The sequence below is a fragment of the Mytilus edulis genome, chromosome 2, assembly GCF_963676685.1.
Source record: "Mytilus edulis chromosome 2, xbMytEdul2.2, whole genome shotgun sequence".
Taxonomy (NCBI): domain Eukaryota; kingdom Metazoa; phylum Mollusca; class Bivalvia; order Mytilida; family Mytilidae; genus Mytilus; species Mytilus edulis.
The window spans coordinates 79,206,651-79,313,281 of record NC_092345.1 but is presented as its reverse complement, the minus strand read 5'-3'; the positions used below and the strand labels follow the sequence as shown (position 1 = coordinate 79,313,281).

At 31.5% G+C, this 106,631-nt stretch overlaps 4 protein-coding genes and 1 pseudogene across 7 annotated transcripts; 2 read left to right on the top strand and 3 right to left on the bottom strand.

Moving 5' to 3' along the window:
- Positions 1–17,224: 17,224 nt before the first annotated feature.
- LOC139513064 (argininosuccinate synthase-like) lies at positions 17,225–87,444 on the top strand. Of its 4 annotated transcripts, none has more exons than XM_071301179.1 (15): positions 17,225–17,244; positions 25,861–25,981; positions 26,350–26,418; positions 28,953–29,077; positions 29,380–29,500; positions 30,171–30,245; positions 31,112–31,182; positions 31,795–31,916; positions 33,089–33,173; positions 34,291–34,355; positions 34,790–34,863; positions 35,553–35,610; positions 36,128–36,284; positions 36,794–36,859; positions 37,822–38,020. In XM_071301179.1, the coding sequence occupies exons 2-15, from the start codon at positions 25,874–25,876 to the stop codon at positions 37,862–37,864; spliced, it is 1,239 nt and encodes a 412-aa protein (XP_071157280.1). In that variant the 5' UTR covers positions 17,225–17,244; positions 25,861–25,873; the 3' UTR covers positions 37,865–38,020. The 4 variants fall into 4 exon arrangements, with proteins under 4 accessions (XP_071157280.1, XP_071157282.1, XP_071157281.1 ...); XM_071301181.1 differs by lacking the exon at positions 17,225–17,244 and adding an exon at positions 20,502–20,632 and having other exon boundaries at positions 26,350–26,417; positions 28,951–29,077; XM_071301180.1 differs by lacking the exons at positions 17,225–17,244; positions 35,553–35,610; positions 36,128–36,284; positions 36,794–36,859; positions 37,822–38,020 and adding exons at positions 20,639–20,804; positions 62,707–62,764; positions 85,885–86,041; positions 86,548–86,613; positions 87,298–87,444.
- LOC139513059 (nose resistant to fluoxetine protein 6-like) lies at positions 39,065–58,709 on the bottom strand. Its single transcript, XM_071301172.1, has 15 exons — positions 58,279–58,709; positions 57,120–57,307; positions 56,430–56,505; positions 55,572–55,665; positions 55,089–55,273; positions 54,146–54,313; positions 52,472–52,568; positions 51,578–51,670; positions 46,407–46,575; positions 44,511–44,590; positions 43,184–43,291; positions 42,237–42,360; positions 40,620–40,806; positions 40,112–40,254; positions 39,065–39,470 (listed from the first exon to the last, which is right to left on the bottom strand). Exons 1-15 carry the CDS (start codon positions 58,670–58,672, stop codon positions 39,342–39,344), a joined length of 2,235 nt encoding a protein of 744 aa, XP_071157273.1. The 5' UTR covers positions 58,673–58,709; the 3' UTR covers positions 39,065–39,341.
- On the top strand, positions 62,892–64,817 carry LOC139510380 (argininosuccinate synthase-like). Its single transcript, XM_071296962.1, has 4 exons — positions 62,892–62,939; positions 63,246–63,436; positions 63,942–64,007; positions 64,699–64,817. Exons 1-4 carry the CDS (start codon positions 62,892–62,894, stop codon positions 64,739–64,741), a joined length of 348 nt encoding a protein of 115 aa, XP_071153063.1. The 3' UTR covers positions 64,742–64,817.
- Positions 65,601–81,770, bottom strand: LOC139513061 (nose resistant to fluoxetine protein 6-like; annotated as a pseudogene).
- An 887-nt stretch (positions 87,445–88,331) lies between the features above and the next one.
- On the bottom strand, positions 88,332–105,845 carry LOC139513060 (nose resistant to fluoxetine protein 6-like). The gene is made up of 15 exons (XM_071301173.1): positions 105,363–105,845; positions 104,152–104,339; positions 103,434–103,509; positions 102,569–102,662; positions 102,098–102,282; positions 100,343–100,510; positions 98,080–98,176; positions 97,399–97,491; positions 96,614–96,782; positions 94,774–94,853; positions 92,677–92,784; positions 91,784–91,907; positions 89,996–90,182; positions 89,481–89,623; positions 88,332–89,027 (listed from the first exon to the last, which is right to left on the bottom strand). Exons 1-15 carry the CDS (start codon positions 105,754–105,756, stop codon positions 88,899–88,901), a joined length of 2,235 nt encoding a protein of 744 aa, XP_071157274.1. The 5' UTR covers positions 105,757–105,845; the 3' UTR covers positions 88,332–88,898.
- Positions 105,846–106,631: the final 786 nt, after the last annotated feature.

Here is a 106,631-nt window from a genome sequence, read left to right as displayed (position 1 = left end):
TACTGGACTGATGGTACAAACATAGGTTGTAAGTTTCTGGGCTGATTGAACAAATAACAGTTGTAGGTTTCTGGGTTGGTGGTACAAACAATGGTTGTAGGTTTCTGGGTTGATGGTACAAATAATGGTTGCAGCTTTCTGGACTGATTGTCCTAAACAATGGTTGTAGGTTTCTGGGTTGATGATACAAATAAGGGTTGCTAAACAGATTTCTGGACTGATTGAACAAACAATGGTTGTAGGTTTCTAGGTTGATTGTACAAATAATGATTGTAGGTTTCTGGGTCGTTGATACCAATAAAAGTTGTTAAACAGATTTCAGAGCTGATGGTACAAACAATGGTTGCAGGTTTCTAAGTTGATTGTACTATAAATACTAGTTGTAGGTGTCTATGTTGATGGTACAAATAATGGTTGTAGATATCTGGGTTGATTGTATAAATAATGATTGTAGGTTTCTGGGTTGATGGTACAAATAATGGTTGTAGGTTTCTGGGTTGATTGTACAAATAATGATTGTAGGTTTCTAGGTTGATGGTACAAATAATTGGTTATAGGTTTCTGGGCTGATTGTACAAACAATAGTTGTAGGTTTCTATGTTGATGGTACAAATAATGGTTGTAGATTTCTGGGTTGATTGTACAAATAATGATTGTAGGTTTCTGGGTTGATGGTACAAATAATGGTTGTAGGTTTCTGGGTTGATTGTACAAATAATGATTATAGGTTTCTAGGTTGATTGTACAAATAATGGTTGTAGGTTTCTGGGTTGATGATACCAATAAAAGTTGCTAAAAAGATTTCAGAGCTGATGGTACAAACAATGGTTCTAGGTTTCTGGGTTGATGGTACAAATACTAGTTGTAGGTTTCTATGTTGATGGTACAAATAATGGGTGTAGGTTTCTGGGTTGATTGTACAAACAATGGTTGTAGGTTTCTGGGTGATGGTACAAATAATGGTTGTAAATTTCTATGTTGATGATACAAATAAGGGTTGTAGGTTTCTGGGTTGATTGTACAGATAATGATTGTAGGTTTCTGGGTTGATGGACAAATAATCGTCGTAGGTTTCTGGGTTGATGATACAAATAAGGGTTGCTAAACAGATTTCAGAGCTGATGGTACAAACAATGGTTGTAGGTTTCTGGGTTGATGGTACAAATAATGGTTGTAGGTTTCGGTTTTGATGGTACAAACAATGGTTGTAGGTTTCTGTTTTGATTGTACAAACAAAGATTGCTAAACGGGTTTCAGGGCTTATGATACAAAAAAACTCATCATAGAAACCAGGAGTGAATTTTGTGTTTACGCCAGACGCGCGTTTCGTCTACAAAGGATTGTTATATTGTTATAAAACATAATTATTACAGGTATTCCGAAAACAGAATGTTAAAACTTTCAAAATCTAAACATGTACAAAATCACGATGATTTATTTGAAATATTTTGTATGTCTTAATTGCACAATTTTTACAACACCCTCGAGGTAAAATCACGAGAAATGAAGATTTTCATATTAAATTGTAATGTAGTCTTCCTACTGTTAGTAAATAACAGAGAAAAAAACAGCTTTTTTTGCCTTACTTTTAAAAATCCATATGTAGGTACAACGTCAAATGTATATACACATGTTTTGCTACCAAACCTGTTGACCCCGAGTCATTCTGGTGAAGGACAGTCTAGCTGACGTTTGTTTTTAAATGTTTATCATGTTATAAACATACAAAGGATTTGCAGTATATTCATGCCTGAGATTGATTAGGCATTGGAAAAATTATTGCTCATATGCAATTTTTCTTCTTAAAAAGTACATACAGACTGGTTTGACTTAATCACGGTGCAATTTGTTCACGACAAACAGCAATAAAGTAACAACTGATAACTCTGTTTGAGTGAGATATTTACATTCGCATTATATTTCGATGGCTTCTGTTTGTGACTTTTAAACAGTTCTGTCAAATAATTTCAAATTTTTTTAAAAGTGCTAAAATCACCATAATCATATCACAGATATACTTTAACGGGCACTCTAGTCAGACATAGGTGATCGATTATGATTGCAGCGGTGACAACTATAATTGAATATCAAGCCTGGTCTCTTAAAGATAGCTCTCTCATTGGCTTTCATATCACATCTTATTTTTAAAAAGCTAGTCGACAATTTCAGTAATTTGTACTATCAAACATTGGAACCAAATAATGTGGGTTCTCATTAAACCCAGCAACAATCTACGCAATAATCGCATAGGGATTTTCAAATTATCCAGGATTTACAATTATGGAGTTATCTAAACTGGTATCACTCATAATCTAGACTTTCTGTAAGTTTTTGAAGAAATAAAACGAAAGATCCTTGAAAATCTGTAAGGCTCTTTTCATAATAACTTATGATAGCATTTCAACCAAATGTTCAATGTTCTTTCATATCGTTACGAGCTTTAATGGCTTAATGTGTCACTATGTAGCATAATTGCTGGAAACGTTAAGAATAACTAACATATGTATACAAAAAAACATAAAACCACAAAAATACTGAACTCCGAGGAAAATTCAAAAAGGAAAGACCCTTATCAAATGGCATAATCAAAAGCTCAAACACATCCAACAAATGAATATTAACTGCCACATTCCTGACTTGATACAGCCAATTGTCTATGTAGAAAATGGTGGCTTAATCCTGTTTCTATAGCTAAACCTCTCACTTGTATTACAGTCGCACCAAATTCCATCATATTGACAACGATGTGTGAACAAAACCTATACCTCACATGAGGGAGCCCAGAAGTTATACAGGAATATATTACACGAGAAAACACTCGTAACCTGATGCCAGATATCAGTACAAACTACAGCTATATATTTAGAAATAACGTGTTAGTAGTTTTCAAAACTTATGATAAGGTTGGAAAACCACAATAAAAAACAAACATACAACGGAAATAAATAAAAACAGCCGTCCAAAGAACGTGACTAATCAAAGACATTAACTATAGTTTCAAAATTTCCTCTTATTTTTTAGTAATGTACTATTTTCGTCGGTATTAGTTTTGTCATCGCTCGCAGGGTGACATTGATATGCCAATACCATTACGGGATGGTTTATGATCATACAGCTGTTACATATGGTATATGTTTTCTAAGGGTGTTGTTTCTAATTGGATGTAGTTACAAAGAAGGGCCTGTCGTTTATAAGGTATTAGTTTTTTTTATAAAAACTGTCATTGCTTTTTCACAATAAATAAAAAAAAGAAATGGGTGTTTGAAATTGATTGCAGATTTTTTAAGAAAATAATTAAAAATTTTAAACAGATAGGTTTTCTTGTGTATTTGCACGTATATTACATCAAACAGTTTACCATACATACATTGTAATACAGTTGTGTGCTCGAGATATATATTTTTTAATCAAACGGTACAAAGTTCCATGAGGTCGACCATCAATTTCAATTCAAGAGTTTGAAACAACAACAATAATTAAGATAATAACAGTGAATTATATGATAAAGATTGTCACTTTTAAAAATACCAATGATAGACTACAATGAAATAGGTTTTTCAATAAAACTTACCGTTTTATTTGTATTTGAATTAGACAATTTAGCTAAATACTTGACTAGAATATAGTTCATAAAGCAACCAGTTTAACAATGAAAGACAATCTCGGCCACCATTCACCAATCGGATAAAATGGTATTTTTCATAAAACATTAAATATAATAGCAGGATAAGATTATGCGTCTTTGAATGCATACACATTCTTACAAATAAGCAATATACGAATATGCAATTACTTTGCCATGCACCATGTGCGTCAGGACATTAATTAATAATCGAAGATAATTAATTTTAATCTCAGATGTACTTAGTTTTGTAAATTGGTATTGCTCTCAAGGAAACAATGAAAATATATAAATCAGAAATTTAGTTTTATTTAAGTATGATCTTACTACCCTTCCGGGGCGGGGTTCCATTGCTCATTCTTTAGTTTTTTGTGTTATTTGTCTGATAAGGTTTCAAAGTTATTTCTCTCTTATTTTTTAATCACTTAACTCGAGGGACAGGCCAATACTTATGTTCCTCCTTTGAATATAACTATTGATTTTGACAATCAACGTACATTCTACCATACTGCCATTCCCTTTGAACTTTAACGAGAAAAGTAGAGTCATTCATTAATGAAGTTTTAACTATATCGATTATATTTTTTTTACGTCAAATAAAGAATAGATGATATGTCTCTCTGACCGCAATACGATTAATGTCTATGAACCAATCATGCTTTAAAGTTCCTCAAGGAAGCATACATTATCATCGTCAATAAATCTTATCAAGTAAAATTGAGAATGAAATTGGGGAATGTGTCAAAGAGACAACAATTTTAACGTATGTGTTTGAACAATTCAAAAGTGGCTTCGGTGTCGTGATTAAACGCCGTCATGGTGTACTCAATTGTTCGTACACATGCACTTGATAATAATATATATGATTTAGATACCATATGCTTTCTTGAGGATCTCAAAGTCATGTTTAGTTTATAAAGTTTTAAATGCTCATTGAAAAATACGAAATTACAAGGCTTTGTGTACAAATAAAATAATTCTTATATTCATATTTGCCTTAGATATAAACAATGAATAGCATTTTAATATTAGTCAAATGAAATGGTCATAAACACAATTGATGATGGATGATTGCTGTATACAAATTTCACTGAAAAGGAAAATTTAAACATATGAAAATGATGATATTGTTTGTATTGAATTTCTATGACAATTGAATGCCTCAATTCGGCTTTCCTCCGGTATCCAGCCAAACAGTACAACGCTCTAAAAAAGAAGAATCAGAAGGTGACCTTTTAACTTGCATACAGTCCAAAAGAAGATAACCCTTGAAGGAATGGCGTTAATTACAACAGAGGCTGGAACAGGTGTTTGAACAGGATAATCGCCTATTGCTATAATACATGCATTATCCGCTAGACTCCGTCAAACATAAAACAAAAGGGAATAGGACAATATCGGTAAAGTTCAATTGCAAAGTTTAACGCCTTACCTAATGTCATAAAATATCAGAGCGTGCAGAAACAGATGAGACACAGAAGCATGATCATATCAGTCATTCAGTATGTAATGGGACGTAAATTAAAATGGTTACCGTAAACCATTGTGTAATGTTGATTCCTAGTCGATCTTCTTCATTACACTGATGAAGGATTTATTTTTTGCTTTAGAAGTTCACACTTGTAAATACATTAAAACTTAATTAAGCACGGGGTAACGTATGATGCATTAATACATTAAAATCGTCATATAATGGGACAGATATAGGTTAACGTCGAAAAAAAATGGAAAATGGAAAACTGAAAATTTTAAATTAAAAAAACACGGTCTAAATATAAACAGACATTACATAAGTATTCTTAATGCAAAGCTTCCTTTGATATATGAGATTCGTTCAATCTCTGAAATCATGTTACACAGGGACAAGACATGATCAATAAATCTTGACTTTATTCTTAAAGAAATTGGAAAGTTGGGGTTCACAATACAGTATCGATTGAAATAGCGAATATATTTTGAGACATCAATCCATCTTTAATCCAATAAGTTTGTGCATTTTATAGATTTATGGTTTAGTATAATATTTTACAGTTGTAGTGATGTAGTGATTCATATATTATTATGTCAATACTATTGTAGTACTACAATATTTTAGAAAATTTAAAGAAAAGTTTGAGAGATATAGATGTATAGTGTGTGTATAAAACATTCGAACTTTCATATTGTAAAAGTATATCATATAGAGTAAATTAATGAATTTGTTAGCGTTTTAATAAAGTTAGCTCTCATGTGAGTTTGCAAAGGAAATGAAAACAGAAATGAGTTAAACTGTAGACGATACTAGAAATTGTGATCATCAGAGTGACATGAGTTAGCACAATAAGGGGGGAAATAATTAGATATTTCTAGCTAAAGAACATTGTTTATATTCCAGTAGTAACTATGAGCTCATGGTCTAGAGTTTTGTGACGTATCCAGTTAAAATCAAATTTTAACAGGGCGGGAACTCTACCTTATATGGATATGCATAAATTAGCATACTTATGTCCTCGCACATGTAATTGTGATCCAATTTATTTTTACCTTGCTTTTTGACCAATCCAATAAATGAGTAACAATGTATGATGGACTACTACATGTTTACAATCAACTGAAAACACGTGTTATTTACTGAAATACAACACAATGTTTCATGCATTGCGGAATTCACAATTTTGCTTAGTTTTTCACTTTTTGTACACACATTTATAGTAATCAAAAGTATTCTTTCCATGCTCCGATTAACGAAGAGTAGTTTCTATGCAGAGAAACGAGTGTTTAAATTAGCCGATATATAGCCATTAATATGATTGATGATGACATGGAGATTTTAGGTATTCGTGCACAAGACTGCAACGAAACAACAGTGAAGAACACAATTACCAATAAGACAAACTAACTAGTGAAAGGCTAGCCGTTGATAACAGTCGGTGTTAATATTCACGAGGGCAGAAACTGTTGTATAGATATTTAAAAAAAAAATAAGGGATCCTTGAATTTTGTGTTCGTAAAAAAGGGGAAGACTTGGAGTGTGTCAAATATATGTTGGGGTCACTAAAATTTCACGGTTGTTCATTGTTAAAGGCATCACGGTTGCCTATCTTTACTTAATAGATATAGGAAGATGTGGTGTGAGTGCCAATGAGACAACTCTCCATACAAATAACAATTTAAAAAGTAAACCATTATAGGTTAAAGTACGGCCTTCAACACGGAGCCTTAGCTCACACCGAACAACAAGCTATAAAGGGCCCCAAAATTACTAGTGTAAAACCATTCAAACGGGAAAACCAACGGTCTAATCTATATAAACAAAACGAGAAACGAGAAACACGTATATATTACATAAACAAACGACAACTACTGTACATCAGATTCCTGACTTAGGACAGGTGCAAACATTTGCAGCGGGATTAAACGTTTTAATGGATCCAAACCTTCTCCCTTTTTCTGAAACAATAGCATAACATCACAACAAAGAAAAACATACGATAAAATATCAATTGGCAGACTTAACTCAATCAAAAAACGTATGATTAAACAATGAACGAATAAATTTGATCTGCGATATCTGAATACAAATGCACAGTTAATTAAATATTAGAGACAAACATTCATGACCAAAAAGCTAACAAACAAATTCAAAAACAGGACATGACTGAGAAATATTTAACCAATCAATGTTCACTTTAGAAAAAAAACCGGTTTTTTTATAATCTTGAAGTTTATACAAATGTTGTAAGAATAAGTGAAGATATTACAAATAATCAAAGCTGGTGTACAGACAAGATCCGTATAAATAAAAAATGACAAAAAAGCATTATAAACAGTATCAACAGGTCGAATTAACAAGAAAATACGATTTGAGAGTACTCGCAGTTACTGACAGCTAGTTAAAAGCCAAAACCAATTAATAATAAAAAATCATGCATCAGAGACTAAAATCGACTAAAACACATCACAGGGATTTAGTATTTTAACGTCATTAATAGTCAAAGAAGACATGACTTGTGCAATGCCAAAAATAAATGTATCGACAGGTAGTAGTATAGTGAAGAGCGACTTCTATAGAAATAAAAGTTAACGTGTCTGTGTCTCTATACATCTCGCCTCAAAAGATAATGAAATTTAGTTATGTTTTAATTTGCTAGTGACAATATCAATATTAAATCCACTTTGTTTGAGCTTAAGTGGATAGTTGTCCACTGGCAAGCATACCACATCTCCTTATTTTTGTATAATTACATTAGATGTATGTTTCATTATAATATTTTATTCTGATTGGCTAACTGCACATCACGTGTTATTCCGTAAGCAGTTGCATTGCTCAATACAACTTTTCACTCATGATAACACGTGCTCCAACAATAAAGTGCACAGGTGAATTATATAATAAAATATATAAAATTCGTGTTTTCATGATCATAGCTAAAAAATGTAATTATAAGTATTGAATGCTTCTTTTTGTAACTTTATAGGGTTGTAAAACCGTTGACCGTGCGTTCATTTGTAGAATGAAGCGCTTCCGCGCTTCATACAAAATGTACTTCGGTCAACGCTTTTACACCCCAATAAATTTACAAAAAGAAGCATTCAATTCTTAAATACCAACATCTTTCAGAAAGATCGGGTTTCCGTTATGAGATAATTCCTGTAGAATACTAAATAATATTTTCATATTTAGAATTTGACAGGAACATCCACCAAGCCTATATCATCAATCATATTTCATCTAAACTGCAAAAGACATTTTTTTACTATTATCTGAAAATGTTAACAAAATCTATAAGTATTGATTTTTGACATATTTCAGTATTTTTATACCCCACTTACGATAGGAGAGGGGCATTATGTTTTCTCTGTGCGTCCGTTCGTCCGTGCGTCCGTTCGTCTGTGCGTCCGTTCGTCTGTGCGTTTGTTCGTCCCGCTTAAGGTTATTGTTTTTGGACAAGGTAGTTTTGGATGAAGTTGAAGTCCAATCAACTTGAAACTTAGTACACATGTTTCCTATGATATGATCGTTCTAATTCTAATGCCAAATTAAAGTATTGACCCCAATTTCACGGTCCACTGAACAAAGAAAAAGATAGTGCGAAGCTCAGGTTAAAGTTTTGGTTAAAGTTTTTGGTCAAGGTAGTTTTTGGTGAAGTTGAAGTCCAATCAACTTGAAACTTAGTACACATGTTCCCCATGTTTGCATGGTGACATGGGATGCCATGTAATATCAAACAGTGGACTAGTGTTTTTAGAAACTGGACACGTTTTAATAAAATGAATGATGATAGAGTAAATAAAAAAGTGTATATATGGGGTGACACATGTAAAAAAGTAAAAAAATAGTTTAAAGAACTTGATATGGAATATTTGTGCAATGGTGCTATTTTGAACTAGGATTTAATTAAGAATATTGAAAATGTATGCTTTGAAAAATTTAAGGAAGAATGGTATGACAAGATTATGTCAGATGATAAAAATAAATTACGTACATATAGGATGTTCAAAAATGTATATGGCGTAGAAAATTATTTAATTTTTAATATACCAGGTAGATACAGGAGTGCTTTAGCAAAATTTAGATGTGGTGTCATCAGAATTGAAACTGATCGTTACGAAAATATTGATATTGAAAATATATTATGTTTTAACTGTACTGATGACGTTGACGATGAAAAACATGTTTTGTTAAACTGTCCTGTTTATTCAGATATTCGTAATGTTATTTTTAACCATGCTAGTATTGTTGATGAGTAATTTTTCCATATGTCTGATGATGAAAAATTTATATTTCTTTTTACAAATGAAAATATAGTATTTTATACTGCCAAAATCTGCTATGAAATTTTAATAAAGCGAAAATGTATTTTATATTCATGATAGTTATTATAATTTAAGAAAAATTGCTTTATAGTCTCTCATAACTTTTTATAGAGTGGCTCTTGTTTTTAACTTCTTAAAAAGTTTTATATTTTATATGTAACAAGTGGTGAGACTTTAATAAAGTATTTGTCTTGTCTTGTCTATGATCTTTCTAATTTTTATGTCAAATTAAAGTATTGACCCCAATTTCACGGTCCACTGACTATGTAAAATGATAGTGCGAGTGGGGCATCCGTGTACTATGGACACATTCTTGGTTTTTTTTCTATTTCAAACTTTTTCCCTTGTTTTGAAGGTAATATAGCAATCAGCTGTAATTTCATATTGTTTTAGTCTTATTAAAGTTCCTTTTAATCCTTTTTGATGGAGATATTATTTATTTTTCAAGTGAGATTTTTTTACGGATTCGGACATTTGCCAACCTAAAACACAGACGCGAACTTTGTCATGTTTTGCGAAAGTTGCAGCGTTGGATCTAACCTATGATTGCTTACTTTATTATATTGTGTCTTAGATGGAAAGATATAGCATTTGGCACTCATATCTCATCATTTTGTTTCTATATACAAAGGACGTTTTAGAAAAAACATAGTGGGCAATATGGAGCCCTCTATGATCCAGAGGATTTATATGATTGAAAATATTGCACATACCAACAGGCGGACTTCATCGATGGGCAAAATTATACAAAATTAGTTGCGCTATTTATCGTCCCCGCTTTCATAAGATTTTTTTCAGCATACTGAATATCATGATGTCCTTCCTTTATGTTGAAGTCCTTATAAAAAGATTACACATCCAGTTCAGGGAGTAGTGTTTCTGTGCCAGCTTTTCGTGTTTTTTGCAGTAGAAATGTTTTTGAAATGTCAATATACAGGTTTAAAAGAGCTCAACAAATTTTCATCCTGGACAGTGGTCACTTCTTATGAAATTTTATTGTTTCGCGCCATGAAATTAATGTACAGGTACAATGCATAACAATAGAAAAAAACCTGTTCAACTACTTTTACAAGGCGAAAAAGAAAGTCGAATCGTGAATCCAGTAAACAATATTTTTTAATCTGAGCATGCAAATTGAAGATTATGTTATATATTTTACATTAAACATATTCGCAGAACAAAAACATGTATGATAAGAGTTCCATACACTTTGTTAGTCGACAGTTTTCCCACTAATTCCACGTGTTTTCAGGTGGTAGTATACTCGTAGTAGCCCACAATGCATTGTAGTTCATTGAGTCGATTGCTCAGTTTTCCAATGCCATATTGGCCTTGTGTTTTGGAAATTTCTATGCAAATATATTCTGACGTCAGAAAATCTAGTGTTCTCCACCTGTTTAATTATGTAAAATAATTATGTTTTCACCGACTTTATTTTTACTGTATACATCATTCAAAGAGGTGTTTTATATATAAAGAAAAATACCACAATAAGGTCGAAATAGGCGTAGAACATCGATGTTTGAAGTTTATCATTACCAACTGGGTAACAGATTGGTTAATATACCAAAAACACGAAGTCAGTGAACCTTATATTGTTTAACATCAATCAAAGAGAATTATGTATCAATAACAATATATCAGTGAGTTTTAAGAAAAATCTATGGATTCGTAATTTGTGATAAAAATTAGGATGATTTTAAGACAAATACAAGAACGTTTATCGACCATTTCATGTGCTTTTCGTTCATCTATCTTTAAACAAATCATTCAGTAACACTTCAGAAAATTAAAGAGCGAAATACATTATTTTGTTAGTTCATTTTATTGATACTGTAAAATATAAGCTGCAAGTCAAAATATGAAAATATAAAACTAACGAATAAGCGCAGCATACAAGTTGTTATACAACAATAATATAAAAATAAGAAAATGTGGTATGCTTCCCATTGAGACTTTGAATGATTTATGTAAAAAAAAATATTTATGCCAAAATTTATCAATGTTTTTGCCGTTACAAAGTTGACATAGAATAAAATTACGGAGTAATTTGTACTCACCAAAACTAATCTATAATGAAATTAATCAATGATGTCATCCTGTAACTTTAAGCACGTCATCAGAGGTTGAAGAGTAAGTAGAAAGCACTTCCTTAGTTACAAGGGATATAATCAGTTGTTTATTGGCAACATTATTTCATTTGTGTTATGTAGTTGACATTTTTTTAAGTACGAAATGAAAAGTAAAAAAAAAATGCTAATACAATCTAATAATTCCCTGTATTTGTGTATACATACCTGCAGTGATACCTATATATTTATAATAACAAAAGAAAAATAATAATTTCCGCTGGGTATTAAAACCAGCATTTAAAAAAGACCAGTTTTTCAATTTCGTACAAGCAATTTTGGGGTTTTTGGACCCTTTGAAACCCACTGGAAGCAATTTCTGTAGCTAAATGTCATATTGAATTTGCTGGAACTTGTTACACACACCAAAAACTAAATTGTGTATCTAAAAATTGGATAAAAATATTTACACTTTTTTAGAAATATTGATTGTACAAGAAAATCCACATTTTTTGAAAAAGGCCCGGATATGCACATACAGAACGTGGCGCGGTTAAACAAGTTTGCCGGCGCCAAAACCCTTCCCTAACCTGGAACATAGTCTAATCGTACAAAATAAGAACATACTATAAAAGTCAGTTGTAAAGGGCGTTAAAAAGTTAGCTTGTACAATAAAAACAAAGCAGGAAAACATATAATAACAACACAGACTGGACGTGACAGGGTATTTAGACATCGCAACCACAATTAAAAAGGCATTAAGTACAGACCCGAGAGTGCTTGCTGTTACTGACAGCTAGTTTAAAGCAAAAAACAAAAAAATAATAAAACCATGATATCTATCTAAAATTAAATTAGCAATCAGTACACATCCAACTTCAATTGATTTAGTGTAAAGTGTCATTTACATTTGGAGAAAAACATGACCTTGTGCAATGCCAATTTGGCAATGTACAGGTATTGACAGATTGTAGAACCGTGAGTGTGCATTTATATATGTATATAACAATAATATTTTGATTTGTTTTTCAAGACACTAGTAAACACGTTTATAGTCAATTCAACTGTAGAGTTGGACAATGCAGTAAACATTGAATTCAGATTGATACAACTTTTATTTTTTGAACCATGTTTGAAGCTTTCTATCTTTTGTTCAGAAATAAGGAGATGACTTTTGTGATATGAACGCCAATTGGACAATCATCCATTAGTATGGATTAACGGAGAACTATTCAAAAAAAGAAAATTAACGCCCTGATTTTTGTTTAAAATTATGAACAGAACACAAATATGATATACCTCAACAAACGACAGCCACTGAATTACAGAGTCGGTTTCATAAAAAAAACTTTCGACTAATAGTGATCTGAAATCATGAACAATTTAGTATACTTACGACCGATCTTAGTCCTGAAGTTTATGAGCAAGTTAAAATAGATATAAGAAGATGTGGTATGAGTGCCAATGAGTCAATCTTCCATTCAAATAACAACTTATAAAAGTAAGACCATATAACAATTAACAAAAAAATCATGTATCTAAGACGCAGTTACTTTACACCGTGCAAAGTCGTACAGAAAAAGATCACCATCGTTTACAAGCAAATTTACATGACATGTAATTCCTTTAAGCATATTATAAATTTATTGATTCATGAATTAATAAATTATGAACTAATTAATAAATCAATCATATTCATGTAACATGACATTATAATTTCAGTTGTATGTATTTAGTACTTGTACATTTGTTCGACAGTAAAATTTAACAAGGAAAAACCAAACTGACCTTACATGAGGTAATTAATAAAAATATAATCGATTTGTCAGAATGATAATAAACACTGTGGCTTGATGATTTCACAAATTACACGTAGGACCTAACGAGGTTTACGAATATTAAACGTTGTGCAACTCATTTTCAAAAATATGATGATTACTGCATGAAAAATATAATTCTCATGAAAATAATTTTGTTTCAATGCATGCAATATATTGTAAGGCCTGATAAGACCACTCTAAAACCTTTCCCCAAATATTCATGCAATAGTTACATCTGGTGGTAAAATATTGTTAGTTTTTAAATAGTTTGCCAAAAAAGAAAAGAAAAATGAGACATTAAGGAATTTACTCCTTACAGTCATTAAGGTTTTTTATATGAATAAACGGTTGAGTGAAGAACATACGTCCCAAACATCGTCTTATAACGGTTGGATCTGGGACGTTGTGCAAGGGGCACTGACATACCGTTTCAAACCCTTTTCCAGATTCCTCTTCATTATAATTAAGTTATATTTATTCATTTTATTCATTTACAAGATGTAGACGCTTTTCTTAAGTTTTGTATAATGTTATTGAGAAATGGGGTTGAAAAATTGACATGAAGTTAAAGTAAAAAAATAATAATATCCATACTTTGAGTGAATATTATTTAATTTCCTTTCTGTAATTTTAAGAGCTAAATAGTTTATTAGCAGACGAAGTAAACATAATTATGACGTCTGTTATTCTTTAATTGTCCCTTTTGTCATACAGATCTTTAAGTTTTTATACAGCCTTGGATGGACAGTTGTCTCATTAGCACTTACCAGATCTTCCTATTTATATTGGCTATAAATGTTTGGTTTAGACAAATAAGTTCTGATGGAGGTAAAATCAGTAAAGATTTAATATAACATCAAGTTTATAAATGTAGTGTTTACGTTTATTCACAAAAATCAAGGATGTGTTTCTTGCACTAAATCCTTGCAGAAAAGAGTATAGTACTATGTTCTTTATTCATTTAGAAAAAAATATAATTATAATCAGGTTATGCAAAAAGAAAAGTAACAAAAATACCCAAATCTGCTGAATACTCTAAACGAAAAGTGCCAAAGCAAATGGCAAAATCAAAAGCTCAAAGTATTCAAACGAATGGATAACAACTGTCATATTCCTAATTTGGTACATGTTTATTCTTATGTAGAAAATGGTACATTAAACCTGGTTTTATAGCTAGCTAAATCTCTAACTAGCATGACAGTCGCATACAATTCCATTATATTGACAAGTGGACGATGTAAATTATTATAAGTTGTAATTGTCTTTGATTTGATTACAGCTGATCTGAACTTGGTGACGGTATATATATTAAGAGTATGATCAATTATAAATAGTGAATACATGACATGGGTATGGGAAGAAAGATAACACGATAAAGTCTTATTCATATTTATGTAAAAAAGTAAGAACTATGAGTATTCATTGATTTCGTTTCAATATGAAAACTGAGTTAGATTTGAATGGAAGGGGCAATAACAAAACTCTAAAATAGTGCAAAAATATCCAGCTTTCAAAGTCAGTCTGTTCAAAATGATTCATGTAGTATAAACAAAAATACTGCATGATATTTAAATCTTAAACAAAATTGAGCCAAAACAAATTTTGAAACATAGAAGTAGAGACGTTTCCTAATACAGTCATTTGATTGTTTAAATGATATGTTGTTAGTTGAGTAAATTAAAAAAAAAAAAGTATGTTTACCTGGAAGATTTCGAGAAAATTGAGATTAAAAAGTGACAATATGTTATTTTTAAGGAAAAATCAAAAGAATCGTAATCGGATATTTGATGATTTTTAAGAAAAATATATGAACGTTTTCGACGATTTTATGTGCTTAAAATACAATTGTTTATCTATTTTTAAAGAATTCATTTAGTAATACTTTAAAAAAAAATTAAAGAGATGAATGCATTATATTTTTATTCCTGAGATGACAAATTTACAATGATTCAAAACGGAAAACTAACAATCTGATTTATTTACAAAACAATTAAAGAAAAACAGTTATGATATACAGCAACAAACGACATCTACTGAATTACAGATTCATAACTTGTGATATGCACATATAGAATGGGGTGGGGGCAAACATGATTACCGGCACCAAACCCTCTCCATTACCTAGGACAGTGTTATATTAGCCTTTTTAATCAGAAGTAAATGTTCACCAACCATTTTCCTTCAAATCATTGTTTGATGAGTATGTTGGTCACGGAGACCAAGTGTTTGGTTTGGGTTTAATTAAACATAGAATTAATATGCCGTATTTTATCATTGAATACTTCTTGTACTTTATTTTCTAAGATGAAATCAATAGTATTTCCGACCACAAAAATCAATATTGGCCTCTTAACTTACTTTTTGGTGCTGTTAAATTTTAAATATATATAAAGGGATGTTGTTTGAGTATCAATGAGGTAACTGTCCATCCAAGTCACAATTTGTGAAAAAAGTAAACCATTATGGGTCAAAGTACACCAATAACACGGAGTCTTGGCTTACACCGAACAGCAAGCTATAAAGGACCCCAAAATGACTAGTGTAAAACATTCAAACAGGAAAACTAGCTGTCCAATCTATATAAAAATCGAGAAACAAAAAACATTCATGAACCACATCAACAAACGACAACCACTATACAACAGGTTCCTTTATAATTAGGAAAGGTGCAAACAAATCAGCAGTTTTAACCATGCACAAACTTTCACCCTTATCAGAAATAGTGAAACAAAATTGTATAAAAAATATTGAATTAAAACTGATTAAAATCTAATATGTCGAAACATAATAAAAAGCTTTTATTTCAGTAAATTATAACTATTTTAAGTGTTATTGTTTTACACATATGCACACTCACTGTACTACATTCTGTCGATACCTGTATTGTTGCAATGCACAAGGTCATGTTATTCTATGTCTATCCATGACATACATGTATTTACACTTAATTTGTTGAATTATAAATGTGAACTGATTGCTATTTTGGTCTTAAAACATTTTTTTGGTTATAGTTGTTATTGATTTGTACCGGCTGTCAGTAACTGCGAGTACTCTCAGATCAGTATTTTGACTTTTGTTTTGTTTTGAGTGATGTATGAATACCTTGTCACGTCTCGTCTGTTTGATGTTTCATGTATCAGTAATGATGACGGCCGACAAATGAACTAACGAAGATGTCGATTTAATTTCTGAGAAAAAAAAAGAATACGTGTCCAGTGAATATTTGACATATATTTGATATAAATCTTAACGAACATGTGCACTAAATTTCAGGTTAAAGACACCCCAACTTCATGTGTAAACTTCCTTAACTCAAAACTTTAAACCGTCCTCGAACATAAGCATGATAAGCTGATACGTGATAGACGAATGCCAAATACCTTTCCACTTACTATTGTAGACGGGCTTCTAAAGTAAACGAACTTGTCAGTATAATGGTTTTAAATGACAAAATCGTAGAAACAAATGCAAAAAATCTGCCTTCGAAGTAAATCGATTTTGAATGAACACGCTACCCAGCTGTTTGACAGGTCAGTATTCAGAACGTTCAGATAAGATGTAGTATAAGTAAACAAGAAAATACGTTTCAATTCCAGTAAGGTAGCATTGAATACAAATATATTAACTAACTTGAGAGTTTGACATTTTTTTTACTATTGATATTAACAAATTTGAGAGCTTGATATGTTTCTCGTATAGTTTATTTAGCATCATTATCTAACATTGAATAAAACAGAAGGGCAGAGGAACGGAGATAGCGTTATTACTTCTCTTTTTATTACCGTGAATGGTGAGAGTTTCAATAAACCCACGATGATTTGTCTTAATTTGAAGTTGTAAATCACTTATTCTTGGTCGATAATCTGTCGACTTGTTTAATAACATTCTTTCTCCTATTTCAATTTCAACAAACGGGATTGATTTTCTAACACGTAACGTAAGTTCACAGAGATTTAACCATTGAACTCAAATATGATCATTTGTTCAGCAATTTTTATTGTCATAAATTTTCTTTTGGATTTCATTTGAATCTGTTGCTAACATTCTAGTTGCTGTTTAGCAAGGTCTTTGTCGTGACCTTAGTTGCTTGAATGTAGTCCTTCCATCGAGAGACAAAGCATGTACAATCTTCACTGGAACCAGGAAATGAAACAGTTGGACGTTTTACTGTTCTGTTCTGGACGGAAATAATGGGACCAGCGTCTGTCTCGAATGATATGTTGCGTGAGTTGTAAGTAGTACTGCAACCACAGCAGGGTCGTCATCATCTGTGCAGTACTGGGCACATCACTGCAGGCGTGTTGTAACGTCAAGTTAATAGTTCTCATTAGTGTTGATACGTCTCCATCATAACATCATTTAAAAAATAAAAATCACAAAAATACTGAACTTCGAGGAAAATTCAAAACGGAATGTCCCTAATCAAATGGCAAAATCAAAAGATGAAACACATCAAAGGAATAGACAACAAATGTCATATTCCTGATTTTGTACAGGCATTTTCAAATGTAGAAAATGGTGGATTGAACCTGGTTTTATAGCGCTAAAACCTTTCACTTTTATGACAGTCTGATCAAATTCCGTTTTTTTTACAATGATGCGTGAACAAAACAGACATAATAGGTAAAATTGTCAAACTATGGTTATAGCAGTCGTCACTATGTTATAATCTCATTAGACAAACAAGCATATTATAACATTTTAAATGGACGTCAAAAATAAATGAGATCTGAAACACTAAAATAGTTAATTAATAACAAGCATAATATAGACATTCCTGTACACATGAACACGAGTTTCTTGTGATTATTATATGTTAAATATGTAATTATTGAATCAATCGTACATATATATTAAATAATAAGTCGTCTATGCATTTTTAAAAATTCTTACAAAGCCATAATGTAAAATTGACAAACAATATTCCGTATGGGGATTGTTGATCGAAAACTTTTGCTGATGATTAACTCTTGTGTTTTGGTGTCGAATTTGACCTTAACTTTATATTTTCATTGTGTTTTCATTCGTAGGTGATATAGCAATGTTCATGTGTTTCTCTATTATATTTTTTCCATGCGTTCTAATTTGTAGATGATAGTGCAATGGTCAATTTATGTTATCTTTATATGTTCCATATGTTTTAATTCATAGGTGATAGAGCAATGTTCATTTTTTTTCCATATGTTCCTATTTGTAAGTGATAAAGCAGTGTTCTTTTATTTCTTTTTATAATTTTCATTTGTTAATTTATAGTTGTTAAATGATTTGGATTGGCATTTTTTTCTTTCCGAACTGATTGATATTATTTTCCCCCATGTTTTCTTACTTTATTTTTTTTACGGTGTCTACCCTTCGAAATTGCGTAGTTTGATTGTCGAATTCTTCGAGAGGTATGGATACGGTCATTGTACACGGGAAACTGACGGCGAAATAGAGTGCGGGAAAATACAAATATGACAGCAGTATATTCTATAGAGGATTTTGATTTTATCGCCTTAGTATTTCGAAACAATGCAGAGTGCATCGGGGAAAGGGTATACCTAGTTCTATATATATTTACAAATTAAGAAAAATAATTATTTATGAACTAGAAACATTTTCAAATGTTGACACACTTTCGATGAGTATTCATTTTAGGTTTCTATTTTGCAACTCTTTCTTCCTTTCTTTCGTTTTCATATTTCTAATTAAACATATTTACTTTTATGCAATGTTACATTTCTTTACACGGGTGCAGGACATTTCAACAAACAAATTTGATTTACAAGGGGACATTTAAGCTCAGATAAATTAGCCCTGTTTAGTGTTAGAATAATCCGTTCACCTGTATTTTCTATAGCCCTTTTTAGTCGAACCTGGATGGTTGAATAATACTTATGCTGGCTTAATGTTTAAGGGCATACGATACAGTTTTGATCCCGTATTTATATTTTGATTAAAATTCCATATAGACTATTTTTTATCTGATTAATTCAAATATGTAATAAAAAATATACCTTCATGTGCTACTTTTTGAGTAAAATGAGGTCGAAGTTTTGTATATTTGCTCAAAATTCGGGTTTGTGGCCGTATTTTCCCTTTCGAAAGAAAGACATAACTTTTTTGTTTTAAAAGATAATCACAAATTGTTTTTTGTTAAATTATATGCAATTTCTGTATTTTATAAGTATCATAAAAACTTATGCATTTTTTATTCAGAAATAACTCATATTTATCAAAATTTTATGTTCAGGAATGTGGAAAAAAACAAATTTTTGCTCTATTTTTATTTAAATTAAAAAAAAAAAAAATGTATGCATTTACAGTTTGGTTAATCATGGAAATAACGTTATGAACGTTTTTCTGGATAGTTTTATCAAATTGAAAACAATATTTATCGAGCACTTCTATACAGATCTTTATGGCATTTGTATTTAATATTATCCTACCTCCTATACATTCCTAGGAATATGTTTGGTTAAAAGAAACCGCGTGGAGACCGTGTATATTCCATATTAAGTTAGTAGGCGGGATTTATTTCAATACACGATTGTGGTGTTACGTTCCTTTATTAAAAACAACACGGTATAGAGGGAAAATCTTTAAGGTTTGAACAGACGAAGAAACTGATGATTAACAATTGGAATAAATTCATAAAAACACACTTAGAGCTCACAAGTTGTTATTGAAGACTTGATCACTTTGAATGGCCACTAGACTAAATACCTCATGTTAAGATAGTCGGTAAGATAAATGTGTTGCATAGTTTGCTAGAAGTGACCTAATACGACATATATGGGATTTATTGACCCAATATATATCGTATTAGGTCACTAGCACACTATGTAACTTTTATTCTGATGCCATAGCTGCTTTGAAGTAGTAAACAACAACAAACAAACGATGGAAATAATGCTTTTCTTTTCAAATGATCTGATCCTTTATAAACATACACTAACAATACATCATTTGATAAAATAAGGAAGTATAAAATCGGCCTCACATAAGACAGATTTAAAGAGAAATCTTTCAAAATATTGATTTGAAGGCAATTTGCCTTGTAATATGTTCGATTCAAATTCAAGTACAATAAGACGTAATTTGTGAAAGGAATTTTCACTGGCCTTTCTTTGTAGCTCTTTACGTCCTTCCATCCGAACCTCAATCAAATATCACATTTCGATTTTCGAACTTATTTCCTCAATAATTGAATCTTGCATTTATATTTGTCAGCAGAGAAATTGTATTTAAAATATTTTTTACCACAAATAGACATAGAAATGTCATGATTGACAGAAATAATTATCACTAGTAGTCCATTACTAGGATCGCTGATACTTATACATGTAAGTCGATGTGACAGGTGGTAGCTAACTATTTTATTACATGTGTGCAAATAACGAAGAATTGGATTTTAATGTAAATATAAGCAGTACGTTTTACTGTTTCGTCTGGGTCATTGATTAGTCCGACAAATTCACATCCTGCATTGATATCTAGTGATTAACTTCATATAAGGTAGGTCGTTGAATTTGTTATCGTATTCTTTTTCTAGACTAAGTCTTATGTATATGATCATGATGGTTAAACTTTAGCCATTGTGTATACTAGTAAGTTGTATTTTTACGTTTGGTTTCCAGATTTGTTTGCATGGGTTGCGTTCGAACGTGTCTTATTAGTATGTCAGCTTCGATCGAAAAAAAGTTCTGAATTTTCCTATTATAACCGTTGTCACACTCTCCAACTCTCAGGATTAATACATTTACAAATGTAATGCAGACTCACGTTAAACTGAACATAGCGCATAACATAATTGATGTGATACTCATTCAAGGACATTTTTAGCATTACAAACCTTACAAATATAAAATCCGTCTGTCCCGCTTCAGATTAAAATTTTTGGTCAAGAAAGTTTTTGATGAAGTTTAAGTCTAATCAACTTGAAACTTAGTATACATGTTCCCTATGATATGATCTTTCTAATTTTATTGCCAAAACTGAAATTATGTGATAATTCTTAACTGGTAACTAGGTAACCTTGTATTGTAAGTAGAAATTATAACATCCTGTAGTTGAATGTTAATATAGTTTGTAAAAAAAACCACAGGCACACACATGCATGTATTTCCACTCCCATTTCTTCATATCTTTCCTTTCTAACCGGATTTGTTTGTATGTCTCTTAAACTACTAGTGGTTGATTTGAATTATGTAATAAAGAATTTAAATATTTGCTAGCTACGAAATTCTATTGATTCATATCGTATCTTAAGAGACGAAGTTCTAATTAACTCATGTCTTGTCCTTTTGTGGTATTTTGGAAATAAAAATTTAATCAAAAAAGAGAAGAAGTTATTTTAGCTTTGACAATCAAGTTATGCATTAGAAGATTTAAAAATTATAGTATGGTACATGCACAGGGTTTACAGCAAAGACGGTTATAAAATCAGTATATTTTAAAGGGTAGAAATAAGGCCTCTCAGATGAGTGATACCTCTTTCATGAAATAAACACAAATGATAATTATCAAGAACTAATAATGATTTAGAAAAGGTTTCCTAAATTTCTATTGGAGATAGATCATTAATATGATTATATTTGAAATCTGTAATTTTCCTTTATTCTGAAATTTATGATTCACTTATAATTACTTATAGCTTTAGTTCAAATCATGCCATATATTTAAGCATAGAATTACTTTTAAAACGATAAGTTTGATAAGTAAAAAAACAAACCAAAAAACTAAACACAAACACGATAATTATAATGTTTCCTCTGCTTAATGTTGTATAAGCTACATTATAATTTAATGAACAGTGTGGGTATAGAATTTTGCAATATCTTATTATAATTGTATAGGGAGATATATCATATCACAAGGTTTTATTTGTTTGTTTGTTTGTTAGTGTTTAGTTTTTTTAGTTATTTTTGCTTTATTTTATGCTCTGTGTTGAAGGCTTCACTATGACTTTGAGATGAAGAACAGCAATAAAAGCACTGTTCTTTTGCTTTGTGGTTTTTTTCTGTACATCACCGTGGGTTTTCCCGTTTAAATAGTTTTACACTAGTCCTTGTTGGGGCTCTTTATAGCCTGATGTTCGGTGTGATCCAAGGCTCCGTGTGGAAGATTGTACTTTGACATTAAATGGTTTACTTTTACCAATTTTATCTTTGATGGAGAGTTCAAGTGTCTCATTGGCACTTATACCACATCTTCTTATATCTATGTACTAATTTTGTGTCCTGGATGAATATGTTATGAAAGGATTTAGGACGTTTTTAGAAATTGAAATAAAATAGAGCTTATTAAAACAAAAATTATATATTTCTAATTTATTAAGTCAGTTAAAAGTAAAAGATCAATATAAATGTCAAATAATGACATAAGAAAATATAACAAGAAGAAAATACAAAGAAAAGAGTTCATAATTCATAAGAGAAACATACATTATGTAAGATGCAAGATAAGCAAAAATAGTACTAGTCAAGAACCTCATTAGTTATTTGGCACGCGTTTAGAAGGTTATTAGATCGTCGGACAAAGATGTATGTCGAATTGATATTACATCCAAGGTTATAACCATATTCTCAGAATCATGAATATTCAGTAAAACATTAAAGACACACGAGAATGTTCTTGATAACCAATCAAAAAACTGAGATACAAAGATTGACCTATACAAGATACTTATTAAAATTTACAAATCTTTAATTACCTTTTATTTTTAAGATCAGAAATTGAAATTCTTCCAAAAATATTATTCTATTTAATTTTAGAAATAATAATCCTAACGCTTTTCAAAAACAAATAAATACATTTTGCATATTATGAAGCGATAAATGTTTTGGCAACAAATTCCATCGTTTGCAAAAGAAGCCCAATCTTGTCTGGGGAACAAGAATGTCGGGTAATGAATAGTGACTATAAAAGCAAATATAAGTCTACTGCCCGTACATTACAATCCTTGTTCCTACCAGCAAATTGAGTTGTCTTATTTATTTCATTAAAAAGGGTAAGAAGGCGCGAGTCCCACCCTCGCTGCCAAGCCAGTCCACCACAACGACATGTAGTCCCCAGATGTCCAGACATCATTCTACCTACAAGAACCGTAGGAGAACTGAGCAAACGAGAGGAGGCAAAACAACACCATGTCTTTCAATTTAGAAACCACCGAAGACAACCATAATACCAATATTTAACAAGATATCTCCATGTTCAGTATCCACCAACAAAAACATCATAAAACCTCCGTCACAACAAATACCACATTATTACATATCGGTTTTCTATAAAATATGTTTTATAATAGACACATTTTCTAAAGTGTTTTAATGTTTATAGTACAGAATGGCTCTCTTTTTTATATCTATATTTGACTTATAATAATGTTAATTACTAATACATGTAGTTTATTTTATATATTATTGAAAGATAAGACTTATAAAATAAAATAAAATATTGAATTGAATTCCATTTCTATCAAAGTGGGCACATGACACTTTAAGACTCACTCACATGTCGAATTTACCCTACATACCTCTGTTATAAATACAATCAATTTAAAGCACAATTTAATGTAAACTAATTTTTAAAAATTGTCAATGCCAATTTAAGTTGAATCGTTTATTAACACACAAAGCTTTATCTTTATTGATCAAACAAGAAGAAAATTAATGTACTTCAAACTAATAGAATTTGTATGACTTGTTATGCAATAAGGTGATATCCAATCCATTCTTGTTTTGGGTAAAACCAAATGATTTTTTTCTTAATTTGTTAAAATAAGTCTTCAGAGACAGGTTTGAATTAACAAACTTTGCAAAGTTATTTAGCAGGTGATATCCGTCCATCAGATTTGTGCTGAGCTTTGATTTTGTGTTCTCAAATAGATCATGTAAACCATCTCGGATCTGCTGTTGTTTGTCTGTTCGTCCTTTTATTTTGACCTTGGTGTTGTCCGTTTTCAAAATAGTGTTCATCCCTTTTTTATTTTTATTTATTTAAATAACTGCACAATGCCATGTTTTCCCCTGACTGTTTATAACATCTTTACAATTGGATTTTGGATGTGTACTGATTGCTAATTTAGTCTTAAATGCATGTTATTTTACAACTTGTTAGTGGCTTTGAACTAGCTGTCAGTACCTGCGAGTAAAGATGTTTACTTAGTGTCTTTTAGTCGCTGGGGTGTACTAGTACCCGGAAACGTCCACTCTGTGATTTTTGTATTCTATGTGTATCAATTTGACGAATTAAACCCTTTCAAATGATTTTTACCCAGGTTATATATAAGGGGAGGATTGGGATCCCGCTAACATGTTTAATCCCGACACATTCTGTATGAATGTTGCTGTCCCAAGTCAGAAACCTGTAAATACAAACTGTAATTTTGGGGCTTTTTATAGTATGTGCCTTGTACGTTGTTGAAGGCCGTATGGTGACCTAAAGTTGTTAATTTCTATGTCATTGGCCTCTTGTGAAGAGTTGTCTCAATCACACCACATCTTTTTAATATCAAATAAATTTCTTGCATTAAAACATATACGACGAATGGTCGATAAGTCCTATTGAGTCTCTTGTGGTATTTATATTGTGTCGAAGACTTCCTGACCCTACAATGTAAACAGTCAACGAAACAAACACGTTACCTATCAAAACAACTTGAGTGCATAGCTTAAACTGTGCACCAAAAGTAAATATACAGATTGACAAGTATGACCTTGTACGAACATCATTGAAACATCATAGGGTTCCTCTATAGGGTAAATTGATGAGAAACGATATTTCTCACACAAATTCCTCAGTCTCGGTTGGTCATAATCCAGTTTTTATTCAGATAGATCTTCATGCATATATCATCCAGACACCATTCACTAGTTGTATGATTTATCTGGCCAAGTGATCTTTACAAGCATGTGCTGTCTTTTGTCCTTGTTTACGATTTTATTTAAAGCCATAAAATTTATTCGTTTAAAAGAGTAGTTAGTGTCGTAAAACGAGTCTAACAGTAACAGCTAACAACTTGACTGCACCCAATAAACAATAAACCAGTTTCTGATTGTGTCCGCGTGCTCAGTCTTTAGTTTTCTGTTTTATTTTTTGAGTACTGTTCTTTGCCTTTTCAATATTTTGTTTTCTGTCATGTCATTGTTATTTTGTTTTAGACAAATGAGTTTAGAAATCACTTTAATATCTCTCGCTTTTCTTTTTCATTCTGAAGTAAAATAAAATATATTTTCAATGTATTAAAACTGAAAGAAAGCATCGTGGCTTCTTGAGGCGTTAGTACGATTAAAATTTATTTTTAATTATTTAAATGCATATACAGTTAATATGCCATGCTAATAGCACTATTACCACTTACGAATTCGAGATAGCATATTTGCTAACGGTCTCAGATAAGATGTAGCGTTGTTTAACCTCGGTTTACGGAGTCAATTCTAAATAAACCAATTGACAGTTTCGATCTTGCAAAAAAAGAAAACAATACTCTGTTCGGTATTTGTTATGCTCTGCAATGACATTCTTCTTCTTTTGAAATAAAGAAATAAAAAAGTGTAATTCTTTATTTTAGGCAAACCAATAGAATGACAAGTGAAAGCAAGCGAGTTATTTTGGCCTACAGTGGAGGATTGGATACTTCTTGTATACTAGTTTGGCTCATTGAAGAAGGTTATGACGTTATCGCGTTCTGTGTAAGTGGTGCACTTCTATACTTTTCTTTCGACTTTCACTTTTTTAATTATATGCCGATTTTGAAATTTCTTTTCGTTTTTGGTTGAAAATGTCGACATTCTTTCCAAATAAGATCTGGTATCAAATCCATTTAAGTTTAAGCTTTATGGACTTTACTGTCATTTTTTTGTTTTGAAATAAGTTTCAAGTTATGATAGCTTTTATATTTTTTAATCTAAGACACTTTTCCCCCCAAAGTGTTGGCAATAACAGATTTTGTGCATCACAGATAAATTGCATGAAAATAAGCGGATAGAAAAATGTTAATGTAGCATCGTTAGTTGTTTTTAAATTCGTGCTAATTGAACAATTTACTGGTTTTCCTTAGGCAGATGTTGGACAGGAAGAAGACTTTGAAGCAGCAAAGGAAAAGGCAAAAAAACTTGGAGCAAAAAAGGTATTTCTATTTTATTCATTTAAAAGAGTATATTAAGGATACACAAGTAAAAGGCTTAATTTTGATCAAATGTTTGAATACGAATAGTAAAGGTATAGAATACGCGTTCATGAGACAAGAAAAGCTAGAACAATATCAATTTATGAAAGGAAAAATTATTTTAGTGTTGTTCTTCATTTCAATGGTTGTTGGGTGTATTATATAATGAACCATCATGAGGTCATAAGATAAATACAGTTCTTTAATTTGTCTGGAACTTATTCATGATTTATTTTCTGATTGATGATTTTTAAAAGGTATCTACGGTGGCAGAATGCGGCCATGAAAGAAAAAAAAATATGTTGTTCCCTCAAGATACTATGTCGTTCCCTCAAGATGCTATGTCGTTCCCACAAGATGGTTATCTCTTTCCATCAAGATAATATGTCGTTCCCACAAGATAGTTATCTCGTTCCCTCATGATGCTATGTCGTTCCCTCAAGATACTATGTCGCTCCCTCAAGATACTATGTTTTCCCCTCAAGATGATATGTCGTTCCCTCAAGATGCATATGTTGTTCCCTAAGATAGTTATCTCGTTCCCTCAACATAGCAATAAAATTATATTATTATGAGGGAACAACATAGTATATTGAGGGAACGACAGAGCATCTTGAGGGAACAACATAACATCTTGAGGGAACGACATAGTATCTTGAGGGAACGAGATAACTATCTTGAGGGAACGACATAGTATCTTGAGGGAACGAGATAACTATCTTGAGGGAACGACATAGTATCTTGAGGGAACGAGATAACTATCGTGAGGGAACGACATAGCATCTTGAGGGAACGACATAGTATCTTGAGGGAACAACATATTTTTTTTTTCTTTCATGGCCGCATTCTGCCACCGTACCTTAGGTATATATATAATGATTGTCATACATAATTTTTAATTTAATGCAAAGTTAATGAAATCTTATCAATAAATAAAAGTAAATTAGTGTTTGAACTGGACAGTGGTCAAAACCAATTAAAGGAGGAATTGAGGTCAATCCATGCCTTTATTTCAATTAAAAATAAATAACATTCAATCGACATATTATCTATAAAAACTTTTCAATAAAATAAGTGACAAAAGTAAAGATAATATAAAGATAGTATACTTATATCCTAGTTTAGTTATAAAATAAATAAACAAATAATGAGCAAAATTAAATTTGAATTTCCTTATGTATTTGCTTTTTTAAAATATTACTGTTTGAACCGGATTTTTAAAATATTCTCTCAGTCATTTAATTTGTACAAGATAAGTGGTTAATTCGACAATATCATGCTTTCATAGCTATTCTGTCTACGTTTTAACATAAAGTCACTCAGTCCATGTCAAAAATATACCTACTGAACCTATAATTGCAAATATGAGTGCACTATAGTACTCGGAAGTTTGATATTACAAAACAGGTACATGTACATAACTTCTTATCTTAGAAACAGGTACAAATTACCTGTTTATTCAAATTTCAGCTGTTTTTCAATTTAAACTTTTAACAAGGATTCTACGGTGGTGCCAGTTATTAAGCTTTGAAGTCATCAGATACCGAAGTCCAATATTGTTCTTATCTACAAAGTGCCAGCTATACATTTGAACTAGTTTTTTTTAAATAGTTTACGACTTTCTTCTATGTTTTTTTTTACGGGATCCGAGCTGTTATACATTTGTTTGATGTGTTTGTCATTTGCTTAGTGACTTTCCGTTTAGAACTTTCCTCTGAGTTCGGAGTTTGGAACTTTTTTCTATACCTTAATGATAAAGTTGTTATTTTGAAGATAAAGTTGTTCATTGTTATCAACGTCCACCAACAATAATTATGAACTAGCACGTTGGCTTTTTCTTTGAATTATTTCACGTTTGTCATGCCTAGGCTAACTACTTACGGTATGGGTTTTGCTTATCGTTGATGGGCTAACAATGAAGTATTTTAAAAGTTGTTTTACATCATCGTCCCTTGGTGAATAGATAACCCCATGCCAATAATGCTACACCTCCTTATATTTTTTTATATTCTACAAACAATCAGATGTTACTGCTTAAAATGGAGCTAATATAACCTTGAAACTATACAAGCTTACCAACAGTAAAGAACGAAAAATATCCACTTTTGTCATTAATTTTCACTTTGGATCCATCATGATATAACCGAGGAAATTGGCTATTGATAACGTTTAATTCACTTAGATTTAATTTTTCAAATGTATCATTTTTTCATGGTGTACATGTCAAAAGTAATAAGAAGATGTGCTATGAGTGCAAATGAGACAACTCTCCATATCAGCCAAGTCATAATTTGTAAAAGAAAAACCATTATAGGTCAAAAGTACGGTCTTCAACACGGAGCATTTGCTCACACCGAACTGTAAGCTATAAAGGGTTCCAAAAATGACTAGTGTACAACCATTTTATCGGGAAAACCAACCGTATAACCAATATAAAAAACCGAAAAACGAGAAACCCTTATGAACCACGTTTTAATATGTCTTTCTTTTCGTAGATGATAGTTGCTGATGTCAGCAGAGAATTCGTAACAGATTTTATATGGCCTGGTATTCAAGGCAACGTAACTTATGAAGATCGATATCTCCTTGGTACCGCTTTAGCTAGACCATGTATTGCCAAGTAAGTATACTTTCTATTAGTTGTTCTATATCATTAAAACGTTCTGATTTTTTCTTAGTCAATGGATTTGCAACAGAAAAAAAATAATGTTTATCAAACTTTGACAAGCACGAAAAAACGTTTGAAAATTGAAAATATCATACTATTGATAATATTAAAAGGTATAAAAAATAAATAAACTCAGTGACGCTAATTAAACATTTGTTCATTTGCTCTTGAAATCAAATTCAAATTCAATTTTATGTAGTATATTGTACAAACGAAATCATGGTATTTCCACTTTCATATTTTTACCATGACAGAGCAATGATTAAGGTAGCAAATGAAGAAGGAGCTCAATACATTTCCCATGGTGCAACTGGAAAAGGAAATGATCAAATACGATTTGAATTAGCAGCTTATGCATTACACCCTTCCATAAAGGTAAAAAAGCAAATTAGTTCAACTTATTATGTTGGTTTCTTACTGATAATTAATATGTTCTTGTTAAATATCCTCAGACCGTGAAATAAATGTCAACCAAAATGCCAACAGTACATTACAAGTTTATTTCATAAGAGTCTGTACTTTTGATTGACTAAATGCAATCACGAGGTATTCTATATCAAATTGCATTTCTTAATAAAACTCAACATTCATTACAGCACGTGTTTCCCGTGACGACATCACTACAACGCGTAGAAAACAAAAGAACATTTTAATATAATTTGTGCTTCGGTCAACGCTTCTACACACCAATAAAGTTACAAAAAGAAGTATCAATTCTTAAATAACATGTACAGCTTATATCCTTTCAATCCTATAGAACAAACATTTGCTTGATGATTCAATTCAGATAATCTAAATCTAAAAAAAGAAGACATACATGTTAACGTGAAATGCGTATTCATTTTGTAGTTGGACGTAAGGAATCAATAAAAAAAGCATGTGGTTCAGCTTTATATTTACTGAAATAACATTTATTACATTACATATAAAGAATGATTATGTATTATTTATTATTGTAACTGAAAGTAGATTTTCTTTATTCAATTTTAGATTATTTTTCGTAGTAGTATGCAGGAGTTTTTATAAGATCTATATTTAATTTTAGGTAATTTCACCATGGAGAATGCCAGAGTTTTTCAATAGATTCAAAGGACGAAAAGACTTATTTGAATATGCAAAAGTAAGTTGTTATCATCCTGAGAGATGGTATCTGCTATTATTATGAAAATTTAGTGAACTGTTTTATATTTGTTTCTATTTAGATATTTGTGTACGTCTTAAGAGTCAAAGCTGTGCAAGTATAATAGATGGTAACACAAAAAGATGTTTGTTGGAACCATCTTTGGTATTTTGTGAGTAGTTTCACTGTAAACCATTTAACTCCTCTTTTTTAGCACAAGAATACTGTGAAAACACAAATAGATGTTTGTTAATTGAAACAGTCTTTGGTATTGTGTGAGTCGTTTCGGCTGTTGTCTGCTATATATGGTCGGGTTGTTGTCTCTTTGACACATTCCCCATTTCCATTCTCAATTTTATGTTTCACTGTAAAAAAAAATCCGTTTTGATTATATTTCATTTCAATTTTTAAACATTTCTTCCATCTTGTTTAATTATTAAAATTTTGGGGGTCTTTCCCTTAAACAACTTTTTGGAATAATCAATACTATACTTTGTATTATTTGTGAGCTCCACTCGCAGTACCTGTACTTGCTAATTTTTGTTTGAGTCTACAGCTTCGGAAGTCTAGCTGCAAAGTAGTCTAAACATTATCTAAAAATCCAAACCATTTTACTTTGAGGACATCTGAAAGAATTTGGCTTGAAACGAATGATATCACCATGCTTTCATATTTTTTAATCGCTATTTGAAATATTCATGAACAATTTCATTGACCAATTGTGTTAAATTTGTGCACAAAAGAAAAGGTAGACAGAAGATCAGTTATATGACTGAAGGATTAAATTCATTTTGAAATATTACTGTATTATTATTGATTGAAAAAAAGGTATTATCAATGCTTTTTAACTTGTTTTTTCCTTACAGCTTCACAATATTTCACTCCCAGTAAACCCTAAAGCACCATGGAGTATGGATGCAAACCTTATGCATATAAGGTAATTAGTAGAATCACAATAATGCAACTATGTTGAATTTATATCGACAGCCGGTAATATAATGCGAAATTCAAAACAACAGATATTGTGCAGATAGCAAACGTTTTATGGTAAATTTTAAAAAGTGAAACATACTGGTTTAACTGTTCAATTCGTTTTTTCGGACTCCCGAATCAAAAACGTATGACAGCAACGATGTTTTTTATAAATGCAATATACGCTAAAACAAAAGGAGCCTTTTAATAAGAACTAAGAGATTTCAAAAGTTTATGACATATTACTTATTTAAGGCATTTGTTTTAGAATTGTTATTTATTTTATACAAATATTCCTCTTCATAAAGCCTTATGTAAATAGTTATCAAAGGTACCAGGATTATAATTTAGTACGCCAGACGCGCGTTTCGTCTACATATGTCAACCAGTTTGAAAAAAATATTGTAACTTAGAGATTTTCTAAAACAAAGGTACAGTTCATTTATGTTGATCACTCACGTCTGCTTGAAATTATTGAAACGATAAAAAAAAAACGCATTTATTGTTCTATGATATAAAATAGATAATTTATCAAGCTGCTTATGATGCTTACTGGCATCTTTTGTTATGATTACAGCTATGAGTCTGGCGTTTTAGAAAACCCAAATACAGAAGCTCCAAAAGATATGTACCAAATGACAACAGACCCTGAAAAATCTCCAGATGAAGCCGATGTATTAAGCATTGGTTTTGAAAATGGTAAATTCCATCTTATCTTATTTATAAAAAAAAACACAATTTATTTATACATAGTCGATGGTTAGTGGAAATATATCGAAAAGAACAGCAGACAACACAATGAACCCAAGAAAAAATCAGAAGATACACCTGGAACTAGACAATCAATTGTATCATAAAAACAAAAGATTGGGAAACATGAGCGTGTACAATACATGACTGAATTCAAAAGTTCTTCGAGTATGAGCAGTTCCGGCTCAACTGGTGGCTTTTCACAAGTACAATTTTGGAAATAACGCTTAATCCATGCAAAGGCGTCAACGATATAATAAAGAATGAAATTGTGTCTGTTTGTGATATATGTTTTTAAACGGTCTTACATATAATAGATGCATCATCATAGATAACTTGTACTTTCCTATTTCTAGGTATTAAGCTTACTTAATAGCTGAACCTGTACTATAATGTGCATTGTCATTTATATCTTTCTTTTCTGAAACATGATTTTATTACTGCAACTTATTGGGATGTATTACACTAAAATATAATACGTTATTGATGCTGAAAATAGTTCCATTTATTCAGAGTGTTAGGCTATACTATAAATAATTGCTTACGTTAATCACAATTCTAGTCTGATAATCACTGTTTCACAGCTTACTGACAGACAGTTGATATCAGTTTGATGTTCATTTTTCACGGATATTATCTTGATTAGTTTTTTCCCTACAATATTCGTGGTTTTGCCTTTATATAATTTGAACATGTGATTACTTTTATGAAACATTTTTTAACAAAATAAGAAATATAAAGTCTATTTAATGGTATTCGAGGACGAAATATTTGAAAATTCAAAACCTTAAACAGACGTTGAAAGAGCTGATAAAAACAATAGGGACATAATGTATAGCCAAATCTTGACAAGGATTCAGAGCTTTGCATTAGCGAGATATATTTCTTAACTTTAAATGATTTAATTTTTTTATTTAACAGCCAGCTTTAATCTAGTAGTATCAATAGGCTTTAACTGCAACTTCCATATTCGATTCCAAACTGGAAATCTGCAGAAGACCATACAATTCTAAAAGACAATACTAATTACAGAATCTATACATCAATGACATAATTAAAGCTCTATCATGTTTTTAGATTATGTGCAGTTCTTTTTTATAATATTTGTTTTATGCCTAAAGGAGTACCAGTAAAAGTAACCAATCAGAAGACAAAGGAATCCATGACTGATCCTTTAGAACTTTTCATTTATCTTAACAAAATAGGGTAAGATATAATGGGTTGAAACAAACTGAAACATCCTGTATAGTAGAATTATATGACTGGTAACATGCACATTCGTTTCGTAAAATGCTATTTACAGATACAAATACTGACTAAACAAGTAAATTTGTAGGGTGTAAATGCTTAAGCCTTTTTTTTTGGCGTTTTACCTATAATGTCTGTTTGTTTTTCTCACACATTGTTTGCATAAGGAAATGCCTTTACCAAGTCAAGAATATGACAGTTGTTTTCCATTCGTTTGAACAATTTGAGCTTTTGATTTTGCCATTTGAAAAAGGAATTATCGATTTGAATTTTCTTTTGAGTTCGGCATTGTTATTATTTTACATTTTATGACTTTTAAGTTCCACCTGGAACACGGTATCCCCCTAAAATGGAAACTTTCTAACTTGTGATAATTTGGATTTTTTATGTGCTCTCATAAATGATTTTTGGCAACATCTAATTATTGCTTTATTTGAATTATTTCTCTCAGAGACAAAAAAAAAAAGCATTAAAGGACAAATATTTTCTTTTCATTATTTACTTTATAAATAAAATCAAAATTCCATTAGATAGAAACTTGCTTGTTCAGCTGATGATTACGTAAGGGCAAACTAAAAAGACTTTCTACTTATTTATGGAGACAATGGGATACATATTGGGCTCATTGATGTTTAAATCTTTGACGACTTTTGTTCAAACTTTTTAATATAGTCAGTATGCATAATCTGAGTATATGAGTTTCCAAAATAAATAAATGTTAGATCTCGCGTTTTAAAATTGAAAATTTAACCGTCTCGAGTGGTTACGTATCGTATCACACTTAATGCTGTGGTATAATCTACATATACAGGTCATATATAGAACAAACACATTCCCAGTGGTCATCTATAATTGGCTTTGAAATGATAATATGCGAAACAATTAATTCAGATAATGAACAAAATATTAAACGAAAGACAATATGATACACAATTACACATCATCAAATGACTACCGAATTACATACATTTGGCTTCAAAAATGCACAAATAGAATTTTGAAGGGTCAAACATGTTGATTACCGCCACCACTCTTTTTACCCTGTGACATGGTGTAACATTGTTTTTCATTGTAGAGGTAAACATGGAGTAGGTAGAATCGATATTGTCGAAAACAGGTTTATTGGAATGAAATCAAGAGGTAATTTCTTTATTTATTTAAACTTGTCTCAAATGACATAATTTACTAAATCTTGATATAAACCACATGTGATATATTTTCATTTTGTTGCAAGATGTAGCTATCAGGAAAGGAGGAGCGAAAGATACCCGAGGGACATTCATACTACTATGTCGAAGACAAATTGTCAATGCAATAACTAAAAAAAGAAAGACCAATAGATAAAAAAAAATTGTACAAAAAACAAAACATAGAAGACTGAGCAACACCACCACCACCAAAAATGAGGGTGATGTCAGATGCTTCGGAAGGGTAAGCAGATCCTGTTGTGCCACCCGCCGTGTTGGTCATTGTATTACAAAACCGGTAACAAGTTTATTTCGGTAGATCACATTCGTTATTATATTGTTTGCATTCCTCGGTTTTCCCCCTAAAACTTAACATTTCTGTTTCAGGCGTTTATGAAACTCCAGGCGGTACAATACTTCTAGTAGCACACACGGATATAGAAGTTTTTACAATGGACAGGGTATATTATTTTAACTTATTTAAATGATTATAAACATCAATTTTAGAATATGGGACACATTTTGAGTGAGCTACATGTCTGTTAACCTTGATTTACCATTTAACATACTATGTTGAATGACAGACACAGTTTCCATGATGTGCAGTGTGATTTTCCTAATAAGTTAAATTGTATTGATGAGATATTGTAAAAATAATTTACTGGACAAAACATCATATTCACAGATTCTGTACAACTTAAAAATATAAACAAAATATACAGCCAATAGCTAGCAAATGAGATCAAGACTGGCTCTTTGAGCTTAGTTTATCCCGTTACAACGAGTGTTCAAACCATTTGTATGGTTCTCAATCCTAGACAACGTAATACAAACGGCAAATATTATGTGCAAACAAATACATTACTTACAAGAACGTAACACAGCAACACTATATTAAGTTAATGAATGCATTCAATAAACTATATCGATTTAATTAATCGGATGACCACAATATAAAACTGTGTTATTTGTTTCAGTTTTTCGATATATAGTTTTAATAGTCAAATAAATATTGAAAAAGTCAGCATACTTTACAAAATTTCTATGTTTAATTTCTTTGAATGAAATGCACAAAACAATGAATATAGCCTAACATATTCCTAAAGACAGTCCGTTGTCTTCATTGTTTACTGTTTCAATATTTGTCTAGGAAGTAAGGAGAATAAAAAGAGACCTTGATATCAAGTTTGCTGATCAAGTATACAGAGGTAAGGTATTAAATTCTTTTAATGATATTATTTCACCTATTTCCCGTCTTTTGGCCTTCATTCTGGCAAGTGTAGATGTTCAATTGACGTTTTCTACAGATTTTAGCTATCCTTTTTATTACTGTAACATATGGGCTTCAAAATTATTGTGATTATGTATCCTCAACCTGTGGTTTTCGTCAGATGTTGATTCTTTAATAAAAATATCCCCAATATCTTCAGTCACTATTATCGACTGCTGTTTTTCTTATTCTATAAAAATCCTTTTACGCTCTATACTTTTTGCGCTTTTCCCCATGCTAAATTTGTTATGAATTATTCGTTTCACAGATGATATTGGATATGTTCCTTATGTCGTAATAACAATTCCGTTCCCTCTTCACAAATTTTATATACTGGATGTGTACTCAAAGAGGAGCGAAAGGTACCCGAGGGACAATCAAACTCATAGATCGAAAATAAACTGACGACACCATTATGTAGCATTTGTGTATATTTTTTCAAATTGTAATTTTAGGATTTTGGTTCAGTCCTGAATGTGAGTTTACACGTACGTGCATACAGAAGAGCCAGGACGGTGTAACAGGTTCTGTTAATCTAAAAATCTACAAAGGTTGTGTCTACGTTCTTGGTAGAACGTCACCAACATCTCTCTACAATGAGGAATTAGTTAGGTAGGTCAAAAACCAGTAAACACTTTCTTTTTATAAATCATTTGATAAATATTTGTCACTTATGTAATTTGATAGCTCCAATAAAGAGTGCAAAATAATAAATAATTTTACAGGGACAAGGTTCGGAAAGGAAAATAATGTATCTGACCAGAACATATTGTAGACATGATGCAAAATATAATCAGACATAATAAGATTGAAAACGACGGAAATAACATGAACTACAAACGGAGTGAAATCATGTGCATGACCAGGGTTTGCATTTCCCGACATGCATTTCCAAAGCTTATTTGCACTCGAGACAACACAAACGAACAATTAAACATAGCTCTTGTAAACGAAATTAGATACCTGAATATAAGTTCACCTCTGCATATATATATAACTGAAATCATTTCTTCGAAAGGTAAATACACCGATTTGTGGAATAAATATGTCTTACTAGGGTAAAATATGATGGATTTATCATACTCGTGATGACAGTTAAAAAGCTGTGTTCTTCTTTGTAGTATGGATGTTCAAGGTGATTATGAACCAACAGATGCAACCGGTTTTATCAAGATAAATGCTTTACGGTAAAATAAAATAACACATTTAGTATACGTATAAAAAGAGCAACATATTGTTTGTTTTTATTTAAGTACTAGGAACAAAAAGACGTTTTATTGCGCCCAAAAATTGAAATAAATATAAACAAAGGTAACAATCGTCTAAGGTATTGAACCGCTCCTATAAGGATTCATTACTTTCTATATGTAACATTTAAAAAAAAAGGCATTCATTGCAATTTTGTCATTAGTTTGATTAAAGTCAGTCATTCCTTGTCAAAAAAAACCCATAGCATGGTGTTTTTTTAAGAATATCAACATACTTTAATTGCATATAAGAGTGCATCGGTTCCTGGAAGTACAAAACAAGGTTTATCTTACCTGATAAAAAGGCGGCAAATTATGCCCTTTTACTACATATAACTTTTTTATTATAGAAAATGAAACTTTCAACAATAATTCCAGGTCTTTAAGCTTTCAAATCATACCAAAAATTACTTAAATATTTGACATATTTTTTAAATTGATAGCTTTTTTTACATTTAAAATCTCGTTTGGTCGTAGAATATAAATTCCCCAAAAATTAAGACAATAACAAAATTAAGATAAAATGTTTCTGCTGACACAAAACAAGATATTTCTTTTAGTGTGACCTACAGAATTAGACTATTTACCGGATTTGTAATCACATCAGCAACACGACGGGTGCCACATGTGGAGCAGGATCTGCTTACCCTTCCGGAGCACCTGAGATCACCCCTAGTTTTTGGTGGGGTTCGTGTTGTTTATTCTTTAGTTTTCTATGTTGTGTCATGTGTACTATTGTTTTTCTGTTTGTCCTTTTCATTTTTAGCCATGGCGTTGTCAGTTTGTTTTAGATTTATGAGTTTGACTGTCCCTTTGGTATCTTTCGTCCCTCTTTTACATTATACAATAAAGACACTAATAACATGGATAAATGAATGACTTTTTCTTTTTCATATTTTCAGACTTCGAGAATTCCAGCGACTTAGAAGTTTGTCCAACAAATAAGCAGCATATATTATTCCTTGATGTGTGTTTTTAAATGACATAATTCTTATTCTTAGTTTCAATACCCTCAAACCAAGATAAACTTGTAGTTTCGTTATGTGTTTTATATTTGCTTATCATAGTTATTAAAATTTGGAATAAAATTATATTCGTATACCAATTGTATTGTGTTTCAAAGGTATCTTTGTAGATTTATTACACTTGTGTCAATAATATTTGCATGGAACATCTACTATAGATGCGAATCCAAAATCTTATCCATCAGCTAAAGGACTTACAATTTTCCTATTCGTTTTTCTACTTAGACGAAAATTAACACTTTGTCTATATTCTGAATCGACTAGAACGGTTCTATTTTCAGGTTCAGAGAGTGTTCTTATTTATGTTATTTAAAACTGTTCTACAGTAGAACACTTATTGACAGATGTACACTAGAAATTCTACACATGTGTGAACTAGAACACATTTGTACAGCTGAGTTCTAGCTCTAGGAAAAAGTAGTTTGTCGATGTTTAAACCTCATAGATCAAGGGAAAAAATCATTGACAAGATCACATACAATATCTTGGGGAATTGGGTGAACTCCAAAGCAGCGCCAAATGCGTAGACAAGACGTAACAATCGGAAATGAGATGGAATCGGTAAAATAAGAAGATTTTCTAACAGTTATATCCATTGTTTCATCCGAACTACACTTCCCTAGAACAGATCCTGTTGTAGAATTTCTTTCACTAATGTAAAGAAATTATGTCACTTCAAATTATATACTTGTTAATATGTTCTTACCAAGAGCTAAGAAGTTTGGTTTAGTCAGATATTTCGGAGGAAATTTTGAATTGTACTCTCTCATGTTTGCAACACTGTTATTCATTTATATATGCAAGCCCAAACTACGCTTAGTCGATTTTGTGATTTTAAATTTCATTCAAATAATCATTATCTGATGTATACGTTTAATCTGAATGAATAAAGATAACAAGTGAATGATAAACTTAAAGTGTCAAATAAGCCATCGCTTATCTTTATCTTAAAGATAAATGATTAAGCAACTAGTTCCATTTTTGAAATTGCTCTTTTTCTCTTGCATTCTAAACCATTGATCGAAATGTGCTCTGATACTTTTATACAAATGAGAAAATGAATGGATACAAATTATGAAAAGGTACACCATTTGTTGCGATTTTTATATAATACTATCACTAGAGAAATGGACACCTGTTTAATGTAAATGACGGTCAGAGTCTTCTATTAACAGAATTACGCCTGATAATGCGAAAGTACATTATGATTTTTTTCTGTATAAACTGGATGCAACGTTCTCGGGTAGATTTGAGGCTTTTTAATCCGAAAATACTTTATCACTGTTTTTAATAGGAGAAAATGAAAAATCTATTGCACTTTTTTATAGAACAAATTGTTAGCAAAATTTATGATATTCACATTTGATATTATCATTTGTACAGTCCATAATCAACGTTTATTTCTTCGTTTTTTCTTGTCGCTTGAAAATCACCTTTTCAAGTCCCATCATCGGCGCCTCAAACGCCATTGAAGTTATAAAAGCTGCTGCATATGACAAGGCAAGATGTCCTAAAAATTCATAGATCTACAAGTAAAAATTTCATAATTAATTTATTTAGAATTTATTTTTTATTTGATAAATACACAATGTATCTTAAGTATGATTTAAAATATCCCATGTTTACTCAAGTATTCATCTTATTTATCGTGTTTTGGGCCTATTTGAATTACACGAGTAATTTGTGAGCATTAGTCTTACAATCTTAAATGTAACACAGTTGTTTAAAAAGAGATGAACATTTTTTTTACTGTAATGGTTGGGACAAGTGTGGGTCCACATATGTTTGGTATAAGCACAATAAGTCACAATCAACACTCCTATAAATTATAAAAGTGGGGGATGTTAATGTTTCAAAAGTAAGACAATTTAAGATTTACTCTCCAGTCTGGTTGGAATCTGTTTATTTTACAAAATGGTTTTGTTTATTTCCTTGCGCTTTAAGTCAAAATATCAAACCATTCATCTTGATCAGCGTTCTTTGTGTAACAATATCTAGCCTATCTTTATGATCATATTTATTGAGTTTTGCACAACTTGTTTTCGGGTGTTTCTAAAATAATCGCCTTTAGGATTGTATGATAGAAACTAAAAAGTGAACAAAAAATATATAAATGTAATGTTGATGAAAAAGGAAAGATGCAAGTAACAGTGTTTTCACCACTTACAATTTCTGTATCAGTAAAATGAATCAGCCTTCGTCTTGTCAATAGGTAGTAATAGATAATAGGAGGATGAACAAGGTATGCACAATATGTAAGTCTGCTAAGTGGAATAAAGCCTTTCCAGGATAATACTGTATTCACATAACCTGTAAAAGGGAAAAGTTTAATTGAGTTATATCATCTAACATACATCAAACCTACTACATGTGAAAACACACATGTGATGTATTTCGTTTAAATTTATTAAACTATATTTGAAAGAGAAAATCTAGTTGAAAGGACACACGGATGTAGATGTTGTTCCAATACGCCAATATAAAAAGTAACTAGCAGCCATTAACATTCACGAAAATGTCATAAAGCATGTTTAAATAAACTTTTATAACAGGTAGATCCCACTGTGGGGAGAATCTTTTAAAATTATAATAACAATTAACAAATCTAACAAAGCTTATAAATTTGATACATTCAAACTAGAAATAATCAAAATAGAAGTCGTTTAACTTGTTACCTCCATATCCATGAGCACATGCAAATATCACCCAGGAGACTGCCGCGCCCCAGACTGTTCTGTGCACCGTAATGTAGAATGACGACACTTCCTGTGACGGACGATTACCGTTAACGTCATCATATATACCGTATAAAACTGCACATGCTAATACAGCGGCAACTAACCAACCAAATAAATTAACAAACTGAAAAAGAGATACACGTCAAAAAATTTTGAAAATATTATTCAAATATTGATATAAAAATGTTTCTTGTACGGAATGATAATTGAACTTTCGAAAGTGAATAGAAAAACAAAGAGCTTCTAAAATGTGTTAGAGTAAGACAAACTTGTCTTCTCAGTGTTTCTTTTTTGTTAAAAGTATACATACATATATAACATATGAAAATATGGAGCCTTTATTAACAGTTTAGATATACGTTATGATAAAAGGGCAAGGAGATGAAAGAAAAGGAGTAAGCCACCAAAAACAGAAAATTTAATGAGGACTCATACTGTTATCACACATTGACACACATAACATGTGGATATATAATAATTATGTTATCTGACTCCTAGTCATCTATTTTGAATGTGTTCACATGTACTTATAATGAAAATGCAAAAAGTAGTTTTCATCGGGTGAGATATTCAGATAAACTCATCATAGATAGCAGGATTTAAATTTTGTATTTGCACCAGACGCGCTTTTCGTATACAAAAGACGGACGAAAGATACACGGGGGACAGTCAAACTCATCAAAAGACTCATCAGATACGCTTGAATTAAAAAATGGTAAAAATACCAAATAAAGTACGAAGTTGAAGAGCATTGAGGACCAAAAATTCCTAAAAGTTTTGCCCTAGGGTGCAATCAACAGTTTTTTCTATGACGTCATATTTTGAGGGACCATGTATAAGTGACCCTTAGTGGTGGACTGATTAATAAAGATACCTGTATAAAACTAGATATCACTGGAATCAGAATGTTCTCTAGTTTATAATGGAATAAAAAAAAGTGTACTTTTAATAGTATAAAAAAGTTTTATCCAGAGAAACTGGGAAAAACATTGCCTAATTTAAGCTTAAAAAACCTGAAATCAGGCCATGTGCACACCCCTGAAGACATGATACCTGCACATTTTTCATTATCAAAGTTGTATGAATTTCATAGATTTTTACCTGGTCTTTCAAAAAATTCATGCTTCAGGGTACGTTCGCCTGCTCCGAAAAGAGCTACAGTGGCTGCAAATAAGTTTTCAATTTTCACTGCCAAAAAAATCAGACTGTTTACAGTGTTGTCTCCCCTCAAAACATGAATATTTAATCTAATTTTTTAAATTATTTTAATCATTTAACCTGTTTTAATTGAAGTTAATTAACATATCTTTACAACCAAATACAAAAAACATGATACTTTTTCACCAATTATGTTGATAAAAAGGGACTTCCCTCCATGTCTATTTTTAGTTGGGGAATAACACCTAGTTTTTTTATACGAAACTGTTTATAGCACCCCTATCAGAAACGTAAATCTTTATGATAAAAGGGAAAGTAAAAACATCCTATAAAAAGGTAAGCTAACTTACAGATTACATACATACATATAATCCTAAAAAAAAAATTAAGACTTACTTTATTTATTTTCAACTTTAAATCTGTTTTATAAAGCAGATATCCAGTAAACATTCCCACTAAGTAAGGTCCCATTCGAAAGTAAGGCCTGAAGTAAAGTTCTCCCCAGTGAGTCATATCTCCTCTGAAATAATAATTCAAAATAAATAATGGTCTGACTTAAAAAAAAGTATCAACTTCAAACTCATAAGTTATTAAATGACAGACATGTGTTTCATATATTGTTTTTAACAAAGATGACCAAAGATAATGTTCCATCTGCAAGGCCACAATACCAGGCTCTATGCATCGATTATGACGTCACTGAATACGACGTATCACCAGTTTTGTTTTACGTGAACAACACGACGGTACAAGAACCGTATATCCTCATGTTTAAGCACCTGTGTTTCCTTTTAAAGGACTAAAGAAGCTGTTGTTTTTTATTTTGTTTTCAGTTTGTTCTGCTTTCAATAGTTGTGTCGTCTCTATCGATATCAGTTTTGTATATCCTTAGCTCATCCAAACTATCATATTCCGTAAATGTCTAAGAGCTCAATAGAAATACATTTACCAATGGACTATGTATTTGGTCACTTCTGAGACATTCGTTTTTATATGATGCATAATCTTCGAATATAACCCCTCAAGTATTTTAAATTGGTATCACATGTTAAATATGAATGGCTTCCTGGGCATACAAATCCACTCGTGCGTTTTGGTGTTGCTCAATCATATTTTGAAGATTTTGTGACTATTGTTTGACTTTTGTTTGACTTTTGTTTGACTTTTCGTTCGATTTTTTTTTTTGGTTCATTGTCTGGTATATTTTTTTCTATTTGAAGTGTTTGAGATTGTCTTTTTTTTGTATCTATTAGAAATAGGAAGATGTGGTATGCTTGCAAATGAGACAATTCTCCGTATCACCTTTTTTTATAATTTGAATTATGGTAATATGTTATATTTACCCATCAAACATTGACATTGGAGCATTCCATGTTGTTGCCATAACTCCCGTTGTTACCCACGTTCCAATTAAAAAAGCTAACAGTACAGCAAATCCAGCTAGTTGAAAACTAAATACGAACGATGTAAATAAGAAGACAGTCTAATTTGACAAATTCAATAACATTTTTGAAAAAGAAAAAGAAAGGCAACAGTAGTATACCGCTGTTCAAAACTCATAAATCTAGGGACAAAAAACAAAATCGGGGTAACAAACTAAAACCGAGGGAAACGAATTAAATATAAGAGGAGAACAACGACATAACACCGAAACGTAACACACACAGAAACGGACCAAGCATCAGACAAAACACCACGAGAATAACAAATATAACAAGAAAACCAAATACATGAATTTGGGATAGACAAGTACCGTGCCACGTCTGATCTCAATATCTCAAAAAAAAAAAGAAGAGAAAACACAAACGACTCAACGTTAAAATGCAACACACACAGAAACGAACAATAATATAACAATGGCCATCTTCCTGACTTGGTACAGGACACTTTTAAAGGGGAATAAAAGTGGTGGGTTGAACCTGGTTTTGTGGCATGCCAAATCTCGCACTTTAATGGCAAAGTTAAATATAACATTGAAATGACAACATAATATTACAGGACTACAATACAAATAAATAGGAGAACATATTAGACAAAGAAAAACATGATTAAAAGATACTTTGTCATGTTAAGGATTCAAATGTGCATGAGATTTATGTCATACCGAAATACAAAATTGCTAGACCATAACACTGCTTCTCAATTTGATTTGAAAGAACTTAGGATTAAAGAATTTTGTCTTAAAATAAAACTTTTTTCTAATGTCGGTAAGCCAAATTATTTGAATATTATGTAAATTTCAAACGTTAGAGTTCCATGAAAGTTGTTATTTTCAAGATTTAGAAACCATAAGTGTGTCAGCATGTTTTTGCAAGATTCAGTAAATAAAACAAAATTCTTGAGAAGATTGAAAAACTTTGGGCTCGACAAGGCTTTAAATTCTCAACTTACATGTACGCAACAACATCACAAATTCATATCATATTTCTTGTTATGTATCAATGGTAAGCAAACATATACAACAAATGAACACACACACACACACACACACACACACACACACACACACACACACACACACACACACACACACACACACACATGTAAGTTTGATTTATATTGTCTGTTAAAAAGCAATTAATTATTATAATTTTAATGAAAGTTGTATTTGCCCTTGAGTTGATTAATTTCATTTTTCACTTCAACAATCTAGTTAATTGAAATACTTACAAATACAGCGGAATGAGTATTAAAGGACTAAGTACAAAAAACTGCATATCATTAGCTAAGTACCAAGCCCATGCAAAGCACTGAAAAATAAAGATTTGAACAGTAACGAATGCGTCGAGTCTGAAGCGTAGGACAACTCGTACACTCTTGTTTCAAATTGGACAATGTTTTGATATTTGTTTTTACTGTAGAATATAGTTGTTATGTTAAAATAGATAATTATTCACCTTGAGCGATGTATTATTGTTGACCATTCGAGACTCTTTTTTTTGCGAACCCGTCATCAGCTGTATGTGTGATTACTGTATCGTATTACTACACGGGCCTCAAGGCATTTCAAATTAAAAATAAATGCAAAACATGTGTTTTTCTGTCTTTTAAAACACAAATGATATACCAAATTAATTGCAGGATAAAGACAATAACTGTCTAGTGTCTTTAAATATCAGCTGTATTTATATTCGGCTCGAAACAGGTGTTATAGCTCGCTAAAAGCTCGCATATTATCTAGCCTCGTTCAAATACAGCCGATATTTAAAGACACTAAACAGTTATTGTCTATATATATATATATATATATATATATATATATATATATATATATATATACAACTCGTCTAAACATCAACCCAACAATGTTAGATCTGTAAATTTGCTTTCGCAAATTTTTGGTTCTTCCCTCGCCGGGATTCGAACCCATGCTACTGTGATATCGTGACACCAAATCGCCTGCACTGCAGCCGTCCCGCTAGACCACACGACCACCTGGGCTCTCAATAAAAAGAGCTTTCGCTGGCCGTGTGTTACCTTTCCACGTCAGTTTTAATCTAGCGGCGTACTGCAGTACATGATATATAAGGCATGAAGATGTTATTGTTACAGATCAGCTAAATTATCTATAGTAAAGGATCCTACAAATTAATGTAAGATACAGTCACAGAAAATAATTATATTTATAAGTACGTCTGAGTCAGTGACAACCCTACAACAGATGTATCCATCGGATCGCCACCAATGATGGTGATACATGGCTGTGTACATAATGTATATGCAACTCGTCTAAACATCAACCCAACAATGTTAGATCTGTAAATTTGCTTTCGCAAATTTTTGGTTCTTCCCTCGCCGGGATTCGAACCCATGCTACTGTGATATCGTGACACCAAATCGCCTGCACTGCAGCCGTCCCGCTAGACCACACGACCACCTGGGCTCTGTATATATATACAGTTATGAGAACAGTTATGAGAACTCATGATGCTACATGCTGACGATACTGTTTACTTTTATTTTGGCATTGCACAATTTCGTGCATTTCTCATTCTGTTTATGAAATCTTAGCATTAACTACGATGGAAGTGTACTCATTGATACTTTAGTCGAGCTAGCTTTCAGAAACTGCTCTTATTTTGATGCTTTGTGTCTTTTGTTTTTATGTTAGTTACTTTTGTGCCTTGTATCGATATTTTGTGTTTGCAAATTGCAACTGATGTTTAATATTTATTCATATATTGTGCTGTCACACCACTGTCCGGTTTAGGGGAAAGTTGAGCGCTCACAAACATATCTATTCTCGCCACATTATTTATGTGCCTGTTCCAAGTCCGGAGTTTGTTGTTTCATTAGTCTCATCTTAGTTTTTCGCAAATTATTATGTTATAAATTCAGTTTTTAGTCTATCGTTTGAATTAATATATTGTTGCACATTATTCATGTCGGGGCTACCATAACCAACTATATAGTATTGGTTTCTTATGTTGTTAAATGTCGTACATCCTCAGCATCTCACTGATGGACATTCATTTTATTCTTGTGTAATAAAATTTTGATTTTTTTAGGACAAACACTACTTGTTCCGATGTTATAGTAAAATGATCTATGAATTGTCAAACATACCGAATCTGCTGGTTTTTCAAAAAAGTTGTTAATGTACAGCAGATTATAGTACCAAGATGTTTTACAGTAATTATACTCATTTCCGTCTTTTTTCCATACCGGACCACTACCGGTATATGGAAATAATGAAACATAAACCATCAATACCAACATGTATGGAGGAGTTAATCTGGAAAATAGTAAATGTATTCACAATCAATACCAATATGAATTGATGTGTTAATCTGTAAAATAATTCACCATCAATATCAATATGTATGGAGGGGTTAATCTGGAAAATAGAAAATAATACACCATCAATACCAATATGTATGGAGGGGTTAATCTGGAAAATAGAAAATAATACACCATCAATACCAATATGTATGAAGTGGTTAATCTGTAAAATAGTAAAATAATACACCATCAATACCAATATGTATGAAGTGGTTAATCTGTAAAATAGTAAAATAATACACCATCAATATCAATATGTATGGAGGGGTTAATCTGGAAAATAGAAAATAATACACCATCAATACCAATATGTATGGAGGGGTTAATCTGGAAAATAGAAAATAATACACCATCAATACCAATATGTATGAAGGGGTTAATCTGTAAAATAGTAAAATAATACACCATCAATATCAATATGTATGGAGGGGTTAATCTGTAAAATAGTTAAATAATACACCATCAATATCAATATGTATGGAGGGGTTAATCTGGAAAATAGCAAAATCATAAACCATCAATATCAATATGTTTGGAGGGGTTAATCTGTAAAACACCATCACAACCAACATTTCTTATATACTTAGTAGTAAATACAGATAAATTGTATGTGTATTACAATCAATGGCAAGCGTGCTGTATCAGCCACCCGTGATGATATCGATATCAGCACGGTTGCAAAAGCTTTACCACACCTTTAATCTGTATGACATCACGTCATCGATTGCAGTCACTGTTGCAAAGCTTTATCAAATCCCTAATCTGTATGACGTCATGTCAAACCTATAATCTGTATGACGTCATTTCAAAACTCCTTATCTGTATGACGTCATGTCACATAATAAACATCTTACAAAATATTGAATTTTTGAAATACTAAGGTTTTTCTACCTCAGGCATAGATTACCTCAGCTGAATTTGGCAAAACTTTTAGCAATTTTGGTCCTCAATGCTCTTCTTCAACTTCATTCTTTATTTGGCTTTTTTAAACTTTTTTGGATTCGAGCGTCACTGATGAGTCTTTTGTAGACAAAACGCGCGTCTGGCGTATATACAAAATTTAGTCCTGGTATCTTTGATGAGTTTATCTACTTGAGGTAAATGTGTATAATAAAGTATATATGATATGGCTTTTTCAATGTCACACACCACATCAACCCTCAACCAATATAATCCCTCGAGCAGAGCTCTTGGGATTATTTTGGTGTCTCGGGTTGATACGGATGCGTTATTGAAAAAGCCATATGATAATCTCTATGTATGGAGGGGTTATTCTGCAAATTATAAACATCAGACACCATCAATATCAACATGTATGGAGGGGATAATCTCAAAAATTGCAAAATCATAAACCATCAATACCAACATATATGGAGGGGTTAATCTGGAAAATAGTAAAATAATACACCATCAATACCAATATGTATAGAGGGGTTAATCTGGAAAATAGTAACATAATACACCATCAATATCAATATGTATCGAGGGGTTAATCTGTAAAATAGTAAAATAATACACCATCAATATAAATATGTATGGAGGGGTTAATCTGGGAAATAATAAAATAATACACCATCAATACCAATATGTATGGAGGGGTTTATCTGGAAAATAGTAAAATAATACACCATCAATATCAATATGTATGGAGGGGTTAATCTGGAAATAGTAAAATAATTCACCATCAATACCAATATGTATGTCGGGGGTAATCCGGAAAATAGTAAAATGATACACCATCAATATCAATATGTAAGGAGGGGTAATCTGTAAAATAGTAAAATAATACACCATCAATATCAATATGTATGGAGGGGTTAATCTGTAAAATAGTAAAATAATACACCATCAATATCAATATGTATGGAGGGGTTAATCTGTAAAATAGTAAAATAATACACCATCAATATCAATATGTATGGAGGGGTTAATCTGTAAAATAGTAAAATAATACACCATCAATATCAATATGTATGGAGGGGTTAATCTGTAAAATAGTAAAATAATACACCATCAATATCAATATGTATGGAGGGGTTAATCTGTAAAATAGTAAAATAATACACCATCAATATCTATATGTATGGAGGGGGTAATCTGTAAAATAGTAAAATAATACACCATCAATATCAATATGTATGGAGGGGTTAATCTGGAAAATAGTAAAATAATACACCATCAATATCAATATGTATGGAGGGGTTAATCTGTAAAATAGTAAAATAATACACCATCAATATCAATATGTATGGAGGGGTTAATCTGTAAAATAGTAAAATAATACACCATCAATATCTATATGTATGGAGGGGTTAATCTGTAAAATAGTAAAATAATACACCATCAATATCAATATGTATGGAGGGGTTAATCTGTAAAATAGTAAAATAATACACCATCAATATCAATATGTATGGAGGGGTTAATCTGTAAAATAGTAAAATAATACACCATCAATATCAATATGTATGGAGGGGTTAATCTGTAAAATAGTAAAATAATACACCATCAATATCTATATGTATGGAGGGGGTAATCTGTAAAATAGTAAAATAATACACCATCAATATCAATATGTATGGAGGGGTTAATCTGGAAAATAGTAAAATAATTAACCATCAATACAAAAAGGATGTATTGAGGGGTTACTCTGGAAAATAGTAAAATAATACACCATCAATATCAATATGTATGGAGGGGTTAATCTGTAAAATAGTAAAATAATACACCATCAATATCAATATGTATGGAGGGGTTAATCTGTAAAATATTAAAATAATACACCATCAATATCTATATGTATGGAGGAGTTAATCTGTAAAATAGTAAAATAATTCACCATCAATACAAAAAGGATGTATTGAGGGGTTAATCTGTAAAATAGTAAAATAATACACCATCAATATCAATATGTATGGAGGGGTTAATCTGGAAAATAGTAAAGTAATACACCATCAATATCAATAATCATATTTGATTGGTTAATAGAAATACCTGTTCACCTCAGGTTAATTTATATTCCTTTGTCGTTTGAATTAGTTTACTGGTTAATCCAACACGTTTAATTTACCCACCCTTCCGCCCATTTCTTTTGTATTATTTGAATATTTTAGTACATGCGTTATATCTTATTAAATCGAAAATGTTAGTCTTTTTCAGATAATGTAGATTGATGAATTTGATGTGTATTTGGGAAGTGACTGGTGCAATTTTATATTTAGGAAGTTAATATTTATAAATAATATGGACTTTAAAGAGAAATTATTTGTGACATATATAGATATAGGAAGATGTGGTGTGAGTGCCAATGAGACAACTCTCCATCCAAATAACAATTTAAAAAGTAAACCATTATAGGTCAATGTACGGCCTTCAACACGGAGCGTTGGCTCACACCGAACAACAAGCTATAAAGGGCCCCAAAATTACTAGTGTAAAACCATTCAAACGGGAAAACCAACAGTCTAATCTATATAAAAACGAGAAACGAGAAACATGTATAAATTACATAAACAAACGACAACTACTGTACATCAGATTCCTGACAGATGCAAGCATTTGCAGCGGGATTAAACGTTTTAATGGAACCAAACCTTTTCCCTTTTTCTGAAACAATAGTATAACATCAAAACAAAGAAAAACACACAATAAAATATCAATTGGCAGGCTTAACTCAATCAAAAAAACGTAAATTAATACACTATGAACGAATAAATTTGATCTGCGATATCTGAATGTAAATGCACAGTTAATAAAATATTAGGGATAAAAATTCAAGGCCAACAAGCAACAAACAAGTCCAAACAAAGCCTTGGCAAGACACCACTGCGAAATATTTGACTCTACGAAAATTGAAAAAAAAACGGTTTTAATAATACAGGTAAATCTTGAAGTTTATACAAATGTAGTAAGTGAAAATTGGAAGATATTCCAACTTAACAAAGCTGGTATATAAACAAGTTCTATATAAATATAAAATAACAAAAAAAGCATTAAAAACAGTATCAACAGATCGAATTAACAAGAAAATACGATTTGAGAGTACTCGCAGTTACTGACAGCTAGTTAAAAGCCAAAAACAATTAATAATAAAAAATCATGCATCACAGACTAAAATCAACTAAAACACATCCCAGGGATTTAGTATTTTAACGTCATGAACAGTCAGAGAAGACATGACTATTTATAAATGTTTATTTATGCAAAATATGATTATCGTTACTTATGTGTTGCGTCTTTTTTAATTACATCGAAATGGGAATAGAGGGAATTACGAGCAACCAAAAAAAGTAAGATCAAATATATGATCGGTTCAATTTAGGGATAAATTAACTGTTTTCCGATGATTTAGTCATGCATAGAGAGTATTTAAATAGTTAACTTTCCCTGAAAATTGCACCTATTACAATCTTAAATTTTCTTATTTACTTTGATCTTGCTTGACTGACTACCAGGGTGTCCTACCACAGAGGTTAACATGTCGAAAAATATAAATTCTTGAGTCAAAAGTCGGAAATACGAAAAATATTTTAAACAATGCATTGCACAGGTAAATAAATTTGGCTTGAAAACTTTGAAAATCATTTGACCTGACAAAGTGTTTAAAAAGAATTTTTAAAAATTGCGGTAGAAATGTCTGAAATAGTGAATATGACTAACTTTTCAGAGCGGTTCGGATTAAAATGAAAGTTTATTTCAAAAGCTAAAGAACGGCAAAAAAACGGTTAACAAGTTTTATTCTGATTTCATATATCTGTATTAAAATCTGTACCACAATCTTTTTTGAACATTGCATAGTATGATATTATTGTGTTTTGTGCACTTTCCATAATACTGATGTTTGAAAGCAATCAGAGTTACAACGCCTTCTATTAACATCTTCACATATTTAAGAGTCTTATTGTATAACATTGATACAGAAAATACATATCTCTAAATTTTAAACTTGGTCTTACCTCCAAAATCTATGAAAATAAAACATTCCCCAGTTTAATTTTCCACGTTTTTTCGCCATTTCTTTCATCACAAGGTATGTCAATAACAGGCCACTGTAGAATGGAAATTTCAAATAAAACAAAACAATCAATACTTAAGTTATATATCAATTATATGATAATTTTAGAAAATAAATCTGATTGTTTGCAACTCTACACATGGACATTTAAGCTGTGTGTTTCTGAATTTATTTTAACCTTGACTATTTTTTCATATGTTTCATACCCTTCCGGAGCACCTGAGATCACCCCTAGTTTTTTGTGGGGTTCGTATTGTTTATTCTTTAGTTTTCTATGTTGTGTCATGTGTACTATTGTTTTTCTGTTTGTCTTTTTCATTTTTAGCCATGGCGTTGTCAGTTTGTTTTAGATTTATGAGTTTGACTGTCCCTTTGGTATCTTTCGTCCCTCTTTTGTTGTTATCAGATAAAAAGTAAAATCACAAAAATACTGAATTCCAAGGAAAATTCAAAAAGGAAAGTCCCTAATCAAACGGCAAAATCAGAAGCTAAAACACATCAACCGAATGGATATTATTGATTTGGTGCAGGCATTTGCATAATGCATTTTCCCTTAAGTCTTGTCAAAATTTAGACTATAATGGTTTACTTTCACAAATTGTGACTTAGATGGAGAGTTGTCTAATTGGCATTTATACCACATCATTTAGATACAATTTAAAGTTGTAGCATCTCCAGATGCTAATAATTTCCCGTTATTCTTAATGAAAGTTAAGTTTCAATTTGTCGTTTCTTGTGCATCCGTCATTGAGTATAATCCTTACTACAATTCAGATAAACATATTAGGAAAAGGAGCTGTTTTTATTAACCAATACTATCTATTTAATTGTTTACCTCAAAACAAAAAAGGTGTCCACTGATACAAGAGCGTTACTAACAGCAGGAAAGGTAACTCTTTTCATCATTTCAGGTAGAAATGTACCCACGTTATCTGTAAATAAAAATACTCAGTATAAGTATTTAACGTAAACACAAAACAATCAATGATTTCTCGATCCCAATTGTCTTTCGTTGCAATACCTCAATTACATGACCAGGATATTGTATGCATATGCATAAGAAGTAATTAACTTGACCATGTATGTTGCTATATAAACTCGTCAAAGATATCAGGCATATAAGTTTGTTCTTGCTCTCCTAACAAAATACTCATTACTGATGCTCGAATAAAAGAAGGTTAAAAGTCTTGATTTAGAAAGAAGTTGTAGAGTATTGAAACCCCACAATTATGAAAGTTTTGCCAACGAAATGTATTCCTTAGGTAGAGAATCCTTAGTTTTTTTAAACAATTCAAAGTTTTATACACATGACAATTTTTATGATAATTCATATCAATACTAATTAATTATAAGACCAATGATTTCATTGCTACATCTCGTCTCTGAACGCTGTATCAAAATGATTCATTTTTAAATTGTTCTTTAAAGTATTGGCATCATTTGAAATTAAATAATTGTGGTTCTGCATCAGTAAATTGTGTTTTATTACATACACACACGAGTTGTAAGGATTGCTATTGTTTGCAATGTATACTTCTAAAGGAGGAGACCGAATTCATTGAGCCGCAACTCCTATGAAACCATGTTACTCATTTTGATCCCTTTCGGTAATGCCACGGGTTCGTTTTGTTTTACTTAGCTTATACGGTTATTGAGCTAAAAGGGTAAAAAACTACGGAAAACTTTGACACTTGTCACACTTTTCTAAGGGTATTTAATATGTTTATGTTAAAATCGAGATGAATGGGGTCTTTTGCATGACGTTTCTCATTTTCATCTTTTTCAAGAAATAGAATTGAATGCATGAATCGTGTCCAAATTTTTTCTGTGTGCACCTAATTTCTATGTTGACGCCTCTTGTTTCAACACTTGCCCAATTGTACCGCGATTTTGCTGACATCTTCATGCTAGTGACCGAACGCCGCTATGGATTAAACTCGTGCTGCGCACTCGTTTAATCGATGCGTCGTTCGGTCACGCGTTGTCTTATTTTTTATATTCAAATACGGCGATTAGTTATTCTTTTTATTACATTGGCAAATGGCTTTTTTTATGAAATTAATGTAGAAAATGTAAGGAACTATATCTTTTTCCTACGCATTGACAATTTGTTTTGATCCGACGTTATCGACGTATTGACAACGCCTATTGTTGTATGACGTCAGAGAGTGAAATAACCACGTTTATTTCACATGTGAAATTATCGGTTTTTATCTAACTGGGAAATCAATGTAATTCATTGCAACCAATGTAATAAATATTAATCAATTGAACTCCGGTTTGAATAATTGTTGCAACTGTTTAATTTTAATTTGCCGTCATACACATTTTTTATATATTTCTTCTTCCTGAAGTATATAAACTGTTTTGATATATTAAAAGTTTTTTAAAAGAAACTAATTCTTAGTTGTGGAAATATATTTGACGACGTATTTTACGATTTAAGCAATTGCTATGTTTCTTACTTCCTGTCAATATTTAGAAAAAAGAAAAAAAAACATTTTCTTACCAACATCAAAAAGTACAAATATATACGAGTGTCCAAGTATAACCCAAGTCATTGATATAAATCTGATTCCATTGATAGCTGTCAGTGAACCTTCAGGCTGATGCGTACTAAGAAGTTTTGAACCATTAGTATATACAGAAAAGGCAAGCAGGATTTTTCCAAATATTCCTGAAATAGCAAATAGAAGTAACATTTTATTTATAGACATTTCAATTTTCAGACGTATACAAAGTTAAATTAAGACATATACAGTTTTAAAGAAAAGACTCAAAATATGTATTATGACAATATGCTATTTACCCACTGCAACTTAGAGGAGAATGAATTTATATTATATACAACATGATAAAGAAATCCGTTTCATATGATCATGCCTTCTTTTAAATCAGTAATATGTGATAAGCAAGAAAATGAAAGTTGAAATCAACATTTTGAACACAAATGTTAGTAATACATGATTGATATATGGCACTAATATTAGCCATACCTCAGGTAATTGACACAAATGCTAGCCATATATGGTTAATAATTTATTAATACGTTAGCCATACCTGGTTGATATTTGACACCAATTTTGGCCATAGCAGGGTGATAATTGACAACAATGTAGGCCATAGCAGGTTGATATTGACACAAATGTAGGCCATAGCAGGTTGATATTGACACAAATGCTAGCCATATATGGTTAATAACTGATTAAAACGTAGGCCATAGCTAGTTTAAACATATTTTATTGTTCAAAATGACAAAAGGATCAGACACAAGTTTTACAACTTAGTAACGTCTTCTCCAAAATGAATGTTAGTCATACCTGGTTGATAATGGACACACATGTTAGCCATACGTGGTTGATAATGGACACACGTATTAGCCATACCTGGTTGATAATGGACACACATGTAAGCCATACCTGATTGATAATGGACACACATGTTAGCCATACCTGGTTGATATTGTACTATCTGATCACTATCTGTGAGTAATGGGATTTTCTCGTTTGCCTCAACTGCAACTATTGCATCGGGTCCCTTTTGCTTTGCGGCCTGTTGCCACTTAGGCCACTGTATTAATGTTATATCGTATGCAGTACCAGCTGTCATTATGGTTATGAAGAAGGATATAACCACCCTAAAAATAAGTAGAAGTACTTTTTGTTGAATTTAGAAATAAACACATTTGTTTGAAAATACCCTTTATCATCGTTGTTTTTATTATCGTTCAACAAAACACACCAAATGTGTATAGTTGAGCAAAAGTTAGGATTACGAGATACGACTAAATCTTAATAAAAGTAATAGATAATAATTTTAATAAAATTAAGGTGGTCTTTTGAAGTAGGAATTCTTCAATTAAGCATACATAAGATGTAAATTTCTCATCTTAAACATATATAGTTTAATATCAATTTTACTACACGACTACTTACAGTACGATTACAGCTCTAGTATCATACGATCTATCTGGTTCTTGGCATTCTGCTTGGTAGGCTATAAATAGGTTGTTTGTAACATTTTTCACAGCTATAAGTACAATAGAATGAAATAGCAATGTCAATGTAAACAATATTTTATGAATAGATAGTTTTCAAATTCAAATACGTATATATACATATAGATTATAGATTAGACCGTTGGGTTTCCCGTTTGAATAGCTTTACACTAGTAATTTTGGGGCCCTTTATAGCTTGTTGTTCGGTGTGAGCCAAGGCTCCGTGTTGAAGGCCGTACATTGACCTATAATGGTTTACTTTTATAAATTGTTATTTGGATGGAGAGTTGTCTCATTGGCACTCACACTATAGATATAGGAAGATGTGATGTGTCACACCACATCTTCCTATATCTATATATTTGATATACTAACTGTTTATATTGAAATATTAATATACTGTACAGTTTATTAATTGAATCATCTGGTGTTAACGGTTTCTAACCATTTCCAAGAAATCATACTGAAAGTGATAACTATCTAAAACGCTAATCTACTAGTATACATTTTGTACAAAAGTTTATCACTAGGGTATATTACCACCTGATAGTTATGGATTCTGCCAATTTGACAAGGATATGGGGGTATGGTACATGCACAGCAAAAAGTAAAGAAACAAAGCTTGAATTTGTGTTCTTCATCTCAAGATGATCGCATTATATGTTTCTTGTTCTGAAAATACTCTCATATTATCAATATGTTTTACTGTTGATTAAACATTACAACACTCAATCATATACAAGATGCATTTATTTTGAGAAATTGTATGCAAATATTGGAATTCAATCATACATACCTATATCAATTAAACGTTGTGTATCATTGACTGTACAACTGTTTGGCATACACATTCCAATATTTAACGGTGTGTACTAAAACATATTCAATAGCAATTTAGATATGCTAACCAAATCATATTTGCATTCTTTTCGGTTTTCGTTAAAAGGGAACATTTGCTATTCATAGGACCTAAGACGCAGTTTCTTGAGGTTTTAAAAATTATAGCTCCTCAGCATTTTGTTATAAATTAATTTTTTTAGTTTGAAAAATAGTGAAGATACGAGCGTCAACACCAATAAGTCGAAAAAAGCTAAAGCGCCATAGCGATAAGTAAAAAAGACGAACAAAATAACTGTCTATATAATTCCGATCCATGAAAATGTATTATGTCATGCCCTCCTTTTATTTCTTCTCTTGGCCTTTATGTTTAAATTTTACCTGTTTCACTACATTTTGAACAACAAGTGACATTTTGTACCTTAGCTTTGCTATGCCTATGTATGTTTGTTTTATGTTCTCAATTTTAAAAGTCACGAAGACATACAATAATGGCGGGTAAAAATCCGTTCGTCCCGTAACTTGGGTACGATTTTTTATTTTTTAACTTTATGTCAATGAAATGCCCGGACTTACCGGAAGAGCAATGCTATTGAGATTGCTTGTTACTTTACTACACAAATATATAAGATCAAGTGTTATGTCTCACCAGAGGTAGTATTGGTGGTAAAGCTTGTATGTTAACTACGGTAACCATGCAATATTGTGTTCCAAAAGAATATGTTAAATTATTAGCGACTGTTTGACCTTCAATGTCAAGACATTCTTCATAGTCACCAAGCCATTTGAATCCCCCGCCCAGCAAATTAGCAGGGGGTTTACCTGCAGAGTCCAACACTGAAAACAAAACAAAAACTCTCGTTAATCGTACTGATGATTATTGTAGTCTTTCTGTCATAACTAGTGGAATGTAAAAAGTCTTCTCCTTTCAATGTCAAAACGTATAATGAACGAAATTAGGCTCTAAAAATACAGAACATGAATACATCGTATAGGTACTAATTCTTTGTTTATGTGTCACACTTGTCCAACTAAAATACAGACATGAAAAGGAGTCTAAACCGTGTAGACTAGTTACGTCGACATGTCTATCATCATACGATTCAAATTTAAAATATCAAAACCAAGAAGATATTAGACAGACCATAGGCGCCGATTGTAGGTCTATAACAAATTTAGCATGTAGCTGGTGACTTGAGAGCATCTGATGTTGTAACGATTGACAAGTTCATTACATAACCATGTTAGTTTAATTCCCCAATATTTTTATATACACTTTTTTCTTTGTATTGACAGAATGCTCACTTGAAACTATATTCATATTAAAAGTTATTTGTGAAAGGGTAGTCCTCAATGTTTTTAGAATGTTAGTGTTCAAAATTTCCTATATTCAAATAAATCATACAGAGGCCTAATGTCACTCAATATTTAACCTTCGTGTAATTTTTCTTGTTGACCGATCATTTAGCTTGGAAACTGTACTGGTTATTCTCCTAAACTTGTCTTTTTTATTTTAGATTTATGATTTTTCTAGGTTTATTTTACATTTTTCCTTTAGTATGTTCATGATCTGCCTATTTTCTTATTTAATTCTTAATATCTTTAAAGTTAATATAGATTTCGACTGATGATAACTTCGATCTCTGAATAGGAATTTGAATCTTGTTTGAAATATTGTATCGAACAGAGATTTCAATCTTTTAAATCTGTGAGTTTCTTTGTCTTGTTTAAAAACGTCGATCGTTCCTAGTTTAATCTAGTTAACTGTTTGCATGATATTGAGTCCTTTATTGAAAACAAAGACTTACTTCTCAGTGCCCAAAATTGTTGCTGATTTATTCCTTCAATTATGCCATTTGCATGAATTTTACAAAGTTCTGATATATCTGGTTTAGGTGGCTTGGTTGGTTCTTGGTTTGAACTGGTGCTAACAAGACCTGGAATTTCTGTCACATTGTCTGCCATAATACTACTTTGTGCTAATAACTCTTTTCGCATACTGAACACTGTTCTAAGATCTGTAGCTTTGCCTATGGATTCGGCCATTTGTGCATATTTCAATGGCGATTTTTTAATGTTATACTTCTGTTCTTGAAAAAGTTTGTTCACATGTAAAAAATTACCTATATATCCCTGGTTTTGATTTAAAGAATAAACTTCAAAAGTGAAAAGAACATAACACATAAAAACTGACAGATTCATTTTAGGAATATTCCTCAGATCTGAGTTTGAGATTGATCACCTTAGTGTTCACAAACTTGATTAAAATTGAGGTATTTTGTAACTTTACTTCGCATAATATTTACTGATAACTTGATATGTAAATATTTTCATTCTGACGTTTATCACAGTTACAAAGGACAGTGTGCATGTATCTCTCATGAATGATGACATACACATGTGACATGGAGGTTAATAAAGAGACGTTCAATTTTATATATTGCACATATAATCTTAATTTTTAACATACTAATTAAACTCATCTAGTTTAATTTTAAAATTTTATGTTTAAAAAAACATTAAAAAAAAAAATACAGAAGAGACAATGAAATGAAAAGTTTATTAGTTGATTGATAAATTGTTGTTGTTTAACAAACTTTCATAACGGATTAATATAAGTTTTTCCAAACTTGTTTCCAAATTCAATATTTGAACTGCATGAAACATTGTTAAACTGACATAACTTTCGGCAAATTTTCTTTGTCATAGCGGCTTTCGATTATTGGTTGAGAGAACTATCATCCTCAAAAATTAATTTGTAAATATGATTTAAAAAAAGATAATGAGTAAAGTCAGGTCAATGTCAGATTCAGATTTTATTAGTTTATTTCTATACGAATATGTTAAGCTGGGATTCATGGATACTATTTATTGCTGTAAAATTGATTAATAAATTATTTATTTTATTATCAAGACTAAAATGACTTCATTTGAAATAAGCTGTTTGCTTATATGGGTCACCCTTGTGTTAAGGCATTAATTGTTCCTATGTAACAATCATTGCTATATTTGAAGGTAGTATTGTGTATTTCTATATATTGCCTTTACCTGAAAAAATATTATCATTATTATTATTATCTTCTGTAAAAAGTAAAAGTGGTCTTCGTTAACAAGATCATTAAGCAAACTAATTTTCAGAATACATGTACTTATAAAACCAGTGGGCATTAAATATAGTGTTTATACTAATAAGATGTCGTTTTTCACTAAAACCACCGGTCATATATATTGATAGCGTGATAAAAGAGATAAAGAAGATGGGTCATCTTCTGGGACAAAAATAGGACGTAACGGTTAAGAGTGGTTTTTTTTATAAATCTTTCGTCATCGAAGACGCGTTCGCACCAAACATAATAATATTCTAAATAAAACTTTTTTTAAACATACTTGATATGCATTCAAACATTTCTTTGGATTCTTTCAGAATTGTTTCACACCACACTTTCGTATGGTAGGTTGACCGTTACCTGAAATCTGGATGTGATTGATAGTAGTGAAAATATTGATTATTTCGCGAATTTCGAAGTCAAGCTACTGGCGTATCGTTTTAAAAAAGATTTTTTTTCATTTAAGTACACTTATATAATTTGGAAATGATGAAGAATAAAATAATATCCAGTTGAAATTCTTTTTAGAAATTAAAATTTAAATGAAAAAAACCCAACTTTTTAACAGAATAATTTTCGAAATGCGCATCTGACGGTGTACAATGTTTACTTCGTTTAACTTTATCACTTGACAATGGTGTTGACTGTTTTGTATTTACCCCTTGGTATCTTCTGTGTCATTTCCTTTTTCTTTTCATTTCTTTTTTTAGTGGGGTAAGGGCTAGAAAAAATTAAACATCATTTTTTTTATTTTAGTTTGAATGCATTTAATTGACATTTAGACCGACAGATCACTCGAAAATTGATGGTATTTTGTTTTGCCTCGCCTGCGACGAACATTAAAGAATGCGAGACACAGGGATTACTACCCGACTGTGGTAAACTATTTGTATAATTTTTGTATTTAAGAAGGTAAGAGACCTGGTTGCTTCATACTTTATATATATTAGGTTCCTTATGTTTCCGTCGCTCATGTGTCCATTGTCCTTGACATCATTTTCATGGTTCAGCGACTGCATTGGTAATTTTTCACGTAAATGGCTCAATAATTATGAGAAATAGGATAACTGTATTTTGTTTATGGGTTTTTGCAACGTCTAGGTGTCTGTCATTTAGACTTGATTCACCTGACCTCAATCACATTTTATGGATTAGATATCAAAATTCAATTGTATGAAAATGTCTGTTTCGCATATAGTATAACCTTAAGACAATCATATGTGGAGTATGATATGATTGCAAGGTAAGCATCTGATCATTCTGGGTTCATCTGACCTTGCTTGACCTCACGTCCAAAGCCATGGAGCAATGTGAAGTTTTTTATTTTATTTATTCTGGTAAAATAGTACAATTCCTTTTGGTGACCTGTATTTTGCTTTGTATACTTTTGTTTGTGTACTTTTGTTTGTATTTTTTTAGTTTTTTTTTTATTGTGTGGCTATTTAACAGGATGTCGCCTTTCATTATGACGTATTTCTGTTCACCTAGCATTGGTATTTGGTTTCTATTGGGAAAAAGTGGCTTCTTATATATCTTGGCTAGAGGTATAGGGGGAGGGTTGAGATCTCATAAACATGTTTAACCCCGCCGCAATTTTGCGCCTGTCCCAAGTCAGGAGCCTCTGGCCTTTGTTAGTCTTGTATGATTTTAAATTTTAGTTTCTTGTGTATAATTCGGAGTTTAGTATGACGTCCATTATCACTGTACTATTATGCATATTTTAGGGGTCAGCTGAAGGACACCTACGGGTGCGGGAATTCTCGCTACATTGAAGACCCATTGGTTGCCTTCGGCTGTTGTTTGCTCTATGGTCGGGTGGTTGTCGCTTTGACATATTCACCATTTCCTTTCTCAATTTTACTTCCCTGTAAAACTATTTTAATGGCTTTGGCTAACTAGTCTGTGAATATTTATGTGATAGTTTAGGTTGTTTTATGTAATGTATCCGTTTTTATTCTGTAGTTAATCACCACTTTGGTTTTATCATATATATCTATTATATTGTCATTTTATAAAAAAAAATACTGTTTGCAAAAGTATGAATTATTCTAAATAATAAGGACGTTTTTATCCCAGGCAGACAATCCCTCAAGATACTATGTCGTTCCCACAAGATAATTATCTCGTTCCCTCAAGATAGTTATCTCGTTCCCTCAAGATGCTATGTCGTTCCCTCAAGATACTATGTCGCTCCCTCAAAATACTATGTTTTTCCCTCAAGATGATATGTCGTTCCCTCAAGATGCTATGTTGTTCCCTAAGATAGTTATCTCGTTCCCTCAAGATGCTATGTCGTTCCCTCAAGATACTATGTCGTTCCCTCAAGATACTATGTCGTTCCCTCAAGATACTATTTTTCCCCTCAAGATGATATGTCGTTCCCTCAAGATGCTATGTTGTTCCCTAAGATAGTTATCTCGTTCCCTCAAGATGCTATGTCGTTCCCTCAAGATACTATGTCGTTCCCTCAAGATACTATGTCGTTCCCTCAAGATACTATGTTTTCCCCTCAAGATGATATGTCGTTCCCTCAAGATGCTATGTTGTTCCCTAAGATAGTTATCTCGTTCCCTCAACATAGCAATAAAATTACATTATTATGAGGGAACAACATAGTATATTGAGGGAACGACAGAGCATCTTGAGGGAACAACATAACATCTTGAGGGAACGACAAATGAGAAATAGAATATATAGAAACAAAATATACAGCCAATAACAAATGAGATCAAGACTGGCTCTTTGAGCTTAGTTTATCACATTAACACGAGTGGTCAAACCATTTGTATGGTTCTTAATCCTAGAAAACGTAATGTAAAAGGCAAATAGTGTGTGCAAACATTACTTACAAGAATGTAACACAGCAACACTATATTAAGTTAATGAATACATTAAATAAACTATATCGATTTAATTAATCGGATGACTACAAAATAACCAGTGTTAATTGTTTCAGTCTTTAGATATATAGTTGTAATAGTCAAACAAATATTGAAAAAGTCAGCATACTTAACAAAATTTCTCTGTTTAATTCCTTTGAATGAAATACACAAAACAAGGAATATAGCCTAACATATTCATAAAGACAGTCGGTTGTCTTCATTGTTTACTGTTTCAATATTTGTCTAGGAAGTAAGAAGAATAAAAAGAGACCTTGATATCAAGTTTGCTGATCAAGTATACAGAGGTAAGGTAAAAATTCTTTATAATATTATTTCACCTATTTCCCGTCTTTTGGCCTTCATTCTGGCAGGTGTAGATGTTCAATTGACGTTTTCTACAGATTTAAGCTATCCTTTTTATTACTGTGACATATGGGCTTCAAAATTATTGTGATTATATATCCTCAACCTGTGGTTTTCGTTAGATGTTGATTCTTTAATAAAAAATATCCCCAATATCTTCAGTCACTATTATTGACTGCTGTTTTTCTTATTCTATAGAAATCCTTTTACGCTCTATACTTTTTGCGCTTTTCCCCATGCTAAATTCGTTATGAATTATTCGTATCACAGATGATATTGGATATGTTCCTTATGTCGTAATAACAATTCCGTTCCCTTTTCACAAATTTTACATACTGAATGTGTACTCAAAGAGGAGCGAAAGGTACCCGAGGGACAATCAAACTCATAGATCGAAAATAAACTGACGACGCCATTATGTAGCATTTATGTATATTTTTTCAAATTGTAATTTTTGGATTTTGGTTCAGTCCTGAATGTGAGTTTACACGTAAGTGCATACAGAAGAGCCAGGACGGTGTAACAGGTTCTGTTAACCTAAAAATATACAAAGGTTGTGTCTACGTTCTTGGTAGAACGTCACCAACATCTCTCTACAATGAGGAATTAGTTAGGTAGGTCAAAAACCAGTAAACACTTTCTTTTTATAAATCATTTGATAAATATTTGTCACTTAAGTAATTTGATAGTTCCAACAAAGACTGCAAAATAATAAATAATTTTACAGGGACAAGGTTCGGAAAGGATAATAATGTATCTGACCAGAACATATTGTAGACATGATGCAAAATATAATCAGACATAATAAGATTGAAAACGACGGAAATAACACGAACTACACACGGAGTGAAATCATGTGCATGACCAGGGTTTGCATTTCCCGACATGCATTTCCAAAGCTTATTTGCTCGAGACAACACAAACGAACAATTAAACATAGCTCTTGTAAACGAAATTAGATACATGAATATAAGTTCACCTCTACATATATATAACTGAAATCATTTCTTCGAAAGGTAAATACACCGATTTGTGGAATAAATATGTCTTACTAGGGTAAATATGATGAATTTATCATACTCGTGATGACATGTTAAAAAGATGTGTTCTTCTTTGTAGTATGGATGTTCAAGGTGATTATGAACCAACAGATGCTACCGGTTTTATCAAGATAAATGCTTTACGGTAAAATAAAATAACACATTTAGTATACGTATAAAAAGAGCGACATATTTTTTTTTAATTTAGTACGAGGAACAAAAAGACGTTTTATTGCGCCCAAAAATTGAAATAAATATAAACAAAGGTAACAATCGTCTAAGGTATCGAACCGCTCCTTTAAGGATTCATTGCTTTCTATATGTAACCTTTTAAAAAAAATAGGCATTCATTGCAATTTTGTCATTAGTTTGATTAAAGTCAGTCATTCCTTGTCAAAAGAAACCCATAGCATGATTTTTTAAGAATATCAACATACTTTTAATTGCATATAAGTGTGCATCGGTTCCTGGAAGTACAAACCCAGGTTTCTCTGACCTGATAGAAAGGCGGCAAATTATGCCCTTTTACTACATATAAGTTTTTTATTATAGAAAATGAAACTTTCAACAATAATTCCAGGTTTGTAAGCTTTCAATTCATACCAAAAATTACATAAATATTTGACATATTTTTTAAATTGATAACCCAAATCAAAATTAAAATCTCGTTTGGTCGTGGATTATAAATTCCCCAAAAATAAAGACAATAACAAAATTAAGGTAAAAAGTTTCTGCTGACACAAAACAAGATATTTCTGTTAGTGTTACTTTCATTATACAATAAAGACACCAATTACATGGATAAATGAATGACTTGTTCTTTTTTATATTTTCAGTCTTCGAGAATTCCAGCGACTTAGAAGTTTGTCGAACAAATAGGCAGCATATATTATTCATTCATGTGTGTTTTTAAATGACATAATTCTTATTCTTAGTATCTATACCTTCAAACCAAGATAAATATTTCGTTATGTGTATTAAATTGGCCTATCATAGTTATTAAAATTTGAAATAAAATTAGATTTGTATATCAATTGTATTGTGTTTTAAAGGTATCTTTGTAGAGTTATTAAACTTGCGTCAAGTATATTTTCACGGAACATCTACTAAAGATGCGAATCCGAATTCCTATCCATCAGCTTAAGGACTTACAATCTTCCCATTCGTTTTCCTACTAAGACGAAGATTAACATTTTGTCTTAAACAAACAGTCTATATGCTGAAACGACTAGAACTGTTCTTTTTTTTCAGGTGCAGAAAGTTTTCTTATTTGTGTTATTTAAAACTGTTCTACAGTAGAAAACACTTATTGACAGATGTACACTAGAAATTCTAGACATGTCTGAGCTAGAACAACCTTTGACAGCTCAGTGTTAGCTCATGGCAAAAGTAGTTTGTCGATGTTTAAACCTCATAGATCAAGGGAAAATAATCATTGACAAGATCACATACAATATTTTTGGGATTTGGGTTAACTCCAAAGCATCGCTAAATACGTAGACACGATGTTACAATCGGGAATGAGATGCAATCGGTAAAATAAGAAGAGATTCCAACAGTTATACACATTGTTGCATCGAAACTACATTTCCCTAGAACAGATCCTGTATTAGAACTTCTTTCACTAATGTAAAGCAATTGTATCACTTCAAATTGTATACATGTTAATATGTTCTAACCAGGAAATAAGAAGTTTGGTTTAGTCAGATATTTCGGCGAAAAATTTGAATTGTACTCGTTCATGTTTGCAACACTTTTATTCATTTACATATGCAAGACCAAACTACACTTTGTCACACTAAATTGCATTCAAATTATCATTATCTGACGTATACGTTTAATCTGAATAAACAAAGAAAACAATTGAAATGATAAAAAGTCAAATGGTCAAGATAGCCGTCGCTTATCTTAAACTAACAAAAACTGAAAAAAATAAATGAATAAGTAACGAATTATATTATGCTCTTTTTCTGTGTCATTGTCCGAAATGTAGCCTGATACTTATATACAAGCATGCCATAAAAATAATGAAAAGGTTCAATATTCGTTGCGATTTGTTTTTAATTCAATCATTCGAGAAATGGTTATTTGTGTAATGTAAATGACTGAGTCTTCTATTAACAGAATAACGCCCTTTGTTATTGAGAACGTACATTATATCATTATGCTTTGTTTTCTGTATAATCTGTATGCAAAGTTCTCTTGTCGAGTTACCATTTAGGCTTTTCAGTCTGAAGCTACTATATTACCGTTTTTTAAAATAGAAAATGAAAAACCTATTGCGTTTTTTATAGAACAAATTGTCAGCAAAAGTTATTTGATTCACATATAATGATATCATTTCTGCAGTGCATAACCAACGTTTATTTCTTCTTCTTTTCTTGTCGCTTGAAAATCACCTTTTCAAGTCCCATCATCGGCGCCTCAAAGGCCATAGAAGTTATAAATGCTGCTGCATATGACAAGGCAAGATGTCCTAAAAATTCATATATCTACAAGTAAAAATATCGTGCTTAATTGATTTAGAATTGTTTTTAATTTATCCAAATACACAATGTATTTTATATATCCATAAAAAATTTTACTCAAGTGGTATTTTTATTTACGAGTTTTTGTATTTATCGTGTTTAAAGCCTTTTTAAATTAAAAGAAAAAAATGTAAGCAAGTGTCTTGCAATTTCAAAGTTTTTCATAATAAAAGAAATGACCAATTTGGCACCACAAAATATCAAGAAATTCATCCTCAGCGGCGTTCGTTACGAAACCATTACCAGCTAATCTATATGATCATATTAGTATTGCACAACTTGTTCTCGGGTGCTTCTGAAATAGCCGTCTATAGGTACAGATTGTACAATAGAAATTTAAAAGTGAAAAACCACAAAAATATAATGTTGATGACAACGCAAATTGGCCAGACACTGTTTTTGCCCCACTTACAATTTCTGTATCAGTAAAATGAACCAGTCTTCGTCTTGTCAATAGGTAGTAATAGATAATAGGAGGATGAACAAGGTATGCACAATATGTAAGTCTGCTAAGTGGAATAAAACCTTTCCAGGATAATACTGTATTCACATAACCTATAAAAGGGAAAAGTTGTATTGAATAATAACTACTGCATTTGAAAAAATACTTGTGATGAATTTTGTTTAAATTTATTAAACTATATTTGTAACAGAAAATATAGTTAAAAGGACAAATATATACAAAGTACGATGTAGATTTTGTTCCAAAACGACAATATAAAAAGTATTTAGCATCCATTAATATTTAAAAAATGTCATAAAGCAGGTTTAAATAATCTTTTATAATAGATAGATCACACTGTGTGAAGAATGTTTCAAAATTATGATAATGTTTAACAAATCTAGCGCTTATAAACTTGATACAGTTGCACTAGAAACAATCAAAATATAAGTTTGTACAACTTATTACCTCCATATCCATGAGCACATGCAAATATCACCCAGGAGACTGCAGCGCCCCAAACGGTTCTGTGCACCGAAATGTAGAATGACGACACTTCTTGTGACGGACGATTACCGTTAACGTCATCATATATACCGTATAAAACTGCACATGCTAATACAGCGGCAACTAACCAACAAAATAAATTAACAAACTGAAAAAGAGATACACTTCAATAGAAATTCTGTTTTGAAAATATTATTTAAATACTGATGGTTCTTATACGGAATGTTAAATTGAACTTTCAGAAATGAATAACAAGCTTCTTACATATTCTAGAGTAAGACAAACTTGTCTTCTCAGTTTTTCATTTCCTTTAAAAATACATATACATATATAACATAGAAAATATGGAGCTGTTATTAACAGTTTAGATATACGTTATGATAAAAGGACAAGAAGATGAACTAGTCAGCCGCAAAAAAAAAAAAACAATTAATGAGGATTCACATTGTTATCCCACAATGATACACATAACATGTGGACATATAATTATGCCATCTAACTCCAAGTCAGCTATTTTCTTTTTGAAAGTGTTCACATGTACATATAATGAAAATGCTAAAATCAGTTTTCATCAATTGAGATAGTCAGGGGATTCCGAAACTTAAATCTTTATGATAAAAGAGAAACGGAAACATCCTGTAACAGGTTCAGCTAATTTATAGATTACATACATAATATATAATCATATAAATATGAGGGGCCTGATGGGTTATTTTATTTCTTCGTGATCGGCGCATTTTTGCTATCGTGATCCGTTTTTGTTTTTTTTTTCTTCTAAAATCTGATTTATTGCACTATTGCTGTTATAATGAATACCATGTCTACAGCATTTGACAAGTCACCTCTGTAGTGTTAGTTTTACTGAACAAACAGGGAGATTGTTCAGTAAATTAATAATAATAATAAACGGATTACATTCTATGTATCATAGTATGTATACAGATTACTACAGAAATGAATTTTCGGAAAAAAAAATACATAAGTGAAAAGCTTTGACTCTGTATATATGCTAGTTGACCTGGTCATGACCTATTGATTAAGGATCACACGATAGAGGCAAATTAACAGGCGAAACAGTTTGTATACATATTAATTATGTTGGAGTACATGCTTGGTTGCAAATTGAAGTACATTATATAAGTCTATATATTTATGAATATGTGATATATTAGATGAAGGATGCTTCTAGGATAGTAGGGGTTTAATATTTTTTCCGTGATCCTTTTTTCTACAGATTTTTTTTCTCATATTTCCGTGATTCGTGATCATGGAAATACATTTTCTGTAAATCATGATTGACGAAAAAATCAACTCGTGAATCGTGATGAGACCTCCCCCCCCCCCTCAAATATATCATTACATTAGATGTATGTTTCATTATAATACGTTATTCTGATTGGCTAACTGCAATCTCGCGTTATTCCTTAATCAACTGCATGACACATTCACATTAAAATTTATCATTCATGATGACACGAGGTCCCATAATAAAGTGCACAGATAAATTTAATAAAAACTTGATAAAAATCGTGTTTTCATGATCATAACTAAAAAATGTAATTATAAGTATTTATGCTTGTAACGCCATAGAATTGTAAAAGTGTTGACCCATGCGCACATTTCTAAAATGAAGCGCTTCCACGCTTCATACAAAATGTATTTCGGTTAACGCTTTTACGCCCCAACGAAGTTACAAAAAGAAGCATTCAATTCTTAAATGAAGACTTACTTTATTTATTTTCAACTTTAAATCTGTTTTATAAAGCAGATATCCAGTAAACATTCCCACTAAGTAAGATCCCATTCGGAAGTAAGGCCTGATGTAAAGTTCCCCCCAGTTAGTCGTATCTCCTCTGAAATAATAATACAAATTAATTAAGGTCCGCATTTATGAAAAGTAGCTTCAAACGTAGATGCTATTAAATGACGGACACGGGGATATACATAATTCAGCCATTAACCAAATGTGTTTGTGCATTTTATATTTGTCGTACAGTGCGGTTTTCAAATTAGTATACAAGTCTCAAGATTTTCAAAAATGCAGATTCGTTTAAGATATCGTTTTTAACACAAATGACCAAAGATAATGTTCCATCTGCAATACCACAATACCGGCCTCTGTTTATCGATTGTGACGTCACAGAACGCGACGTATCACCAGATTAATTTTACTCGCCGTGAACAACATTAAGTATCATCCCTTTAAATTATTAAACGTGTTGTTTTCAATTTCAACAGCACTAGATTGATACCTATCAGTTCCCAAGGGTACATCAGCTCAGAAGTCAGTCCTTCAGTACTGACATGATTTATTCATTGTCTTGTCATGGTTTTTTTTCTTCTTGTAGTGTTTTAGTGTCTTTTTTTCTAATTATTTTTCTCCTTTAAAAAAAATGAATTATGGTATTAAGTTATATTTACCCATCAAACATTGACATTGGAGCATTCCATGTTGTTGCCATAACTCCCGTTGCTACCAATGTTCCAGTTAAAAAAGCTAATAGTACAGCAAATCCAGCTAGTTGAAAACTAAATACATATACAATATATGTACATTGTCGGAAAATATCAAATGTATTTGTACTCGCTACGAAACAGGAGCGGAGCCTCGCTTTTCGTCCTGTTTCTAAAGATGTCTCCCTTTGGTGCAAAAATGCCATTTTTTGGCATTAAAATTGAAATATCTTTTTTAACTCATCGGTGACCTATATTTTTTATTATAGTTTTCAAATAAGCTGTAAATAAACTAAATAATTGTTAAATTTAAGCGATTTCTGTAATTTAGTTCTTTCTTTATTTCGATATCACCTGTATTTCTCCTATTAGTTCATTAGGGAAAAAAAGGACATTAACACAAATTTTTTTATTTCATTTTTCCATTAAGTATAATTTTTATGATAAATAAAATTTAGAAAGGGAATGGGGAATGTGTCAAAGCGACAACAACCCGACCATAAAGCAGACAACAGCCGAAGGCCACCAATGGGTCTTCAATGTAGCGAGAAACTCCCGCACCCGGAGGTGTCCTTCAGCTGGCCCCTTAAAACTGTGTATACTAGTTCTGTGATAATGGACGTCATACTAAACTCCGAATTATACACAAGAAACTAAAAATAAAAATCACACAAGGATAAAGTTCATTTATTAAAAAAATATAGCGAAATCCTATATTGGAAAAAATATATATTTATACCCGCGAGCCCACTTAAATGATTTTAAAGAACTTAGGATTGAAAGTTTTACAGAAAAAACTACATAAAAATAAAACTTTTTTCTAATGTTGGTTAACCAAATTCTTTGAAGTTTTTGAAAATTTCAAACGTTTAAGTTCAATTAAAGTTGTCATTTTTAAGATTTTTTCCAAGATTTAAAAGATAAAAAAAATCTTGCGAAGATTGAAAAACTAAATGAATTCTCTCAGAGTTCCAGATTTCTGACTTGTGCAATAATGTTTAACCATTGAATTACATTCAAACTATGACATTTAAAATGCATTTCTACTTCACATTCCTACAAGTACGGATATTTTTTTCGGGTGAAAGTTAAAATAAAACAATATCATATGTCTATAACGGTATTCAACCTTTCAAAAGTACCACATAGCTTCTCAAGACATAAAAGGAAGCGGTATATTTCAACAAGATCTTGGCATAAAACGAGAGGAAAGCTTCATGTTAACAAGTTATACCCACTTAAAAGTCTTAACTCCCATATACGACCGCATCACTACTTCATAGTATATTTCTTATGTAGCTGTGGTAAACAAACAGCATTAAAAACACACATACACAAACACATTTAAGGTAGATATAGGGTGACTTCCTCAATCTTGGATTTGGAAATACCAGAAAACAAGGACTAGATCTTTAATAGAATGAGCAAATTTTTAGAGTGGTAGGTAATTCATGTGTAAGAACTTTCATTTCAATATAGAAAATTACATGTTTATCATACTTATGGTTGTATTTTACAACAAAAACAGAAAACTTTTGTTTGATTAAATTTTTTCCAACTTTACCACATAAGGGAAGGCAACTCAAATGCAAGGGCAGATCATTCAGATTTAGGTACTTTTACAATAGAATGTGTTAGGAATTTACCTATTTTATAACGTAGAAAGAAATTGGTATAGTGACCCCATTTTTTCTTTTTCTTAACTGAAAGCATACTATTACAGCTATCTTCTCATATGTTATCTCAAAGTTCTATGGTGTAGTTTACGCTTTATTGCCGAAAATTTGGTTTTCCATGCAAAATCTATACAAACCTGTTAATTTTGAACACCATGTTGCGTAAAAATAAGCCCCGTGACCAATTCTTTTTTCTTTTTTTTTTTTAAAAGCATGATATAAACTATATTTTGTCAAATTATTGAAAAATTCTATGGATTATAATTTAGACACCCCAGTTACCTTAAGTTTGATTCATATTGTATGTTATAAAGCATAATTGTAAGCAATTTTGTTGAGTTGATTAATTTCTTATTTCACTTCAACAATCTAGTTTATTAAAATACTTACTAAAACAGCGGAAGTAGTATTAACGGACTAATTACAAAAAACTGCATATCATTTGCTAAGTACCAAGCCCATCCAAAGCACTGAAAACAAAATTTGAATAGTAATATTATGTATATAAGTGTTTCATTAGACAGTTTTCTTATGCTCTGATATCTAAATCTAAATGTTTATGGTGATGTTGTTGATAAAGCCCGTACAATTAAATACGATCCATATGAACTATTTGACCCGTTGAATAAAAATATGTTTAAATATAATCAATTTAAATCAGTAGCAAAATCTTAAAATATTGGTTTATATAGTACTTACAAGAATGATCATTTTTGGAAAATTAAAACATATATAATATCAGTTTTCTCGTTTGAGTTTTTTTACATTGTCTTATCGGGGTCTATTATAGCTGACTATGCGGTATGGGCTTTGCTCATTGTTGAAGGCCGTACGGTGACCTATAGTTGTTAATGTCTGTGTCATTTTGGTCTTTTGTGGATAGTTGTCTCATTGGCAATCATACCACATCTTCTTTTTTTATATTGTTATACATATGTACAGTTATGAGAACTCATAATACTAAATGCTGTCGATACTGTTTGCTTATAGTTTGCCATTGCACAAGGTCATGCGTTTCTTCAGACTGTTTTTGACGTCTAAACAATAAATCCGTTGGAAGTAGACTCATTGGTACTTTAGTCAAGCTAGTTTTGAGATACTGCTAGTACTCGTATTTTGGTGCTTTGTGTCTATTGCTTTTATGTTAGTTGTTTTATGCCTTATACCGATAGTTTGTTTTATTTAAAATTGCAACTGAAGTTCAACGTTTATTGTTATGGTGTGCTATCACACCACTGTTTCGGGTTAGGGGAGGATTGAGCGCTCACAAACATGTCTAACCCCGCCACATTCTTTATGTGTATGTACCAAATATGGAGCTTGTTCTTTAATAGGCCTTATTTTAGTTTTCGTGAATTGTTATGTTATAGAATCGGCTGTTGATTTTTTATATTTCATGTCGGGGCTTTCATAACCAATCATATGGTATTGGTTTCTCAAGTTGATAAAGGTCGTACATTCTAAGCGTCTCCTTATCTCTGTATATTTTCTGTTCTTCCTTTGTAACATTTTGATTTTTATGCCCAATTTATGGACATTTTGTTTTCTGGTCTGTGCGTCCGTCCGTCCGTCCGGCCGTCCGTTCGTTTGTCCGTTCGTCCGTCTGTCCCGCTACATGTTAAAGTTTTTGGTCGAGTTAATTTTTGATGAATTTGAAGTCCAATCAACTTGACACTTGGTTGACATATGATATGGTCTTTCTAATTTTAATACCAAATTAGAGATTTTGATCCCATTTTCACGGTCCACTGAATGATAGTGCGAATACTTGAGACACAATCTTGTTAAATACTCTATCTACTTGAGCCATTGTCCCGATGTTATAGTAAAATGATCTATGAACTGTCAAACATACCGAATCTTCTTGTTTGTCAAAAAAGTTATTGATGTACAACAGATTATAGTACCAAGACGTTTTACAGTAATTATACTCATTTCCGTCTTTTTTCCATTGAGGACCACTACCGGTATATGGAAATAATGAAACATAAACCATCAATACCAACATGTATGGAGGGGTTAATCTGGAAAATAGTAAAGTCATACACCAGTTAAATATGAATGAATGAGATAGGAACTTACCGCTATAAGCTAGCACCACAACGACACAGAAAAAAAATTGTGTAATGAACGATTTTGTCATGGTGGGTACACGAAAGTATTGACAACACTACAAGCAATAAGCTGTAAATAAGTAGCGAATGTCATTTTTGTAATTTTGTATCGCCTGAAATGAACATTTATTAAACAGATCAGAGTGGTGTTTTGTGTTTTTTATTTCAATAAAATATGAAATGCAATTGAATATTTATTAAAACGATTTTGAACAATGCATTGCAGTGGTAAGATAGGTTTGGCTGGAATCTTTGAAAATCAATTGAACAGATCACAATTGACCAGACAAAGCGTTTGAAATATTGTTTAAAAATTGAGGTGGAAATTCTGAAATAGTGAATATGACTACTTTTAAGAGCGGTCAGATTAACATGAAAGTTGATTTCATATTCTAAAGACTGGCAAAACACGATTAACAAGTGTTATTCTTTTTTTTTAACATCTTTATGTCTTTGAGAGTCTTATTGTGTTACATTGATACATAACATACATATCCTCTCTAAATCATAAACTAGGTCTTACCTCCAAAATCAATGGAAATAAAACATTCCCCAGTTTAGTTTTCCTCGTTTCTTCGCCATTTCCTTCATCACAAGGTATGTCAATAACAGGCCACTAAAGAAATAGGAAATGAAACAAAACATCCATTACGTAAGTAATATTTAAATAATCTAATAATTTTAGGAAATAAATCTGAACTGTAGACATTGACATTTGAGCTGCGTGTTTTACGTATTTTTAGTCGATTTGTTTTATATCATGTTGTAGTCATCAAATAATTTATTTTCTTTTCAAAATTGTCAAAATTGTTTTTCGTTTTTTATACAAATTAGACCGTTGGTTTTCCTGTTTTAATGGTTTTACACTAGTTATGTTTAGGCCCTTTATAGCTTGATGTACGGTATGTGCTAAGGCTCCGTGTTGAAGACCGTACTTTGACCTATTATGGTTTACCTTTACAAATTGTGACTTGGATGGAAAATTATCTCATTAGCACTCATATCACATCTTCTAATATCTATATACAATCTTAAGATGTAAATTATTTCCAGTTGTTTTAATTGAAAGTAAATTTTCAATTGTCGTTTGGTGTGCATCAGTCATTGAGTTTTAAATTAATTCTTACAACAAAACTGATAAACATACTAGGAAAAAGCTGTTTCCATTTACCACGACTTTGTACTAGTTTTTTTTAATGTTTACCTCAAAACAAAAAAGGTGTCCACTGATACCAGAGCGTTACTAACTGCAGGAAATGTAACTCTTTTCATCATTTCAGGAAGAAATGTACCGACATTATCTGTAAATGAAAATACCCAGTATAAATATTAAAAGTAAACACAAAAAGAATAGAAAACTCTCGTTTCCAACTGTTTTTAGTTGCTATACCCCATAGACATGACTTTGTTTTTGTCACAATCGATTTATGATTTTCGAACAGCGGTATACTACTGATGCCTTGTATGTTGCAATATAAACTCATCAAAGATCTCAGGTATGGAAGTTTGTTTTTGTTCGCCTAACAAAATACCCATCACTGATGCTAGAATAAAAAAAGGTTAAATGTTTAAACTAAGTCTGAAGTTGTAGAGTATTTAAACATCATAACTCGAAAGGTTTTGCCAATGTAATACATTCCTAGGGTAGATAATCCTTAGTATTTCAAACAATTCAAAGTTTTATACATATATGTGACCATATTGATGATAGTTCATGTCAACACTATGTAATTATAATATCATGTTATGTACATGTAATAGTATACGTTTCTGTCTTTTTTTTTAATTTTAAGGATAACCTCGTAAATGTAAGTGCAACCAATAATGATTACATTATTTGTTAATTAGATCACGTCGTCTATGATCGCTGTATCACAGTGATTCATTTTTAAATTGTTCATTAAAGTATTGGCATTATTTAACATTAACTTATAGTGGTTCTGCATCAGTGCAAGGATTATTTATACTACGAAAGGACGATACCAATTTCATTGAGCCGCAACTCCGTGAAACCATACAAAGTTTGAAATATTTGTGATATGACGTATAATTTTTTTTTAGAAAATATCCAAATTCGGAGGGAGAGATCCATATGCACCATTACTTTTTCTCCAATGCTACGTTTGAACCACATGTTTTAAAATTACACGGTGTCATTTACGCCAAAAAAAAAACCAACATACAATTGCGCCAATTAGAAGAAAAATGACTTCCCTCCTCTTTAATTCGGACGTGGAACCGACAGTTTACACGGCAAATGTTTCCTTTTCTGAAACATGTTTTCTTCTTACTGCTGCAGCATAGGTACTTCCCAATTTAATGTATGTATTAGCTTATAACTTCACTTTATTGTCCAAAAACACAAAAATTGAAGGATAAAATGCATAAAAGTGTTCGTAATAATGCCAAATAATAATAAAGCCCATAAACATGGTGGAAACAAAGCACTGTGTCATCAACATATTTGACTAAAACATAGTCAGCAAAAGCTTCTATTTTCTTCTTTATTTGCATATCTTTATCAAATATATATATTCAGCAAGTTTTATTCTCTCTGTACATTGACTGTCTACAGATGCTCATCTCCATGGTGAAATATATCCGAACATATGATACTTTTTAAGCAAAAAATAAGAATAAATATATATTAATCATTAATATTTATGATAGATATCTGTACAGGTAAATTGGGGCAAATGAGTTCCGAATATTGGCGCAATTGATACATTTGGAAAACAAATTTGGCGCAAATGATACCGCTGAAAAACAGTAATTGGCGTAAAAGTACTGCTGCAAATGCGGAAACCGTTATTGATCTGTGTTTTATTTGCTTTTATGCATGCTTTGTCGACGAACTGCCACTTCTTTTTTCATTCGATTTAGAAGGATTTTTGCCATTGTTTTACTCATTTTGATCCTTTTCGGTAATGTCCACATATTTTAAGTAGCTCATACAGTTATTTAGTTAAAAGGATGAAAACTACTGAAAATTTTGACACTTTGTCACACTTTTTTAAGGGTACTTAAATTTTTGTTAAAACCGAGATGAATAGGGTCTTTTTGCATGACGTTTCTCATTTTCATCTTTTTGAAGAAATAGAATTGAATGCATGAATCGTGTCCAAATTCTTTCTGTGTGCACCTTATTTCTGTGTCAACGCCCTTTGTTTCAACACTTGCCCAATTGTACTGCGATTTTGCTGACATCTTCATGCTAGTGATATACATATGAATCAATTGAACTCCGGTTTGAATAATTGTTGCAACTGTTTTAATTTGCCGTCATACACATTTTGTATATATTTCTTCTTCCTGAAGTATATAAAATGTATCTTAGTTGTGGAAATACATTTGACGACGTATTTAACGATTGAAGCAATTGCTATGTTTCTAACTTCCCGTCAATATTTAGAAAAAAGAAAAAAATCTTACCAACATCAGAAAGTACAAATATATATGAGTGTCCTAGTATTACCCAAGTCATTGATATAAATCTGATTCCATTGATAGCTGTCAATGAACCTTCAGGTTGATGCGTACTAAGAAGTTTTGAACCATTAGTATATACAGAAAATGCAAGCAGGATTTTTCCAAATATTCCTGAAATTGTAAATAGTAGTAACATTTTAGTTCTAGACATTTTTATTTTTAGACAAAGTTACATTTGGACATATACAGTTTAAAAGAAAAGACTCAAAATATTTATTATGGCAAAATGCTATCTACCCACTGCAACTTAGATCTAGAAGAATGAATTTATATTTTATACAACATGATAAATGGCACTAATATTAGCCTTACCTTAGGTAATTGACACAAATGTAAGCCATATATGGTTAATAACTGACTAGTACGTTAGCCATACCTGATCATGTTAGACATACCTGATTGATAATTGACACAAATGTTAGCAATACCTGCTTGACAATTGGTACAATGGTAGCCAAACCTGGTTAATGATTGACTTGAATGTTACCAATGCCTCGTTGAGATACTAGTAGACACATATGTTAGCCATACCGCGTTTATAATTGACACAAGTGTTTGCCATACCTGCTTGATAATTAACACAAATGTTAGCCACACCTGGTTAATAATGGATTCAAATGTTACCCATATCTGGTTGAGAATAGACACATATGTTAGCCCTACCTGGTTGATAATGGACATAAATATTACGCAATCCTGGTTGGTAATGGATACACATGCTAGTCATACATGATCGAGAATGAACACAAAAGCTACCCATACCTGGTTGATAATAGACACAAATGTCAGTCATACCTTGTTGATAATGGACAAAAAAGCAAGCCATGCCTGGTTAAGCATTGACAGAAATGTTACCCATAACTGGTTGATAATGGACACAAATGTTAGCCACACCTGGTTAATAATGGATTCAAATGTTACCCATGCCTGGTTAAGAATGGACACATATGTTAGCCATACCTGGTTGATAATGAACACAAATATTACCAACACCTGGTGGATAATAGACACAAATGTTACCCATACCTGGTTGATAATGGACACAAATAATACCCTTTCCTGGTTGATATTGGACACACATGTTAGCCATACATGATCGAGAATGAACACAAATGATACCCATATCTGGCTGATAATTGACACAAATGTCAGCTATAACTGGTTGATAATGGACACAAATGTAAGCCATACCTGGTTGATGATTAACACAAACGTTAGCCAAACATGGTTGATAATTGACACAAAAATTTACAATACCCACTTGAAATATGACACAAATGTAAGCCATACCTGATAATTGGCATACATTTTAGTCATAACTGGTTGATAATGGATACAAATGTTAGTCATAACTGTTTGATAATGGACACACATGTTAGCCTTACCTGGTTGATAATTGACGCAAATGTAAGTCATACCTGGTTGATATTGTACTATCTGAACACTATCTGTGATTAATGGGATTTTCTCGTTTGCCTCAACTGCAACTATTGCATCGGGTCCCTTTTGCTTTGCGGCCTGTTGCCACTTAGGCCACTGTATTAATGTTATATCGTATGCAGTACCAGCTGTCATTATGGTTATGAAGAAGGATATAACCACCCTAAAAATAAGTAGAAGTACTTTTTGTTGAAATAAACACATTTGTTTGAAAATACCCTTTATCATCGTTGTTTTTATTATCGTTCAACAAAACACACCAAATTTGTATATTTGAGCAAAAGTAGGATTACGGGATACGACTAAATCTTATTAATAGAAATATATAATAATTATTAATAAAATTAAGGTGGTCTTTTGAAGTGGGAATTCTTCAATTAAGCATACATAAGATGTAATATTCTGATCTTAAACATATATAGTTTAATATCAATTTTACTACACGACTACTTACAGTACGATTACAGCTCTAGTATCATACGGTCTATCTGGTTCTTGGCATTCTGCTTGGTAGGCTATAAATAGGTTGTTTGTAACATTTTTCACAGCTATAAGTACAATAGAATGAAAAAGCAATGTCAATGTAAACAATATTTTATGAATAGATAGTTTTCAAATTCAAATAAGTATATATACATATAGATTATACATTAGACCGTTGGTTTTCCCGTTTGAATGGCTTTACACTAGTAATTTTCCTTATAGCTTGTTGTTCGGTGTGAGACAAGGCTATGGGGGTATGGGGCATCTACCGATGAACAAAATCAGTACATGCACAGCAAAAAGTGAAGAAACAAAGCTTGAATTTGTGTTCTTCATCTCAAGATGTTCGCATTATATGTTTCTTGTACTGAAAATACTCTCATATTATCAATTTGTTTTACTGTTGATTAAACATTACAACATTCAATAATATACAAGATGCATTTATTTTGAGAAATTTTATGCAAATATTGGAATTCAATCATACATACCTATATCAATTAAACGTTGTGTATCATTGACTGTACAACTGTTTGGCATACACATTCCAATATTTAACGGTGTGTACTAAAACATATTCAATAGCAATTTAGATATGCTAACCAAATCATATTTGCATCCTTTTCGGTTTTCGTTAAAAAGGAATATTTGCTATTCATAGGACCTTAGACGCAGTTTCTTGAGGTTTCAAAAATTATAGCTCCTCAGCATTTTGTTATAATTTTTTTTTTAATTTGAAAAATAGTGAAGATACGAGCGTCAACATCAAAAAGTCGGAAAAAGTTAGAGCGCCATAGCGGTAAGTAAAAAAGACGAACAAAATAACTGTCTATATCATTCCGATCCATGAAAATGTATTATGTCATGCGCTCCTTTTATTTCTTCTCTTGGCCTTTATTTTTAAATTACCTGTTTCACTACATTTTGAACTACAAGTGACATTTTGTACCTTAGCTTTGCTATGACTATGTATGTTTGTTTTATGTTCTCAATTTTAAAAGTCACGAAGACATACATAATGGCGGGTAAAAATCCGTTCGTCTCGTAACTTGGGTACGTTTTTTTTTTTTAACTGTATGTCAATGAAATGCCCGGACTTACCGGAAGAGCAATGTTATTGAGATTGACTGTTACTTTACTACCCCAATATATAAGATCAAGTGTTATGTCTCACCAGAGGTAGTATTGGTGGTAAAGCTTGTATGTTAACTACGGTAACCATGCAATATTGTGTTCCAAAAGAATATGTTAAATTATTAGCGACTGTTTGACCTTCAATGTCAAGACATTCTTCATAGTCACCCAACCATTTGAATCCCCCGCCCAGCAAATTAGCAGGGGGTTTACCTGCAGAGTCCAACACTGAAAACAAAACAAAAACTCTCGTTAATCGTACTGATGATTATTGTAGTCTTTCTATCATAACTAGTGGAATATAGAAAGTCTTCTCTTTTCAATGTCAAAAAGCATAATGAACGAAATTTGGCTCTTAAAATACTGAACATGAATACATCGTATAGGTACCAATTCTTTGTTTATGTGTCACACTTGTCCAACTAAAAGACAGACATGAAAAGGAGTCTAAACCGAGTAAGACTAGTTGCGTCGATATGTCTATCATCATACGATTCAAATTTAAAATATCAAAACCAAGAAGATATTAGACAGATCATAGGCACCCGATTGTAGGTCTATAACAAATTTAGCATGTATCTGGTGACTTGAGAGCATCTGATGTTATAACGATTGACAAGTTCATTACATAACCATGTTAGTTAAATTCCCCAATATTTTCATATACACTTTTTTCTTTGTATTGACAAAATGCTCACTTGAAACTATATTCATATTAAAAGTTACCTGTGAAAGGGTAGTCCTCAATGTTTTTATGTTAGTGTTTAAAAGTTCCTATATTCAAATAATTCATACAGAGGCCTAATGTCACTCAATATTTAACCTTCGTGTCATTTTTCTTGTTGGCCGATCATTTAGCTTGGAAACTGTATTAGTTATTTTCCTAAACTTGTCTTTTTAATTAGATTGATGATTTTGCTAGGTTTATTTTACATGTTTCCTTTTGTATGTCCATGATCTGCCTATTTTCTCATTTATGTCTTTAAAATTAATATAGATTTCGACTGATGATAACAAGGCATTTGAATCTTGTTTGAAATATTGTATCAAACAGAGATTTCAATCTTTTAATATCTGTGAGTTTCTTTTTCTTGTTTAAAAACGTCGATCGTTCCTAGTTTAATCTAGTTAACTGTTTGCATGATTTTGAGTCATTTATTGAATATAAAGACTTACTTCTCAGTGCCCAAAATTGTTGCTGATTTATTCCTTCAATAATGCCATTTGCATGAATTTTACAAAGTTCTGATATATCTGGTTCAGGTGGCTTGGTTGGTTCTTTGTTTGAACTGGTGCTAACAAGACCTGGAATTTCTGTCACATTGTCTGCCATAACACTACTTTGTGCTGATAACTCTTTTCGCAGACTGAACACTGTTCTAAGATCTGTAGCTTTGCCTATGGATTCGGCCATTTGTGCATATTTCAATGGCGATTTTTTAATGTTATACTTCTGTTCTTGAAAAAGTTTGTTCACATGTAAAAAATTATCTATATATCCCTGGTTTTGATTTAAAGAATAAACTTCAAAAGTGAAAAGAACAAAACAAATGAAAACTGACAGATTCATTTTAGGAATATTCCTCAGATCTGAGTTTGAGATTGATCACCTTAGTGTTCACAAACTTGATTAAAATTGAGGTATTTGTAACTTTACTACGCATAATATTTACTGATAACTTGATATGTAAATATTTTCATTCTGACGTTTATCACAGTTACAAAGGACAGTGTACATGTATCTCTCATGAATGATGACATACACATGTGACATGAAGGTTAATAAAGAGACGTTCAATTTTATATATTGCACATATAATCTTAATTTTTAACCTACTAATTAAACTCATCTAGTTTAATTTTAAAATTTTATGTTTAAAAAACCATGAAAAAAAAATACAGAAGAGACAATGAAATGAAAAGTTAATTAGTTGATTGATAAATTGTTGTTGTTTAACAAACTTTCATAACGGATTGATATAAGTTTTTCCAAACTTGTTTCCGAATTCAATATTTGAACTGCATGAAACATTGTTAAACTGACATAACTTTCGGCAAATTTTCTTTGTCATAGCGGCTTTCGATTATTGGTTGAGAGAACTATCATCCTCAAAAATCAATTTGTAAATATGATTTAAAAAAAGATAATGAGTAAAGTCAGGTCAATGTCAGATTCAGATTTTATTAGTTTATTTCTATACGAATATGTTAAGCTGGGATTCATGGATACTATTTATTGCTGTAAAATTGATTAATAAATTATTTATTTTATTATCAAGACTAAAATGACTTCATTTGAAATAAGCTGTTTGCTTATATGGGTCACCCTTGTGTTAAGGCATTAGTTGTTCCTATGTAACAATCATTGCTATATTTGAAGGTAGTATTATGTATTTCTATATATTGCCTTTACCTGAAAAAATATTATCATTATTATTATTATCTTCTGTAAAAAGTAAAAGTGGCCTTCGTTAACAAGATCATTAAGCAAACTAATTTTCAGAATACATGTACTTATAAAACCAGTGGGCATTAAATATAGTGTTTATACTAATAAGATGTCGTTTTTCACTAAAACCACCGGTCATATATATTGATAGCGTGATAAAAGAGATAAAGAAGATGGGTCATCTTCTGGGACAAAAATAGGACGTAACGGTTAAGAGTGTTTTTATAAATCTTTCGTCATCGAAGACGCGTTCTCACCAAACATAATAATATTCTAAATAAAACTTTTTTTTAAACATACTTGATATGCATTCAAACATTTCTTTGGATTCTTTCAGAATTGTTTCACACAACACTTTCGTATGGTAGGTTGACCGTTATCTGAAATCTGGATGTGATTGATAGTAGTGAAAATATTGGATTATTTCGAGAATTTCGAAGTCGAGCTACTGGCGTATCGTTTTAAAAAAGATTTTTTTTTCATTTAAGTACACTTAAATAATTTTGGAAATGATGAAGAATAAAATAATATCCAGTTGAAAAATTCTTTAGAAATTAAAATTTAAATGAAAAAAACCAACTTTTTAACAGAATAATTTTCGAAATGCGCATCTGACGGTGTAAAATGTTTACTTCGTTTAACTTTATCACTTGACAATGGTGTTGACTGTTTTGTATTTACCCCTTGGTATCTTCTGTGTCATTTCCTTTTTCTTTTCATTTCTTTTTTTAGTGGAGTAAGGGCTAGAAAAAATTAAACATCATTTTTTTATTTTAGTTTGAATGCATTTAATTGACATTTAGACCGACAGATCACTCGAAAATTTATGTTTTTTTTGTTTTGCCTCGCCTGCGACGAACATTTAAAAATGCGAGACACAGGGATTACAACCCGACTGTGGCGTAAGCTATTTGTATAATTTTTTGTATTTAAGAAGGTAAGAGACCTGGTTGCTTCATACTTTATATATATTAGGTTCCTTATGTTTCCGTCGCTCATGTGTCCATTGTCCTTGACATCATTTTCATGGTTCAGCGACTGCATTGGTAATTTTTCACGTAAATGGCTCAATAATTATGAGAAATATGATAACTGTATTTTGTTTATGGGTTTCTTGCAACGTCTAGGTGTCTGTCATTTAGACTTGATTCACCTGACCTCAATCACATTTTATGGATTAGATATCAAAATTAAATTGTATGAAAATGTCTGTTTCGCATATAGTATAACCTTAAGACAATCATATGTGGAGTATGGTATGATTGCAAGGTAAGCATCTGATCATTCTGGGTTCATCTGACCTTACTTGACCTCACGTCCAAAGTCATGGAGCAATGTGAAGTTTTTTTATTTTATTTATTCTGGTAAAATAGTACAATTCCTTTTGGTGACATGTATTTTGCTTTGTATACTTTTGTTTGTGTACTTTTGTTTGTATTTTTTTAGTTTTTTTTTTTTTATTGTGTGGCTATTTAACAGGATGTCGCCTTCAATTATGACGTATTTCTGTTCACCTAGCATTGGTATTTGGTTTCTATTGGTAAAAAGTGGCTTCTTATATGTTTACTTCCCTGTAAATTTCATCCAACATCGTCATAAACTTGAAGAGGAAAATAACAATAAATGAAAAACATAAAACTATTTTAATGGCTTTGGCTAACTCGTCTGTGAATTTTTATGTGATAGTTTAGGTTGTTTTATGTAATGTATCCGTTTTTATTCTGTAGTTAATCACCACTTTGGTTTTATCATATATATCTATTATATTGTCATTTTATAAAAAAAAAAATTACTGTTTGCAAAAGTATGAATTATTCTAAATAATAAGGACGTTCTTATCCCAGGCAGACAATCCCTCAAGATACTATGTCGTTCCCACAAGATAGTTATCTCGTTCCCTCAAGATGGTTATCTCGTTCCCTCAAGATGCTATGTCGTTCCCTCAAGATACTATGTCGCTCCCTCAAGATACTATTTTTTTTCCCCTCAAGATGATATGTCGTTCCCTCAAGATGCTATGTTGTTCCCTAAGATAGTTATCTCGTTCCCTCAAGATGCTATGCCGTTCCCTCAAGATACTATGTCGTTCCCTCAAGATACTATGTTTTCCCCTCAAGATGATATGTCGTTCCCTCAAGATGCTATGTTGTTCCCTAAGATGGTTATCTCGTTCCCTCAACATAGCAATAAAATTATATTATTATGAGGGAACAACATAGTATATTGAGGGAACGACAGAGCATCTTGAGGGAACAACATAACATCTTGAGGGAACGACAAATGAGAAATAGAATATAAAGAAACAAAATATACAGCCAATAGCAAATGAGATCAAGACTGGCTCTTTGAGCTTAGTTTATCACATTAACACGAGTGGTCAAACCATTTGTATGGTTATTAATCCTAGAAAACGTAATGTAAACGGCAAATAGTGTGTGCAAACATTACTTACAAGAACGTAACACAGCAACACTATATTAAGTTAATGAATGCATTCAATAAACTATATCGATTTAATTAATCGGATGACTACAAAATAACCTGTGTTAATTGTTTCAGTCTTTAGATATATAGTTGTAATAGTCAAACAAATATTGAAAAAGTCAGCATATTTAACAAAATTTCTATGTTTAATTCCTTTGAATGAAATACACAAAACAAGGAATATAGCCTAACATATTCATAAAGACAGTCGGTTGTCTTCATTGTTTACTGTTTCAATATTTGTCTAGGAAGTAAGAAGAATAAAAAGAGACCTTGATATCAAGTTTTCTGATCAAGTATACAGAGGTAAGGTATTAAATTCTTAATAATATTATTTCACCTATTTCCCGTCTTTTGGCCTTCATTCTGGCAGGTGTAGATGTTCAATTGACGTTTTCTACAGATTTAAGCTATCCTTTTTATTACTGTGACATATGGGCTTCAAAATTATTGTGATTATATATCCTCAACCTGTGGTTTTCGTCAGATGTTGATTCTTTAATAAAAATATCAACAATATCTTCAGTCACTATTATTGACTGCTGTTTTTCTTATTCTATAGAAATCCTTTTACGCTCTATACTTTTTGCGCTTTTCCCCATGCTAAATTCGTTATGAATTATTCGTATCACAGATGATATTGGATATGTTCCTTATGTCGTAATAACAATTCCGTTCCCTTTTCACAAATTTTACATACTGAATGTGTACTCAAAGAGGAGCGAAAGGTACCCGAGGGACAATCAAACTCATAGATCGAAAATAAACTGACGACGCCATTATGTAGCATTTGTATATATTTTTTTCAAATTGTAATTTTAGGATTTTGGTTCAGTCCTGAATGTGAGTTTACACGTACGTGCATACAGAAGAGCCAGGACGGTGAAACAGGTTCTGTTAACCTAAAAATCTACAAAGGTTGTGTCTACGTTCTTGGTAGAACGTCACCAACATCTCTCTACAATGAGGAATTAGTTAGGTAGGTCAAAAACCAGTAAACACTTTCTTTTTATAAATCATTTGATAAATATTTGTCCCTTATGTAATTTGATAGCTCCAACAAAGACTGCAAAATAATAAATAAATGTACAGGGACAAGGTTCGGAAAGGATAATAATGTATCTGACCAGAACATATTGTAGACATGATGCAAAATATAATCAGACATAATAAGATTGAAAACGACGGAAATAACATGAACTACAAACGGAGTGAAATCATGTGCATGACCAGGGTTTGCATTTCCCGGCATGCATTTCCAAAGCTTATTTGCACTCGAGACAACACAAACGAACAATTAAACATAGCTCTTGTATACGAAATTAGATACATGAATAAGTTCATCTCTGCATATATATAACTGAAATCATTTCTTGGAAAGGTAAATACACCGATTTGTGGAATAAATATGTCTTACTAGGGTAAAATATGATGGATTTATCATACTCGTGATGACATGTTAAAAAGATGTGTTCTTCTTTGCAGTATGGATGTTCAAGGTGATTATGAACCAACAGATGCTACCGGTTTTATCAAGATAACTGCTTTACGGTAAAATAAAATAACACATTTAGTATACGTATAAAAAGAGCGACATTTTTTTTTTATTTAAGTAAGAGGAACAAAAAGACGTTTTATTGCGCTCAAAAATTGAAATAAATATAAACAAGGGTAATAATCGTCTAAGGTATCGAACCGCTCCTTTAAGGATTCATTACTTTCTATATGTAACATTTAAAAAAATAGGCATTCATTGCAATTTTGTCATTAGTTTGATTAAAGTCAGTCATTCCTTGTTAAAAGAAACCCATAGCATGGTGTTTTTTTAAGAATATCAACATACTTTTAATTGCATATAAGTGTGCATCGATTCTTGGAAGTACAAAACCAGGTTTCTCTGACCTGATAGAACGGCGGCAAATTATGCCCTTTTACTACTTTTTTATTATAGAAAATGAAACTTTCAACAATAATTCCAGGTCTTTAAGCTTTCAATTCATACCAAAAATTACATAAATATTTGACATATTTTTTAAATTGATAAGTTTCTTTTACATTTAAAATCTCGTTTGGTCGTGGTTTATAAATTCCCCCAAAATAAAGACAATAACAAAATTAAGGTAAAAGTTTCTGCTGACACAAAACAAGATATTTCTTTTAGTGTTACTTTCATTATACAATAAAGACACCAATTACATGGATAAATGAATGACTTGTTCTTTTTTATATTTTCAGTCTTCGAGAATTCCAGCGACTTAGAAGTTTGTCGAACAAATAGGCAGCATATATTATTCCTTCATGTGTGTTTTTAAATGACATAATTCTTATTCTTAGTTTCAATACCCTCAAACCAAGATAAACTTGTAGTTTCGTTATGTGTATTAGATTGGTCTATCATAGCTATTAAAATTTGAAATAAAATTAGATTTGTATATCAATTGTATTGTGTTTTAAAGGTAGCTTTGTAGAGTTATTTCACTTGCGTCAATTATATTTCAACGGAACATCTACTAAAGATGCGAATCCAAATTCTAATCCATCAGCTAAAGGACTTAAAATTGTCCTATTCGTTTTCCTACTAAGACGAAGATTAACACTTTGTCTTAAACAAACAGTCTATATTCTGAAACGACTGGAACTGTTCTTTTTTTCAGGTGCAGAAAGTGTTCTTATTTGTGTTATTTAAAACTGTTCTACAGTAGAAAACACAAATGTACACTAGAAATTCTACACATGTGTGAGCTAGAACACCCTTGGACAGCTCAGTTTTAGCTTATGGCAAAGGTAGTTTGTTAGTTTAAACATATTTTATTGTTCAAAACAAATGGATTAGACACAAGTTTTTCAACTTAGTTCCGTCTTCTCCATGGCTTAGTTTGTTGATGTTTAAACCTCATAGATCAAGGGAAATAATCATTGACAAGATCACATACAATATCTTTGGGATTTGGGTGAACTCCAAAGCATCGCCAAATACGCAGACAAGATGTTACAATCGGGAATGAAATGCAATACGTAAAATAAGAAGAGATTCCAACAGTTATACACATTGTTGCATCGAAACTACACTTCCCTAAAACATATCATGTATTAGAACTTCTTTCACTAATGTAAAGCAATTGTATCACTTCAAATTGTATACATGTTAATATGTTCAAACCAGGAAATAAGAAGTTTGGTTTAGTCAGATATTTCGGCGGAAATTTGAATTGTACTCGTTCATGTTTGCAACACTTTTATTCATTTACATACCAAACTATACTTTGTCACACTAAATTTCATTCAAATTATTATTATCTGACGTATACGTTTAATCTGAATAAACAAAGAAAACAATTGAAATGATAAAAAGTCAAATGGTCAAGATAGCCGTCGCTTATCTTAAACTAAAAAAAAAATGAAAAAAATAAATGAATAAGTAACGAATTATATTATGCTCTTTTTCTGTGTCATTGTTCGAAATGTAGCCTGATACTTATATACAAGCATGCCATAAAAATAATAAAAAGGTTCAACATTTGTTGCGATTTTTTTTTAATTCAATCACTCGAGAAAGGGTTATTTGTGTAATGTAAATGACAGAGTCTTCTATTAACAAAATTACGCCCTTTGTTATTGAGAACGTACATTATATCAATATGCTTTGTTTTCTGTATAATCTGTATGCAAAGTTCCCGGGTCGAGTTACAATTTAGGCTTTTCAGTCTGAAGCTACTATATTACCGTTTTTAGAAATAGAAAATGAAAAACCTATTGCATTTTTTTTATAGAACAAATTGTCAGCAAAAGTTATTTGATTCACATTTAATATCATTTCTGCAGTGCATAACCAACGTCTATTTCTTCTTCTTTTCTTGTCGCTTGAAAATCACCTTTTCAAGTCCCATCATCGGCGCCTCAAAGGCCATAGAAGTTATAAATGCTGCTGCATATGACAAGGCAAGATGTCCTAAAAATTCATATATCTACAAGTAAAAATGTCGTGCTTAATTGATTTAGAATTGTTTTTAATTTATCAAAATACACAATGTATTTTATATATCCTTCAAAATTAAAGTTTACTCAAGTAGTATTTTTATTAACGAGCTTATTTATTTATCGTGTTTAAAGCCTTTTTTAAATTAAAAGAAAAAAATGTAAGCAAGTGTCTTGCAATTTCAAAGTTTTTCATAAAAAAAGAAATGACCAGTTTGGCACCACAAAATATCAAGAAATTCATCCTCAGCGGCGTTCGTTGCGAAACCATTACTAGCAAATCTATATGATCATATTAGTATTGCACAACTTGTTCACGGGTGCTTCTGAAATAGTCGTCTATAGATACAGATTGTACAATAGAAATTTAAAAGTGAAAAACCACAAAAATATAATTTTGATGAAAACGCAAATTGGCCAGACACTGTTTTTGCCCCACTTACAATTTCTGTATCAGTAAAATGAATCAGTCTTCGTCTTGTCAATATGTAGTAATAGATAATAGGAGGATGAACAAGGTATGCACAATATGTAAGTCTGCTAAGTGGAATAAAACCTTTCCAGGATAATACTGTATTCACATAACCTATAAAAGGGAAAAGCTGTATTGAGTAATACCATCTAACATACATCAAACCTACTGCATGTGAAAAAATACTTGGGATGAATTTTGTTTAAATTTATTAAACTATATTTGTAACAGAAAATATAGTTAAAAGGACAAATATATACAAAGTACGATGTAGATTTTGTTCCAAAACGCCAATATAAAGTATTTAGCATCCATTAATATTTAAAAAATGTCATAAAGCAGGTTTAAATAATCTTTTATAATAGATAGATCACACTGTGTGAAGAATGTTTCAAAATTATGATAATGTTTAACAAATCTAGCGCTTATAAACTTGATACAGTTGCACTAGAAACAATCAAAATATAAGTTTGTACAACTTATTACCTCCATATCCATGAGCACATGCAAATATCACCCAGGAGACTGCAGCGCCCCAAACGGTTCTGTGCACCGAAATGTAGAATGACGACACTTCTTGTGACGGACGATTACCGTTAACGTCATCATATATACCGTATAAAACTGCACATGCTAATACAGCGGCAACTAACCAACAAAATAAATTAACAAACTGAAAAAGAGATACACTTCAATAGAAATTCTGTTTTGAAAATATTATTTAAATACTGATGGTTCTTATACGGAATGTTAAATTGAACTTTCAGAAGTGAATAACAAAGAGCTTCTTACATATGCTAGAGTAAGACAAACTTGTCTTCTCAGTTTTTCATTTCCTTTAAAAATATATATACATATATAACATAGAAAATATGGAGCTATTATTAACAGTTTAGATATACGTTATGATAAAAGGACAAGAAGATGAAAGTAAACTAGTCAGCCACAAAAAAAAACCCAGAAAATTTAATGAGGATTCACACTGTTATCCCACAATGATACACATAACATGTGGACATATAATTATGCCATCTAACTCCAAGTCAGCTATTTTCTTTTTGAAAGTGTTCACATGCACATATAATGAAAATGCTCAAATCAGTTTTCATCAATTGAGATAATCAGGGGATTCCGAAACTTAAATCTTTATGATAAAAGAGAAACGGAAACATCCTGTAAAAGGTTCAGCTAATTTAAAGATTACATACATAATATATAATCATATAAATATGAGGGGCCTGATGGGTTATTTTCGTTCTTCGTGATCGGCGCATTTTTGCTATCGTGATCCGTTTTTCTTTTTTTTTTCTTCTAAAATCTGATTTATTGCACTATTGCTGTTATAATGAATACCATGTCTACAGCATTTGACAAGGCACCCCTGTAGTGTTAGTTTTACTGAACAAACAGGGAGATTGTTCAGTAAATTAATAATAATAATAAATGGTTAGATTACATTCTATGTATCATAGTATGTATACAGATTACTACAGAAATTAATTTTCGGAAAAAAATTACATAAGTGAAAAGCTTTGACTCTGTATATATGCTAGTTGATCTGGTCATGACCTATTGATTAAGGATCACACGATATAGGCAAATTAACAGGCGAAACAGTTTGTATACATATTAATTATGTTGGAGTACATGCTTGGTTGCAAATTGAAGTACATTATATTAGTCTATTTATTTATGAATATGTGATATATTAAACGAAGGATGCTTCTAGGATAGTAGAAGTTTAATATTTTTTCCGTGATCCTTTTTTCTACAGATTTTTTTTCTCATATTTCCGTGATCCGTGATCATGGAAATTCATTTTCTGTTAATCGTGATTGACGAAAAGATCAACTCGTGAATCGTGATGAGACCCCCCCCCCCCCAAACCAGGCCACTCAAATATATCATTACATTAGATGTATGTTTCATTATAATACGTTATTCTGATTGGCTAACTGCAATCTCGCGTTATTCCTTAATCAACTGCATGACACATTAAAATTTATCATTCATGATGACACGAGGTCCCATAATAAAGTGCACAGGTAAATTTAATAAAAACTTGATAAAAATCGTGTTTTCATGATCATAACTAAAAAATGTAATTATAAGTATGTATGCTTGTAACGCCATAGGATTGTAAAAGTGTTGACCCATGCGCACATTTTTAAAATGAAGCGCTTCCACGCTTCATACAAAATGTATTTCGGTTAACGCTTTTACGCCCCAACGAAGTTACAAAAAGAAGCATTAAATTCTTAAATAAAGACTTACTTTATTTATTTTCAACTTTAAATCTGTTTTATAAAGCAGATATCCAGTAAACATTCCCACTAAGTAAGGTCCCATTCGGAAGTAAGGCCTGATGTAAAGTTCCCCCCAGTTAGTCGTATCTCCTCTGAAATAATAATACAAATTAATTAAGGTCCGCATTTATGAAAAGTAGCTTCAAACGTAGATGCTATTAAATGACGGACACGGGGATATACATAATTCAGCCATTAACCAAATGTGTTTGTGCATTTTATATTTGTCGTACAGTGCGGTTTTCAAATTAGTATACAAGTCTCAAGATTTTCAAAAATGCAGATTCGTTTAAGATATCGTTTTTAACACAAATGACCAAAGATAATGTTCCATCTGCAATACCACAATACCGGCCTCTGTTTATCGATTGTGACGTCACAGAACGCGACGTATCACCAGATTAATTTTACTCGCCGTGAACAGCATTAAGTGGAACAGCAACTGCATATCCATCTGCTTTAGCACCTGTATTTCACCTAGTTCTTTTAATTGGCAACATATGCTTTTGTTTTTCCTTTTGATTTTCAGTTTGGTTTGCTTTCAATAGTTTAAACGATATCTCCGAGCTTGTATGTCCTATCATGTTTTACCTTGATAGAGGGTTGCTGCTCACAAGGAAATTTTTAACCAAGAGTTCGAAATGATGAATTGATATCATCCCTTTAAATTATTAAACGTGTTGTTTTTAATTTCAACAGCACTAGATTGATACTTATCAGTTCCCGAGGGTACATCAGCTCAGAAGTCAGTCCTTCAGTACTGACATGATTTATTCATTGTTTTTTTTTTCTTCTTGTAGTGTTTTAGTGTCTTTTTTCTCCTTTAAAAAAAAATGAATTATGGCATTAAGTTATATTTACCCATCAAACATTGACATTGGAGCATTCCATGTTGTTGCCATAACTCCCGTTGCTACCAATGTTCCAGTTAAAAAAGCTAATAGTACAGCAAATCCAGCTAGTTGAAAACTAAATACATATACAATATATGTGCATTGTCGGAAAATATAAAATGTATTTGTACTCGGAGCCTCGCTTTTCATCCTGTTTCTAAAGATGTCTCCCTTTGGTGCAAAAATGCCATTTTTTGGGCATTAAAATTGAAATATCTTTTTTAACTCATCGGTGACCTATATTTTTTATTATAGTTTTCAAATAAGCTGTAAATAAACTAAAATATTGTTAAATTTAAGCGATTTCTGTAATTTAGTTCTTTCTTTATTTCGATATCACCTGTATTTCTCCTATTAGTTCATCAGAAAAAAAAGGACATTAACACAAATTTTTTTATTTCATTTTTCCATTAAGTATAATTTTTATGATAAATAAAATTTAGAAAGCAAATGGGGAATGTGTCAAGGCGACAACAACCCGACCATAAAGCAGACAACAGCCGAAGGCCACCAATGGGTCTTCAATGTAGCGAGAAGCTCCCGCACCCGGAGGCGTCCTTCAGCTGGCCCCTTAAAAATGTGTATACTAGTTCTGTGATAATGGACGTCATACTAAACTCCGAATTATACACAAGAAACTAAAAATGAAAATCACACAAGGATAAAGTTCATTTATTAAAAAAATATAGCGAAATCCTATATTGGAAAAAAATATATATTTATACCCGCGAGCCCTATTATATGATTTTAAAGAACTTAGGATTGAAAGTTTAACAGAAAAAACTACATAAAAATAAAACTTTTTTCTAATGTTGGTTAACCAAATTCTTTGAAGTTTTTGTAAATTTCAAACGTTAAAGTTCAATTAAAGTTGTCATTTTTAAATTTTTTCCAAGATTTTCAAAGATAAAAAAATCTTGCGAAGATTGAAAAACTAAATGAGTTCTCTCAGAGTTCCAGATTTCTGACTTGTGCAATAATGTTTAACCATTGAATTACATTCAAACTATGACATTTAAAATGCCTTTCTACTTCACATTCCAACAAGTACGGATATTCTTTTCGGGTGAAAGTTAAAATAAAACAATATCATATGTCTATAACTGTATTCAACCTTTCAAAAAGTACCACATAGCTTCTCAAGACATAAAAGGAAGCGGTATATTTCAACAAGATCTTGGCATAAAACGAGAGGAAAGCTTCATGTTAACAAGTTATACCCACTTAAAAGTCTTAACTCACATGTACGCAACCGCATCACTACTTCATAGTATATTTCTTATGTAGCAGTGGTAAACAAACAGCATTAAAATACACACACACACACACACACACACACACATATTTAAGGTAGATAGGGTGACTTCCTCCATCTTGGATTTGGAAATACCAGAAAACAAGGACTAGATCTTTAATAGAATGAGCAAATGTTTAGAGAAGTAGGTAATTCATGTGTAAGACCTTTCATTTCAATATAGAAAATTACATGTTTATCATACTTATGGTTGTATTTTACAACAAAAACAGAAAACTTTTGTTTGATTAATTTTTTTCCAACTTTACCACATAAGGGAAGGCAACTCAAATGCAAGGGCAGATAATTCAGATTAAGGTACTTTTACAATATAATGTGTTGGGAATTTACCTATTTTATAATGTAGAAAGAAATTGGTATGGTGACCCCATTTTTTCTTTTTCTTAACTGAAAGCATACTATAACAGCTATCTTCTCATATGTTATCTCAAAGTTCTATGGTGTAGTTTACGCTTTATTGCCGAAAATTTGGTTTTCCATGCAAAATCTATACAAACCTGTTAATTTTGAACACCATGTTGCGTAAAAATAAGCCCCGTGACCAATTCTTTTTTCTTTTTTTTTTTAAAAAGCATGATATAAACTATATTTTGTCAAATTATTGAAAAATTTTATGGATTATAATTTAGACACCCCAGTTACCTTAAGTTTGATTCATATTGTATGTCATAAAGCATAATTGTAAGCAATTTTGTTGAGTTGATTAATTTCTTATTTCACTTCAACAATTCAGTTTATTAAAATACTTACTAAAACAGCGGAAGTAGTATTAAAGGACTAATTACAAAAAACTGCATATCATTTGCTAAGTACCAAGCCCATCCAAAGCACTGAAAACAAAATTTGAATAGTAATATTTTATATATAAGTGTTTCAGTAGACAGTTTTCTTATGCTCTGATAATAAACCAAGACTAGTATCAATTCCCAGTCATCATTAAGTATTTACCTATTAGGACTTTCTACCAAAAGAAATGCCTGTACCAAGTTAGGAATATAACAGGTTTTTTCCATTCGTTTGGTATGATTGAGGGCTTAACAAGCTTTCTGTTTTGAATTGTCCTTTGAGTAGTATTTTCATTATTTTATTTCTTTCTGTTTGAAAGGAAAGTGTATGTTGATAAACGCCAAATCAGATACCTTCGTTAATGGAAACAACACTGAGACGATTTAATGTAAAGAGGTCAAATTCAGTTTGAGAAAAAGATGACATTGTGCATACATGTATATTTGATTAGAACACTTAACTTTACCTTTAAAGTTCTGAAGAGAAAGAGACACCCCATCTCAATGTTTATGCTGATGTTGTTGATAAAGCCCGTACAATTAAATACGATCCATATGAACTATTTGACCCGTTGAATAAAAATATGTTTAAATATAATCAATTTAATTCAGTAGCAAAATCTTAATATATTGGTTTATATAGTACTTACATGAATGATCATTTTTGGAAAATTAAAACATAAATAAACATATATTAGTTTTCTCGTTTGAGTTGTTTACATTGTCTTATCGGGGTCTATTATAGCTGACTATGCGGTATGGGCTTTGCTCATTGTTGAAGGCCGTACGATGACCTATAGTTGTTAATGTCTGTGTCATTTTGGTCTTTTGTGGATAGTTGTCTCATTGGCAATCATACCACATCTTCTTTTTTATATTGTTATACATATGTACAGTTATGAGAACTCATAATACTAAATGCTGTCGATACTGTTTGCTTATAGTTTGCCATTGCACAAGGTCGTGCGTTTCTTCAGACTGTTTTTGACGTCTCAACAATAAATCCGTTGGAAGTAGACTCATTGGTACTTTAGTCAAGCTAGCTTTGAGATACTGATAGTACTCGTATTTTGGTGCTTTGTTTCTATTGCTTTTATGTTAGTTGTTTTATGCCTTATACCGATAGTTTGTTTTATTTAAAATTGCAACTGAAGTTCAACGTTTATTTTTATGGTGTGCTATCACACCACTGTTTCGGGTTAGGGGAGGATTGAGCGCTCACAAACATGTCTAACCCCGCCACATTCTTTATGTTTATGTACCAATTATGGAGCTTGTTCTTTCATAGGCCTTATTTTAGTTTTCGTGAATTGTTATGTTATAGAATCGGCTGTTGATTTTCTATATTTCATGTCGGGGCTTTCATAACCAATTATATGGTATTGGTTTCTCAAGTAGATAAAGGTCGTACATTCTAAGCGTCTCCTTATCTCTGTATATTTTCTGTTCTTCCTTTGTAACATTTTGATTTTGATGCCCAATTTATGGGCATTTTGTTTTCTGGTCTGTGCGTCCGGCCGTCCGGCCGTCCGTTCGTTTTTCCGTTCGTCCGTCTGTCCCGCTACATGTTAAAGTTTTTGGTCGAGTTAATTTTTGATGAATTTGAAGTCCAATCAACTTGACACTTGGTTGACATATGATATGGTCTTTCTAATTTTAATACCAAATTAGAGATTTTGATCCCATTTTCACGGTCCACTGAATGATAGTGCGAATACTTGAGACACAATCTTGTTAAAGACTCTATCTACTTGAGCCATTGTCCCGATGTTATAGTAAAATGATCTATGAACTGTCAAACATACCGAATCTTCTTGTTTGTCAAAAAAGTTATTGATGTACAGCAGATTATAGTACCAAGACGTTTTACAGTAATTATACTCATTTCCGTCTTTTTTCCATTGAGGACCACTACCGGTATATGGAAATAATGAAACATAAACCATCAATACCAACATGTATGGAGGGGTTAATCTGGAAAATAGTAAAGTCATACACCAGTTAAATATGAATGAATGAGATATGAACTTACCGCTATAAGCCAGCACCACAATGACACAGAAAAAAAATTGTGTAATGAACGATTTTTTCATGGTGGGTACACGAAGTTTTGACAACACTACATGCAATAAGCTGTAAATAAGTAGCGAATGTCATTTTTGTAATTTTGTATCGCCTGAAATGTTCATTTATTAAACAGATCAGAGTGGTGTTTTTGTTGTTTTTTATTTCAATAAAATATGAAATGCAATTGAATATTTATTAAAGTGATTTTGAAACAATGCATTGCAATTGTAAGACAGGTTTGGCTGGAATCTTTGAAAATCAATTGAACAGATCACAATTGACCAGACAAAGTGTTTGAAATATTGTTTAAAAATTTAGGTGGAAATGTCTGAAATAGTGAATATGACTACTTTGAAGAGCGGTCAGATTAACATGGAAGTTGATTTCATATTCTAAAGACTGGCAAAACACGATTAACAAGTGTTATTCTTTTTTTTTAACATCTTTATGTCTTTGAGAGTCTTATTGTGTTACATTGATACATACCATACATATCCTCTCTAGATCATAAACTAGGTCTTACCTCCAAAATCTATGGAAATAAAACATTCCCCAGTTTAGTTTTCCTCGTTTCTTCGCCATTTCCTTCATCACAAGGTATGTCAATAACAGGCCACTAAAGAAATAGGAAATAAAACAAAACATTCATTACGTAAGTAATGTTTCAATAATCTAATAATTTTAGGAAATAAATCTGAACTGTAGACATTGACATTTGAGCTGCGTGTTTTACGTATTTTTAGTCGATTTGTTTTATATCATGTTGTAGTCATCAAATAATTTATTTTCTTTTCAAAATTGTCAAAATTGTTTTTCGTTTTTTATACAAATTAGACCGTTGGTTTTCCTGTTTTAATGGTTTTACACTAGTTATGTTTTAGGCCCTTTATAGCTTGATGTACGGTATGTGCTAAGGCTCCGTGTTGAAGACCGTACTTTGACCTATTATGGTTTACCTTTACAAATTGTGACTTGGATGGAAAATTATCTCATTAGCACTCATATCACATCTTCTAATATCTATATACAATCTTAAGATATTAATTATTTCCAGTTGTTTTAATTGAAAGTAAATTTTCAATTGTCGTTTGGTGTGCATCAGTCATTGAGTTTTAAATTAATTCTTACAACAAAACTGATAAACATTCTAGGAAAAATCTGTTTCCATTTACCACGACTTTGTACTAGTTTTTTTATTGTTTACCTCAAAACAAAAAAGGTGTCCACTGATACAAGAGCGTTACTAACTGCAGGAAATGTAACTCTTTTCATCATTTCAGGAAGAAATGTACCGACATTATCTGTAAATGAAAATACCCAGTATAAAATATTAAAAGTAAACACAAAAAGAATAGAAAACTCTCTTTTCCAACTTTTTTTAGTTGCTATATCCCAAAGACATGACTTTGCTTTTGTCACAATCGATTTATGATTTTCGAACAGCGGTATACTACTGATGCCTTTATTTATGCATATGCATAAGAAGTTAACTTGTATGTTGCAATAGAAACTCATCAAAGATCTCAGGTATGGAACAAAATACCCATCACTGATGCTCGAATAAAAAAAGGTTAAATGTTTAAACTAAGTCTGAAGTTGTAGAGTATTTAAACATCATAATTCGAAAAGTTTTGCCAATGTAATACATTCCTAGTGTAGATAATCCTTAGTATTTCAAACAATTCAAAGTTTTATACATATATGTGACCATATTGATGATAATTCATGTCAACACTATGTTATTATAAGACCAATGATTCCACTGCTACATATCATGTTATGTACATGTAATAGTATACGTTTCCGGTTTTTTTTTTAAATTTTAAGGATAACCTCGTAAATTTAAGTGCAACCAATAATGATTGTAATTTATTTGTTAATTAGATGACGTCGTCTATGATCGCTGTATCACAGTGATTCATTTTTAAATTGTTCATTAAAGTATTGGCATTATTTAACATTAAATTATAGTGGTTTTGCATCAGTTAATGGTGTTTTATTACATACACACTCGAGTTGCAAAGATTAATATTACATGCAAGAATTATTAATACTACTAAAGGACGATACCGATTTCAATGAGCCGCAACTCCTTGAAACCATACAAAGTTGGAAATATTTGTGATATGACGTATATTTTTTTTTTTTTGAAAATATCCAAATTCGGAGGGAGAGATCCGATTGCGCCATTACTTTTTCTCCAATGCTACGTTTGCACCACATGTTTTAAAGTTACATGGTGTCATTTACGCCAAAAAAAAAAAACAACATAAAATTGCGCCAATTAGAAGAAAAATGACTTCCCTCCTCTTTAATTCGGACGTGGAACCGACAGTTTACACGGCAAATGTTTCCTTTTCTGAAACATGTTTTCTTCTTACTGCTGCTACATGGGTACTTCCCAATTTAATGTATGTAGTAGCTTGTTTATTGTCCAAACACACAAACATTGAAGGATGAAATGCATAAAAGTTCGTAATAATGCCAAATAATAATAATGCCCATAAGCATGGTGGGAACAAAGCACTGTGTCATCAACATATTGACTAAAACATAGTCAGCAAAAGCTTCTATTTTCTTCTTTATTTGCATATCTTTATCAAATATTCAGCAAGTTTTATTCTCTCTCTGTACATTGACTGTCTACAGATGCTCATCTTCATGGTGAAATATATCCGAACATATGATACTTTTATGATATATATGTGTACAGGTAAATTGGGGCAAATGAGTTCCGAAAATTGGCGCAATTGATACATTTGGAAAACAAAATTTGGCGCAAATGATACCGCTGAAAAACAGTAATTGGCACAAAAGTACTGCTGCAAATGCTGAAACCGTTATTGATCTGTGTTTTATTTGCTTTTATGCATGCTTTGTCGACGAACTGCAACTTCTTTTTTCATTCGATTTAGAAGGATTTTTTTCCATTGCTTTACTCATTTTGATTTTTTTCGGTAATGTCCACATATTTTACGTAGCTCATACAGTTATTTAGTTAAAAGGATGAAAACTACTGAAAATTTTGACACTTTGTCATACTTTTTTAAGGGTACTTAAATTTTTTATGTTAAAACCGAGATGAATAGGGTCTTTTGCATGACGTTTCTCATTTTCATCTTTTTGAAGAAATAGAATTGAGTGCATGAATCGTTTCCAAATTTTTTCTGTGTGCACCTTATTTCTGTGTCGACGCCCTTTGTTTCAACACTTGCCCAATTGTACTGCAATTTTGCTGACATCTTCATGCCAGTGATATATATATTAATCAATTGAACTCCGGTTTGAATAATTGTTGCAACTGTTTAATTTGCCGTCATACAAATTTTGTATATATTTTTTCTTCCTGAAGTATATAAACTGTATCTTAGTTGTGGAAATACATTTGACGACGTATTTTACGATTGAAGCAATTGCTATGTTTCTAACTTCCTATCAATATTTAGAAAAAAATAAAAAAATCTTACCAACATCAGAAAGTACAAATATATATGAGTGTCCTAGTATAACCCAAGTCATTGATATAAATCTGATTCCATTGATAGCTGTCAATGAACCTTCAGGTTGATGCGTACTAAGAAGTTTTGAACCATTAGTATATACAGAAAAGGCAAGCAGGAGTTTTCCAAATATTCCTGAAATTGTAAATAGTAGTAACATTTTAGTTCTAGACATTTTTATTTTTAGACAAAGTTACATTTGGATATATACAGTTTAAAAGAAAAGACTCATAATATGTATTATGACAAAATGCTATCTACCCACTGCAACTTATATCTAGTATAATGAATTTATATTTTATACAACATGATAAATAAATCTGTTTCATATGATCATGCCTTCTTTCAAATCAGTTATGTGATAAGCAAGAAAATGAAAGTTGAAATTAACATTTTGAACACAAATGTTAGTCATACTTGATTGATATATGGCACCAATATTAGCCATACCTTAGGTAATTGACACAAATGTAAGCCATATATGGTTAATAACTGACTTGTACGTTAGCCATACCTGATCATGTTAGACATACCTGATTGATAATTGACACAAATGTTAGCAATACCTGCTTGACAATTGGTACAATGGTAGCCAAACCTGGTTAATGATTGACTTGAATGTTACCAATACCTGGTTGAGATACTAGTAGACACATATGTAAGCCATACCTCGTTTATAATTGACGCAAGTGTTTGCCACACGTGGTTAATAATGGATTCAAATGTTACCCATATCTGGTTGAGAATGTACACATATGTTAGCCATACCTGGTTGATTATGGACACAAATATTACCAACACCTGGTGGATAATGTACACAAATGTACCCATACCTGGTTGATAATGGACACAAATAATACGCATTCCTGGTTGGTAATGGACACACATGTTAGTCATACATGATCGAGAATGAACACAAAAGCTACCCATAACTGGTTGATAAAGGACACAAATGTCAGCTATACCTTGTTGATAGAGGACACAAATGTCAGCTATACCTTGTTGATAGAGGACACAAATACTAGCCATACCTGGTTAAGTATTGACAGAAATGTTAGCCATAATTTGTTGATAATGTACACAAATGTTAGCCACACCTGGTTAACAATGGATTCAAATGTTACCCATACCTGGTTAAGAATGGACACATATGTTAGCCATACCTGGTTAAGTATTGACAGAAATGTTAGCCATAACTTGTTGATAATGTACACAAATGTTAGCCACACCTGGTTAACAATGGATTCAAATGCTACCCATACCTGGTTAAGAATGGACACATATGTTAACCATACCTGGTTGATAGTGGACACAAATATTACCAACACCTGGTTAACAATGGATTCAAATGTTACCCATACCTGGTTGATAATGGACACAAATAATAACCTTTCCTCGTTCATAATGGACACACATGTTAGCCATACATGATCGAAAATGAACACAAATGCTACCCATAACTGGTTGATAATGGACACAAATGTAACCCATACCTGGTTGATAATTGACAGAAATGTAAGCCAAACATGGTTGATAATTGACACAAAAATTAGCAATACCCACTTGAAATATGACACAAATGTAAGCCATACCTAATTGATAATTGTCATATTTTAGTCATAACTGGTTGATAATGGATACAAATGTTAGTCATAACTGGTTGATAATGGACACACATGTTAGCCTTACCTGGTTGATAATTGACGCAAATGTAAGTCATACCTGGTTGATATTGTACTATCTGATCACTATCTGTGAGTAATGGGATTTTCTCGTTTGCCTCAACTGCAACTATTGCATCGGGTCCCTTTTGCTTTGCGGCCTGTTGCCACTTAGGCCACTGTATTAATGTTATATCGTATGCAGTACCAGCTGTCATTATGGTTATGAAGAAGGATATAACCACCCTAAAAATAAGTAGAAGTACTTTTTGTTGAAATAAACACATTTGTTTGAAAATACCCTTTATCATCGTTGTTTTTATTATCGTTCAACAAAACACACCAAATTTGTATATTTGAACAAAAGTAGGATTACGGGATATGACTGATAGTAGTAGATATTAATTATTTATTAATAAAATTAAGTTGGTCTTCTGGAGCAGGAATTCTTCTATTAAACATACATAAGATGTAATATTTCTCATCTTAAACATATATAGTTTAATATCAATTTTACTTCACGACTACTTACAGTACGATTACAGCCCTAGTATCATACGGTCTATCTGGTTCTTGGCATTCGGCTTGGTAGGCTATAAATAGGTTGTTTGTCACATTTTTCACAGCTACAAGTACAATTGAATGAAATATCAATGTCAATGTAAACAATATTTCATGAAAAGATAGTTTTAAAATCCAAATAAGTATATATACATATATTTTATATATTAGTTCAAAACGTATGTGTATATTGAAATATTTGAAATATACTGTACAAATTCAAATTCAAATTCAAATATACTTTATTGCTAATCAAAGTGCCCCCAAGGAGCAGAACAATCAACATTAATTACATACAAATGATTACAAGTGATTCAATATGATTAAGACACAATGTTGTACAATATATGAATTGAATCGGTTTCTAACAATTTCCAAGAAATCATAATGTAAGTGATAACTATCTAATACGATAATCTATTAGTACACAGTTTGTACAGAAGTTTATCACTAGGGTATATAATCACCTGATAGTTATGGATTCTGCCAATTTGACAAGATTATGGAGGTATGGGGCATCCTCCAATGAACATTGACAAGGATATGGAGGTATGGGGCATTCCCCGATGAACATTGACAAGGATATGGAGGTATGGGGAATCCCCCGATGAACAAAACCAGTACATGCACAGGGAAAACACCAAAAAAGTAAAGAAACAAATCTTGTATTGGTGTTCTTTATCTCAAGATGTTTGCATTATATGTTTCTTGTACTGATAATACTCTCATATTGTCAATATTTTTTCTGTTGATTAAACATTACAACATTCAATAACATACAAGATGCATTTATTTTGAGAAATTTTATGCAAATATTGGAATTAAATCATACATACCTATATCAATTAAACGTTGTGTGTCATTGACTGTGCAACTGTTTGGCATACACATTCCAATATTTAACGGTGTGTACTAAAACATGTTCAATTGCGATTAAAATTTGCTAACCAATTTATATTTTTGCAATCATTTCGTTTTGCATTAAAAGTAAAGTACTTGTTATTGCGAGGATCTAAGACGTAGTTTTTAAGGTATCTAAAATTATCACTCCTCAGCATTTTTGTTTTCAATTTCGTTTTTTGATTTGCAAAATAGTGAAGATACGAGCGTCAACACCAATAAGTCGAAAAATGTAGAGCGCCATAGCGGCGAGTAAAAAAGACGAACAAAATAACTGTCTATATAATTCAGATCCATGAAAATGTATTATGTCATGCTATCTTTTTATTTCTTCCCTTGGCCTTTGTTTTTAATTTACCTGTTTCAATACATTTTGAACAAGTGACATGTTGTACAATGCTTAGTTTCATAATTATTTCGTTTAAGAAAATAACTTGTTGCTATGACTATGTAGCTTTGTTTTATGTTCTCAATTTAAAAAGTCATGAAGACAGACAATAATGGCCGGTAAAAATCCGTTCGTCCCGTAACTTGGGTACGTTTTTTTTTTAACTTTATGTCAACGAAATGCCCGGACTTACCGGAAGAGCAATGTTATTGCGATTGACTGTTACTTTACTACCCCAATATATAAGATCAAGTGTTATGTCTCACCAGAGGTAGTACTGGTGGTAAAGCTTGTATGTTAACTACGGTAACCATGCAATATTGTGTTCCAAAAGCATATGTTAAATTATTAGCGACTGTTTGACCTTCAATGTCTAGACATTCTTCATAGTCACCGAGCCATTTGAATCCCCCGCCCAGCAAATTAGCAGGGGGTTTACCTGCAGAGTCCAACACTGAAAACAAAAAAGAAAAAACATCTCGTTAATCGTACTGATGATTATTGTAGTCTTTCTATCATAACTAGTGGAATATAAAAAGTCTTCTCCCTTCAATGTCAAAAAACATAATGAACGAAATTTGGCTCTTAAAATACTGAACATGAATACATCGTATAGGTACCAATTCTTTGTTTATGTGTCACACTTGTCCAACTAAAAGACAGACATAAAAAGGAGTCTGAACCGAGTAATACAAGTTGCGTCGACATGTGTATTATCATACGATTCAAATTTAAAATATCAAAACCAAGAAGATTTTAGACAGACCATAGGCACCTGAGTGTAGGTTTATAACAAAATTAGCATGTATCTGGTTACTTGAGAGCATCGGATGTTGTAACGATTGACAAGTTCATTACATAACCATGTAAGTTATATCCCTCCATTTTGTTTATTTACATTTTTTTCTTTGTATGAACAGAAAGCTCACTTGAAACTATATTCATATTAAAAGTTATTTGTGAAAGGGTATTCTTCAATGTTAGTGATTAAAAGTTCCTATATTTAGATAATTCATACAGAGACCTAATGTCACTCAATGTTTAACCTTCGTGTCATTTTTCTTGTTGGACGATCATTTAGCTTGGAAACTGTATTGGTTATTCTCTTAAATTTGTCTTTTTAATTTCAGATTTATGATTTTTCGATGTTTATTTTTCCTTTTTTTCTTTTGTATGTTCATGATCTGCCTATTTTCTCATTTATGTCTTAATATCTTTAAAATTTATATAGATTTCGACTGATGATAACTTCGATCTCTAAATAGGCATTTGAATCTTGTTTGAAATATTGTATCAAACAGAGATTTCAATCTTTTAATATCTTTGATTCAAATGCCTATTCAGAGATCGAAGTTATCATCAGTCGAAATCTATATAAGCTTTTTTGTCTTGTTTAAAAACGTCGATCATTCCTAGTTTAATCTAGTTTTAAAACTAGTTTGAACGATTTTGAGTCCTTTATTAAATACAGACTTACTTCTCAGTGCCCAAAATTGTTGCTGATTTATTCCTTCAATTATTCCATTTGCATGAATTTTACAAAGTTCTGATATATCTGGTTCAGGTGGCTTGGTTGGTTCTTGGTTTGAACTGGTGCTAACAAGACCTGGAATTTCTGTCACATTGTCTGCCGCAACACTTATTTGTGCTGTTAACTCTTTTCGCAGACTGAACATGGTTCTAAGATCTGTAGCTTTGCCTATAGATTCGGCCATTTGTGCATATTTCAATGGCGATTTTTTTATGTTATACTTCTGTTCTTGAAAAAGTTTGTTCACATGTAAAAAATTATCTATATATCCCTGGTTTTGATTTAAAGAATAAACTTGGAAAGTGAAAAGAACAAGACACGTGACAACGGACAGATTCATTGTAGGAATATTCCCCAGATCTGAGTTTGAGATTGATCACCTTAGTGTTCACAAACTTGATTAAAATTGAGGTATTTTGTAACTTTACTTCGCATAATATTTACTGATAACTTGATATGTAAATATTTTCATTCTGACGTTTATCACAGTTACAAAGGACAGTGTGCATGTATATCTCATAAATGATGACATAAACATGTGACATGAAGGTTAATAAAGAGACGTTCAATTTTATATATTGCACTAAACTTAATTTTTAACCGACTAATTAAACTCATCTAGTTTAATTTTAAAATTTTATGTTTAAAAAAACATGAAAAAAAATACAGAAGAGACAATGAAGTGAAAAGTTTATTAGTTGATTGATAAATTGTTGTTGTTTAACAAAACTTTCATAACGGATTTATATTTCCAAACTTGTTTCCGAATCCAATATTTGAACTGCATGTAACATTGTTAAACTAACATAACTTTCGGCAAATTTTCTTTGTCATAGCGGCTTTCGATTATTGGTTGAGAGAACTATCATCCTCAAAAATTAATATGTAAATATGATTTAAAAAAAAGATAATGAGTAAACTCAGGTCAATGTCAGATTCAGATTTTATTAGTTTATTTCTATACGAATATGTTAAGCTCGGATTCATGGATACTTTTCATTGCTGTAAAATTGATTGATAAATTATTTTATTATCAACACTAAAATGACTTCATTTGAAATAAGCTATTTGCTTATATGGGTCACCATTGGGTTAAAGACATTAGTTGTTCCTATATAACAATCATTGCTATATTTAAAGGTTGCCTTATGTATTTCTATATATTGCCTTTACCTGAAAAAATATTATCATTATTATTATTATCTTCTGTAACAA

Excerpts from the sequence above, each read along its gene's own strand:
- LOC139513064 (XM_071301180.1), top strand. The coding sequence starts at position 25,874 with ATGACAAGTGAAAGCAAGCGAGTTATTTTGGCCTACAGTGGAGGATTG. Across the intron at positions 30,246-31,111 it reads ACTTATTTGAATATGCAAAA|CTTCACAATATTTCACTCCC; the intron begins GTAAGTTGTTAT and ends TTTTCCTTACAG. Across the intron at positions 31,183-31,794 it reads GCAAACCTTATGCATATAAG|CTATGAGTCTGGCGTTTTAG; the intron begins GTAATTAGTAGA and ends TTATGATTACAG.
- LOC139513059 (XM_071301172.1), bottom strand. The coding sequence starts at position 58,672 with ATGAATCTGTCAGTTTTTATGTGTTATGTTCTTTTCACTTTTGAAGTT. Across the intron at positions 51,671-52,471 it reads GACACCTTTTTTGTTTTGAG|TGGCCTGTTATTGACATACC; the intron begins GTAAACAATTAA and ends TCCATTCTACAG. Across the intron at positions 44,591-46,406 it reads TTGAAAAACCAGCAGATTCG|TGCTTTGCATGGGCTTGGTA; the intron begins GTATGTTTGACA and ends TTTATTTTTCAG.
- LOC139510380 (XM_071296962.1), top strand. The coding sequence starts at position 62,892 with ATGGGCTTCAAAATTATTGTGATTATATATCCTCAACCTGTGGTTTTC. Across the intron at positions 62,940-63,245 it reads ATCCTCAACCTGTGGTTTTC|CATTTATGTATATTTTTTCA; the intron begins GTTAGATGTTGA and ends GCCATTATGTAG. Across the intron at positions 64,008-64,698 it reads ATCAAGATAAATGCTTTACG|TCTTCGAGAATTCCAGCGAC; the intron begins GTAAAATAAAAT and ends TTATATTTTCAG.
- LOC139513060 (XM_071301173.1), bottom strand. The coding sequence starts at position 105,756 with ATGAATCTGTCCGTTGTCACGTGTCTTGTTCTTTTCACTTTCCAAGTT. Across the intron at positions 94,854-96,613 it reads TTGACAAACAAGAAGATTCG|TGCTTTGGATGGGCTTGGTA; the intron begins GTATGTTTGACA and ends TTTTGTTTTCAG. Across the intron at positions 89,028-89,480 it reads ATTTTACTGATACAGAAATT|ATATATGAATTTTTAGGACA; the intron begins GTAAGTGGGGCA and ends TTTTACTTGTAG.